Source organism: Phoca vitulina, unplaced genomic scaffold (genome assembly GCF_004348235.1).
Source record: "Phoca vitulina isolate PV1807 unplaced genomic scaffold, GSC_HSeal_1.0 scaffold2, whole genome shotgun sequence".
Taxonomy (NCBI): Eukaryota; Metazoa; Chordata; class Mammalia; order Carnivora; family Phocidae; genus Phoca; species Phoca vitulina.
This window is the reverse complement of record NW_022589705.1, coordinates 81,106,891-81,224,718: the sequence shown is the minus strand read 5'-3', so window position 1 is coordinate 81,224,718 and position 117,828 is coordinate 81,106,891. Positions and strand designations below refer to the sequence as shown.

Here is a 117,828-nt window from a genome sequence, read left to right as displayed (position 1 = left end):
AAGGGTCTTTGCTTTCTGTCCCTTCCAGACAACTTCTGAATTTCTTCCGTGTCCTTTGGCTTTATGCTCCCCATTACAAATCTCCTGGCTGCCTTTGGGTCCCCTCTGGGGTCCCCTCTTATCTCTCTAGCGCAGACCTTTCCCCCTTGCTTTCCCCTCAGTCTTTCTCCCTCTAGGCCCTCAGGCAATCTTCCCAAACAGCTCTGGGCCTCTCAGGCCTCCCTCCTCTCTCCAACACCTTCCTTAGCTTCCCCAGCACTTCCCAGCCTTTCCTCAGACTCCGCCAAGCCCCTGCCCCCCACCTCTGACCTCCTGGTTTTCTTTGCCTTCTCAACATTCTGGAGGATACACCCCCCCCCCCCCCCCCCCCCCCCCCCACGGCAGGAACAGCTGCAGGGCCTTGTTATTTCTCCAGAGTCCAGAGTGCTTTGGTGTGACAGGTCTTATTTGCCCCCTTGGGGGCTTTTGATCCCGAGTGACCCAGGATTGGTCCACACAGTATCTCCATTTTCTGGTTGGAAGAGGGGATGCTTGTCACTTCCCAGGGTCGCATTTTTGTATCGGAAGTTTTCCAGCTTGGAAAACTTGGTCTCTAGCTTGAGCCATCTGCTGTGTGAGTCTTTTGCACACACACTCACACTTCCCCTCCTAGTTCTCTCCATCCTTTGTGGTCTTCCTTAACTGTGCGGTGTGGTGAACAACTCCTCCGGAGCCAACAGACCTGGTTCCAGCCCCAGCCCGCACCACCTGCAGACTGCATGACCTCGGGGCAGTCCCTTCACCTCAGAGCCCCAGTGCCCTCGTCTATAAAATGGGGTTTATAATAGGTCATCATGAGGGTGGCACAAGGTCATGTATGTAAGCTTTTAACCAGGAACGAGCACTTAATGCTGGATGCTGCTGTTAGCTGTCGGCTTCACCATAAAGCACTTCCTAAGGGCCTGTGGCCACGCTAAGACTTGGCCACGCTGAGACTTCTACAAAGACACCACCCCCTTTCCAGCTGCCAGATCATGTATCTGCAACCCTGGGTTTCCCCTTGAAGCAAGGTGAGGACTTCGTACGAATTAGCTTCTCCCTTTACCCCTTCCTTTCTGAGTCAGGGTGGATAAGAAGTTCCAGGATAATATAACAAGCAGAAGCTCTGGGGAGCCCCCAGCCTCCAGCATGTTCCCTGGGCTGAGTTTCAGATCCATCTCACTGGGCTGACCCACATGAGTGTTTTGAAAGTTCCTTTTCCAGTAGCCCCGGGGCTGCAGCCTGAGCAGGAGGAAGTTGACCCCTGTGACCCTGCAGCGTGGGGTTCAGTCAGTTCAGAAGCAGGATCTTCTGGGCTGCGTGGGTATCTTGACTGGTGACAGATTTGTCCCCCAGAGAAGGGAGAAAGGAGGACTTCTGGGTTTGGGAGGGCTTGTGAATCATCTCGCCTTGTCTCTGCTCTTCCTCACTTGGGCTGGTGGAGTTGGCAGGAGGGTTTGGGTTTGGGCTGAGAGCACCCCTGGGTCTGAACTGGGGTGAAACCTCAGTAGGGACCAGCACGTGGGAACACTGGAGAGTGAGCAAGCTCACATTCTCCCGTTGCTCTGGGGAAAGAGAGAGTGGCTCTCTAGGGCTTTTTCTTGCTGAGAAGGGTTTTGCTTCATTGTTTGGTTTGGTGGATTATTGCACAGGGCTGTCAGCAGGGTGCCTGGCTTCTGTCCCACTTCCCATGCCACACAGAGGCCAGAGTGCCCCTTTAATTCTAAGTCAGATCCCAGTGCCCCCCCCCCCCCGAATCCTCCCTGGCTCTCCCGAATGAGAGCCAGCGCCCTGATAATGGGCTTCCTTTCTGTCCCTCTCCTCCCACTCACCCCACCTCCCCATGCATCCTCCTCCAGACACATTGGCCTCCTTGCACATTCCTGCCTCAGGGCCTTCGCACTGATTGGAATACCCTTCCTTTAGATGGTCTCATGGCTCAGTCCCTCACTTTTCTTCCCTCCTTCCCTGACTGTCAACATAACAAACCACTCCCCTCCCTCCTATTCCTCTTCCCTGACTACTTGTTCTCTGGAAGCGCTTGCCACCATCTGAACATACTACGTGTATGCTTTCTGCTAGTTTGTTGCCTGTCTCAGTTCTCCTCACTGTTATGTCTTCAGTGCCTGGAACAGGGCCTGGTGTGTAGTAGGCACTCAGTACAGTAAATATTTGTTGAGTGAATGTAGAGAGTATTTGCTGAGGGCCCGGAGGCCCCAGCCCTGTCATTGGCTGGCTACGTGACCTGGGATGTAGCTGTGGGCCTCAGAGTCCCCCTCTATAAAATCAGGGAGCCAGGGCTTGGTGTTTCTGAGGGTTCTACAAGTCTCAGACTTCAAGTCCCCATCCCGCAAAGAGTCTGGCTATCCACAAACTGGCTGATGGTCATGTGGGTGACACAGAGAGCCCAGCTTTGTTTGAGGCTCGGACCTAGGGGCCACTGAGGTGTTTGGAGCAGAATGTGTGGTCCCGTTGGAGCCCTTGGTCTTGGCAGTCTCTGCTCTTCAAGGGAAGGACCTCCCTGGAGGCCAGAGCCTCTGGCGGTGGAGGCTCTGGAAGGAGCGTGCGGACGTCCACAGGTCTGCTTTTTGCAGCTGTGCCAGCTCCTTGGCTGATTCTGGCCTCCCAGTGGCCTGTCGTTTCCCGAGTAGCAGCTCCTCACCCCATCAGGTGCCGCTCTCATCTGGGAGGGAAGACAGCAGACGACAGCAGCTAATCGTGTGGGCAGCCCTCCGAGCCAGCCCGTGCACAGGCTCTTCTCCGGACCAGCTAGGCGCGGGGACCTGAACGCGCTGACTTGGGATGCCAGCCCTTGGATGACAGTGGCAGTGCTGGACCATGCTCTTCCGCCTAACCCCCTTCACCTGGCTGACGCTTTTCATCCTCAGATTTTAGCGTAGGCATTATCTCCTTCAGCCAGACTTTCCTGACTGTTCGGCTGTCTTCCTCTTGCCCGTGTGAGCACACACAGTCCTATGTGGCTCCCTGTCCACAGGCCTGTTTTCCCCACTAGACCAGAGCCTCATGGCGGCTGGGGAACAGCGCCCTTGTTCACTGCTGTTTGGGGAAGGTGTTGCCTGGCATATGTAAGACCTCGCTAAGTATTTGTGGAGTGAGTGAGTGAGTGAACATTTTCATGGATGGTCAACTCAAGCGAGTTGGTAGTGGCTGCCTGAAGCTTTGTGTTTAGAAGGATTCTGAGGCTGCAGCTAAGTGCAGGGGTTAAGAATGCTGGGATCTAGATTCCTCTCCTTAGCTCATATTAAAAAAAAGTGCTGGGATCTATTGATCATGTCTGCTATTGGCTCAGAGGGAAAGCGCAAGGATCACTTAGTGATGGCTGCCCGAGGCCCTGGCCTAGGAGCTGTCCCTCTTCCTCAGGGAAAGGCTCTCTGCACGGATGGGAATGCGGGGTGTTTCTGGGATGACAACACCTGCCTGGTGCTGCAGCCCTGTGCCGCAGGGAGCCCTCTGGGTATCTGCTCATCTCTCTCTCTCTCTCTCCCCGCCCCCCAGCTGTCCCTTCCTGGCCCGCCAGCTGACGCTCGCCATCCCCATCATCGCTGCCATCCTCTTCTTCTTCGTCATGAGCTGCCTGCTGCGGACCAGTTTCACCGACCCCGGGATCCTGCCCCGGGCCACCGTCTGTGAGGCAGCCGCCCTGGAGAAACAGATCGGTGAGGCTCCTACTCGGGCTGAAGCTGTCTCTCTTAGCTCCGCGCTCCTTGATTTGAGAGGAGGCCTGAGTTTCTCTTCCCACACCTTGCCAGACACTGGGGGCGCAGTAGTAAGTAAGGCCGGCTGGAGCGGACACCAGAGTGGAAACACCTGATAAACCAGTGAGCAACGAAGCAAGCAAGAGATGCTGGCAAATGAAGGCTGTGGTGGCCGCCAGCTTAGTACTGAGCGCTCACGGGGGGCCCGGCGGGCTTTTCACCTCTTTACATGCGTGATCTTATTTCATCCCCCAGTAATCCCATGAGACAAGGACTGTTGTTATTCTCCTTTTACTGGTTACATTGAGTCTCAGAGGAGCAAAGTAAGTGGCCCAAGATCACCCAGGAGGTGGAAGAGCTGGGATGAGATCTCATACAGTCTGACCAGAGTCTCTGCCCTTAAACATTCGTGTACTTACTCATTCTCTCGTCAGACATTGGTTGAACCCCTCTTATGTGCCAGGCACTTTTCTAGATGCTGACGATATAGCAGTGAACAAATAGGACAATAATCCCCTGCCCTCTTGGAGCTGACGTTCCAGCAGGAGGAGAAGGACCGTTGGTAATTAAACATCTGGGATGTCAAAGAGGAAAGCAGGGAGGAAGGATGAGAGCTGGGGGAGGGTATATGGTTTTAAATAGGGTGGTCAGGGAAGGCTTCGTGAAGGAGGTGACTTCTGAGCAAAGAAGCAAAGATGTGAAGAGATGAGGAATTGAGCTGTGTGGGTATCTGGAGGAAGAGCACAGGAGGTGTAGGGAGTGGGCTTGTTTAGAGTAGGTGATCTGGGAAAGCTTCGAGGAGGAGGTGGTCCTTGAGAGGAGCCCTGAATGGTGTGATGGGAGCCAGTAATATGCAATCCAGAAATAGTAAAAGCGAAAGCCTGGAGCGGTGAACGAGCTGGTATGTTTAAGAACAGTAGGAAGGCCAGTGTGGCTAGAAAGAACCTGTGCTCCCAGGCGCCACAGACAGCCCTTGATTCCTCTTAGACCAGTGTGGGTCCCCCTGGGAGGCTGGGTGCTGGGGCCAGGGCCTTAATCTCAGCTTGCTCCACCCCAGCTCCTTCCTGCGGAGAAGTGACGTGGCTGTTTGCACACCTCAGGGGTTTCCGGTCCGTGGTCGGTTCCTTCCCCTAACAGAGTGGCTTTCAGACAGGCTTTTAAACATCTAACTGGCCTTGAAGAGACCCGGTAGCCTGTAAATGTCAGAGCCTGCTGCATCCAGCACTGGAAGTCAGTCCACTGATTCTTTGGAGCAACTCAGGAGGGTGGGCAGGAAGAGGGAGGATATTCTCTTGCTCTTTGTTCTGCGTCTCATTCCTCTGCCTAGGCCTGTCCTCGGCCACGCCCTCGGTTGCTGTCTTCCTCTGCCTGCAGCCAGCTTCCTCCCCCCTTGTAACCCTGGGCCGCTCACTGCTTGGCCTCCTAGACCTGACTCTGCTTCCTCAGAATCCTGCAGTCTGACCTGGGCAGTCCACCTGACAACGGGGGAGGCCTGGTGGCAGCCCGTTTCTCCTCCCTCCAAGTTGGGGCTAATCGTGGGCAGGATTATGATCCAGCTCAGCCTGAGCTTGGAGATCTGGCCGCCTGGAATCCTCTGGCCTCCTGTGAGCAGTGTGGGTAATAATAACAACTGTAATCCCCCATGTTTGGGGAGCGCTTGACTGTGTACTGAGTGTTTCCCATCCATTATCCCCACAAAACCTCCCCACAGCCCTGCTGTGCTCATGCAGAAACTGAGGCAGATGAACACACGGCCAGGGAGTGGAGGCATGGAGACGGACTATGTGCCTTGACTCCCAAACCCCTTGCTTTCTCTTCTGAGATGGCCACAGGGACATGTCTCTGGTCTTCGGTGGCCACACTGTCTTCATTCGTATGTCTCAACCCAGGTACTCTGTACTCTGAGATGCTTTCATGACCCCAGTTGGGCCAGACCTTCCATGACACGTTCCCAGAGCTCCTTGTCCTTCTTTTCTTGGCCCTGTGTTGCATGGTGATTGTTACAAAGTTGTTGGGCAGGCCCAGCAGCCTCTCCTGGACAGTGAGGGTCTTGTTCACCTAGTCTGCTGCTTGAGGGTCCAGGGATGTTGGCTGAATGGATGAGCCTCTGTAGAGGCCCTCCTTGCTGTCCCCAGGTGACCGATGGAGAGATAGTTGGAACTTCTCCCAATTAGGCATTATGGCTTTAATCACTTATGTGTTAATTCTATATGCTGACTCCTGAGTACAGGCGGAGGAGGTGGGAGGCCAAAAACAAATCTGATGTTGACCCTGCCTTCGGGCAGTTTCCAGGCTAGCTCAGTCCAAGGTGGCGTGTGACCACACCTGCAGGGGTGACCAGCTGCCCCAGGGACGAGCAGGCTTTGGAAGAGGATCAGAGAAGCCAGGAGCATCTTCTGCCTGGAGGATGTGGAGAGGCTTCATGGAGAGATGCCTTGAGCCAAAGCTTAAGGTTTGGGTGGAGTTCAGGCATGGGAATATGTGTGAAGGGAGCCCTCCCCGCAGGTGGAACAGAGGAGGAGAGGACGGAGGGAGGAGGAGAGGACGGAGGGGGAAGGAGCGGGGACAGGCAGAGAACCCTGAGCAGGCCATATCAGCTGGAACAGGAGGACTGCTTCAAAGAATTAGAGAAATTCTGGTTGGAGAATGGGGTGGAATTAGTCACTTGGGGCCCTAAATGTCAGGGTTGGAGACTTCCCTTTGAGAACAGCTGCCATGCCTGGAAAGTGACATCATTGAGGCCTTTGAACTCTGAAACTTGAACGGGAGCCAGATTTGAGGGTGGGGTCAGGAGGTGTCTAATCAGGGTGAAATATATTTTCTCGAAAAGGACTAAGGTCACAGCCTTTTTGAGAAGGCTGGGGACCAGCTTCGAGGTGGATGGTGCTGTTCATATAAACACGAACTGATGATTACTGGGGCCCATGCAGACTGTGGCTTCTCACTTCGGCCCCATAGGCCAGCAACTCCAGCCCAACAGGCTCTAGCCCAAGGCTGCCGCCCTACAAGGACCGTCTGAGGTGGGCTGACCAGCTCCTTCCAGTCTCGTGTCCTGGGAAACCCCTCAGTCATAGGCAAACCAAGGCGGTTGGTCACCCTGGTCTGAGATCTTGACTTGTCAGCTGGTGACCCATGCAGCTGGGTCTCCCTACAGGGCCATACAGAGTCCAGACACTCTGGGAAGTTGGAAGAGAGGTAAGGGGTGCCAACACTGCCCCCAAGAGGCTCCCAGTCTGATGGGAGACAATAGAAACATCCAGATCAGAGCGACAGACCCTGACCTAGACACGTTTACAGCTCACAGAACAGACATAAGGCTGCCTCTCCCTCCGCCACCACCCAGCAGGTCACGGACCGCAACTTGTCTGTGCCCAGAGTGTCTCCCCCCAGGCCCTTCTGAAGCCCACTGCCCTAGGGCAGACCTGCCCCATTTGCTACCCGGATTGGCTCTGCCGACCAGGCCCCAGCACCTGGCTTCTCCCTGCAATCACAGTTGTCTCTCCAAGACCCAGATGTGGCCCCAGGCCTCCCTGGCTTAGGATTTGGGTGATTCCCTGGTGGCCTCAGCAGCACTTCCTGAAGTTCGGTTATTTGGGTCCAGCCTTTATGATGTTTACGCTTTCTGCATCTCACCTTGTACCTTCATTTCCTTAGTATTTTCCTTTAAGCATTTCGTTTTGAAATGTATCTTTTTTTTTTTTTTTTTAAAGATTTTATTTATTTATTTGACAGAGAGAGACATAGCGAGAGCAGGAACACAAGCAGGGGGAGTGGGAGAGTGAGAAGCAGGCTTCCTGCTGAGCAGGGAGCCCGATGTGGGACTCGATCCCAGGACCCTGGGATCATGACCTGAGCCGAAGGCAGACGCTTAACAACTGAGCCACCCAGGCGCCCCGTTTTGAAATGTATCTTACAAAGAAAGTTTGTATCACCCTTGTAAGCGGAAAGCCTCTTACTCCTAATAGAAGATAATCATCAAAACAAAACATAACAATGTTACAGATTCTTGGTGGTTACACTTGCCTGCAGAAATAGTCACTTTAAGGCCTGATCACAGCTCTTAGGTATTAGAAGTCAAGCGTTTTCCTCTTGATGGAGTCAAAGGCTTGAAAGAAAATTGAAAAGGGGCTAACTTGGGCGCCTGGGTGGCTCATTCGTTAAGCGTCTGCCTTCGGCTCAGGTCATGATCCCAGGGTCCTGGGATCGAGTCCCACATCCGGCTCCCTGCTCGGCAGGAAGCCTGCTTCTCCCTCTCCCACTCCCCCTGCTTGTGTTCCTGCTCTCGCTATCTCTCGCTCTGTCAAATAAATAAATAAATAAATCTTTAAAAAAAAAAAAAGAAAAGGGGCTAACTTTCTGATCCCATGAATCAATGTTACTTAGTGTTGCGGCCAGGAAACAGATCATCTTCCCCCTTCCTGAAAACTTGCCCGCAGAGGTGCGCTCGCTTGCAGGCTCAAGGCCAAGCCCAGCCTACCTGCCCCCGCCCCTGGAGCCCCCAGCCACGCTGTGCGCGTTCACGCCTCTGTGCCTTTGCTTTGTTCACACAGCCCCCTCTACCGCTGTCCCTCTTTCCCTGGTGAGCCAGACGGCTCATTCCTCCTGATCCAGCTTAATTATGCTTCACCTTTTGTTGCTTCCTTGAATGCCGCCTCCAGCCCCCACCCCACACGTTCCCCCTGGGATCGAGTATAGACGCCAGTCATACCATGAATCCTCGAGCTGTGGGTTCGGCCTTTCTATCTCTCATTCCCGTCACCATCTGACAAGTCTGATATGATTATTACTGAGTGAGGAACTGAGGCTCCGAGAGGTTAGGCGGGCTTCCTCAAAGAAACAAGCCAACAGGTGGCCAGGCCAGGTTCCCAAATGAGATCAGGCTGGCCCCAGAGTCACCAGACTTGACTCACAGTGCCTCTTACACGGACTCGGTGATTATCCACTTCACCTGCTCCCTCTGCCCTCAGGCCAAGCTCTTCCTGTGTCCTCCGGCCTGTCCCTCAGCTGGTAGGTGGTGGGCGCTCCATAAGCCTCTGGCATGAACAGAAATGGTCACGTGGGGATTACGGTGACCCACGGCCTGGGCACTGTGGCTGACCTTGCACTGACCTAGAAGCTGGGGAGACCCCACCCTGCCGCTGTTTCCTCCACAGGGGGGGGCAATGGAAGGCCAACAGTCAGGACCCAGCAAGGCGGGTGGCGATCCCGGCCTTCCCTCACGAAAGCCTGCTCGGTAGCTCATGCCGGCCCCCGGGGCCTTCCCCGCCAGCCACGGGGCTTCAGTCACAGACCCAGCCATCTGGCTCTGACTGCAGAATGCCGGCCTGCTCCCCTCCCTGGGCTGTGGTTGCTGTGGAGAGACCCATAGCATGGCCCTTGTGAGGGAGGAAGTGTGGGGAGATTCATTTGCTTCTCACAGGTGTTCAGGGGGAAGAGCCTTGCCCCTCATTACCACATCCCCAGGGGCTTTAGAGCCCCGGCTACGTGCCTGGGGGCAGCAGGAAGGCCTTGCTAGCAGGAAAGGCCTTTTTACGTCTTGGGGGAAAACCCGAAGCAGAAAGCCGTGGAGTAGATCTTAGATTCCCTTAGGGCAGAAATAGCATCTCTTACCACTCTTCTTTTCTTTTTTTTTTTTTTAAGATTTTATTTATTTATTTGACAGAGAGAGAGAGCACAAGTAGGCAGAGCAGTAGACAGAGGGAGAGGGAGAAGCAGGCTCCCCGACGTGGGACTCGATCCCAGGACTCTGGGATCATGACCTGAGCCTAAGGCAGACGTTCAACCAACTGAGCCACCCAGGCGCCCCTCTTCCTTCTTTTCTTCAACAAATATTATCTAGACTAGGTGAACAAAGCAAATGTGGTTTTTTGTCTTGTTTAAAGGAAGCACTAGGCCCAACATGGGGCTTGAACTCATAACCCCGGGATCAAGAGTCGGGGACACTCTACTGACTGAGCCAGCCAGGCACGCCCCCTACCCCCGTTTTTTCCTAATTTTTATTTTTAACTTTCGTTTAAATTTTATTTTTTTATGTATTTATTTATTTATTTATTTATTTATTTTTTTAAGATTTTATTTATTTATTTGAGAGAGAGAATGAGAGAGAGAGAGCATGAGGGGGGGAGGGTCAGAGGGAGAAGCAGACTCCCTGCCGAGCAGGGAGCCCAATGCGGGACTCGATCCCGGGACTCCAGGATCATGACCTGAGCCGAAGGCAGTCGCTTAACCAACTGAGCCACCCAGGCGCCCTATGTATTTATTTTTAAGGTTTTTGTTGTTGTTTTTTGTTTTGTTTTGTTTTTTAGTAGGCTCCACACCATGGAGCCCAAAGCAGGGCTTGAACTCACAACCTTGAGATCAAGACCTGAGCTGAAATCAAGAGTCAGATGCTGAACTGACTGAGCTACCCAGATGCCCCAAGATTTTATTTTATTTTATTTTATTTTATTTTATTTTATTTTATTTTATTTTATTTTATTTTATTAAGTAATCTCTATACCCAGTGTGGGGCTCAAACTTATAACCCTAAGATCAAGAGTCACATGTTGTACCGACTGAGCCAGCCAGGAGCCTTTAATTTATTTTTTTTAAAGGAACCATATTTGACTTATCTGTATGTACTTGCCTCTTCTCCCCTCACCTGCCACCCCCAGGCCTTGTACAATATCTTGACATAGTAGTTGGTAATGTCTGAGAGAATGTTTGGAAGACAAGGGTTCTAATTTCAGCCCCACCTTATACATACTATTGGAGTGAAGTCCGTGTCCTCATCTGTAAAATGTGGGTACATACCCCCTTGCCCAGCCCAGAGCATCTTTGGTGCATCAAGTGAGACAGGGAATATCAGTGCACTTTGAAAATTGTTTGTCTCTATTGAAACTTAAGAGGCGGAGCCTTGTGGTCAGGAATGGCAGAGGGACTTGTCTGGCACTAATAAGCTGTTGGCAGGAATGCGTGGAGGAGGAGTCCAGCGCCGGGGTTGGTTTGCATGAATAAACAGTGGGACAGGCTGAGGGGCATCCCTGCAAGGCCTCCTTTGACCCAACTTGGTGAGGGCCCTGGTGCATCTGGGGGGCTCCCTTGCTCCAGGGGGACACTTTCTCCCCCGCCCCCGGCTCTTAGCAGCCCAAGGAAGTTGGGTGTGCAGAGCTTTACTTCCTCTTTCTCTGCGTTCTCGAGAGGAGGAAGCCTGGTCCCCGGAGGCCACAACATACTGGTAGGAGTCCCCTCCCTGCCTGGGGGCCTGTGGGAACCCAAGTGAGGATTCCAGGAATTTCCTCCTCCTCTTTCCTCAGGTGGGTCTGTGGCTGCCCTTCACTCACGGATGAGTTGGGTTCTGAAGTTTGGTAAATAAGTTGTTTGGAATATAGTTTTTCTATGGGAAGAACAATAATAATAATGGCTAGTGTTTATTCAGCCCTGGCCCAGTGCTAGATGTTTTGCTAATAAGCCCACTTGCTGAGTTCTCGCTTCATCTTCCTTTACAACACTAGGAGGCAAGTTTGATTATGTCCCATTTTCTTTTTTAGCAGATGAGGGCACAGAGAAGTTAAGCCACTTGACCCATATCACATAACTAGTTGCGGTTGGGCCACATACATATCTGTCTGGCTTCAAAGCTTGTGTCCAAGCCTGGAAGCCAGCAGTGGGCAGGGACGAGAGCTGGACCTGGGGCCCATGGGGTAGGGTTACAGGTTGGGTTTGGAGTAGCACCAAGAGTTTTGGAAAGAGGTGGAGAACGGTGCAAGCTGGAGTGTCCCAGCGTGAACTGTGTGTCAGGACTGAGGCTCCTGTGAATCTCGCCCCGGGCTCAGGGCTGTCCTGCATCGCACTGAGCCCCCGCCACAATCCTGTGAGTCTGAGACTGTCTTCTCTCCACTTGACGGATGAGGAAGCCGAGGCTCCGGGAGGTGAAGGGACTTCCTTCGGTAGCGAGTGGGCAGCAAAATCATGTTTCAAACCTAGTGTTGCAGACTCCGGAGCCCGTGCCAGCACAGCTGTTAGTAAGTACTCACCAAGCGCCAGTTCCTTTCCAGGTACTATTTCTGATCCTTCTATAAGCCTTCCAGCCTGTTGTTATTTGTCTGCTTTTTCACATGCAACCACAGGCTCACAGAGGTTCAGTCCCCTCCCTGACGGCACTAGCTCGGGAATGGAAGGGTCAGGATTTGAACTCTAGGCCTGCCTGAGTCCACAGCGTGTATTCTCTCCTCTTTGCCTGCTCCCCGATGGCTCATAGGCCTGGGACTGCCTGTTTCTCCCACCAGCCCTGCCCTCAGCGGGCATGCGGTCTAGGGGGAGAGCCAGCGTCCCCGTACACAGCAGCCCCATCACAGCCCAGCAGGGAGCAGGCGCTGGGTGTGAGGCACAACAGCCCCCATGGCAGCAGTGCTCGGAGAAGCTTCTGGAAGACTGGACAGGGAGCAGGAGAGTCCTGGTGAGCAAGGAGAAGGCAGGGGCCAGGGCTTGGTCGGAACAGGGGCAGGAAGCTGAAGCTGCAGGGACTCGGGGAGGAGTGGTGGGAGAAAAGCCAGGAGCAGAGGTCGGGCCCAATTGTGGAGGGTCCTAGTATCAGGACAGGAAGTTGTCCTTTATCTGGTTTTTAGGGGAGGCCAGTGAAGGGTTGTAACTCAAAAGGGGTTATTTAGAGAAATGTGGTGGTGTGTGCAAGGGGGGTTGGAAGGCAGAGGGGCTGGGAGCAGGGAGCCTTCTGGGGAAGCTGTTTGGTGATAGGGGCCTGGGTTAGGGCATTGGGAGGAGAGTGAAAGATTATGAAGGAAGATCCTGACGAGGCCTAGCGACTGGCCGTGAAGGGGTAAGGGAGAAGGAAGGGTCTGCAAAGGGTCTCCAAACGGAGTTTCCCTGCCTCTGCAACTCGCTGGCTCTGTGGCTTTGGGTAACTTCCCTAACCTCTCTGGGCCTGTTTTCTCACTTGTAAACTGAAGGGGTTAGAAGAGAAGCAGGCAGTGAAGGGACAATTTTCAAGTGTTCACTCTGTGCTAGGGGCTGTGTTAGATGTTCTTTGAGGTTCTTTCCAGCTCTTGGACTGTGCTGCTGGCAGAAATAAGGAACCAGGCAGGGTTGAATAACACTCATTGTGACACTTTAAAATTTAAAAAAGACCTCAAACCCAAGTTTTTGGAAACTTGGGTTCACATCTGGGTTCTGCCACTTCCTAGCTGGGAGTGGCCTCGAGCACGTCACTTCACCTCACTGAAAAGTCTCCTTAACTGTGACCTAGAGGTGGTAATGATAACCTTACCTCCTGGGATGTTCTCGGGGTTCAAGAAGATAATGTATGCAACGTGCTCAGCATATAGTAGGTGCTCAGTGAAGTGTTTCCTCTTCCTTGCCTCTTCCTTTCTTTCTCTTTATAATTCTGTGCGCTTCTTCAGTGTTTACTTTGTGCCACTTAACGTATATTAACTCATTTAACCCTCACAACAGCCCTATGATGGGGGTACTGTTATTATCCACATTTCAGTGATCAAGGAAACAGAGGCACAGAGAGATTAAATGACTTGCCGGTCGGACATCTAGCATATGCTGTCGTTAGGAGAAACCCAGCTAGTGAGAGGTGGAGCCAGGATTCATGCTCCGTTCTACCCGTTCCTCCCATCTTACAGGTGAGAAAACCGAGGCTCAGAGAAGTTCACTTGACTTCAGCAGGTCTGGCAAAACCAGGGTTCAGAGTGTGTCCACTGACCTCACACCCCCTGCCCTTTACCCTGCTGCCGGTTTTAGAGAAGAAACGTTCGGGTGCTGAGCTCCATTTTAAACACACGGTGGTTGGGGTGATGGTGAACAGCCTAGCAAGAGTCTGTTTGGTAACTGGAATGTGAGACCCAAGTCCGTTTGCTCCACTGATGCATGCCAGGCGCCTAGAATAGTGCCTGGCCCCTGGTAGGCAGTCCGTAAGTTATTGCTGGAGGCACGTGGCCAAACTGGAGATGCTGTCTGGGGAGTGCATTCAGTAGAAGCAACAGCTGGGAACATTGCTAAGGGCTGGGGATCACAAGCAGCCTCATGGGACTGTCAGAATTCTGTCCAGGAAGGAGCCACTGCTTTGGGGACTTTGGTCCTTTGAGGCCTGGGGGACCAAGAGGTTCAGTGGGTAGAATTGTGGGCTTTTGCATGTGGCAGACCCGGGTTCGGATTCCTGTTCACCCGCATCTGAGCTTCATGACCTCGGACAAGTTACTTAAACCTCTTTTTGTTAAGTTTTCACTGAAGAATAATGGGCTTACAAGATGTGTACAAATCATAAGTGTTCTGTTTGTTGAGTGTTCACAAACCGAACACACACATATAATCAGCACCCAGATCAAGAAACACTATATGAGCAGTGTCCCGGGACCCTCCCCCACACCCTTGTACATGTCAGGTCTGTTTCTGGATTCTCTTTTCTGTTCCATTGATCAGCATTTCTACCCTTGCACCCAAACCAGGCCTTCTTAAGTACTAGAGCTTTATCATTAGTCTTGAGATCTAGTCATATAAGTCCTTTAGCTTTTTCCTTCAAGAATGCCTTGGCTATTCATGGCTCTTTGCATTTCTGTATAAATTTTAGATTGAATTTGTCAATTTCATCTCCCCCAAAAAACATACTGGGATTTTTTTTTTTTTTTTTTTAAGATTTTATTTATTTATTTGACACAGAGAGACACAGCGAGAGAGGGAACACAAGCCAGGGCAGAGGGAGAGGGAGAAGCAGGCTTCCCGCGGAGCAGGGAGCCCGATGTGGGGCTCGATCCCAGGACCCTGGGATCATGACCTGAGCCGAAGGCAGATGCTTAACGACTGAGCCACCCAGGCGGCCCATACTGGGATTTTTGACTTGAATTATGTTGATGTACAGATTGATTTAGGGAGAATAAATCCATTTCTAATGCTGAGTCTTTTAATCCATGAGTACAATATATTTCTGCATTTCTTTTCCACTTAAAATTTCTATTATGAAAAATTTCAAATATACAGAAAAGTGGGAAAATACAATGAATTTCTACATGTTCACTATCTAAATAGTTGTTATTAGTGTCTCTTATTTATATCTTATATACTTATAATTTCTTTCTTTTTTCTTTAATTTTTTAAAAGACTTTATTTTTAAGGAATCTCTACACCCAACATGGGGCTAGAACTCACAATCCCAAGATCAAGAGTCACATGCCCTTCTGACTGAGCCAGCCAGACACCCCTATGCTTATAATTTGTAAACCATTTCATAGTAAATTATAGACATTATAGACACTTTATCCATAAATACTTCAACATGTGTCTCCAAAATCTAAAGACAGCCTCCTGCATGACCACAATTCCATTATTACAGCTAGGAAAATTAATAGCTCCCAAATTTCTAACCTATATTCCTTTTTCCCCAGTTCCCCACCAAATGTCTTTCTTGTTGCTGTGTTTTGTTTTGCTTTTCAAAACGGGATCCAATCTAAGATCGTGCATTGCATTTGTTCGTGTCTCTTAATTTAGAGCCATCTCCTTCTCTTTGTAAGTGACATTGATTTTGTTAGAGATCAGGCCAGTGGTCTTGTAGGCATCCCACATTCTGGATCTGATTGCTTTCTCATAGTGTTGTTTACTTTGTCCTTCCATCTCCTGAACCTCCTGGAAACTGGAACTTAGCTCGGGCTTGACTAGATTCAGATAAACCTCCCTAAGTCTTCCCAGGGTCTCCTTCTCAAAGTTGTATACGGCCGGTGGTGCGTGAGCCGGTGTATAAAGCTTTAGCACAGGGCTTGGCACGCAGCAAGTTTCGGTAGGCGGTAGCAGATCTTCACAGTTGTCCCCGCCTTGGGCCTGCATTTTATCCCAGTGGCTTGTTCCCAGGAAGTGGTTTCCTGAAGGCTTCGCTTGTCCCCGCTAGGGAGCAGTGGCTTCTCCCCAGCCGGGGCTCTTGGCTCCGGGCTCGAAGATCCCCCATCTCCCTCTCCTCCCACCCTCAGATAACACAGGCAGTTCCACATACCGGCCACCCCCTCGGACCCGGGAGGTGATGATCAACGGGCAGATGGTCAAGTTGAAGTACTGCTTCACCTGCAAGATGTTTCGGCCACCACGGACGTCACACTGCAGTGTCTGTGACAACTGTGTGGGTAAGTGGGAGGCAGCAGGGAGTGATGCAGGGAGCCCTGGAGACAGGGGAGTCACTCATGGGGGTGAGGCTGTGTCTCAATCAGCCAGAGCTGGGCAGGAAGTCTGCTTCACCCAAATTCGCTCGGACCGAGGAGGGGCTATAGGGAGAGGCGCAGAGTGTGACCAGTGGTATCTTGGCTTCAGCCCAGGATTGGTAGATTCTTTTCCCCCAGCTCTGAAGTATGGGGCAGATACAGAGAGGCCCTGGACCCTTCTTCCAGGCCTCAGCCTGGTTCTCAGTAGGTCCAAGCTTCCAGGAACCAGAGACTGGAGCAATAACATTCTAGATACTTTGGGGCCAGAAAGAGAATGATTTATCATCCAGTGGCCCAGGGCCAGCTATACTGAATGACTTTGGATCTGATTCCCAGGGTTTGGGAGGGACAAGAATCTGGGAACAGAGGAGTTCAAGCTGGTAAGGTGGAGAGGATGTAGCCAGGATTGGAAGCTAAGCTCCTGACCCACAATTGCAGTGGTTGCTGGGGAACCAGAGACTGTTTTGTCTCCTCTTCTTGCTCGCCAGAGGCCAGACAGCCCTGATGGGGACTGGGGGTGTGCCCCTGGGAGGGTGTCATAAGGGAAATGCTATGTAAGAGGACCCAGGCAAGCTGAGCCATGGTGACTGTGTATGGTCTCCAGGCAGTGAGCTCATCACACTAGCTCAGCGCTCCCCGAGTGAGAGAACAGCAGGGAACACCCATGACAGTAGGCAGGGAAGTGGGTGACTCAGTGAGTGTTATTCATCCCTGAGGATCCACCCCCCCACCCCCCCACCCCCCCGTGAAGAGTGCTGGCCATGGTGTGAGGCCTGCAATGGGCTTGTGATCCATATTCTCACAGAGGACTTTCCTTACCAGTCTGGGTGTGATCCGGGCCTTTCATGCCAGCTCTCCGCAAGTGACAGAGCAGCCCAGCCCCTCCCTGGGCCTCTAGTTCTAGAGCAAGGAATGGGGATCCTTGGTGGTTGGCATGTGGCCAGGGTCATAGGCCAGGCAACAAGTACTTTTTTGTGGATCTTTGTACCAGGCACTGCTGGACCCTAGGGTTCAGCTCAGTGTGAGGCCAAAACAGGCCCCCTCATGGAGTTTACAACTGAGCAGGGGTCCTTGGCCAGGCCACTAGTTACCAATAAGTATGTAAACACATGGGCCAAGAGCTGCAGATAAGGAACGGGGCGGATAACAGAGGGCCCTCACCTTGTCTGGGATCAGAGGCTTTCTTAAGGAAGTGGCTTTGCAGCTGAGTCATGAAGGGGGAATTACCCTTAACCAGGTGAAGAGACAGCGAATGTGGGGCAGTAGGAACCTGTGCACAAAGGTCCAGAAGCAGGGAGCGTCCGAGGAATGGTGGGTGGGTGCGTGCAGAGAGCCTGGCGGGGAGGAAAGCCCCAGCCGTGGCGTGAGGCCTCTGAACACCTGTGCTGGTCGCAGGCCAGGGACACTAACCCGTCTCCCCTGGCCCTTTTCCAGAACGGTTTGACCATCACTGTCCTTGGGTGGGCAACTGTGTGGGGAGACGGAACTACCGCTTCTTCTACGCATTTATTCTCTCCCTCTCGTTCCTGACGGCCTTCATCTTCGCCTGTGTGGTCACCCACCTGACGCTGCGTGAGTTGGGGTAGGGGGCAGGGGCAAGCGGGATGGGGCGCCAGCAAGCTCAAGTCAGGGGGCTGTGGTAACTCTCCGAGCTGTGCCCTGTCCTGTTTTTTCTTGCCCAGGCTCTCAGGGAAGCAACTTCCTCTCCACTCTGAAGGAGACACCAGCAAGATATCCTTTGTCATCTGGTGGATGCCCTGGTGGGAGCAAGGCCCCTTCACTGGGGTGGGTTCCCACACCTCCTATAAACAGAGGGGAATGGTGTAGAGCCAGTGTTTGTCCTCAAGAGTAATCCGCTGTACCAGCTGCTTCTGTTCCTGCCCGGGCTAGAACTGATCCTAAGTGGCCTGAGCAGGGGCCTGGGGTGTCCAAGAACTCTGAGGAGTCCCACAGTCCCTGTCTTCCCTTAAGACACCAAGCTTCCTGGACCATGTCCTATATGGGGTTCTGGGTGCCTGGAATCCTCATTTCCCTCTACTGTCCATTACCCATCCTGCTCTTGAAGGGGCTCCCAAGCCCTCCTTAGGGCCCAGGAGGTGATCCTGCTGAGAAATGGTGAGTGGGCCACAGGAAGGTTACAAACTCCCTTCCTTTCTGAGGAAATAGCTCATGGAAGGATAGGTGAGAAAGGCAGAGCGTGGCAAGCTCCCAGGCTCAAGGGAGGCTCCCGGCCCTGTCCCCGTGTGCGTCCTTGACCCCCGTGCTCACTGTGCTGGAGTTGGTGATCTGCTTCTTCTCCATCTGGTCCATCCTGGGCCTCTCAGGGTTTCATACTTACCTCGTCGCCTCCAACCTGACAACTAACGAAGATGTGAGTAAGGCTGGATCCTGGGCAGGGTCCTGGGAAGGAGGCAGGGCTGAGGGAGCCTGGGGCGGCCACCGTGCAGCCTGACTCTCGGCTGCTGGGGTGACATGGGTGGAGACATTGCCTTCCAGCTCTCACAGCTTGGCCCCGGGAGACCCAGTGCAGGCTTCGAAGACCCCGTGTGCCTGGGCCCCCGGCGCGGGCTTTCCCGCTAACCGAGAGGCAGTGCTGCGCCGTAAGCCATTACGTTAGCCCGCGTGTGCCTGTTTCCAGGGTTCTTTTGGGGTCCTTTTGCCAACTCTGAAGCAGAAGGAAAAGGGATGCTTTTCTCCCGTTTGGTGGCTGAGTGAGCCCCAAGGTCACACAGCTGGAAAGGGACAGAGCCAGGGCTGGGGCCGGAAGCCACGGCTCAGCTTCCTGTGCCCCCCACCACACTGCACTCGGAGACTGTCAGGGTGTCCCTGGGCTCCCTTACCGAGGGGGACAGCGAGGACAGGACCGGGAGGCCGTCTTGCAGCCCTCTACCAGCAAGCATTGTTTGAGCACCCCCTGTGTGCCCAGCCCGTGGGCCAGACCTGACCTCCCCTTCCTGTTCTCGCAAACACTAAGGAAGCACATGAGAGCATCTGTGCCTCGGCCGCCGTCACATATGCTCAGAGGCCCGTGACCAACAGAAAACACATTTTTTGACCTCAGCCTCTCATTCCGGGAAACAAAACTGAGCACTCATGTTGGGGTATCATGTGCTGGATGATTGGTACAGAGCAGAAATGACATCAGCCAGCATCTCCCAAGGTGGTTTCGTGGGTGCTAGTTCTTCAGCATGTTACTGGGGGTTAGGTAAAAAGATGTGTGGTGGCCAAGTAAGTTTGGAAAACTCTGGGCTAGAGTCAGGCAGGTATCCTTCCTTGCTAGACTCCCCGGTGCCTTTGATCTGGCTTTGCGGATCTAGAGACGGGCAGGATCTCATCGAATGCCCCACTGATGGTGTCAGAGTTCCCTGTTTTTCAAATGAGGACTGAGATTCAGAGAAGTGGCCTCTCCAGGGTCATCAGTGTGTCGGTGGCAGGGCCAGGGTTCACAGCCAGGTCAGCCTGAGCCCCGTCCCCTTGCACGACCTTCACTCGTAGGTGGCTGGCCAGAGAAGAGGATGCACCCAAAAGGTTGCCTTTGGAGGCTTCTCTGGCTGGGCTCTGTTTTCTGTCCTGATGAGGGCTTCTTCCTCTCTGCCAGGTCCCCCCACATCCAGCAGTCCCCCACACTCACTGAATAGCCCGGGTTAAAGATACATCCCCTCCAATAGTCTATCCAGAATTGGTTTCAGAATTCACCAGTTTTTCCCAGCCTCTAGACCTCCCTCCTAAAAAATGGAAGCAAGGGAGGTACCTGACTCAGACCTCCTTCCTGCTGGCAGATCAAAGGCTCGTGGTCCAGCAAGAGGGGCGGTGAGGCCTCCATCAATCCCTACAGCCATAGAAGTGTTATCACCAACTGCTGTGCTGTGCTCTGCGGCCCCCTACCTCCCAGGTAAGCCAGGGGTAGCGGGGAGAGGTCCCAGGGCCTGGCCTGGCCAGTGCAGGGCAGCCCTGTGAGTCCACACCTCTCAAAGAGGTTCTGGAAGCAGGAGACCTCTCCTCACAGCACGGAAACCCTCTGCCCACCATCCCCTGCAGAGTGTACTCAAGGCATTTGTCACGTAAAAGAATTCTGTGTAATTAATAACCTATGCTCATTGTAGAAAAAAATTAAGTACAAAATATTAAGAAGAGTATTAGATATCACCTGTAATCTTGTTCGCCAGGGATCACCACAGTTAATGTTTGGGCCACGCTTGAGCAACTCTGCCCTTCTGGTGCTGATGGCCTCTTCGGGTGGGGCCTCCATCCTCCCTCCTGACGGGAGAGCCCTGGTGGCTCAGACCTGCTGGGAAGTGCCCCTCTGTCTGCACACCAGGGGGCGCCAGAGCGCCAGAACAGCTGTTAAATTGCAGTGGACGCTGCGGGAACAAGACTTCGCACACTGTCCACCCCCACCCCACCAGCTTCTCCTGCCTGATAGGCCCGTCATGCTTGCCGTGGGGGTGGGGGGGGTGACAGTGGGCATCGCACTATTTCCAAATGCCCTTTCGTCCTGCTCTTCCCCTTCCCCGCAGCCTGGCTCTGTGGCAGCCAGACAGCAAAATGGGCTGCTTTGAATTAACAGGGAATAAATCCGGTGGCCAAAACCAGGTGTCCAGAGTGCAGAGCGGGCCCTTCTGGAAGGGAAGGGTCTTGAGCCCCCAACTGGAGATCAACTCCCCTTTCTCAGGGTTTCCAGGACTGGGTCTTTCCTTGGCTGGGAAATGGCCTGTGCCATTCGGCCCCCCGGCCTGGATCACCGGTGTTGGGCGGGGGCCCTCACATGTCCCCTCTTGTGTTTTGGAAGCCTGATTGACCGAAGGGGATTTGTGCAGTCTGACACCGTGTTGCCCTCGCCCGTCAGAAGCGATGAGCCAGCCTACGGAGCCAAGCCCGACGCCAGCATGGTAGGAGGCCACCCCTGAACTGGGCTCAGTACTTGCCACCTGCTGGCCTGTCCACCCCTCTGCACTCACCTGCCGCCCTCCACACCTGCCGGGACCCTCCCCATTCCACCCACGGGAAGCAGAGCCGCCAAAGACTCTTTCGTATTTATTTCCCACCCTGCGTGGCTTTCCCCACACCTCCATGGCTGTACCCTCTGCTCCCCAAACCCAAGTTCCCACAGCCTTGGGCCCTAGATCCCCCCAGCTGATCAGTGGCAGGAGTGACAGGAGAGAGAGGCCAGGGCCCCCGAGGCCGCGAGGGGACCGTGCCACGTCTCTGCCTGTGCCAGGGCAAGCCCTGTGTGAGTGAGGGTGCTGACTGAGTGCGATGCCTCCCAGGTAGGGGAGCTGCTGGGCTCTGCTCAGCCCGGGTCCTGGCGGTGAAGCAGGACCCACGAGCATTCGGCTCTGGACAGCAGGCTATAGGAGAGGATGCCTCCTCCATGGGCTGCTTTGGTTTGTGGGCTCCTTCATTCTCTTTGTGATGACCATTGTTCTTCCATTTTTGTTCTTGTTTTTTATATGGGGTTGGCCAGTGGGATAGAGCTGGGGTTCCAGATAGAAAGGGCAGAGGTGGGGGCGGGTGGGGGACAGCCTGTGTCAGAGGAAGCTACCCAAGACCTCAGCTCCTGCATGATTCCTGGGCAGCACACTAGGAAGTGGGGGCCTTGCCCCCTCGCTACCCATGGAGGGTTCTCTGAGGGATCCCAGTCTGGCGCCCCACCTCTCTCCCAAGTCCGTTCTTGGGCTGGGCGGGTTACACTCATGCTGGCAATACTTGAAACGGGTTTATTAATGCTGGGTATTTTGCACAATTTTATAGACCTCTTTTCTACGTAGCATTTTTTAAATGGAAGAAGAAAAAAAAAAGCCACATTGCTCTCTGTGTAGTGCCAGGTTAAGGATTATCAGAAGGCAAGTTGGTTTTAATAAATTTATAAGAGAACTTCTGGCTGGGGAGTGTGTGTGAGTGTGTATGTGTGTGTGTGTGTTCGCATGTGCCCTTGTGTGAATGAGGCTGGCTCCCACTTCCCTACACCCCCTGGGCTGCCCCTCTCCCCGCCATCCCCCTCGGGTGTCAGCGAGCAGCAGCAGGAGCAGCCTGAGCTGTGGCCACAGGGAGCCCGTGCCTGGATCACAAGAGACCCCTGGGTTGTCGCTGCAGCTCAGCCCCCGTCCTCCTGCCTTTCCTTCCTCCTTGGACATTAGGAAGCCTGGGACCTGCCCAGACAGGCTGAGGCTGGGCGGGGCGGATGGGGTAATGGCTGGGGGGAGCGGCTGCCATTCTACAAGCCACACTCCCTCCTCTGGGCTCTGAGTATGCGACCTAGTGCCAGTGGCTAGAGGACGGGGAGTCTCTGCCCACTGGAAGACTCCGTCCAGAGAAAAGGGAGGAAAGAGCAGGGTGGTCCAAGAGGCGAGTGAAGGTCGGCCTAAATCTGGGCCAGAAACTCAAAGGATGTCCCTTCTCTGCTGGAAACTATAGCTTCTTGTCAAAATAGGAAATTATTCTGTCCCCCTCCTTGGCCCTTCAGGTGGCCTGAAGCCCTGGGAAAGTGACGAGGAAGTCCTCGCATCTTGCCCTTCCTTGCTGCAGAGGCTAGTGGGTCAGAGGCAGCTGAGAAATGGCAGTCCCAGAGGGTCGCCTCTGGGAGAAGCAGCTCTGCCCTAGTGGCAGGACCCTGGGCCATGCTACAGCGGTGCTGGGAAGTGGGGAGGGAGCTGGCTAGAGGAGGGGACTCCCACCTGCCTTTTATTTAAGCCAGTATTCTTTGTTCCTGCTTGTAATAAAATTTTTGTTTTTAAGAGTTGATTTGCTTGGGTTTGGTTTTTGTTTGCTCTTTCTTTGCTGAGGCTCCAACTGGCAAACTTGGTCTTCCCTGGGGAGGCAGAAGGCAGGAAGCCCAGTGATATGGTTAACGTTCTCCTCTCCTGGCTGAGTCTGTCTGCTGGAGGCCGGGCAAGGGGGCGAGGCCCCCGTGAGCATGTAAGAAGAGGCCATCCTGTCCCCTCTTGGTCCCCTCTACTTTCCCCTGCCTCAGGGACTTAGAGACTCCCAAGTTCTTCCTCGTTGCTGTGTTTCCACTCTGACCCCCCAGGGACTGCCCAGCTAAGAAAAGGTTTCTGAGACAGTAGGTTCCAGTTTGTGAGCCGGAGCCTCCCTGGCCCCCAGCCCCACCTGGGCACAGGGCCCAGCCAGACGACTCCTAACACTGGCCCGCCTCTCTGGTATCTCCCCCAGGAGGACACCTGTCAGGATTTTGCCATCTCCTGCTCAGCCTGAGGGGAGCTACCAGGCCTCTTTGCAGAGGGTTAGCTGGTAAGACCGAACCTCCCCGTCAGCCAGCACTGCCCGCCCCCCTCACACACCGTCTCATCCTCATCGCATGCCTCGCCAACCCCACGGAGCCCATTCATCTGTCTGGTGTGTGGTGTGGTGTGCGTGCTGGCGGTGGTAGGGCCGCCAGGGCTTCCCCCCCAAACAGAAGGATCGGGGCGTGAGGGCAGGGCTAAGAGCCCAGCCCTGCTCTGGACTGAGGAAGTAGCTTCACGCAGAGCAGCTCTCCCACTGGAGCAGGAGGCGAAGGGCGAGGCTGGGGAGAGGGGGGCGTACCCGCTCCGAGCGGCTTGGGCCTGCTCTGCTGGTTCAGTGCTGCTGGCCTGGTGTGCAGGAGCCCTCAGTCACTAACCCTTGGGTCCTGGCTTTCTGTCCCTGCTGAGCTCTCACCCGCCCGTTTTCTCTCCTGCTTCGTTGCCTGCCGCCCAAGCCTCGGCCCTTCTGTGGGGAAGAGGCAGGTGCTGGGGTAGGCCCTGTCCCCGCCAGCGCCCTGCAGGCCTCCTCTCTCCTCCCAATCCCGCTAACCCTGTCTCTTCTCCTTCTCTGCCGTCCTGCTGGGATCTCCAGTGTGTGCGGGGGCTTAAGGACCTCCTGAGGACCGCTGCTCTCTGCCTCTCCAGGAGTGGCCTGAGGGGCGCCAGGCACCCGGCACCTCCGCCTGCCTAACCTGTGGCCCGTCTGCCACCGTCTGTGCCTACAGGGTCTGCCCCCAAGCCTGCCCCCCACGTGTACTCTCCAGAGCCCCCCACAGGGGGCAGGGGCTGGCCTCTTGCCCCCATCCCCACTCCATGCCAGCCAGAGTGTAGAAAGCCATAACGCAGCTGTCAGCACAATGATATAACACTATGCTGAAACTTGCCCCCTTTTCCACTTCCCGTCCCCTTCCCCAGATCCGTAAGGGGTCAAGACTCTGCAGGAATCTGGCCTTACAGCCTGCCCCCTCCCAGCATCGGGCATAGCTGTAGTGGAGCTGAGCAGGTTTCTTCAGGAGCCTCTGGGGTGTTGGGGGTTGATGACGCTGCTGAACAAGTTTGGTGACTGTTCTAAGCACAACCGGTTTGACACTGTTCCCACGGCCCCTCGGTCCCCACTACCCCAAGTAGGTAAGGTGCAAGGAGGATGCTTGAGCCCTTTGCCCCAGGCACTGAGAGACTGAGCTAGCTCTGACAGCCCTTCAGACTAAAGGAAACTGGGCTGGGCCTAGGAAATAGGCTGAGTCCACGGCCGGGGGCTGCTTGTCTGCCGTCCTGTACCTTTTTTAACCGAAATAAAGATTTCCCTCTTCTTGCCATATCCTTGGCTGTCTGGTGCCACCTTTACTTGGGGTCCAGGGGTGAGGCCTGTGATGAGTGTGCAGAACATCCGGCTTACCCTCACCGCCAGCTTTGTTCTAGTTGGTCAGCACCGTTCCGGAGATTTAAAGATTTATTTATTGAGTGAGTGGCGGGGTGGCAGGGGAGGCGGAGGGAGAGGATCTTAAAGCAGACTCCCTGCTGAGCGCAGAGCCCGACGCAGGGCTCTGATCCATGAGATCAGACCTGAGCCGCAACCAAGAGTCCGTCGCTTAACCGACTGAGCCACCCAGGCGCCCCTGTTCTGGAGATTTAAAAGAAGAGGTGCAGTGAAGCCAGAAGTGACACCGGAAATGTAGCCAGTGTCCTCTTCTAGAACTGGTCTTAGTGCTAGAGACCTTCAAGCCTTAGCTGACCTCAACTCTGAAAAGTCCCACCAAGGTGGGACTGTCACCCCTTGAACTGAACGCAGTCCAGGTTAACAATCTCATGGACCCTTCCCTCCCCCCAGCTGCTGCCCCACACCGAGATACACGCACTATATGCTAAGAGCTCACAAATAATTATGGCAGCCATTTAGCAAGCGCTAGCCGAGGGCCAGGCCCACTTTCTCACCTAAACCTATGAGAAAGGTGATGTCAGCTTTTTTACAGATGAGGGAACTGAAGCGCAAGGAAGGCACAGGAGTTGCGCAGGGTCTCCCAACTGATAAAGCAGCAAATCTAGGATTTGAACCCAATCTCTGCCATAACCTCTGACCCTTCTGCACTACCCAAGGAATGAATAGGGCTGCTTCAGGAGGAGGGGACCTCAGAGGGAAAACCCAGCCAGAGGCTGTTATTCACAGCCATCAGAGGGCTTAGAGGTGATCTGTGCTGGCCTCCTTGTACTCATGGGGAAACTGAGGCTCAGAGGCAGGAAGGGACCCTCCCTTTCCCCTGAAAGGCCTTAAAACAGATTTGGGATGCAGTCCCTAGGCTGACATTCCAATCTCTTTCCACTAACTGCACACTGTATCCTAGACTGGACTGGTCTAGGAGACGTGGGATACTCTAAACAACAGTGCCTTGAGGAGAAAAAGACGGGATAGCTGAGTCACTTAAAAGTAATCTAATATTCCCTCCCAAAGGCAACTAGTAGGGTGAGCCCTTGGCTGGATAACTGAACTCTTGGTTACAACTAACCAGGGGGAGAGGTGTCATACCTTCCAACAGTCACCTGTTTAATTTGATCATTCCAAGACTGGAAAAAATTTCATAGGAAGTTCTTCCTGGATTCTAATCACTCCCTCCTGCTATATTCAGGGTCCTGTCTTCTGTTCTCAGTGCAGATAGATAGCAACAACTGGTGGCTGCCTTCTCTGTCACAAGCCTGTGATTACCAGCTAAGGATTGGCTGCCTCTTGAACCTGCTGGCGGGATGGATGCTATATGGAAGACAGCAGGCAGGAGGAGGAAAGCCCCCTTGGCCGCAGTCCCGGCTCCTGTCCTGCTGACTCAGGCGACTGACGGTGGGACTCCGTGCCCTGCCAGGGCCTGCCGCCTCCTGCCTGCCTGGGCTCCTGGACTTGGGAAACGGAGGCCTGGAGGCAAAGGGAGGTGTCTGAGACAGGAACTGAGTCAGGATCGACAGGCTAGAGCAGGCAGGGTAGCCTGGCTCCCACATTCACCCCTAAGCTTCAGCAGGGGAGGGGGAGGAGTGAAGAGGCTTCCTTTCGCTCTTCTCTCTTCTGGCTGTGCTGAGGGCATGGAGCTTGTGGTCTCCATCACCAGGTCTCCTGGCTTAACTGATAGGAAGAGAATGCTGCCTTCCTAGAAACAGAGCACCTCCAAAATTCCTAGGCCTGCCAGGCCCTGCCTTCCAGGTTTCTGGTGCTCTGGGATCTCCAGCTTCCCCCCAGGACTTGGGAAAGCCTGAGCTGGATGGCTAGTATAAAGGAAGGTCCCTGAGGGCCTCGGGCCTGCGTAGGCCAGAGGAATGTCAGCTGGAGAGGGAGGAGCCAGTGCTGAGTGAGCACATCTGACCATTCATCTGTCTTCCCTCTCTTAGGGACACTCAACAGGGCAGGGTCCAGTCCTCGGCTGAGGCTTGGTTTGGGACCCTTTGTCATTTCACAGAACCCAGCCTCATGTTAGTGCTTTGAGTGTATGTGATTATAATAATAAGATTGGTTGGATTGTTTCATGTGATAATAAAAGTCACCATTCACTCTACTAAGGGCTTTTCCAGCAACTCATTTAATCTTCACAAGAAGCCCCATTTTACGCTTAGGAAGACAGAGGCTCACAGAGGTTAAGTCACTTGGCCAAGGCTGTACAGCTTCTAAAAATTAAACCCAGGCAGTCTGATTCCAAAGATTCTAGGCTATTCTATCTCTTACAGAAAAATAATACATATCTACCATTGAACAAAATAAGAAAATCAAAAGGAAAAAAATCACTCGGAATCCCACTACCTAAAGATACACTCTATTAAATTAGTATTTTAATGTATTTCCTTTCCATCATTTTCTGTGTCAGTGATCCCATCTGAGCAAAGCCTTAGAGATGTCAAGCCTAAAATCCCTTCTGCTTCCTTGGAAACCCTGTAGTATCTGCCCAGGCATGCTCCTACATTTCCTTCAAAGAGGCAGATCTCATCTTTGGGCCTCAGCGTTCTGGCCTAAGCCTCCCTCCAGGAGGGGAAGGTGGGTATTCAGGCACCAACCAAGAGGAACCAGGGAGGGACAGCCCTGTGAGATGGCCCTGGCGCAAAGATTAAGCTGGCTGGGGGCGCCTGGGTGGCTCAGTTGGTTGAGCGACTGCCTTCGGCTCAGGTCATGATCCTGGAGTCCCTGGATCGAGTCCCGCATCGGGCTCCCTGCTCAGCGAGGAGCCTGCTTCTCCCTCTGACCCTCCCCCCTCTCATGTACTCTCTCTCATTCTCGCTCTCTCAAATAAATAAATAAATCTTTAAAAAAAAAAAAAAAAAAAGATTAAGCTGGCTGGATCCCAGTGAGGGGAGCCCCACCCCTGAGCCCCATCTGAGCTTTCGCTAGGGGTGGGGCAGATAAGCAGGAACCCACCTTCACGGGCATGGTGCCAACACCTTCAGGTGAAACTCCTGGCTGAATGAGAACAGCATCCCAGCAAACAGGGACAGAAGGCTGGCAAGAGAGAAGTCTCCCATCTCTGAGGCCTCTGCCAGGGGTCAGAGGGAGGGCCATAGTCAAAGGGAAGGGACAGAGAAATTTCTGAGAGGCAGGCTGGGGGAGGCAGCACTCACCTGGGACTGCTACCCCATAAAACAAAATAGTATGTGTCACCACCTTCTTTATCTCGGTCCTGTCTCTTTCCCCAGGTGCTAGCGTCCCCCCTTGGGGAACCAAATTGGGCTGAGCACCCAAGTGGCCTGCTTCCCAGCCTTTGACAGAGGGCAGGCTGAGTCAGGCAGGAAAGCTGGGCCCCCACCCTGTGGGAGCCCCACTGATACATGATGGCAGGCGGCTCGGAGTGGGTAGATGACCTGGCGTGGAGAGCCAGAGGGCAGGTCCTCAAACAAGTGGCAACAGGCCACCAACTTGAAAGGGAAAATTGTGCTGTGATGGGGAAGGTGTCCAACAAACCTACTGGGTGACTAATTACAAAGGCTGGGCTGGAGCGTCAGGGGCCGCTCGTTAAACACCTCATTAAGTGGCACCCTGAGCAATGCCACCTGTGCATTCTGGGAACTCAGAGGGAACCCTGAGGGGGAGCGATGACCAGGGGATAGAACCATTTCAGGTAGATTCCGGAAGAAGGCTGGATCTCACTTCTAAATACAGCCTGGAGCTCACAAGTCAGAGGCCTTGACAAGAGAAGCCAGAGGGAGTAGGATGCAGGGGACTTAGTAGCTGTGTGACCCTGAGCACCTCTCATCCCTTGGCATTCCCATCTCTAAAGTGGGAGTAATAGTCACAGTCTGGCCCATCTCACAGAGACATAGGAGGGATTAAATTCAATCATGGATGTGAAGGTGCTCGGGAAACTACAGTCCTACGTAAACATAATTATCTCACCTGAACCAAGGTGGGAAATGTATGTGGTAGGATTAAGAACCCCAGCCTCCTGGGTGCACCTGTCTTCATGGGCCTCTAGCTAGGCCGAAGCAGCCAGTCGGTTGAAGCCATCCTCGGCCCCTGGAAGAACACCAGGAAGGAGGATGTGATTTGAGAAACTGGGGCAGCTATGTGGGCATTCACGTATTCGAATCCCTGAACAAGAGGGGGCACCCTGGAGCCTGGAAAGGTGTCTGCAGGTGGGGCCAACAGCCGGCCGGATTTCTCCTGCTGACTGCCCTGATGACTCACCCCATATCCCAGCCTTTTACCTTTAAGGAAGGGCCGGAAAGGGTGTGGGGAGACGAGGAGAGGGAGGCAGGTCCTGGGCCCCAGCCCCGCCCTCTGTCCCTCCCCACCCTTCTCTGGGGCCAGGCCATCCAGCCAAAAGGCAGGCCGAGAGCCGGAGAGGCACAGAATCCGGCACTGGTTTCAAGGCAGCCAGCTAGCCCGCCGCCTGTCTGTCTGTCACCAGAGCCATGGAGAGAGCCAGTCTGATCCAGAAGGCCAAGCTGGCAGAGCAGGCTGAGCGCTATGAGGACATGGCAGCCTTCATGAAGAGCGCCGTGGAAAAGGGTGAGGAGCTGTCCTGCGAAGAGCGGAACTTGCTCTCAGTGGCCTACAAGAATGTGGTGGGTGGCCAGAGGGCTGCCTGGAGGGTCCTGTCCAGTATCGAGCAGAAGGGCAATGAAGAGAGCTCGGAAGAGAAGGGCCCCGAGGTGCGAGAGTACCGGGAGAAGGTGGAGACCGAGCTCCGGGGCGTGTGTGACACGGTGCTGGGCCTGCTGGACACCCACCTCATCAAGGAGGCCGGTGATGCCGAAAGTCGGGTCTTCTACCTGAAAATGAAGGGCGACTACTACCGCTACCTGGCCGAGGTGGCCACTGGTGACGACAAGAAGCGCATCATTGACTCAGCCAGGTCGGCCTACCAGGAGGCCATGGACATCAGCAAGAAGGAGATGCCACCCACCAACCCCATCCGCCTGGGCCTGGCCCTGAACTTTTCTGTCTTCCACTACGAGATCGCCAACAGCCCCGAGGAGGCCATCTCACTGGCCAAGACCACCTTCGACGAGGCCATGGCTGACCTGCACACCCTCAGCGAGGACTCCTACAAAGACAGCACCCTCATCATGCAGCTGCTGCGAGACAACCTGACGCTGTGGACCGCCGACAGCGCCGGGGAAGAGGCCGGCGAGGCTCCCGAGGAGCCCCAGAGCTGAGCCGCGGCCGCCCCCCCCCCGCCGCGCCCGGCCCCCTCCAGCACCCCGCCCGTGGCAGAGAGGACTAGTATGGGGTGGGAGCCCCGACCCTTCTCCCCCAACGCTCTGCCCCCCGCTCACAAAAGCTCCGAGGAGAGGGACCAGCAGAGCCAGGGGGGCCGGCTCTTCCTGCAGCTGCCGGTGCTCCTCACCGGCGGTCAGCCCCCCACCCCTGCTCTCTGCACCCCTCCGCCAAACCCCACCGCCTACCGGGCCACCTCCAACCCCTCTTGCCTCCCTCCCGCCCCCGTGTGCCCCTGAATCTTAGGAATTGAGGAGTGTCCCACCCTTGCGGCTGAGAGCGGGGCTGTGTGGCAGAGTCTGGAAACGAGTGTGTGAGAGACTGAGAGCGAGTGAGAGCGAGTGAGAGCGAGCGCGGAGGACCCAGGATGACAGGGAATGCGTGTCTGCTGGCTGTGACCCTGTTTCCTCTCAATAAAGTTCCCCTGTGACACTCCTCCTGTCTCTTCCAGTTATTGGTGGACGGATGGGACAGGGACTGGCTTATGATTTGGAGACCTTGACTTCTGCTTCTGCTTTAGGGCCCTGACCTCTCAAGGGGCTGGCTCAGGGACCCACGGGCAAGACTCTGGAGCCAGTGACTCCAGGTGAGAGGCTGCGGGGTGCGGGCGCAGCTCTCCACCATGTGGCCTCCACCATGTGGCCCCCAACAAACTCGTCTGGGCCCGGGAGCGTCGGGAGGGCGCAAAGGCGGCTCTGAGGCTGCTCGGAAGGGGGGGAGGCTGAAGAACTCAGATCTGAGGGGACAGGAAAGCAGGGAGTCTCGGGTGTGAGGTCCGAGGTCCGTGCTGCAAGGACAGGTTGTAGCGAGCGGCAGGGAGCAGGCCAGTTCTGAAAGCGAGGAAGAGTCCCATCAAGTGCTCAAATCTGAGAGGAGGCGAGCGCAATCTGACAGGGGCACGACGCCGCCATTAAAAGCCCACAGCTGAGGAGAGGGGAACGCCCCCGCCCCCCGCGCTCGGACATGGGGACGAAATGAAATGGGCAGGCGAGGAGGAGCCCCTAGCTGGGTGGGAAGGGCCGCGGGGAGCGGACACACGCCCAGGCCAGCCCAGCTCGCAGCCTCCGCCGCCGGCTCCGACACGCCGGGACCTGCGGCCGCCTCGCTCGCTCCGGCCTTCACAGCCCGCGGCTGGAGGCGGGCCCGAGGCCGACGTCGTCCAATCTCGGGAGAGAGCTGCTCAGGGTACCGCCCCCGGAGCCCGACGGGCCAATAGGGGAGAGCGCGGCGGAACGCGCGCGGGGCGTCTTCCCTCCACCCTCCCGGCCCCGCCGGCGTCGCGACGCGCAGCCCGAGGGAGTGCTTCCCCCGCGCCGCCCGCCGAGCGCCAGGGGCAGCGCTTTCCCGGTTTCACTCAGACGGGTTGCCACTCGCCCAGCCCGAGAGCTCCGCATCCTCGGAGCAGCGGGACGGGGCGGGGCCGCGCGGCCAAAGGAGTCCCCGCCCTTTGAGTCATCTGCTCTGCTGGCGTGGCCCGGCCCGGCCACCAAGGCGTCCCCACTGCCCTCCAGGATCCAGGCAGCCCTGAACCGCTGGGCTTGGATTGTGTCCCCGACTGGCTGTGAGACCTTGGAAAAGCCATTATGCTTCCCTGGGTCTCAGTTTCCCCTTCAGTACCAAAGGGTTTGGACGAAAGTCTGACAAAAACTGTGGTGTCAGAACTGCCTGGGTTTGAACCCCAGCCCTGCGTGGCCAAGGCTCTTAATTTTGCTTTTCGTTTGTGCCCTCGCTTTTCGTTTGTAAAGTGGGGCTTAAAAAACCGTACCTTAAGAGTTGCTATGAAGTTTGAGAAAATAAATGCTCGTAAAGTAGTCCACAGTGCATGTTTAATACATGTTAGCTATTATTAGACCTTCCAGCATCAATAGTCTAGGGTTTATCCGTTTCTGTGACAATTGTCAGGCCCGGTCCCCAGGAGTAGCTTTATTGCCAAAGCTGACCTGCATGCTTACTGGGCCACCTGAGGATACTGTCCTGACATCAAGTGGTCACTCCTCTACCTGGCGAGATGGGGGGAACTCAGTTCAGCCTCATCAGGTTCCCCAGAGTTCAAGTTTGGTCACACCCATGGGCCTGGAAATTGAAGGGCACTTATCAGAGCTACTAATTCTACAGGGGAAGCTGGCAGGACCACTCCGCTGCCTTCTGAGTCCCCGGTTTTCTCCTCTCCTCTCCTGGAAGGGTGTTGGTTTTCAAGGTTCTAAAGCAGGCAGAGACTCTGGGCTAGGGTGAGCGACTCTCCCTCAGCTCTGGAAGTGACCCAGTTTCTCTCACCAGACAGGTCTGGTGACTTTCTCTTAACGGGGTTGGTCCTGGGAAAGGAACTTCTTTCTTTTCTCTCAGTGTCTGACTTTTGTCTACCCTACACCACTCATGGTTGCCCTATATGGGGAAAGGAATGAGTTACCCTCAGGTAATGTGTTGGCGTTGACAGATTTCAAAAGCAGATGCTGTGGATTGGAATATCACCGAATCAGATGGCTAGGTGTGAGCCGGCTTGGGCTCCAGCTTCTGACCATGAAAGTCCCAGACCTTTTTGTTTATGACATAATCTCTAAAACTTTCTTACCAGGGTGGAGTCTCGATGAGCATCTCTTGCCATCTCTTCCTGACCTAAATTAGACATTTAAAATTTTTCAGTCCTACGGTTAATGGGTACGGAATTTCTTTTGGGGTGATGCAATGTTCCAGATTCAAATAGTGTTGATATTGGGGCACTTGGCTGGCTCAGTCCGAAGAGTATGCGACTCTTGATCTCGGAGTTGTGAGTTCGAGCCCCACATGGTATGTAGAGATTACTTAAATAAATAATAAATAAAAACTTAAAAAAAACCCAAAGTGTTGATACTTGCACAACTTTGTGAATATACTAAAACCCACTAAACTACTCTTGAGGAGGATGAATTTTTTTTAATTCAATTTAGTTAACATATACTGTATTATTAGTTTCAGGGGTAGAATTTAGTGATTCATCAGTTGCTTGTAACAGTGCTCATTACATCAAGTGCCCTCCTTCATGCTCATCGCCCAATCACCCCATCCCCTCATCCACCTCCCCCCTCCAGCAACCCTCAGTTGGTTTCCTATAGTTAAGAGTCTTTTATGGTTTGCTTCCCTCTCTGTTTTTATATTATTTTTTTTCTTCCCTTCCCCTATGTTCATCTGTTTCTTAAATTTTACATATGAATGAAATCATATAGTATTTGTCTTTTGAGAATGATGAATTTTATGGCATGTGCATTTTATCTCAGTTTAAGTGTTTTCTCCCCAGTTTTCCAAATTTAAAAGCCCATCTTCAGGTCAGAACATGACTACCTGCCTCCCCTCTCCCTTTAAATGTATACAGAGCTTTGGTATGCTATCCTACCAACTCCTTTCATTTATATAGGGACATTTATTCAGTTATGATTTAAAATCTACTTGACTCTACCTCTGGGTTTGCACCTATGTCCTGGGTCTCTTATCTCTTCAGACAGCTTCCTAAAAATGGTAACTTTATCTCATTATTTTTCCTTTCTTCCTACAGTGACTTCAGCAAGATTTTTGTCCAGGACAGTGCTCAGAACTGTTTTATTTATTTATTAAAAAAATTTTGGGGGGGGCACCTGGGTGGCTCAGTCATTAAGCGTCTGCCTTCAGCTCAGGTCACGATCCCAGGGTCCTGGGATCGAGCCCCGCATCGGGCTCCCTGCTCAGTGGGAAGCCTGCTTCTCCCTCTCCCACTCCCCCTGCTTGTGTTCCCTCTCTCACTGTGTCTCTGTCAAATAAAGAAATAAAATCTTTAAAAAAAATTTTTGTTGTTGTCTTTTAAGTAATCTCTACACCCAACGTGTGTAGAACTTACAACCTTGAAATCAAGAGTCGCATGCTCTACTGACTGAGCCAGCCAGGCGCCCCTCAGAACTCAGTTTTAAACCCATGCTCCCAAATGCCTGGAAACCAAGGTTGGTGCCAGGCCTATTGTAGAAATGGAAATACAGGGCGCCTGGGTGGCTCAGTTGGTTAAGCGACTGCCTTCGGCTCAGGTCATGATCCTGGAGTCCCGGGATCGAGTCCCGCATCGGGCTCCCTGCTCGGCGGGGAGTCTGCTCCTCCCTCTGACCCTCCCCCCTCTCATGCTCTCTCTCTCTATCTCATTCTCTCTCTCAAATAAATAAATAAAATATTAAAAAAAAAAAAAAAAGAAATGGAAATACAGCTGGTTCTGGGATGAAGCAGGGCTGTCTAAACAGAGATCGGGCTCACAAAGATTCAATAACCCCAACCCTATCCTTCCTGTACTGTCAGAGTACACCCCCCCCACCCCAGGAAATAGAGGCTAAGGGCTTGCAAAGATCTTCCTCTCCCAAGAATTTGAGGGGTATGGGAAAAATCTACAACCTAAAATTTTCTCAAGAAGGTAGCTACTTTTCTCACATACGTAGTTACTTCACAGAGCAAAATGTAAATTGGCTGTGTAGATCCGCAGGAGTAGGAGATAAAGGGCAAGGCTTTGAACTAACCAGGCACCCTAGGGAGGCCAAGTCACTGGGGTCAGGCAGGCCAATGTGGCTCCTTCCAGAAAGGCAAGATACTCCTACACACACGTCCAGTGTCCAAATGTCCAGTGCCTTTTTGGATGCTTGCACCAAGATTGCCCATCTGACCAACAGTGCCCCACTTTTTCTTCCTAGAGAACAGAGTACAGTAATAATAGCAGTTGGCATGACTGCCATGTGCCAGCCACTTGCATACCTTGGTCCTCACAGCAATCCATATCATCATCTTTGTTTTGCCTATGAAGAGACTGAGGCTCAGAGCAGCTAAATAACCTAATAATCAAGGTTATACAATTACTTATGTGTCTGGGGAGTGGAAAGGGTCTAACTCCAAGGCCCATGATTTTTAAACTACAACAGCTATTTCCAAATTGTGTTCAGAGGGTTCCCCATAAACTGCCACAGGGCAGGAGCCCAGCAGTCTGGGTTTCCCCTGTTCCCACACACGTCAGCTAAAATAGCCACACATACGTCTGTTTTGTATACTGAAGTTTCATGAGTTAAAAATAAGTTTGAAAAGAACCGCATGATGTTATGCTGCCCTGCTTGTATCTTGGACTTTCTAAGAATCAAGACAGACTTCATCTAATGCCACCCCAGGACCCGGCAGAAAGGAATGGTCTTCAATGAGGAAAGACCATGTAGTGGGCCAATTTCCTAGCATTTTGACCAAGTTAAACTTTCCTCACCCTGGTTACATCCTTTGTTCCTTTTCAATTCTTCACCCTGTTCACAGGGCGTTCCCCCCACCCCCTATCCTTGCTGTGGGGGAGGTGGGGGTAGGGAGGCAGGTTTCTGGAGGGTAGGTGCTGCTCCTCTCAGAAGCCCCCTAGCCCCACCTACCCACTGAGTCAGGAGCCAGGAATGTCTGTGGGGGCAGCAGACAGGTATGTCACCCTGGGGGTGTCAGGCTGATTCATCTCTCATCTCCACCCAATCTTCTTACTGCTCTCTGGGAAATTTAACTCATTATCTGTCTAGAGATAAAAGAGGAAATTCCAGACTCTGAAAAGCATGGAGCCTTCAATCTGTGGCTAGGTATAATATTGAATACATCAGATTATGGCATTCAAGCTGCATTTGTTAAAAGAGAAATACTCCTTTACCCCCATCTTCATCCCCCAAATAAAGAGAATAAGAGAATACCCCCACCAAATAAGAGAATACCCTCACCTTCTGCCCCCAAATAAAGTTAACCTGAAATATCCTAACTGTTTAGCTCAGAATAGGCTATGTGACCACAGGTATGACTGAAGAGTTGGGATAGGGGCGCCTGAGTGGCTCAGTTGGCTAAGCTAAGCATCTGCCTTGGGCTCAGGTCATGATCTCAGGCTCCCTGCTCAGTGGGGAGTCTGCTTCTTCCTCTCCCTCTCCCCCCCAAGTAAATAAATAAAATCTTAAAAAAAAATGTTGGGAGAAATCTTACCCATGTTCCAGTATTCCTTCTCCACTGTTTTGATCATTCCACAAGGACTGTGAAGGCTTCGGGATCAACGTACAGAAAGAGGTGGGAATCCAGTGTGAGGGGGAGCACGAGGGAACATTTCTTTTTTTTTTTTTTAAGATTTATTTATTTGACAGAGAGAGACACAGCGAGAGAGGGAACACAAGCAGGGGGAGTGGGAGAGGGAGAAGCAGGCCTCCTGCTGAGCAGGGAGCCCGACGCAGGGCTCGATCCCAGGACCCTGGGATCACGACCCGAGCTGAAGGCAGACGCTTAACGACTGAGCCACCCAGGCGCCCCACGAGGGAACACTTCTTGAGGCTGTATTTGCACAGCAAGCAGATATTCCCCCCACACATACAAATACACACACACCCTTCCAATATCCAAATGTCCAGTACGTTTTTGGGAAAACCTGGTTTCAGATTCTTGAAGCAAGATAGCTGCAGATTTATTTAAGATGGCTTTAAAGGGGCTATTCATTTCCCTCAACTGCTTCAAGGTTTTGGATGGGGAAAAAAAAATCAAAACTTCGCTATGTATTCTGGTCCGGAGGATTTTACCAATACTCATATTTTCTCACCTCATTTGGGCTCCAAATCCCCAGCCCATCCCCTCATAGCTCCTCAGTCTCAGGCCACCTGGACATCTGGGTCTGCCTGAAGTTGGATCCTTAGCTGGAAATGAAGGACACAATGGGCTGGAAATGAGGCGTATGGCTTTCCCCTACCCTCAGCAGGCCTGATGCCATCGAAGTATGTGCTAATCCAGACTCTTCCTTCTAAGGGCTGAGGGCTCAACAGCCAGGGATGAGAGAGAAGAAAAGTGAAGGGAAAGGAGTAGGGGCTACTCAGCTTGCTAGAGAATTTCCCTCCAGGATTCTGGGGTAGTTGGGCCTCCCTATTGCTTTCAAAAATTTTATTTATTTTTAAAGATTTTATTTATTTGAGAGAGAGAAAGCACAGGGGGAGCGGGAGAAGCAGACTCCCTGCTAAGCAGGGGGCCCAATACGGGACTCAATCCCCGGACTCCAGGATCATGACCTGAGCCGAAGGCAGTCGCTTAACAAACTGAGCCACCCAGGTGCCCACTTTCAAAAATTTTAAAAACAGGGTGGATCGTAGTAGTGCTGGGATGGGTCTGCCATCACTCCCCTCCCCTTCTCAGGAACCCTGGGAAAGGAGAGAGAATCTCTGAGATAGACCTTCCCACAGACTCTAATGGGATCAGGCTTCCTTTCTGGAGGTGGGTGAGCATTTTGCTAATTCAGAAACAGCTGGGAGCAGACTGGCTGTGCTTCAGCTCTGTGGGTTTTAGGGCATCACTCTCACTCCTAAGCCTCTTTGTCTGGGCTGGAAGCCCGTCCAATTAGCTGTGGCCTCTGCTAAGTTCCAAACAGTATCTTCCAATTTTGGGGGAGGTCCCCACTTCAGAGCCAGGAAATGCACATATCCTAATATCAGCGGTTAGCAGAGGTGACCAAGAAGGTCCCGTCTAAGGCACTCAGATGGTTTCCTCCTTCCAGAAGTTGGTCATAAGTGCCAAGTGAGGTCTGGAAGTGAGAAGAGCGCTTTCAGTCCCTGGGAGATGCAAAGTGCTACTTTTCTGGAAGGCATTTTGGCAATATGAATCCAGAACCTGGGAAACATCAGCTGTTTCATTTCTAGGACTTAATCGTAAGTTAAAAATCAGAGACTCAAAGATTTGAGTACAAAGATGTAATCACAGCACTATTAACAAGAGCAAAAATTGGTAATGACTTAGGCTAACCATGGGAGTCTGGACAGGTAACCAATGTCATAGCCTTACCATGGAATATTATCATGTAGACCTTAAAAGGGTCTTTATGCTTTTAATTGCATGAAATAGGGTTAACTAAAAAAAGCAGGTTACCGGGGCACGTGGGTGGCTCAGTCGTTAAGCGTCTGCCTTCGGCTCAGGTCATGATCCCAGGGTCCTGGGATCGAGCCCCGCATGGGGCTCCCTGCTTGGCGGGAAGCCTGCTTCTCCCTCTCCCACTCCCCCTGCTTGTGTTCCCTCTCTGGCTGTCTTTCTCTCTGTCAAATAAATAAAATCTTAAAAAAATAAAAAAAATAAAAAAAAGCAGGTTACAAAGCAAGTAGTACATATTCCACTCTCATACAAATGCTACAGCTATCCCTCTGCATGTACAGAAAAATAAGACTGAAAGAAAAACACAAAATATATTAAACATTTGAATATAAAATTTTATTTTTTTTCATGAAATGTGTCAGTCTTTCCAGATAGCATATTCAGATTTCTTTTTTAAAAAAATATTTATTTGAGATAGAGATAGTGAGAGAGAGCACTAGGGGGAAGAAGGGGGAGAAGCAGATGCCCCACTGAGCAGGGAGCCTGACGTGGGGCTCGATTCCAGGACTCTGGGATCATGACCTGAGCCGAAGGCAGACGCTTAACTGACTGAGCCACCCAGGTGCCCCGAAATAAATTTTTTAAAGATTTGTCAGAGAGAGAGACAGAGAGTAAGCACAAGCAGGGGGAGCAGCAGGGGAGGGAGAAGCAGGCTCCCCACTGAGCAAAGAGCCCGATGCGGGGGCTCTATCCCAGGACCCTGGGATCATGACCTGAGAAAAAGACAAATGCTTAACGGACTGAGCCACCCAGGCGCCCCTACAAATATTTTTGATTATTCATATGTTATGGGATTATGGGCGACTTCTTTTCATTTTCCAAGTTTTTTTTCTATCAGGAAAGAAAAAAAAAAAATCTCAAGAATGGTTGCCCCATGCCAGCCAAATCGGAGGATGGTCTTTCTCATACCCCACATGTTTCATGCTGGACAGACCCAGGTGTCTCTTTTCTGCATTGTGCTGTCCCCACACCATGGCAGGGGAACAGAATCATTTTGCCATCACCAAAGGTGAACAGAACTCCATTTACCGGAAGAGAAAACAGCCTTGCTGTCACATCAAGGCCTGAAAATTAAGTTTTGGATGACTTCCATCTCTCCCCACTCCATGACTACAGAGAATGCATGCCGAGAGAGCTTGGATACGAGGCCATAAAGTTCAAATGACACCTTCCTTCCAGCTGATTTGCTTTGGTGAGAGCCAGGGTGATGGGGTCAGCGTCAGAAACCCTGACCACAGCTATTGGTACTATGTTCAAAAACAGCATCCACCCTCACATCCTACCTGATGAGGGATTTGTCCAGCAACCTGGGCGTCAGGATTCTTGGGCTCCAGGCCCCACCATTGACTCAGCCGTCCCCAGGCTGTTGTCTCCTGGCCTCAGTTTCCCTGGCTTGCTCTGTTGATACTCCCCACCTACTGTAGGGTGTTAATAGGGGTGTGGTGCTTTCAACTTCTCAGATGAAAGCAGCTGGGGAAGCAGCACCCAGTTATTATCCCCGATATGGCAGGCGTGGGAGTGGAGGTCGGCTGCTTTCACACTTACCCAGCTGGAGGAGCCTCCTCATCGCCCCTCACTCTTCTTCCTTCTGCTCTGACTCCCCAAGTTGGGAAGCAAAGCTCAGTCGCCCCCATCTCAATGACACCTCAGAACAGATTTTCCTAAGTTGAATTCTCCGATTGCCCAAACCACCAGTGACCTAGGGTCCCCCTGATTTATGATTCAGTAATATTCTACAGGTGTTTAAATTCTTCCTCCTGATGGGCTACAGATCCTGTGGGAGAAGGGCTGTGACTTTTCACCATCAAGAATTCACAATTAAGGAGTCAGCAAAGTGAACAATGAGACAGCCAGACTGACCAAAGTTCAAACTCCTAATCTGTTGCCTCACTGTAAAATGAGCCTTCATAATATTCTGTCTTGTCTCAATCTCCAGGAGTTGCTGTGAGAGCCACATGAGAAGCATGTGTGTGGAAGTACTTTCTAAAATGCTAAGCCCTTCTCATGTGTTAACAGGACCAACTGTCTGCAAATAAGACTTCTGGCACAACTGCCATCTGTCCCCTGCTGCCTCCAGGCTGTGGCTGCAAAAAAAAAAAAAAAAAAAAAAAGCCTGGGATGCCACCTATTGGTGGAAAATATGAATTGCATCCAACCAGTTGCAAGAAGAGCAAAAAGCAAACACAGCTATTCCAACTTCAAGCCATCTTCATTTTTGCCACACTCCTCATGATGTCATGTTATATACTTAATATTTTTCTTTAAATAACTCACTTTTTATAAACAATTTCAAAGTAAACTTTTAACCACTCATATAAATGGAAAACTAGTTAACACTTGCCAAAAAAGAATACAACTGTAAAATAAATACCATGAAAATAAAACGTTCAGATCTGCTAGGAAGCGTTGCCTGTGAAAGCTCAAGCTTGAGTCTCACTGCTAAAACTGACAATTAACCAAATCGCACAACCAGAGCCTAAGTGTCAGTCCTCTAGCACAATCCCGTGCTTTGGGGGAAACACTGCCCCAGATAAAGAAACCGGACTCTTCTGAGGAAAGGCAACATTCCCTTGTTCTGCCTCAACTCTCTGGGCCTGGATGGTTGCAGAAAGTTTAGAAATCACGAAAAGTAGAAAATAAACTCTTGTATTTGTAGCATATTCCATCACAGCCCAAGTGGGGCCAGGCCCGAATCCCTGGCAACCGCACCAAGAGCTCATGACCACAGAGGGGGTGGCGGGTGCTCTGCTCTGGTTGGGAAGACTGCTCTTGGATCTGCAGTCCACTGCGCTGTCCACTGTCACTGGGAGCCGCCACGTTCTCCAGGGCTGGGTTATGCCTCTTGTTCTCCAGCCTGCTGCTACAGCTGCATGGCTTCTTGCTCCACTGACTGGTCTGAGGGTTCCAGGTACTTCTCCTGGATGCCCAGGGTCCTGAGGGAGGCTGCGTCAAGGTTGGGAGCATAGGCAAGGATGGGCACTGGTCAGGGCAGGATGTGACCCCTACGGATGCTGGCTCTACAACCATGTCTGGCTCCCACCCCTCTCCCTTTCTCACCGTCATAGCTCCAGGCAACAGGAACCAACTGGGTCTGAGAAGCCCCTCCAAACATCCAGACCCAAATGCTCCCGTACTTGCCTCTTCCCACATTGCTGAGGCTCAAAGGACCAGAGAAGCACCGCCCCTCCGGCTGTGCTAGGGCACGTGCTCTCCAGCCAGACCACTGGGGGTTTAAGTCCTGATTTTGCCACTTCCTTTCTTTTCGTCTGTAAAATGGAGTTGTTGTGAGGCTCAAATGAGACAATGAATACAAAATACCTAGTATGGCGCCTGGCACACAGCGTAGTAAGGGTTTCTGAACGCTTCTGCCGTGGGAAGAAGGGAGGGAACTCAGGGAAGCACAAAGATAACAAACTTCCGCTTGGGCTACTGGGTACCTTCTACCTCTCTCTGGAACAGCAGGGAAGTGGAGTGGGAAGGATACAAATCAGATTCACAAAGGAAAACACTGTGATACCGCTGAGGACGCCCTGGGAGTCTGGCTGGCCTGAGAAGGAGAGGACCGCTGACCGTGGTGGGATGGCCACCATGGCTCTTCTACTAGATGACCCCAGTATCAGAAATTGAGGTTCTACAACCAGGGAGACCGAGGTTTGAACTGTTCTTCTAACACATCCAGGGAGAAGGCTTTGCACCTGTCACTCTCAGAGCCCCAACTGCCTCGTCTGCAAGAAGGGACTGAATGAGGTTTAAACGAGATCCTGCAAGCAGGGTACGTAGTCCACCGAATGATGTTCAGGTTACAGACCTTCTTTCCCATCTCTTATGGATCCAGCCACCAAAATCCATCTCACCTCTACTCAAACTGACTTGGAACCTGCGCCGCTTCCACTTCACTTTTCCTCAGGAGGTAATGCCTTGTTCCTGTGGAAGTCCGCCCTGAGGGTCACTCAGGATGAGCGGAATCCATCCTGCTTGACATGCAATAATCTCAAACTTGCCTTGTCTCCAACCTGACATCCACATTCCTGAGCAGGGCACATGAAACCCTGCATCTATCTGCCCATCCGTCTGGCCCTATCCCTGCTCCCAGGCAAAGCCCTGTCCTGCCCACGAGTCACGCTATTCTACTTGCAACCCCCCAGACGTACCTCAGCCTTGAACCACCATGCCTCTGTAAATACTGTTCTCCCTGCCTTGAATTCCCTTTCCCTTTCCATCAGCCTGGCTGACCCTCACTTTAAGATAATGCAACTCAAGTGCCACCACCTCCATGAAGTTTTCTTTATCTACCCACCATTGGCAGAGCTGACTTCCCCCTTCTCTATACCAATCCTTAATCATCTTATACACAGAGTGAAGTTGAACCTTAAGAGGATTAGGAGAGAGGGTGGAATCTAAAATCAGCACAAATGTGTAGGTTAAAAAATATCTGTGAAAATTCCTTAAATCATCTATTAAAGAGTATACACAGTTTGATAAATAGAATCCCGCACGATAACGCGTATGAACGCATAACGTAACGCGCCGCGTGCAAAAACTCACAGCGCTGTTGGAACTGCCCCTTCTCTTTCTTGCTGAGCACATGCAGTTGAACTTGCCGACAGTAACTGCGAGTGTGAGGGAGCACTGAGCACTCTACTGCCGCCATTTATAACGTGTCTGTTTCCCTGGGAGCCTGGGAGCTTGGGTTCCCACCTGTGGAAGGGCCTGACACAGATCCGTTAAGTACTGGCTGGAATTCTCTTCCTCCACGCCAAGGACTCTGGAGCCCCCCTGGTCTCCAGCATGCTGTGTAGATGTCAAGTATCTGGAACTATCCTAATGGGCCTGCATTTCCTTGTCCTGCCTCATAGGTGCCTCTGTGACCTTAGGCACCTACACATGACCTTAGGTCCACCCCAACGGTCACTAATCCAGCTCCAGTTCTGAAGGTCCAGCTGCCTCCCAGACAGCTCTGGCTGTCCCCAGGGTCCCCTCCAACACAGCGCATCTGCCAGGGCCCATCCCTTCCACCCACGTGACAAACCTGCCCTCTCCTCTTCTTTTCTTGCCTCAGTGACCAACACAACCACCCATACCACTGTATTAGCCAGAACTAGGAGTCGAACTTCTGCTCTACCTCCATTTATCCCATAACCATCCGGTCGGTGGTCCATCTCCTTGTATCCAATTCACACTCTTCTTTCCATTCTCGCTACTCATGTTTCATCTCTTCTCATCTACAGACTGTAAACACTCTCCTGCCCCCACCCACATCCCTTAAATGCAATTTCTTCACCCGGAGGGGCTTTTAAAAAATGTATGCCTGCTGGCCCAGCGGACCCACGAACCGACAGATCCACGCACGGACGAATCTGCCCGCTCTTGAGAGCGCCATGTCTGGTTCCTCCAGCGTCGCCGCTATGAAGAAAGTGGTTCAACAGCTCCGGCTGGAAGCCGGGCTCAACCGCGTGAAGGTTTCCCAGGCAGCTGCAGATTTGAAACAATTCTGTCTGCAGAATGCCCAGCACGACCCCCTGCTAACTGGTGTATCTTCAAGTACGAATCCCTTCAGACCCCCAAAAGTCTGTTCCTTTTTGTAGTAAAATGAATCTTTGGATGGTTTTCTAAACCACTTTTCATGAACCAGTGAATATTCAAAGGAGAACTAAATTGGAAGCCTGTACAAAAGCTTATTATCCCTATAACACGTGCCGTACTATATAAACTACTTTTGTCAGTCCTTAACATCTACCTCTCTGAATTTTCATAAATTTCTATCTCACAAGGGTAATTATTTTATATACACTGGCAGCAGCATACAATAAAATACTTAGTGTAAAAAAAAAAAAAAAAAAAAAAATGCATGCCTGATCACGTCACACCCCGCACAACCATACGATGCTGGTTCCCACTGCCCACCCACAAGCTGGGGGCCACACTCCTTAGCAGGGCACCCAAGCCCCCCGCTGCCTGCCTTCTACTGCCCCTGCCCCCCTACATCCCCTTTCCCTTTCCCAGTCAGGACGCCAAGCACACTGAGGCCCTCACATCTCTCCCAAATGACCACTGCCCTTTCAATACTCAGCATCTGTATTTGCTGCTCCTTCTCATCAGTATATCCTCCCTTGTCCTCAGATACAAGCAATATTGAAGGCTTCTAAGGGACCAGCCTTTGCACCTGAGACAGTCACCAGGGAGCCCAATGGAATTAGTCATCTACAAGGGAAGATGTGGCCATTCCTGAGCCCCACGTCTCCCACTTGGCTATGGCCAAGAGACTAGAGAGCAAGGATACGAGGAGAAATGGAAGTCGGCTCCCACAGCAGCAGACATCATGGCCTCCAGGCTTCGCTGTTCTTGGACCCCGAAGCAGTAGCCATTGGCTTTATCCACAGCCTGCAGGACCCGCTGGATACTCTCCTTGTCCTGGCCAGGGAGGACAGACAGCTTTGTGAGTGAAACAGAGGCGTGTGGAACTGAGGCTGTACCAAACTGCAAGCAGTCTCCAAACATCCCCCTCGACCTTGCCTCACGAAGCCTCTGGACGTGCAGCTTCTGCGCCTGGAGTAGCTCTACATGTCCCCAGAGGCATGGCTACATCCTAGCTTTCCTGTCCACCAACCCACCCAGATCGGAGCAGATAAGCTCCTCTGTGCATACCCATGGTCCCCTGGGGCTATCCTATTACAGCTCTGATCCTACCAGCTTACTACTGACAAGTTATTAACTCATCTGCCTCCCCTATTTGACTTCATACCCCGTGAGGTCAGGGACTTATTTGTCGAGGTAATCCTCAGGGCCTGGCACGTCCTTAGCTGAGAGTAGGCACACCCAATAAATATGTATATAATCTATTTCCTCATTCTCAGAATAGTGATAAGAATAGTCTATACGTCACGTGATGGCAAGGAGCGATCAGAATAATGCATGTACAAGTCCTCAGCACAATGCCTAGCACCGGAAGTGCTCAGTAAGTGGTAGCTGTTATGATTAATATTGTAGGGTTCAATTTTCTCATTTTAGAGGAGAAAATTGTGGCATTAAACAGGGAAGAGACAAGTTTGCTCAAGTCCACACAGGGGCTGGGTACTACTTTGTAAAGTCAACAGGCAATTGCCCATCCTGAAGGAGGCTGAGAGACCTGTCTTTGGCCTTGGTCACATCCCTTGCTGACGACTTTCTGAAATCACCCATTTTCACACTGATGAGGGAACACGTGTTGAGACAACCCAGCAATACAGAATAGACAGGGTCAAAGTTTGGCCCACCCTCTTTATTGGAATCCTGCCCATGAGAGCCACTGGTCCTAAAACCAAGGGGACTGAATGATAGTTAGACCCAGGACAAAGATCCCTGTTTGACCCCTCAAAGCCTCTTGTACCCCTGGCTCGGTGAGATCCCAGGCACTGTCAGAGCCTAGGCGAGGGCTAGGCCTCTTAGTGCCCAGTACCTGAATGTTGAGAGGGATGAAGGAGACCAGACTGTAGTCTTCAATGAGCTGCACCAGTTTCTCATTGAGCTGACGGTAGTGGCGGAAGAAAGGGTCAGAAGCCAGGTGGTCGAGCAGGTAGGAGAGGTCCAGGACCTCTGTGTAGTAGTCCAGGTTGAAAGCTAAGGAGAGAAATTGGTGTTTAGGAGCAGCTGATATGAGGCTAAAAGATCCGAGGACAGGGACCGTATATCCTTTCTTTCTTCCTTTTATTTTCATTCACTCACTCATTCATTCATTCATTCAACAAATATTTGTTGAGGCAGTGAAATGAACTTACTCAGAAGAAAACACTTGGTTTTACCCATTGACTCTGCCATTTACTAGCTAGACGGGACTGCTGTGAGGATTAAATGCTCTAAGTCCCAGTGTCTGGTACACACAAGCACTCGCTCCATGGTAAGAAATAATAAGATCGAACGTGTCCCGAGAACAGTGCTGGGTCCCTGCCACATGGAGTTCAGGGTCAGGTAGCTGCACCCCCAGGACCCGGCACGTGCACTGTAAGGACTCTAGCAGGGCACTTCCAGTGTAAATCACTTTCCCTTTCTGGGCCAGCTCCTTCTGAATGTAAAATGAGGACACCAGACTAGATGACTCCAAGTTCTAGGAATGCAAACTTCCTCTAAGACAAGGAAAGTGGGCCTCCCGGCACTGTCCATTTCTGCTGGAAAACTCGAGCACTCGGGTTACTCAACTGGTCCATCCCAGAGCGAGCCAAGGCAATCATCAGGCTGTTGGATTGACTGACTCACTCCCTACACCCAACGTGGGGCTCAAACTCACAACCCCAAAATCAAGAGTCACATGCTCCTCCAACTGAGCCAGCTGGGTGCCCCTCTGTCTCCTGTCTTCTAATCAGAAACTGTCACCCCTCTGCCTGCAAGGAATTATGCCCTGGGCATTCCTACAGACTTCTTGGATTGCCTGACAGGCTATTCATTGGGCTATTCATATAATGTCTCTGGGCCTCAATGGCCCCATCTGGTTGGCACATCAGTCTCTTATAAGGATGACTGGCAAGAGTCAGAGGTAGAAAGGTCAAGGACCATCATGTAGCCACCTGGGCTGGAAGCCACGAAGGTGGGCGGGGAGAGGGGCTTGGGAAGACTATGGGCATAGGTAAGACAGGGCTTCTGGGCTTACCAAGAGATGGACCAGGACTCTGGGCTGAGGCAGCCCCTCCAAGATGTTGACATCCCTCCATGTCCTGACTGACAGCCAGCAGGCCTCCCTGGACAACGCCCTGACACATCGTGATCCTAACATTTCTTCCTGTTCACTGCTGGTCATTTCAGCTTTTCTTCTCCAGGTTCCTTTGTGGCTGGAGATGCTATTTAGGGAACTGATGCCCCCAGCTCAGCGCACTAATTTTGCAGGAAAGAAGTGCGGGCCATGAGGCCCCTAGGCAACTCCCCTGCCTCCTGCTTCTGCCTCAGTCTTTCGCACCCCGACAAAGGAACCTCCATCTGTCCACTAGCTCAGACAGAAACCTGAGAGTCATCCTTAATTCCTTGGTCTCCATGCCCAATCCACTAGCAAACCCTATTTCTTGAGTGAGTTTTGGATCAATCTACTTCTCTCCATTCCCACTACCACTGTTTGGACTGCTGCAAGAACCTCCTCAAGGATCTCTGTTTGCATTCTTACCTGTTTCAATTCATTCTCCACAAAACAGCCACAATGACATTCTTAATTCATGCTATTTCCTTGCTTAATATTCATCAATGGCTTTCCCTGGTGCTTCAACATTATAGGTTCTGGCCCCTGCCCACCTCTCTGACCTCATTTCCAACCACCCTCCCTCTGACTACTATCTCAGCTACCCTAGGCTTCCCCCCGACCCCCACTTTTTCCTTTAACACAAAAAACTCTTTCCCTAAGGGCCTTTCCTCCGACTGGTCCCTCCGCCTAGAACAGTCCTGCCTTGGCTGACTCCTTCTCACCATTCGGGTCTCAGCTCAGGTAGCACTGCTCACTTAGTAGCAGTGCTACTCACTCCCAACCACTCATTTTGTTTTAATCGCTTTGCAGTACATATTACCAACTATATAGCTCTCTTGTCCCCAAAACCCAGAACAGTATCTGGCCCAGAGTGGCACAAAATAAACAGGCAGGAATCAGGACCTGCCTGTGGCTATGATCACCAAGCCATGCATGGTCCCTGGAGGCAGCTCCCTTCAGCTGAGATCTGCTCCCTTCTCCTTGCCTGTCCAGAATAGGAGCTCTCACCCAGCTTCCCATAGTGCTCAATGAGGTCCATCTTGGAGAGGAGGTTGACATGGGGCAGCTCCACATGCAGCATGGTGGCCAGAGAGGTACACAGTACGGAAATGAACTTGGCCGGGTCTGTGCAATAATGAGAATCCACCAGGTGGACAGCAGTCAGCTGGAAAGGGAGGAAGAGACAGGGTGAGTGGCCTGGGGAGGCAGGAAACATCATGGCCTATGTCTTTCCCCAAAGGCTGGGGACCCCTGAGGACAGACTGCAAGCCTTCCCCATTAGTGTCCTCCTGCTTCTGCTTTGTTCTAATAGCGACACTCATTTCCTTCTGCCACGAGATACAGAGCACTTTTCCTTACAAGATGCCTTGCACTGTGCCTCCCAGTGGGCAACTGGCTCAATTCTGATTGCATCTAACTCTATTTCATTTACTTTTGCTCAGCAAGTCACAACAACAATCACCATACCAGGGGCGCCTGGGTGGCTCAGTCGTTAAGCGTCCTGCCTTCGGCTCAGGTTATGATCCCGGGATCCTGGGATCAAGCCCCATATCGGGCTCCCTGCTTGGCGGGAAGCCTGCTTCTCCCTCTCCCACTCCCCCTGCTTGTGTTCCCTCTCTGGCTGTGTCTCTCTCTGTCAAATAAATAAATAAAATCTAAAAAAAAAAAAAAAATCACCATACCACTTTCTACATAACCCCTTCCATACTTCCAATAATACCAAATTGGGTACTAGCACATCCATTCTGCAGATGAGAGAACTGAGGTTCAGAGAGAGAAACTAACTTACCCAGGTCCACACAGCGAGTCAGTGGCAGAGCATGAATTCGAACTCACACCAGTTTTACTCCAAAGCAACTCGGCCCCTACCTCGCTGTGTGACATGGGGGCGTGGCATCTGTCCTCCCTGTCCCAGTTCCTCCATCTGCAAAAGGAGCCTGCTCGAACCAAGACGCACCCTGAGGTCCCACTGCGCCATCTGGGAGAAGATGCTGCGCAGGGCGCCGTGGTGCGTGCAGAGCTCCACCTGGCCCGGGCAGTCGAAGAGGAAGTAGTGGCCGCGGAGGGGCTCTAGCTTGGCCCGCAGCCAGTCCAGGTTGGCCTCCAGGTACTCCATGCAGTAGAGCAGGCCGCCGTTGGGCCCCAGCCGCAGCGCGTCCATCACGTCGCCCAGCCCCACCAGCTCTCCCACGTCCACGGCGCACTCGTACGGCAGCCCCTCGTTGGCCGGGTCCAGGTTCACCACCGTCACACGCCGGCCCAGCGCGCGCAGGAACTCACTCATGCCCAGGCAGTACGTGGTCTTCCCCGAGCCGGGCGGGCCGATCACCGCCTGCCCAAAGGCCGTGGTCGTGGCGGCCCCCGCCATGGGCGGCACGCGGGCCCGTGCGGGGCAGATAAGCTCGGCAGAGACACGAGCCGAGGGCGACGGGATCTCGGGGGCTGGCGGCGATGCCCGGGCGTCCCCGGAGGAAGCGCAGGTACCCGCGCGGTGCAAGGGGACCAAACGGCCCGTTACTAACCGGACCAGCACCCGACTTCCGGACGACGTCGGAAATGGCGGGGGCCCTGGGAGGAAGTCCCGCCCTCCCCACGGAGGCGCAGCTTGGCGTCGGAGGGCGTGGCGAGCGGCGCGTTTCCACCCGAGCAGGGGACTGGAGTCTGCGTGCGGCACTGGGGTCGGGTGGGCGACTCTAACCCAGATTTTCCCGATCTTCCCCCAGCCCAAATTAGAAGATAAAAAGGGAACTCCGGTAGTAAACTTATTTATTCTCCCGTTAGGTCGCAGACTCGGGCCACCTCCCGCGCGGCCTTGCCGCTCCTGGTCCCAGCCAGTCAGGGGAGGAGGCGACGGAGAGCCCGCCCCAAGATCGTCTCCTACTAGCACCACGAGTCCTCCCCTCTTCCAGGTCCATTACCCCCTCTTTCTGCCCTTTTTAGCGCCCCCCCCCCCCCAACGAAGTTTGTGCTGAGAACTCCAGTCAATACAACTGTTCAAGGTACTGGCCGAGGCAGCATGGGCAAGCCCAAACATGGACTGGGGATGGGAAACCAATGAGAGGTCATTAAGCCCTAACAGTAAAAGAGGAGGCTAGGGGGCTTTGGGGAAAATGCCCTTGAGGTAGAGAGCCAGAAGGCAAGTTCAGAATAAAGCACCCTGAACAAGCTGCACAGATTGCCGCTCCCAAAGTTCTTTAGGCTGTGGTGGGAGATAAGGCCAAGGCAGAGGGCTGCCACTGTGCAGTTATGAGTGATACTGAGGAAGGCCCCGAAACTGTCACTCAGGCTCTGAGGGGCTGTCCAAGGCACGGCTGGAACTCCTCACAAAGGACACGTCTGGCCGAAACTTCATGCTGGTGGGTGGCTGGCGTCGGAGCAGCGACTCCCCTTGATCTTGAGGTAGGGGCTCATCATAGATGGTGGAGATGAGCCCCAAGCCAGTTCCACGGAGCCTCTTCAGTTGCCCAAATGGCTGTAGCTTCTCTCCGTGGTACCTGCATTAAAAAGAGCTCACAGTGAGGGGTGCCTGGGTGGCTCAGTCGGTTAAGCATCTGCCTTCAGCTCGGGTCATGATCCTGGGGTCCTGGGATCGAGCCCTGCGTCCGGCTCCCTGCTCAGTGGGGAGCCTGCTTCTCCCTCTCCCTCTGCCTGCCACTCTGCCTACTTGTGCTCTCTATCTCTCTGTCAAATAAATAAATAAAATCTTTAAAAAAAAAAAAAAAAAGAAACTCTTCTCTTTAAAAAAAAGAAAAAAAGAGCTCACAGTGAGAAGACTGCTCTCAATCAAACTCTTAATAGGTTGGGAAAGGACAGAGACGCAGCTCTTACATGTCTGGTTTGTCCCAAAGACAGAGCCTTTAAATCTGGATCTTTGCTTTTCAGCCTCCTTATCTATTCACTGACAGTGCCAGCAACCTGGGGTCTCGCACACTGCTTTCATTTTAAATAGTACACAGAGTTTAGAACAACTGTCAGCAAACTGTGACTTACAAGCACTCCCTAACAGCAATCATCAAGTCCAAACTCCTCAGACCAGGGGGTATGACTCCCTCAAAGACTAGTGATCCTGTTAAGCCTTAGCACTTGGTCCAAAAAAAAAAATAGTGCCAGACCTACCTTTTCCTTCTAATTCTGCTTTGAAGTTCATCCCCTAGGAGTCTCCAGCACCCATCCCAAAATCAGAGGGAAGGGGGAAACCAGGGTACAGATGAAAGGCTAGCTGGGCCCCCCAGGGAAGTCCCTTGGTCATACTCACCCCAATCCACGCTTGCATCTAGGGTGCTGGCCATCACCATCCAGGGCCTCAGGCACCCCTGAACACCGGCTGCCCAGACCCTGGCCCTCAGCCCAGCCCTGCCGCTCCATCACCCTCCGTCCAATGCCCTATGCAGGGAAGAGAGAAGACTCAAGAGTATGGGGTTCCTTGTGTGTGTGTGTGGGGGGGGGAGGAATGGGGCTAGAGAAGAAAAAGAGAGGGGTCAATGGGCTAGGCACAGTGCTTACCTTGGTGTGGCGCTCAAAGGTGCCCACTTGGCATTTGATCACAGAGCTGTCCTCCTGGCCATCACGGAGTCTCCGCTCCAGACGCATTTGGACAGAGTCTCGGGCATCCTTGTCTCCACCATCTGAGGAAGCAGAGCTCAGTTTGGAGAAGGGTCTCTCTCAGCAGAAAGGGGAAAAAATCAGATTTCTAGGACCTCCTCACAAGATTTACATATTCATCTTTAGGGTGTTTTATTACTTTTTATTTTATTTATTTATTTAACAGAGAGAGAGAGCATGAGCAGGGGGGAGGGGTAGAGGGAAAGGGACAAGAAGACTCCTCGCTGAACAGGGAGCCCAACTCCGGGCTTGATCCCAGGACCCCGGGATCATGACCTGAGCTGAAGGCAGACACTCAAATGACTGAGCCACCCAGGCGCCCCTGGTGTTTTAGTACTTTATTATTATTAGAGTAGGGACCCTGGCTTTCCCAGATAAGGAAACTGGTACAGAAAAGTCATAGAGCCAAAAGATGAGAAGTGGAATTAGAACCCAGGTCTTCCCCTCCCACCCTCCCCTCACCCAGGTCATTTTTGACTCCAGAATCTAAACTCTTAACCAGAGCCTGAGCTCCTGGCCCTCCCATTCTACCAGGACCTGCCCACCAGAACCAGAGCCCCCTGAGGGCTGACTCCACGAAAAAAAGGAAAAAGGCTCTGCCCACAACCAGCACTTGATGCACACAAGTGGAGATGTTTGAAGAGAGGAACCCTCTCAGTGGACGACCCCAAGGGAACTGGTCCCATCTCTGCTAAGCAGGCCTGGTAAAATGTCACTGCAAGGCCAGAGGACCAGCTCCCCCTCCCCATACTGCAAACCCTGGCCCAGTACCTGTGTCGTAGTACACACTCATGTCCACGTCCCAGTCATCGGCTGTCTGTTCATCAAAGTCTGCAGATAAGTCAAACAGAGTAAGCAAAGGACTCACAGTTCTGTTGAGAGTTAAATCTAAACTAAGAGCTATGTTCTAGAACTTGGGGCTTTTCATTGTATTTTTAAATCTCTCCTGGGGGGGGGTCATTTTTTCTCCACTCCACTGATCCCCCACCCCTAAAAAGGATGACTGGTCTCTCACACAAGCAAGGTAAGCCTCTTTGCTAGCCCTTTATTTGGCCTCACTGCCAAAGAACCCACCATGTGGAATGGAGAACCCTGACCCAGTGCACCAGGGATCACTCCTGCCCTGGCCTGGGTGCCAGCATTACCTCCTTCTTCCTCCTGCCAGAACTGGGCGTCCGTGTAGAACACCAGGCCGGAGCCGCCCTTCTCCCACTTGAGCTCGATCTCTTCCTCAAAGAGCCGCTCGGTGGTGCGCTCCTGCCTGGTCACATCCTCATGCAGTGCTTCGTGACGCTCCCACTCTTCACCCCGGTCATCATCCTTGGAGACGGTGAGGAGAGGTGACCTGTCTGTCCAGCCTCCTGACCTCATGCCCGCAAGGAGGGCAGCTCAGGGCCCAGCAAGCCCGTGAGCCAGGCCTTCACCTCCATTCTTCCAAATTTCTCTTAGAAGCAGCACATATTTGGCCCTGAGGCCTTGCCCAACACATCTCTCCACCCCTCGTGTCTCAACATACCTGGCGCCTTCCCCGAAGCCTGACTCCCTCTTAACCTCTGTGCTTCTGGCCATGTTGTTCCCCCTGCTGGAAATATCTGCTCTCCTCTCCTACCACCTTCTCTTCTTCACCTGGTAAATCCTCATCCCTCAAGTTCTACAATCCTACATGAAGCCCCCACACGGAGGCCCACAGCGCTCTTGCTGGTCTCCAAACTCCTCACTTTGGAGGTAATCGGTACACACCGTTTAGGCCTCCACACATTATGTCGTAAAGAAAGAGGGAATAACAACTAAGACAACCTATTGTCTACTGTGTGTCAGGCCTTTCTCATAACTTAGCTCCTCTGATCACCCCAACAACACTGTGAGGTGAGTACCATCATTCCCGTTCTACAAACCAGGAGACCTGGGTTCAGAGGAGTAAAGTGATTTGCCCAAAATAATACACCAAGAGAGTGGCTGAGCCAGCGTTCAAACCCAGGTCGCCACACCATACAGCCTTTCCAGACGCTGATTCTCTCTTCAGGGAGATTTAAGGCTCTTTCAAGGCAGGAAATGGATCTTGGAATGTCTCTGGAATCCTGCACTGGCCTGTGTGTACAGCTACCTGTCTAGACTGGCAGAATGACAGGATGGCTCCTGGCTTGAAATCTTGGGGGTCCCTTAGTTAAACTCCCAAGAGGCCTCAGGAGTCCCTGCTGAGCAGGTGCTAGGGCACAGTCCAGACGGTACTATACTAAGGATGTGGTACACATGTTAGCAACTCTGGGCTGGCAGCTTTGAAGACACAGGTGAATTATTTTTTACCCAGAGTATGCACACACAGAAAAGTTTCTCCAAAAATCACACCTTTCCTGATTTTATGGATGAACAACCAAATTTGGAGAAAGAGGAAGAAGAAATGTCTATTTCATTGATAAAATTAGAGTGGGAGCTAGTGTCCAAGCCACAGACTCAAGGTCAGAAAATAGAGGTGACTTCTCAGTCACATAATGAAAGCACACAGAGGTTAGACAAGCAGCAAAGGGGGCCAAGTTCACGTCCCATCTATGAAAAGGACGCTCCTCACATTCCTTCTAAGAGAGTGCAAAGAAGACCCCTTTGAGAATCTTCTGATAAAAACTCTGGCCCCTCTCCTCAAAGAAGTGCATATTTGCACATGCAAATGCAGTTTTATATTCAACGTCAGGGAGTTCTAACTCTCTGGAACCCTCCTGAGAAGCCCGCACGTTTAGAACTATTGTGATACACAACCGAAGAGTGACAGTATTAATGCTTTAGCCTCTCTTAAGCTGCCAGCAAAGACAGGGTAGCTCACTGTACTCACATCATCTGAGTGTGACTCTTCCTCCTCCTTTTCCCCTTCCTCCTCTGGCTCTCCATGGGAGCTGGCTGCTATTTCTGCGAGGCAGGTGCCTTGGGGTATTTCTTCGCCTTCAGCCGTGTACACAAGGTCTTCCTGCTCCACAGTCTCTGAGTCCTCATACTTGAACGGTACATTGCCATAGCGCCGGGAAGAACCTGTCTTGGGGAACTGGAGCTGCAGCTGGGTGATGATCCGAGGCGGTAGGCGGCAGGCCCGGATCAACTCCAAAAAGACCCGCAGAGGAGTCCCCACATTCCCGTTGGGCATCAGCACTGGTGGGTTCAGCTCTGGCAGTTGCCTCAGATCGGCCAGAGTGAAGGCTTCACTCTTAGCTTTCCGACTTTGCAGCTCCTTCCGAGTTTTGAAAGGAAAGGAGCCCAAACCTTGGAAAGCAGAAGAAAGAATGGCTCTTGAAACCTAGAAGCCTCCAGCAACACTTGAGCCAGAAATCGGTTCAACCCTTTTGGCCTAATGCTGTTCCTCCCTTTCAAACTTCTCCATAGTAACTTCCTCCATTCCCTGACCAGAACCACCTAATACTTTCATGCCATTTCTCATCACCTCGGCTGAGCACACGAGTTTCTTTCAGATCTGGTTCCTGTTGACTTTTTGATTCTCAACTGCCACCAACCCCCACTCCCTGCACATCCTCATACCATGTGCTTCATCCACACCAAACAATTTAACATGCCCTGAAAGTTCCATGGGCTTTCACCATCTGTGTCTGCAAATGCCATTTACTTTGAACACCGTTCCTTCCTACAAACTCCTGTGTCTCTTTCAGATCCAGATGAAAAGCCACATTTCCTGATCCCTCTAGGAGATCAGTTTCTCCCTCCCCTGTCATCTCACAGCACCTGGTAATAAAGAGCACAGGCTCTGGGGCAACGTGCCTGGGTTTGTACTGTGACTCTGCCACTTCTTAGCTCTGTAACCTTGAGCAGGTAACATAACTTCTGTATCCCTCAATATCCTCACTTATAAAATGGGTAACAATAGCTCCTACCTTATAGGATTGTTGCAAGGAGTCAACAGGAAAATGAAAGGCTTAGAACAGTGCCTAGTAAGTACACAGGAAGTGCTCAGTAAATGTTAACAATTATAATGGCACCTCTGTGACAATTACCTTTTTACAAATCTGTCTTCCTCTCTGAATCCTGAGCACAGACTGTGTCTAACTGTTCTCTGCACAGCTGCTAGAGTCACACTAAGTGTAGCATATAAGCTTGATTTGTTGAATGAATGAATGAGAGGACTCTGCAGTGTTTCCTGTTCCCCATTCAAAGTGATTTCCCATGAAAATGGGAGCTATCCAGAGAAAAGAGATTGTCTTTTCATTTGCGTCTTGCCAAGACAGGGCTGGATAGGAAGCAAAGAAGAATGCAATAAACACCGACAATAAGGGGCGCCTGGGTGGCTCAGTCATTAAGCGTCTGCCTTTGGCTCAGGTCATGATCCCAGGGTCCTAGGATCAAGCCCCGCGTCGGGCTCCCTGCTCGGCGGGAAGCCTGCTTCTCCCTTTCCCACTCCCCCTGCTTGTGTTCCCTCTCTTGCTATGTCTCTGTCAAATAAATAAATAAAATCTTAAAAAAAAAAAAAAGACAATAAGTGACGCCTGGGTGTCTAAGTCGGTTAAGCGTCTGCCTTCCGCTAGGGTTGTGACCTCCGGGTTCTGGGATCGAGTCCCTCATCAGGCTCCTTGCTCGGCAGGGAGCCTGCTTCTCCCTCTGCTTGCCACTCCCCTTGCTTATGTGCGCGCGCGCTCTCTCTCACAAACAAACAAACAAACAAACAAATAAATAAAATCTTAAAAAAAAAGACAAGAGGATTAGAAACCTCATTTCCTTTTCTTCCTTCCGTGTCAATGGAGTATCAACCCCTCAGATTGAGAAAAGGGTCTCAGAAGGAATCTAATAAATTGGAAAATGAAGGATCATCCCATTAGGCCTCTTCCCGTTATTTCCACTCTAAGTTAGACTAACATGCAGTTGAGCCTGAAACTCTGATCAGAACTGACCTAAACTCTTAAAGAGTCTGATAATCAGAGACCTGACTTATCCCCGTCATCCCTCAGGAAAGGGGTCTCCGTTCCAGGGCCGGTAGGCTCAGTCTATTATCTTTCCCACCCGTACCTGATGCCTCAGTAGGTAGCCGCAGTCTGCGGATGAAACAACGACCGGGCAACCAAGTCCCCTGAGAATCCAGCCACCTGCGGCCCGAGTACATGCGAAGAAGCTGCTGAGCTTGAGCTGCCCCCCGTACCGAAATGACGCAGCAGCAGGTGCGGGTCTGGACGGGAGCAGAGTCCGGAGCGGAGAGAGCGTGGGCATCGGTGGCCGAAGTCTGGGCGAGGTCCTGGCCCACAGGAGTTAGGGCAGAGTCGGGAGCAGCCTGGGAAGGAGCCCGCTCAGGCCGATGCCGGTAGTGGAAACACAGGAAGCCACAGCCGCGCTGTTCTCGGAACTGGCTAAAGTAGCTCCGGAGCTGGGCCGACCGCAAACCCGCAGGGATACCGCTCACTATTAAATAGACTGTCGCCTCCTCCTCCGCCTCGCTGGGCACCGCCATCTTGGACTGTCACGTGATCCGCTGGAACCAACTCTCGCGAGAATATCGCAAGCCGTGCGGAGGCCTCTGCTATGCAATGTAGAGTAATCCGCGATTAGTGCGCCGGCTTGTGGTGCAGGCGCTGGCGAGGTGTGGGGTAAGTCGTTCGGGTCGCTCCCCGGCGGAGAGACGCCGACGATGATGAGAACGCTCACCTGAGAAATGGGTTTACAGATCTCTTTCATAAGGCTTTAGTGAGGATAAAATTAGAAGCCTGCGGGAGGGGCAGTTTTTAAGATTTTTGGTTTTTGGGGATTTCCCACACCTAATCTCAGCTTTCTCCTTCAGAGCCTTTTCAGTTCATCCACTTATGCTTCCAAAGCATATTCGTGCCCTTCCACAAATCTCTAAGGAAAAGATAATCCAATTGAAAAGTGGACTGAAGACACTTCACAGAAAAGAAACATCGAATTAACAATGAAAGAGCCTCAATCTCATTGATAATCAATGAAATGCAGTGAGACCCACTTAACATCCATCAGACTGACAAAAATTTTAAATCCTCAAGTGTCGGTGACAGTGTAAACAACTGGATCTCCCATACACCATTGTGGAGTGTAAACTAGTACAACCACTCTGGAAAATAATTTGACATTACCCAGTAGAAGTGAAGCTACTCCTATCCTTTGACCCAGCAATTCCACTACTATGTATATACTTAAAAGAAATTCTTGTATACGTCTCTGTATTGACAATGTTAAACTTCACCCAGCCCTGTGATCCTGGAAAAGAGCGAAGGTTAGGAAACCCCATTCCCACCCTTTTGTGTTCTGGAACACAGCTTACTGCAAAGAAACACGCTTCCTTTTATGACATAGATAAAACTCCTGGGTGCCCCCTTGTTTACCTATGTCAAGGCTAGCAACAGGCTCCAAATTCCAATTCTTTGCCTTGTAAACGCTTAGATGAACTGCTTGTCCCCACTGATCAATCAGAACAAAATGCTTGTTAACCAAACTTCGGTTAAGCTTCTCTCCTTCCCTCAGGTCCTTGAACTTTGCCTCCCTCTCCCACCCCCCAAGTTTGCGCCAGCCCACAACCCCTCCTGAGAATACGCTGGCTTCAGGGTAAAACATTTTCTGATCTACTGTCCCATCATGCCACTCCTTCCTCAACACTGAGGAAGGTGTGAACCTTCCTCACACCCAGTTCTTTCTAGCCTTGTTTACTTTTCCCTATGAATGATGAACTCCTTTTGCCTAACCCTTGACGGTAGATCTCATGGTCCCATTGCAATAGCTTCTTTCTTCCTTGCAATAGTTCCTTTCCTCTCTTGCAATAATCATTTAAAATGAAGTCCCTCTTTGGGACGCCTGGGTGGCTCAGTCGTTAAGCATCTGCCTTCGGCTCAGGTCATGATCCCAGGGTCCTGGAATCGAGCCCCACATCGGGCTCCCTGCTCAGCGGGGAGTCTGCTTCTCCCTCTCCCACTCCCCCCTTCTCGTGCTCTCTCTCTCTGAAATAAAATAAAATAAAATCTTTAAAAAAAAACATATAAAAAAAATAAAATGAAGTCCCTCTTTACTGAGTCCAGATTTGTTTTTTATTTGACAATATATATGAATATTCATTCATATATATTCATATTCATAGCTGCAGTGTTTGTAAGAGCAAAAAATTGGCATTTAATACTATTAAGCAGGTATATGATGTTGAGGGGATATAAACAAGTCAGAAAACAGAATTATTTATATGAAAAGTTCAAAAATACAAAAATATTTCTTAGGGATACATAAGTAAGTATGCATTAAAATCATAAAGAAAAGTAAGGAAATGATTAACCCCAAATTCAGGGTAATCATTACCTTTGGGGGGAGGTAATAGATTTCGAAAGGGACTTCAAAGTTGATGGGACATGATGAGGGTTCATTGTACTCTTATTCTTTACACTTAATATATTTTATAAATGCTTAGAGCACAGCTCTCGATAAATATTAGCTGGTTATTGTTTAGTAGCCACCCAGAACAACCCACCTGGAATGAGTGATTCCCCTTGTTAACCCTGATTCCCCTGAGACCTTAGCCTTGTTGCCTCTAGCAGTTTCACTGGGATTGCCTTTCTCTGGGGCCTTGTTCTGGGCTCTTGTCCACCTTTCCAGACCCATCTCTTGCTGCCCTGGGCCCAAGTTGCCCCAGACCATTTGCAGTTACCTGAACACTCTGTCACCTTGGTGTTTTTTGCACCTCTCATTCCCTCTATCTGGAATGCCCATCCCTTGGTTGCCTGGCAAACCCCTATTCATTCTCTTTAGCTCAGAGCAGTCACCATGGGGCTGAAGCATTCTTCCCACCTCCAGACAGATTTAATCACTCCCTCTTCAGAGCTCCTGCTGCTGTCTGAACATCCCTCTATCACAGTTCAGATCTCTCTGGGTTGCAATTACTTCTGTGTCTCTGCCATAGACAAGATGTTCAGTGAAGGCAGGAGCTATATCTTATGTATTTTGTGCCCCTTAGCATCTAGCACAGGGTCTGGTACAAGTGGTCATCAAGAGAAATGTTCAATGATGGCATGAATGGAGGCATCGATGGTGGGTGTTGGCCTTTTGTTGGCATCATAGGTTCTAGGATACCCACAGGCAGGGTGTGTCGGCCAAGGCACGGCATCTGACTGCTTATTAAGCAGTCAACGATGAACCTAACGAAGGTAGAGATAATGGTGATAATAAAATGATACCCAAGGCTGAGCCCTCTCCTGACTCCTAGTGAGTTATCCCTGGCTGGGCCTGAGGACAAGGATCATGGCTGCGAGGGTAAATGGTCAGTGAACAGTGGCTGAGCTGGCTCCAGACAGCCTGATCCTGGCCATGACTCATGCCAACCTGTGCTGGTGAGCCTGGCCCCCACCGCCAGACAGGCCTGAGTTCAAATCTCAGCACAGATAGTGATCAGTCGAGACAGTGAGTAAGTTGCATACCCTGTCTGAGCCTGTTTCCTCCTCTGCCCTCTCCGGTTGATGAGGCACAGTTCCCACTTCTAAGCTGCTGGTAATGGAGACACAGTCCCCCACATTTGTCTCACAGAGAAAGCATTAGTTCTCTTATTGTATTATAATTCTCTCTTTAGTTTTGCTAGATTTGTCTTGATCTTCCTTGCAGACGGTTTAGATAGGGCACAGGGAATGACAAGAGATACAGATGAGAAAGCACTGTAGCTCCCCAACCATGTGGAGGGGACAGGGAAGAAATTTGCAAAGGAGCAAGGTAGTGCTGATCAGGGAAGCTATTTGGGTGATGGAAACATTAGATAAGTTGAGGGGAAAGGCTGGGGTGGGTGGTGGAGAGGAGCACTTTCTAGTGGCTGTTCAAGGTTGGAGGAGGGAAGGGGTGAGGGGCAGGAAGATTCAGCCTGCAGGTTCAGAGAGGTGCAACAATAAACTAATGGGGGCAGTTAGTGAAGGAACATAGAAGATAGAATGACCTGAAATCCCTGAATTCTCTGGATTTGGCTCCTCTGGAGAGACAAGGCATCTGCTCTTGAAAGAGTTCCCTCCTGCATCTGCGTGGTGAGATGGATGATGTGTGTCCAAGTGCCAGGAGGGGCAGGCAGAGAGAGGGGCCCCGGGGGCCTGAGCTCTGAGTCTGGGAGTTCTGGTGGAAAGGTAGGGGAGGAGGAATGCAAGGCCTGCTCTAGGCTCTAAAAGATGCTTGTATTTGGGACTTTGATTAGGTCCTGGCTTGGGGGAGCTGTGGAGCAGGGCATGGCCTGTGTGAGAGGAGGGTAGATGTTGGGATCACCATGGGGAAAGGGGATGATTGGTTAGTTGAGGCCCCAAATGCCAAGCAGAGCAGGTTGGCCGGGATTAGCAGGCTCTGGGTAGACCCTGAAGATGTGCAGATGTGTCTGCTTACATTGGGGGCCACTTGTCTTTCTCCTGTGACATACAGAAAACGGAGAACATGCCCCAGTGTGAGGGTGTCTCCGTATTGTGTGCCCCGCCCTTGAGCATAGGGATGGATGTGTGAACATCTGGCTCCAGTGCATGTGTCTATTGTCATGTGTTTGGGTCTGCTGAATGTCACCGAGTGAGTGTATCTTGGCTGTGTATTTCCATGCTGTGTGTGGGTGGATGGTGGGTCTGTTTTGTGGGTCTGCGTAGGTGTATGTCTTAGCACGTGCGTGTGTGTGTGCGTGCATGTGTGTGTGTGTGAGAGAGAGAGAGTTGTAGGTCTGAGTTGTGTGTGTCCTTGTTGTGGGGTGTGAGCTGTGTGTTTCTGCCACTCTGGGTGTCTGAGTGGTGAGTGGGTGATTGGGTGAGGGACGGGGTGTCCTTGCTGCTGGCACTGGGAGCCCATAATGCGTATATGGCTAGTTCAATTGTGGTCCTATCCTGGGGGCCTTCAGGAGAGGTCTGAATGACAACTCTTCGACTGTTGTCCCTGAGTGAATGACCTCTCATTGAGCAATAATTAACTTGGCCCCATGAAGAGAATCCAAACTGGTGGTGAAGAGGGTGGGACTGGTATGGGCAGGGCCTTATTGCTAAAGAAAGGGGGAGGCCTGCAAGGGGGTCCTATAGGCATGTGTGTTACCATTCCCTCCTGCGTGCAGGTCAGTCACCCTAACCTGGGTGATATTCAAAATCTTTACCCAACTGTGAGGCACAGAGATTGACCAATCAGAACAGACCCGATCCCGCACTGAATGGAGGAGTCCTGGAGGCCTTGGTTATGCCAGGCACCGCCTCTCCGGTTGCTGGCCAATGAGAATGGATTCCAGGAGAAGAGCTGGGACAGAGGGGCCATGGAAGGGAACTCAGAGGGGCTCAGGGCTGTAGCTGCAAATTAACTGCTATGGAAGAGTCTCAGACTTCAACAGCTGGGGCGGCAGCTAAACCTCAGCCGGCCTTGGCCTCCACACAGCGGTGCCAGGCCAGCCCTGGGTGCCCTCGCTCCTCCCATTGGGACAGCAGTGGACTATCCTCTTCTGTCACCTGCAGGAATGGGGAAGTGAATGATCCCAAACTGTAGAAATTCCAGTGACCTTGCCTGTTTCGATTTGGGAATGGGCTGCCTCATATTCCTTACTGGCTGTGATCTGACTCTTCGTTGAGGTGAGAGGGAGCCTGTAGGGGTCAGAAGCCAAGGGAGGGGTCAGTGAGGGACTTAGGGATAAGGAAGAGACATCCCCAGCCCCAAAGATAAAAACAAGGAAGTAAGGAGGCCTGAACTGATCCTAACCCCTGGATTCAGTCCTGTGCAAAATAAATCTCATCCCCCAAAATGAAATAATCATCCCACCCTGAAAAACTAATATCCCAGTTCCCTGAGGACTGGCTCCAGCACTCCTTAGGGTTCCTTCCTCTGGAACTCTTTCTGATAGGGGCAGGGTGGGCGCTGGAAGTGAGACATTCCCTCCCACATGTACAAATTACAGGGTCAGGCTCCGAAGGTGTCATGCCTTTTATTACAAAACCCAATAACTTAAATCAGTTCTGTACAAAGTCAGTAGGACTCTTGTCCCAATGAGCAATCTAAGCTTCCATCCCCATCTCAGGAGGGGTTGGAAGTCTTGGCCCAGAGGCTCTGAGGACCACTAAAGAATGGCCAGACAACTGGAGCACCATGTCAAACCAAGAAAGGCCAAGGGGGGGAGGTGTGTGGTGAGTGAGGGGCCCCATAGCTCATCTGGTTGGTTCCAGGGGAGCTGAGGCCTGCCCCTCTGGGAGCCTGTGTCACCCCCGGGGACAGCTGGACCAAGTCAGTGCTGCCAGCTTCTGCCCAGCCTACACTTGCTCTCTGCCTGGGCTGGAACAGGTTGGCTCAGCAAAAGCATGTCCTCAAGGAGGCCAGCGATGTCAAGGTCTCCAATAATAGGGCGGAAGAAGAGGTCCCCAAGCAGACTGGGCGGGATGGACTTGAGGGTGGAGGCTGTGAGAAGGACACGGGCCAAGCGGCCTTGGCCTGTGGGGCACCAGGGCTCCAGGACCTCACACAGTGCATGGTGAGCCTCTTGCTGCAGGTGTCCGATGTGGGAGGAGGTGTGGAGGCCCGGCACGTCTGTGGGCAGAGAGGGTGAAGAGGGCGGGTGAGTACCCCACTCCCAGGCAGCAATACTGACCCAAGACCTGAGGTCACTGGGTTGGTCTTTGAGGCGCCTAAACTACCTCCTCAATTTATTTATCATTTTATTTATTCATCCATTTATGGGGCAGCCCAGAGTAATGGTTAAGAGCCAGACTGCCTGGGTTTGAATCCCACGCTGTCACTTATTAGCTGCATGACCTCAGATAAGTTAATATCCGTGCCTCAGTTTCGTCCTCTGTAAAATGGGGATAATAATACCTATCTCCTAGGCATGTTACGAAGTTTAAAACAGCTAGTATATGAAAAAACCCTTATAACTGGACCTAACATATGGTAAATGTAATACGAATATTCGTTACTATCACTATAATTAATTAATTTATACATTCCATGAGGGCTTTCTGGTGAGGAATTTTCCTCTCACATTTGCATTCTTCTCTATGGGGTCTTTCTGAACCCACAGAGTTTTACCTGTGACTGAGGCACAGCTGTGTCTGCCCACCTTCCCTGAGGGTCAACGGCAAGTTTCTCAGGCAGAGCGGCAAGGACCAGTCTCTGGAGTGAATAAACCTGAATTCCCAACCCTGCTTTGTCCGTACCAGGCTGTGTGACCTCCAGCCAATCACTTAACCTCTCTGAGCCTCTTTTGTGAGGTGACTTTCGGTGATAATGAGGACCCAAAGAGATAACGGAGGTCAAGCCCTGAGAAGGTGCCTTCCCTGGCTGGGCCCCCATCCAGGAGTGTCTGGAAGCTCACCAGGATTGAAGAGGATGGTCTCTTTCAGGTAGGCATATTCCTTGGGGCCCAGCTCCAGGCTCCAGAAGGACTCCAGGCAGCACTGAAGCCACTGTACGGCAGCCAGTGAGGGCTGGGGCCGATCGGGCAGCTGGCTGCCGCGCACCCTGCTACTGGGCTCCTCCAGCAAGATCTTCTTGAGTATGCTGGGGGCCGGTGCCTCGGCCACCTCGAAAGTCACAGTGTCTTGGGCCAACCCGAGCAGGAAGAGGGGGCCCCAGCAGCCCCGCAGCAGCCGCTGCTGGTCCTGAGGGGGCAGCTGACAGAAGGACGGCAGGTTCCTGAGGAAGCCTACTGTCCTGGCCAGAACATCCAAGGCCTCCCGGCAGGTGCGATGCGGGGCACACAGCCGGACAGGCCGGTGCTGTCTGCATAGGCAGCGACTCGGAGCTGGGGGCACAGCGGGCCTGGCCCTGAGGCTGGGGCTCAGAAGTGCATACAGGATGGCTGGGCGGCCTGCAGCACCCTGACACGGGCAGGTCCCTGGCTGGCTGGAGCTCATGGCTGGGGATCTGCTCGTCCTTCCGCCTGGCCCTCCCACCCTCTGCTCTGCCCCCTGGGTGCTATTTATAGCCCCAGTGGGAGGGACGGTGGGGGCGGGGGAATGGCCTGACAACCTTGACTCCAGAAGTCATGTTCATTGAAAAAAAGAAACTCGCACTGCCTGCAGGATTGGTGGGGCAGTGGCGGGGGAGGGGGCTTTGGGAGTTCCACGTGGCCCTGATAATCGCTTCAGTCAATGAAGCAGCCCGTGCAGGGCACAGCCAGCTTGGCTGCCCCTTATCAGATGACTCAAGTGGATAAACAGGGTCATTAACCCAGGCTGTACCAGGGCACCAAGGCCTCAGGTGCACAATCAGCAGGTGGCCATTGCAGGTGTCCCTGTTGGAGCCTGCAGGACTCTCACTAAGCTGGGAAGCCAGCCCTGGGGCTGGACAAGCCTTGAATACAAGGCCCAACCTGGAAGTGCCTTATCACTGACTTGTTTGCCTAACCTTGGGGCTTTGCTCCTGTTGTTGGTAAGGAACAGGCTGCAGGGAAGGGAGCCAGGACCCTGGGGGGCTGGGAGGACTTTGCCCACTGTGCGGGCTAGGAGGCCTCCCTCCCCTGACTCCAGTTCTGGGGGCCCTGCAGAAATAAGGTTCTTAAGACCTCTCTCTCCTCAGCTTGGATTCCTAAAGTTCTGGAAAGACTATCTGCTGAGAAGCACTCGCAGAACGATAATGAAGTATGGCTGCTACTTATTGAGCACCGACTGGGCGCCCAGGTACTTTCCATGCTGATATTCAGAGCTTCCCCATGAGGCAAGATTCTTACTTTTTTGAAACTCGAAGAGGTGAAGTGACTTGCCCAAGGTCAGACCACTAAGAAGAGACAGAGCCCAGATCTGTCTGACTCTAAAGTCCTTGCTTGTTCCCCTGGGCCCACTGGCCCAATGGTGCGGCCCGAGCTGTGTGACCTAAGTTTCCCAGAGCTGGTGGCCACCTGGGTACCCCCCTTGTAGCTACCTGGTCTTACAGACATTGCCTACTTATGATCTGGGCAGACACTTTGCACTGCCGCCAGCCACATGGCAGCTCTGTCCTGGGCATCTGTCTCAGGATGGTGGGGCACAGGGTGTGAGAGAGGGTGGGAAGGTCCTCGGCTGTGTCAGGTCCATGGACCTTGGCAAGCCCAGCTTGGCATGTCTTCTGCTAGCACACTGTTGGGCAGCCATCACCATCCCTGGCACTGGCTCTGGGCTCTATCATTTTCCGGGTGTGTGACCTTGGGCTGATCCCTGTGGGCCTCAGGCACTTCATCTGGGACAATAACAAAGTGAGGTCCTGGATGTGAAATTCCAAGCAGTCTCTGGCATACGGTAGGAGGACTTTGCCCCTCCCCTTCCTCTGCCGAAGGAACTAAGCCCCAGCTGACAGAGTGCCTCTTTCTTTTGATTGTGAATAATCTTAATCCTTCCATTCGTAAAGTTCCTCTCACATCCTTTTATCTCACTGAGTCCTCAGCGTCTCCTCCAAGGAGACTCTGGAGTCAGACTGCCTGGGTTCAAATCCTGCTTCATCACTTAGTGACATTGGGCAAGTCACTTTTTATTTCTGTGCCTCAGTTTCCTCATCTTTGAAAGGTACAAGAAAGGCCAATAGTGGATAGTGGTTTTATGGGGCCTGACACTTATATGGAGGTTCCCTCTTTAGGAATAGAAAATCAGGTATGAAAGTGAATATTTAAAATGAGAAAACAGAGGGCCACCTGGCTGGCTCAGTTGGTAGAGCATGTTGACTCTTGATCTTGGGGTTGTGAGTTCAAGCCCCACATTGGGTGTAGAGATTACTTAAAAAAAAAACAAAACTTTAAAATAAATAAAATGAGAAATCACGACCAATCACAAACTAAAATAAGCTGACTGAAAACCAAAATATTTTGATTAATTACTGACGATATTTGCCCATGTGTTTTAGCTGCACATTCTTTGCTTGCCTCTTCACATGAGATTTATTTTGAAACCATCACAGACACAGAAAGGTTCCAAGTACAGTACAGGGAAATTTTTTTTAACTTGAACCGTTTGAGAGTAAATTGCCGACCTGCTGCCCATAGCTCTCAAATACTTGAGTGTGTAATTCCTGCGTTTAAGAACATTCCTCTACATGGGGCGCCTGGGTGGCTCAGTCGTTAAGCGTCTGCCTTCAGCTCAGGTCATGATCCCAGGGTCCTGGGATCGAGCCCCGCATCGGGCTCCCTGTTCAGCGGGAAGCCTGCTTCTCCCTCTCCCTCTGCCTGCCGCTCTGCCTACTTGTGCTCTCTCTCTGTCAAATAAATAAATAAAATCTTAAAAAAAAAAAAAGAACATTCCTCTACATAATATGCACAACACAACCATCAAAATCAGGAAATTAACATGGAACATTTACCATCTAATCTCAGACTCCATTTAAGTTTCACCAAATGCTCCAGTGAAATCCTTGCAGCGACAGGGCTCACGCCCAAATCTCACACTGCATTTGTTTGTCATGTCCCTTTAGTCTTTGTCAGTCAGGAAAAGTCCCTCAGTCTTTCCTTGCCTTTCACTACCTTGACACTTGTGAAGAGTTGTAGTTATTTTGTAGCAAGGCTCTCAACTTAGGTTTGCCTAAGGATTCTTTGTGATTAGATTCAGATTATGTATCTTTAACAGGAATATCACAGAAGTGATGTGGTTTGGTTTTGTTTTAAAGATTTATTGATTTATGGGCGCCTGGGTGGCTCGGTCGGTTAAGCGTCTGCCTTCGGCTTGGGTCATGATCCCAGGGTCCTGGGATTGAGCCCCGTGTCGGGCTCCTTGCTCTGCAGGGAGCCTGCTTCTCCCTCTTCCTTTGCATGCCGCTCCCCCTGCTTGTGCTCTCATTCTCTTTCTGTCAAATAAATAAATAAAATAAAAAAGATTTATTTATTTTGGGGGAGAGGGGGAGAGAATCTTCAAGCAGACTCCCTGCTGAGCGTGGAGGCTGCCGTGGGGCTTGATCTCATGACCCATGAGATCATGACCTGAGTCGAAACCAAGAGCCAGAGGCTTAACCGACTGAGCCACCCAGGCGCCCCATTCTTTTTTTTTTTTTTTTCTTTTTAAACATTTTATTTATTTGAGAGAGAGAAAGAGAGCAAGTGGGGCGGGGGGAGAGCCGAGGGAGAGGGACAAGCCGACTCTGCCCTGAGTGTGGAGCCCAACATGTGGCTGGATCTCATGACCCTGAGATCATGACCTGAGCTGAAATCAAGAGTCAGACGCTCAGCTGATGAGCCACCCAGGCACTCCACTGTTGTGTTCTTCTTGATACATTTTATTAGGTAGGACACATTTCTATCTGTCCCATGTTTCACTTGATTAAGGTGATGTCTGCCAGGCTTCTCCACTCACTCTTTTCCCCTTGAAAGGAATTGGTAGTTTGTGAGGAGGTATTTTGAAACTATGTAGATATACCTTCTCATTGTTTGAATGAATGTATGTATTTATTATTTATTTATTTATTTATTACTTTTTAAAAAGATTTTATTTATTTGTTTTAGTGAGCGAGCAAGACAGCACAAGCAGGGGGAGCAGCAGAGGGAGAGGGAGAAGCAGGTTCAGCGGGTTGCTCAGGGAGCCCAATGTGGGGCTGGATCCTGGGACCCCAGGATCACGACCTGAGCCAAAGGCAGCTGCTTAACCAACTGAGCCACCCAGGTGCCCCTTTATGTGTGTATTTAGTTATGAACTCATGGTCTCCTATTTTGTTTAGTAGCTTGTAATCTATTATTATCATTATTTTAATGCTCAGATTGTCACAGATTAGCCCAATGGGAGCCTCTTTAAGCTGGAGTCTGTCCTTTTGACATGCCCCATTATTCTTCAAACATCCTTTGTTTTCTGATATAAGAAGATACCTCTTTTCAAGCCCCTGGAATCAACCAGTACCTCAAGAATCTCTGATTCAATCTTTTAATGGAGTGGAGTATTTAAAAAACGTGATCTGGGTGCCAGGATGATAATTAGAAACCAAGACCTACTCACTGTTATGAGGGTGTCCCTGTTCCGAGGCCCTTCCAGAGCTAAGGAGTGCACACACACACACACACACTTACAGTTACATTTATTTCTTTTTAAAAAATATTTTAATTATTTGTCAGGGAGAGAGAGAGAAAGCACAAACAGGCAGAGCAGCAGACAGAGGGAGAAGCAGGCTCCCCATTGAGCAAGGATCCTGATGCGGGGCTCGATCCCAGGACCCTGGATCATGATCTGAGCTGAAGGCAGATGCTTAACTGACTGAGACACCCAGGCATCCCCAGTTACATTTATCTCTATATCTATTTATACATACTAAAAAAAGGGTTCAGACTATCATCTGCAATTCTAATCCACTATAATGGGGTTCATTCTAGTTCCCCCCCCTTTTTTTTTAAAGGATTTTATTTATTTATTTGAGAGCGAGAGAGAGAGAGAGAGAGAGAGTGCACAAGCAGGGGGAGCGGTAGGCAGAGGGAGAAGCAGACTCCTCGCTGAGCAAGGAGCCCGATGCGGGACTCGATCCCAGGACCCTGAGATCATGACCTGAGCCGAAGGCAGACGCTTAACCGACTGAGCCACCCAGGTGCCTTAGTTTCCCCTTTCTATGTTTATACCTCCCTTCCACAACACTGAGAAATCTGGCTTCCATTATTCTGAATTTATTTGCTTATTGGATCAAGCCCCTGTTTCTAACCAATCTCCCATCTTTGCCACCACCCCATCCCCTATGAAATGCCCTCCTCACCCCACTTGAGCTCTGATACCTTGTGTCAAGATGCCTCCTCCCACTCAGGGACACCTTCTTCACCTTGCTGGACCCCATGCCATGTGGACGCCCTCCTCACCCTGCTGGAGCTCTGACTTTTGCTCCGGGCCACTGTGGCTCCCTCCCCCTTGGTCACATGCTTCCCTCCTGTTCTGCTCTACTTAATAGTTTTAGGACTGAAATTTTCAGGAAGAGAAGGAAGGTAAAGAAATAGAACTGTCCATGAATTTTAAAAGTAAATTTCTCCAGTGAAAATGGAGAGATGATTCTGTCTTTCCTCTTACATGGTTGATCAAAAATATGTTTTAGGGGCGCCTTGGTGGCTCAGTCGGTTAAGCGGCTGACTCTTGGTTTTGGCTCAGGTCACGATCTCAGGGTCCTGGGATTGAGCCCCGTGTCAGGCTCCACGCTCAGCGGGGAGTCTGCTTGTGGACTCTCTCTCCCTCTCCCTCTGCCCTTCTCCCGGCTCACACCTGCTCTTTCTCTCTCAAATAAATAAATAAATCTTAAAAAAAACAACAACATGTTTTCTTCTTTTTTTCTTTTTTAGTAATAAAAACATGTTTTTTTCTTGATAGCCGGGATATATAAGCATGCCACTTCACACATAGATGTTTCTGATACTTGTAGTAGTGCTTAGAGATATGTAGTAGGAATTTTGATAAATTCTACTTTGTGTAATTACTATCAAAAAAGAAAGATATGCATGTAGTATTTATAATTGCAAATGCTGCATACTCCTTATAGGAGAGAACTTCCTTTCTGAGTTGGTGTCACTATTAAATGACAGACAACTTAGTGATGAAAGAATTTTGCACACATTTGCTTCTTGCTCTTTACATATCCTTTCTCCTCTACCACCCACGTACTTCCAGGTGTCTTGGGAATCATTCATATTGGGAAGTGGGATAGAGTGGGAAGAAAGAGTGGACTTAGCAATTGTAGTTTTGAAATTTTATTTTTGCAAATTAAAAAGAATATATATACTATATATAACATATAACAGTAAATCTGTATCTATCTATCTATCTATCTATCTAAGAAGACATTGCTGGGCCTCTCCCAAGGCCTTGGAGGTTCCATGTGAAGTTTCACAGAAAATCTGCCCCTAAAAACATCTTTCCTAGGTGTTTGTCAGGACACCAAGAGACAAAGAACCTGGCACCCAGCAAGTGCTCTGTAAAGGAAGGACAGTGCTCATTATTATTGTTGTTGCTCTCACCCTCATTTTCTAGAGGAAGCAGTGGGAGGAGGAGGAGACCCAGAGAAGAGAGGAGATCTCTTGGCTGAGGATGGGGGTGTCATGGTAAAGCTGGAACCCCAGGTTTCATCTTGTGGTTTTTTGGGGTTTTTTTTGCACCGTGGAGAACTGTGTTTCCTGAGCCCTGTGTGTGGCCTGAAGGCCAACGTGTCAGTTGTGGAGTCCTGGAGGGCAAGGAACAGCCCCAGCAAGGATCTCTCAGCCTGGGGCATGACTGAGGCTATTCATTCAGTGAGGTGGGAGGCCTCTGTGGCGGAGATGGCCCATCAGTTGCCCTCCGCCCAGGCCCTGCCTTCAGTCTGAAGGCAGAGACACAGGTCAACCTTCAGGAGTCCCTATTCAAGGGGGAGTCTTCAGTCTGTGGGGGAGACACAGGCCAGCCCTGAGAAGTCCCCATTCTGAGGAGGAAGAGACAGTCCTGCTTTCAGTAGTTCCAACAGAGGATGTCAACAATGCACAGGGATGCTAGAAGGGGGCAGCTGGGCTGAGCAGCTTGAATTTGGAAGGCTTTCTGGAGGGAAAGTTCCTGACAATGCTCTCCCTGTACAGCACTCTGTGGTTTACAAAGTACTTTCACTGCAGTGATCTCAGTTAATCCTCAAGTGATGAGGGGATGACAGTGTTCCTACCCGAGCAGGAACAACAATCATCATCATCCCAAGAATTATAATGACTGAGGCTTATTGAGCACCTACTATGTGTCAGGCACTGGGCTGGGTGTCATCTGTGAAGTTAAAGTGCACCCCGTAAGATAATGTATGTGAAAATGCTTTGCAATCCTGTGGCCGGGGCACACCTGTTTGCTCCTGTTGTGTACAAAGCCCTCAGGCTAATTGAGGGGGCAGCCACCAGATCTTGGGACAGAGAGGGCCTAGGTTAAGGACTAGAACTGGGAATCAGAAGCAGCATTAGGTACCTTTTCATTCCCTGGGCACATCACCTATCTTTGTGCCTGCAAGATTTTGCCCATGCTATTCCCCCTGCCTGGAATGCCTTTCCCTTACCCTGTCTCCCTAGTCAGCTCCCAGTCCCCTTTCATGGTCTTAGAACAAATGTTATTTCTCTAGCACAGGCTTCATGTCTTTCCCTCTCCACCTCTTCAGAAGACTAATTTGCTCCCTTCCTGACTTCCCAGGTCACCAAGCCCACACTCCTAATAGAGTGCTTAACACATGGTGGTGTGATCACCCACCTACCTGCTGTTGATGGTGACTGGTCACCAAGAAGCCTTCCCAGGCAACATTTATTATCTCAATGAATTCACCAGGGTCCAAGATCAGGTCTTGGTTTCCGGGAAGGAGTCATATCAAACAAGCATCTGGGAATGATTTATAAAATCAGAGTGCTAATTCAGGGAGGCAGAACCCTGTGGTGCAGTGGGTAATCTCTGTGGACTCTGGAGTCTGGCTTTGTGGGTTTGAACCCTGGCTCTACTCTTTCACCTTGAGCACATAACTTCACTTCTCTGTCTCTGTTTTCTCATCCCCCAAATGGGGACAATAACATAGGAGCATTATGTTAAGTCAAATAATGTTTATCAAGTGTTCAGTACAGTGCCGGGTACTTAAGTCAATAAATTTTAGCAGTATTTATTGATAAGTTGTATAATGAGATTCAGTGGTACCAGGCAAAGACCACTTATTCATTCCCTAAATATTTACTGAGGCTCTACAATGTTTGAGGTTCTGAGCTGAATGTTCAGATGTATCAAACAGGTGCGATCTTTCATGAAATTTATATTTCAGTGAGAGGAGATGAACCAAAATTTCTTAATTGTATGTTTCAGTGTAGTCAGTAATTACAGAGGATGAGCACAAAGCACTTTGAAAGCAAGAGTCATGGAGGTGGAGACTTAATCTGTATATCAGGTTTCGTACAGTCCTCACAGAGTGGCATTTCGGTTGAGACCTGATGGATAGAAAGGAGTTGACTGGCAAAGGCCTCAGAACTAGGACAGAGCATTTGAGGAAGTGAAAGAAGCCAACGAGGAGGGAGCCTGGTGACTGAAGGGAAGCATGGGACAAAATGTGTCCGGAGAGGCGGGCAGCACCTTGATGGTGTCACTCCTCAGAAGCCACAGTTGGAAGTTTGGAATTTATCCTGAATGCAATGGCAATCCATAAGGGCTAATTTTAAGCAAAAGAGTAACAAGATATGGCTTGTCTTTTAGAAGAATTGCTCTGGCTGCTGGATGGAGGATGGACCAGAAAGAGACAAGAAAGGAGGTAAGGAGAAGCTAGGATTCGAGAGATGATGCTGTTTTGGACTAGGGTAACAACAGCTCCTTGCTTCACACGGCTAGGTGAGAAGGGGATGGACAGAGGATATACTTTGGAAGATGAGCTGACAAGACCACCAATGGATTAGATGAGACTAGATTTTGGCTTGTGCAAATGGGTGGGTGAGTGGAGCTTTGGACTTTGGCAAATTGGTGCTGGAAGGGGCCATTTGACTCAGTGGGGAAGACCTTGGGAGGAATTAATTTGTGTGTGTGTGGGGAAAATATCGATGTTGGCCATGTTAGTTTTTTTAAAACAATAATTCTTCAATATAATCACATATCTAGTCAGAGTTCAAATTTCAAATTGTCTCATAAAGTTATAAATTTTTTTATTGTAGTAAAATATACATGACATTAAATTTACCATTTTAACCATTTTTAAGTATACAGTTCAGTGGCATTAAGTACCTTCACATTGTTGTGCAACCATCACCCCCATCAGTCTCCATAACTTTTTCATCTTCCCAAAGCCATGTGAGTTGTTTTTTTTTAAAGATTTTTTATTTTTATTAAAGAGAGAGAGTACAAGCAGGTGGAGCGGCAGGTAGAGGGAGAGGGAGAAGCAGGCTCCCCACTCAGCAGGGAGCCTGATGTGGGACTCGATCCCAGGACCCTGGAATCACGACCTGGGCCGAAGGCAGCGGCTTAACCGACTGAGCCACCCAAGCGCCCCGCCATGTGAGTTTTGAGATACCTATCAGTCATCAAGCGGAGTTGTCCAGGAGGTAGTGAGATAGAAGAACCAGGAGCTCAAGCGAGGTCTGGGCCCAAGATACCATGAGATCACCTAAGGAGAAAGCGTAGAGAGGGAAGAGGAGAGAGCAAAGGACAGAGCCGCCAGCATTTACTAGTCTAGGTAGAAGAGGACACTGAGAAAGAGTGTTAGCGCAGTGGGAAGAAAAGCAGGTCAGTGTGTGACACAGAAGCTCTATTAGTTTGCTAGGGCTGCCATAACAAAATACGACAGACTGTGTGACTTAAACAACAGAAACATATTTTCTCAGTTCAGGAGGCTGGAAGTCCAAGATCAAGGTGTTTGCTTTCTCCTGCAGCCTCTCTCTTTGGCTTGCAGAAGGCTGCCACCCATGGCCTTTCCTCTGTGTACCCACGATTTCCTGGGGATCTCTTCCTCTTCTTATAAGGACACGCTTTCAGATGGGATTAGGGACCCACCCTTATGAATTCATTCAACCTTAATTTCCTCTTTAAATGGCCCTTACTCCAAAATGTCACATTGGGGGTTTCAACATATGAATTTTGGGGAACACAATTCCGTATCAGAAGCCTAAAGGGAAAAAAAGGTGTTTATTTCTTAAGATTTTTTGGCAGCGAGTGAGAGAGCACAAGCAGGGGGAGCAGCAGGCAGAGGGAGAGGGAGAAGCAGGCTCCCCGCTGAGCAGAGAGCCTGACCCAGGGGCTTCCTCCCAGGACCCTGGGATCATGACCTGGGCTGAAGGCAGACACTTAACCAAGTGAGCCACCCAGGCGCCCCCTAAAAAAGTGTTTCTAAAAGAAGGGGCAAACTGTGTCAAATGCAGTTGAGAAGTTGAGGAAGATAATAGTGGTCCATGGACTTTGGCAATAAAAGGTCATTGTACCCTTGGCTAGAGTCTTTTAAGAAAAAACTAAGTAGAATAAATTGAGGAAAGATGGAAGGTAACAAGGGAAGAGACAAGTATAGCAATCTTTTCAACTTTTGCTGAAAATGAGAACTGAAAATTGGGGTGGTAGAAAGAGAAAAGGGGGTCACACAATAGTAAAAAAATAAGTGACATTAGAGCATGTTTGTAAGTTGAAGGGAATGATCCAGAAAAAAGACATTTTTGATGCAGGAAATTTTAAAAAAAGGAAAATAACAAGGGTAGAATCCCTGAAAAGACTATGATGATGAAATTCACTGCAAAAGTGGAGGGGTTGGTCTTAGATGGCTGGGACATGTCCCCCGCATTAACAGGAGTGAAGGTCGAATACAGCAACCATTACATAATTTGCAGAGCCCAGTGCAAAACGTGTTGTCTCTTGTTCAAAAATTAAGATTTTCAGGACTGCATCAGAAGAACACTAAAACCAAGCACGGAGCACTTCCAAGACCGAGGCCCGCGCGACTGTAGTTTGTAATTCCAAGAAGCTGGTCCTGGCGATTCTGTGATGATGACAGAGGTAGGCTGTCCTCTAGGCAAGCCCCTTCTTTCTGGGCCTCCATTGCCTCATGGACGCATTGGAGGAGATAACTAATGACATTTTCAGTTCCACCGTTCTATAAAATGGTAAGTCACTGTCGAGGCGGAGGCGCCATTTATCCCTTTTTAACTTTCAACCCCACCAGATCGCAGCTCAGGGTTTTCTGGAAGGCTCCAAAGCATCTGGTGACCATAGCAACTCACGCCAAACTCCGGGACCCTCGGCTCCGCCCACCGCCTCCTGGACGCGCTCCTCGATTGGCTCAGCGAGTCGACCAATGGTCGGTGAAGCGGGCTGTTTGCCGCGCGGTCAATGGTCGCGGGCCGGGAGGGAGGCGGGAAGAGAGGGCGAGAAGACGGGCCTGGGCGGTGCAGCGCGTGCGTGTTTCCGGCTCCGCTGCGGTAGGCGGACGACTGGAGCCGTTGGGCCGGACACTACCCGAAGGAGCAGGGAGAGCGCGGGACGCGAGTGAGGAGCCCGGATCTCGGAGCGTGGCTAGGGGCAGGCGTGATGGGCGGAGAGCAGGAGGAGGAGCGGTTCGACGGCATGTTGCTGGCCATGGCGCAGCAGCACGAGGGCGGCGTGCAGGAGGTAACGGCCCGCGCGGCGTCGGCCTGGCCTGGTCCTGCGGCGCTCGCCCACCAGCGCGGCCCTAGCCACGCTCACTCCACTTCCCTGTTTTCGGGGGCCGAGATCCACCCCCGGGCCTCGCGGGTTCTTGGGATTCCCCCTGCATTCTCACCGTGTCCCAGCTTCCGGTCAGGCCTCCCCACCGCACTTCAGGCCCCATTCGTTTCTGTCCCGGGCCCCCGGCGCCGCTCACTAGTTCCTGTCTTAGCAACTCCTGCGTCTCCGAACGCGGCCCTGGAAAACCCGCAGCTCCCGGCGTAGCCGGTCCCCCAGTCTCACACATGCTTCCGGCCTCGTTTGCCCCTCTGATGGCCGCCGGCGAAGAGCAGTTCTTACGATGAACCCTCTCAGACTTTGGGATTTGCATCTACCAAGACCTGGACCGAGCTGACGGATGTGTGTGTGTGTGTGGGGGGGGCGGTGGTGGAGGTTGGGGTGGTGGTGATGTTAGCACGTGGTTCTTTCAGGCCTTGAATGGGGACTAGGAAGCCTGGGTTCACAATTCGTTTCCACCACCTGCCCACAAGGGACCTTTCCACTCTGCAAGCCTCAGTTCCTTTGTCTTTGAGACAGAGTTACGAGTCCCTTATTTTCTGAGCAGTGAGGAGAGTAGTGTCTTGACCTGAAGGACAGTAAGGAATTCTCAATAATCAGGTTTGTTCATTCAACAAATACTTGTTGAGTGATGTGTGCCAGACACTCACCGGACTGGGTCCTGGGTATGTAGATGTGAGCAGAAGTCTGTCCTTACCCTGATGGAGCATAGAAAGAGCTTTTCAAAAGCATAATTCATGCATGCTGACCACGCAATAACACAGACCAACTGGTATAGATTCTGGAGTTGGTTTTTTGGACCCAAAACATGGAAAGTTAGAAGTAGGAAAGCCTATCAAGATCAGTTCCAGAACTCTCATTCTGAAAAGAAACCAAAGGAACTTGCCCCAAATCACCCAACAGGTTCCTGACTTAGGACCAGATTCCTTAGGCCCATCTGCTTTCCACAGTCCATTGCTGATTCCTTGTCTCACTGGGAACAAGTTTTCTTTGAGCTTTCCATTCCCATTTTTTTACCCAGGTACCGGTGGAGGCCAAGGACTCCCAAGCCCTTTGAGGTGGGAAGAGAGTTACTAATTTGCGTGTGTGTAAAGGTTCCCTTCCCCATCCTCCTAAATTGTTGACCCCAAATTGGATTTGGGAGTGCATTTTTGAGTGAATCAAAAAAGTATCTAGTAGAAACTCAAGAAGTAGAAACTCAAACCATGAAGATAAGTTCTAACATCAGCCTTAAAACCACTCATTTGGGCAAATAAAAGGGCTTGTATATGCTAACTCTAGGTCACCAGTAGATCTTTTCATTCAGTAGTTTTACTGAGCATATACACTGAGCCAGATCTGGTGCCAAGCTTTGGGGATGAATAAGCCATAGTTCATGGTACCTACGTGTGAGGAGTTCACTCTGGCAGGAGGTCTCTTGCTCTGGGCCAGACACTGCTAAGGCCCTCAGCTCTGGTATCTCATTTGATCCTCACTAGGTTCCTAGAAATAGGTCTTGCTGCTACTTCTGTTTTAGAGTTAAGAAACTTCTCCAAGATGACAGCTAATATATATCAGTCTGATACTCAAACCCATGTGCTTAACCACTTGGATACTCTGGTATACCTGCCAGTTAGTTGATTTTACCCTTTGAAGTGGCTTCATTTGCTCCCCTCTTTTCGACTCTGCCCTAGTAACTCAGCCAGTGCCAGTCTGGATGGACTTTTTACTATCTGGAAGGAAAGCTGGGCCTAGGTATTTCAAGCCCTGGATGCAGAGGAGTGTTCTATATCCTTAGGCTGTTTTGAGAGCCTCAAGGAATGTGAAATGCATGTACACATCTAGAGGAGAAATGAAAAATCTGCCTCTCAGGCAATCTAAATAAGGTTAGGATAGGCTTCCTAGTGGAAGTGACTGAGGTAGGGCCTGTGGGGGAGGCTGTCTCCTCAGATGCGAGGTTCAGGGTGAAATAGTCCAGTCTCATCCAAATGGCCAACAGACACATGAAAAAGTGTTCAATATCGCTCAGCATCAGGGAAATCCAAATCAAAACCTCAATGAGATACCACCTCACACCAGTCAGAATGGCTAAAATTAACAGGTCAGGAAATGACAGATGTTGGCGGGGATGCGGAGAAAGGGGAACCCTCCTACACTGTTGGTGGGAATGCAAGCTGGTGCAGCCACTCTGGAAAACAGTATGGAGGTTCCTCAAAAAGTTGAAAATAGAGCTACCATATGATCCAGCAATTGCACTCCTGGGTATTTACCCCAAAGATACAAAAGTAGGGACCCGAAAGGGTACGTGCACCCCGATGTTTATAGCAGCAATGTCCACAATAGCCAAACTGTGGAAAAAGCCAAGATGTCCATCAACAGATGAATGGATAAAGAAGATGTGGTATATATATACAATGGAATATTATGCAGCCATCAAAAGGAATGAGATCTTGCCATTTGCAACGACGTGGATGGAACTGGAGGGTATTATGCTGAGCGAAATAAGTCAAACAGAGAAAGAAAGACATGTATCATATGACCTCACTGATATGAGGAATTCTTTTTTTTTTTAAAGATTTTATTTATTTATTTGAGAGAGAGAATGAGACAGAGAGAGAGAGCATGAGATGGGGGAGGATCAGAGGGAGAAGCAGACTCCCCGCCGAGCAGGGAGCCCGATGCGGGACTCGATCCAGGGACTCCAGGATCATGACCTGAGCCGAAGGCAGTCGCTTAACCAACTGAGCCACCCAGGCGCCCAAGATATGAGGAATTCCTAATCTCAGGAAACAAACTGAGGGTTGCTGGAGTGGGGGGTGGGGTGGGAGGGATGGGGTGACTGGGTGATGGACACTGGGGAGGGTATGTGCTCTGGTAAGCGCTGTGAATTGTGCAAGACTGTTGAATCTCAGATCTGTACCTCTGAAACATAATGCAATATATGTTAAAGAAAAAAAGAAGAAGAAGAATGTAGCAGGAGGGGAAGAATGAAGGGGGGGAAATCGGAGGGGGAGAAGAACCATGAGAGATGATGGACTCTGAAAAACAAACTGAGGGTTCTAGAGGGGAGGGGGGTAGGAGGATGGGTTAGCCTGGTGATGGGTATTGAGGAGGGCACGTTCTGCATGGAGCACTGGGTGTTACGCACAAACAATGAATCATGGAACACTATATCTAAAACTAATGATGTAATGTATGGGGATTAACATAACAATAATAAAAAAAAAGAAACAGTTCAGTCTCAAGCTCCCTCCTGGACTAGAATCTGATTTCTGTGCAGTTGAGGGGCTCCCAGTGCGGCATCTCCACAGCTTCAGTCTCCTTCTGTCTTTCAGCTTGTGAACACTTTCTTCAGCTTCCTTCGACGCAAAACAGACTTTTTTGTTGGAGGAGAAGAGGGGATGGCAGAGAAGGTGAGTGTTGGGGACTGCTGTCCCTTTGGAGCCCCTGTTTCTTCAGAAGGAAGGCTCACCTGATCTTCCTTTGGCCTGATAACCTTCAGCAGAAGTAAAATGCCAAGGGCAAAGAGTTGGGGAAGGGAAGCAAACTGTTTCATGTATTGAAGCCCCTCTCCTTGCCAGGTGCTTTATCTACCCGTTTCCCGTGATCCTTCAGCAGCTTGAGAAGGGCAGGTGTTACTATTCCCATTTTGCAAATGAGGAAATTGGCTCAAAGTGTTTGACACTTTGTCCAAAGTGGTGGTGGTGGTGTTTTTTTTTTTTAAGATTTATTTGTTTATTTATTTGAGAGAGAGAGTGGGTGTGCACGCATGCACATGCATGAGCTGGGGAGGAAGGGCAGAGGGAGAGTCTTTTTTTTTTTTTTTAAGATTTTATTTATTTATTCATGAGAGACAGAGAGAGAAGCAGAGGGAGAAGCAGGCTCCCAAGGAGCAGGGAGCCCGATGCGGGACTTGATCCCAGGACTTGATCCCTGGGATCATGACCTGAGCCGAAGGCAGACGCTTAACCATCTGAGCCACCCAGGCGCCCAGAGGGAGAGTCTTAAGCAGACTCCAAGCTGAGCACGGAGCCCGACACTGGGCTCGATCTCACAACCCTGAGATCACAACTTGAGCCGAAACCAAAAGTAGATGCTTAACTGACTGTGCTACCCAGGCAGTGAGACTTTGTCCAAAGTCTTGAGCTAAGTTGTAGAAGAGCCAGGGTGGGAACCAGAGTCTGTTGTAAAACTGCCTTCTGCCCCTGACACCACGCTTCTTGGTTCCTTTTCCATCAAGGAGGTTTTATCTGATTACCTAGCTGGAGATGAGAGTGGGGAAATGTTAGAAATTGAGCTTAGAAAACAAATACAGAAAAACTTAAAGCCAGCCAATCCCAGTATTCCCAGACGCTGTGACCCAAAATTCACGGATTTGGGAATTGTATTTGTGCTACAGGCTCTGAGACCTTGAACTTTCTTTTGATTCCTTAGGTTGTAATTGTATTTTTGAAGATTGGTTAAGTCATGAAAAGGTTACCTCATTGAACAGTGATTTTTAGGACCTTGATACTTGTTTTCACTTGAGACATAGTAACAAGGAGACATTTTGCAAACTGCTTTCTGTGGCTTCAGGGGTCTGCCAAGCTGGAATGCTCTCCCATGCATGCATCCCACCATGATCTGAGGCTGCTCTGTCATAGACACACTAGCCTGGGAGTGGAGGGTCCTGGGATCTTGGACCAGCTGTGTGGCCTGGTTGATTTCCCACTAGTTCTCTGGTTCTTTCAATCTACATGTCTGCAGAATGGAAGAATGTGGACTTACTGACCTTTAGAAACAAAGCTCTTCCCCAGGAGGTTGGTCAGACCTGTGGGCAGGCAGAAACCTGTCCAGCCTTCCCACCTGGTCTCTATTTGTAACACAGTAACTTTTATATTGAGTGCCTACTGTGTGCAGGTCACCAGATACATCATTTTCAAGTGCACTGGTTAGGAGCATGGGCTCTGGAGTCAGGCACATGTGAGCTGGAATCCCATTCCCTGGTCTTTCACCACCCCCCCCACCCCCCAGCGACTGTGTGGCATTGGGTGAATCATTTTTTCTCTGAGCTTCATTTTTTCTTACCTGTAAAGGGGTCTTAATCCTTATCTCATAGGGCTGTTGTGAGGATAAAAAGAGGTCACGTAGATGAAGTGGCTGACGTTTGAGAATACAAATTCATGGTGGAAACAAAAAACATTGGTTTTTTTTTTTTTTAAGATTTATTTATTTGAGAGAGAGAGCTCATGAGGGGAGGGACAGAGGGAGAGGAAGAGGTAGAAAAGCAGACTCCCTGCTGAGTGGGGAACCTGATTTGGGACTTGATCCCATGACCCCAAGATCATGACCTGAGCTGAAATCAAGAGTTGACGCCCAACCAACTGAGCCACCCAGGTGCCCCAAGTTCTTTTTTTTTTTTATTTTTTAAGATTTTATTTATTTGACAGGGGGAGAGAGAGAGAGCACAAGCAGGGGGAGTGGCAGGTAGAGGGAGAGGGAGAAGCAGGCTCAATCCTAGGACCCTGGGATCATGACCTGAGCCAAAGGCAGATGCTTAAGCGACTGAGCCACCCACGTGCCCCTGTGGTCCTTTTTTTGAACCTCTTAGGTGCAGATGTGTTTTGGGATTTTGAATTCTTTGGATTTTAGGAGGTGATACAGTGCATATACTATACATATGGGAATTTGTTACAGCGTAGTAATGTGTGTAACGTATGCTGTGTGAGTTAGGAGCAGCATCCTGTAATGAAGCATTAGTATTTCTGTAGAGAAATATCTATCAATATTCATACCAAGTGGGAGATATGAAGACTATAAATACCTTCATGCCACAAACTTACAAGTTCAAAAACAGTTTTATAATTTTTATAGCTTTTGGGGCTAGGAATTATGGATAAGGGATTGTGGATTTGAGGAAAGCCATAATGATCAAATCAGTGTGTTATTGACATAGGAAGAGACAAATGGAACAGTGAAGCAGAACAGAGAACCCAGAAAAAGTCTAGCACATGAGAATTCAGTACGCGCCTGATGTAGTAATTCAGTTCTGTAGGCAAAGGATGATTGAATAAGTCATTGTTCCTACAACTGGCTATTTATCTGTAAAGAACCACAAGTATACCATCTGTCTTACTCATATGTAAAAATAAATTGAAGACCAAGAAGAGTCTGGTAAGGAAAGCTAGGAAACCATATGATCTTGTGTGGGGGAGGCCTTGCAAGATTAGAAACCTGGAAGCTATAAAAGAAAAGGTAGCTTTTTGCCTCTTCAATCATTGAAAACTGTGTGTCTGGCAAAAGAGACATATAAAGTTAATTGGAAAACAGTAGATTTAGAAAAAGTGTTCAGTGCAGAGGACAGAAAATTTAATGACTAATTTAATATGCAGGAACTTGTAAATTGACAAGAAAATAATAAACAGAAAAATAGGCAATTCCAAGAAGAGCAGATCCAAAGAGCATATGAAAAGATGTCCAACTTCACTAGTTATCTAGGAAAGCTAGGAGAAATAAACAGTGAGATGTCCTTTTTTTCCTGCCAAACTGACGAAAGTGTAAAAAGAAAAGACCCACAAAAACCATTGCTTACAGGGATGTGGCAAAAAGGGTAATCTTCAGGTATTTCTTTTTTTTTTTTTTTCTTCAGGTATTTCTGATAAAAGTGAATTATTGTGGCTCTTTAAAAATTTTTTATTATAAAAGATGCTCAAAATCACTAATCAGAGAAATACAAATCAAACCATGCTGAAATACCACCTCACACCCATTAGGATGGCTTCTATAAAAAACCAGAAAACTCCCAAGTGTTGGCGAGGGTGCGGAGAAATTGGCACATTTGTGCATTGTTGATGGGAATATAAAATGGTGCAGCTGCTGTGGGAAACAGCATGGCACTTCCTCAAAAAATTAAAAATAGAACTACTGTATGGTCCAGCAATCCCGCTTCTAGGTACATACCCAAAAGAATTGAAAACAGGTTCTTGAGAGATTTGTACACCCATGTTCACAGCAGCACTGTGCACAGAGCCAAAAGCTGGAGGTGGTCCAAGCACCCACTGATGGAGGAGTAAAGAGTCTCATATATACTTAAAATGTATCTAATGGAATATTGTTCAGCCTTTTATTTTTCAGTTTTTTTATTTATTTATTAGAGAGAGAGAGAGAGAATGAGAGAGAGAGAGAGCATGAGGGGGGGAGGGTCAGAGGGAGAAGCAGACTCCCCGCTGAGCAGGGAGCCCAATGCGGGACTCAATCCCAGGACTCCAGGATCATGACCTGAGCTGAAGGCAGTCGCTTAACCAACTGAGCCACCCAGGCGCCCTTGTTCAGCCTTTTAAAGGAAGACACACACTTACGAGTACTTACTGAATGATTTCATTTAAATGAAGTTCTAGAACAGGAGCGTGTTTTCTGTCTCAGATGTGTTGGGTTACACACACCCACCCTTCCAAGCACCTGCCATGTTCAGGTTAAATACCTCTCGGTGTCTCTCCTGGCCAGGCTGGTGGGAACCACTCTTTACTCCCCGATCACCCAGCCTAGGTCAGGGAAAGCCTCTGTTCAGGTATGCCCACTTAAGAATCTGGGGCCTGTCTTCTAGAACTAGCGCAACTGTCCTCATCCCTTTCCCACTCTGCTGAGCTGTGGTTCCCGAAGATGTGTCCAGTGACATGCTTGGCTCTGTGACAGCCTGCTGGTTGGCGCCACAGAGTAGGCTACACACCCCCAGGGGTCTCTGCCTGGGACTGGGCCTGGGTGAAGCTGGTAGGAGGAGATTGGGAGGAGGGGTCAGAGGCTGCTGCGATCGGCCTTGACCGTGCCTGTGGGTCAGCTCTGCCCTCACCTAACCTCCAGGAGCTAGGAAGGAACAGGACAAATGGGATGTAACGTGATTCACTGGAGCTGGGAGAGGGGAGGGCCCTGCTCCCGCCTCCCCTTGGCCACTGGTTGGCAAATGGCTTGAGTTCAAGGTCTTCCCGATTAGGGATTTGGGACCAAGGCCCTGTGGTGGAACAGCCTCCGCTGGCGTAATTGTCTCATGACTGATTCTATTGACAGCAGAATGGCCTGCGGATGACTCCCTTCTCTTTCACTGAAACCCCATTTTGTTAACCCATTTGGTTTGGGGGATGCTTTTGGTGCCTTTAGCCTTGTAGAGTCTGGAACTACCGCAGTGTGGCATGAGGTTGGGAGTTCCGAGGTAGCAGGAGGAATTGGCATCAAATGAATGAGAAGCCATGGGACATTTGCCAGAACCTAGTTCCAGGAGCCCATGGGTGACTTTGGTGACCCTGAGCCCCACGTAAGCCTCTCAGCTCTTACAGACCCTTCCCTCCCTCCTGCTCTGGCTCAGAGATGTTTGGAAGATGGTAAATTGACCACTGATCATGTGCTGAGTGCCCTGCAAGGTCTCTTCCAGGTGTGTGGGCTGACACGGTTGGGTTTCCTGAGTTGGATGTGTTCCTGGGCCTACTGAAGGTAAAGAGGTGAAGCTCCAGAGACACTGGAGCTGGTTCTAGAGGATGAGCAGGAGATTGCTGGGTGACCTGGGGGTAGGGACAAGGACATTCTAGGCAAAGAACAGCTTATGCAAGATTGCTTTTGAAAATAATGAAATAGGAGCACAGAGTGATGACCTCAGGGTCACACAGGTAGAAGGAGTAGTCTGGGAACTCCAATCTAGGTGTGACTCTCTGGTCTTCTTGAGAATTGGGCAGGAGGGCTTGTTAAAAATACAGACTGCTGGGGCCCCTTGGTGGCTCAGTCAGTAGGCGGCCTGGCCGACTCTTGATTTCGGCTCAGGTCAGGATCTCAGGGTCCTAGGATGGAGCCCTGCATCGGGTTCCGTGCTCAGCGGGGAGTCTGCTTCAGGATTCCCTCTCTGTCCATCTCTCCCCTCCCGCCGCACTCACATGTGCTCACGTGCGCTCTCTCAAATCTTAAAAAAAAAAAAAAAAACAGGCTGCTGAGCCCCACCCCAGAATGTCTGATTCAGTAGGTCTGGAGTGGGGTCGAAGTTTAGTGTTCCTAGTAAATTCTGGGTGATGCTGGTGCTGTAGGTGTGGGGAACCACATTCGGAGACCTACTGGTATAAACAGGTGAGCCATCTCTCCCATTGTTTTTATAGCGGAGAATGTGCTTGTCCCCACCACTAACCAGCTGACACTGGGTTAGCCTACGTCAGGCAAGGGGTATTGGGAAGCCAACACTTTGTATGTGGCTGTGATTTGTGTAAGTGTCTGTTGTGTTCGATCCTTGTGACAGGTGAGAAAATAGGGCTTACAAGGTGTCAGAGTCGTTCCCTTGTCCAAGGCCACACAGTCAGATAGTGACAGTGGCAGCAGTCTTGTGGTAGCCGCTGGGCAGCAGGGAGGCCAGCCAGCAGGATGTGGGTTGGAAGTGTCCTAGGGAGGCCCAGTGGAAGAGGAGGGACTTGACATTGATAGCTTGCAGGCTGAGGAGCGGAGTCTAGCCTCTTCCCTCAAGAAAGCTCTCTCCGGCTCCCTGCTAATCTGGCAGTTCCGGGCGTGGTGCTGAGGGCGGCACGGCTGGGTCTGCTGTCCTGGAGACGGGTACGCGTGGGGAAGAGATCAGTCAGGAGCTGGGCAGTGCAGGCCTGCGAGCTCAGGGGAGGCCTCTTGGCTGGAGGCTGGCGTTCGGCTTCTAACAGTTCTGCTCTGTAGGGAAGGACTCTGAGCACAACAACCCTGTGAGGTATAGAGATTCATCCTCACAGGTGAGCAATCTGAAGCTCTTACAGGTTAAGTCCTTTGCCAAAAATACAGTAGCTAGTGTGTGATAGCCTGGGTGAGAACTCAGCTTGTCCGGCTTCACTGTCTGTGTTTTTAGTCACTAGACTTTTTTTTTTTCTCTTAAGATTTTATTTATTTATTTGACAGAGCGCGAGAGAAGGAACACAAGCAGGGGGAGTGGGAGAGGGAGAAGCAGGCTTCCTGCCGAGCAGGGAGCCCGATGTGAGGCTCGATCCCAGGACCCTGGGATCACGACCTGAGCCAAAGGCAGACGCTTAACGACTGAGCCACCCAGGCGCCCCCCCCCTTTTTTTTAACAATTTTATTTATTATTTATTAGAGAGAGCACGAGCGAGCGCACAAGCAGGGGGAACAGCAGGCAGAGGGAGAGGGAGAAGCAGGCCTCCTGCCGAGCAGGGAGCCCGATGCGGGGCTCGATCCCAGGACCCCGGGATCATGACCTGAGCCGAAGGCAGATGCTTAACCAACTGAGCCACCCTGGCGCCCCTCGACTGTTGTTTTAAATAGCCACTGTTTATCCCACTAGGTACTTTGCAGGTGTTCTCATTATAGCTCTGCGATTGCTGTGTACAGCGTGATCCCCGTTTTATAGATGAGGACCTGAGGTTCTGAGCACAGTGCCGTGCCCAGGCACCCAGCACATAGAGGTGGACTGGACTCCAAGCCTTGGGACACTGGCCACCGCCCCAGTGCCTTATCGCCTTCTCTCCCTTCCCCAGCTCATCACACAGACCTTCAACCACCATAACCAGCTGGCACAGAAGGCCCGGCGGGAGAAGAGAGCTCGGCAGGAGACTGAGCGGCGGGAGAGGGCAGAGCGGACAGCCAGGCTGGCCGAGGAGGCCAAGTCCGAGACCTCTGGGCCCCAGATCAAGGAGCTGACTGATGAGGAGGCAGAGAGGCTGCAGCTGGAGATTGACCAGGTAAGAGCGGGCTCCCCCACCCCAATCCCCATCCCTGTTGGCACTGGCAGCGAGGATGCTCTTGCCAACTGCTGTGCCCTTTGCCACAGAAAAAAGATGCAGAGAATCATGAGGCCCAGCTCAAGAATGGCAGCCTTGGCTCACCGGGGAAGCAGGTGAGATGGACTGGCGGTGCCTGAGACTAGTCAGGGCTTGAGAACTTCCAGGGACCTTCTGGCCTTTGTCTTTCTCTAGAGTGCCTCCCCCTCTGCCCTCTCCCTCAGCTGTGGGATCCTCCCCAAAGTTCAAGATCCCACTCATAGACATCGGACCAGAGGACCAGGTTTTAAAAAAACAACCCGCTGGCCTTAAAGCCTTGGTAGGAAAGCCCAAGAGCCAGAGAGGGCAGTGCCTGGCCAGGTGTCATTCAGGTGGGCCAGGGTCTATGGGCCCAGCCTGGCCCTGTGTGTTGGGCTACTCTGACACATCTGGGGGATGTGCCCCTCAGGGCTCCTCCCTCTGACTCAAATCCAGCTTCCCAAACAATCCTTGGGACATTCGTTTGGCTTTCCAGAGTTTCTGGTCTGACACTAGGGGTCTCAGCCCTACAGACACAGAAGAAGAAAATTGATCGTTGGGCAGTCTGGTTTTATTTTAGAACAACCATGCGCATGGCTACCTTGTGACCTTCTGTTCTGTGCTGGACTTTCTTTCCAAGTCCCTTGGCTTGGATCCCCAGCTAGGTTCTGTGGGTCCATCTCTAACTGTCACTGTTCCCCAGCTGTGTCCTTTGTCACATGGTATGCTGCTCCTCTCAGGCAGAGATCAGAACCATTTTTTTAACCTGTGGCTCCCAGGGGGCCATGGAGCAGGCAGGGACTGGGTCTGTTTCATCTTGCGGCTGTATGCCCAGTGCCAGCCCTGGGCCCGGCTCAGTGGGGTGCAGTCTGTGCCTGTCAGGTAAGTAGCTGAGCACCCCAACTGTGAGCAGGAGGCTGAGGAGGACGAGGAGGAGGAGGAGGACGAGAAAGACAAAGGGAAACTGAAGCCCAACCTTGGCAACGGGGCCGACTTGCCCAATTACCGCTGGACCCAGACCTTGTCAGAGCTGGACGTAAGTGGCTGGGGCTAGGGTTAGGAGGTTAGGGAGCCAGCCTGGGGCTCCCTCTGACTTCTCCTGCCCCATGCAGCTGGCATTGCCCTTCCATGTGAACTTCCGGCTGAAGGGGAAGGATGTGGTGGTGGACATCCATCGGCGGCACCTCCGGGTGGGGCTCAAGGGGCAACCGGCAGTCATTGACGGGGAGCTCTACAACGAGGTGAAGGTGGAGGAGAGCTCGTGGCTCATCGAGGACGGCAAGGTGGTGACGGTGCATCTGGAGAAGGTGTGAGCACCGCGGCCTTCTGGCCTGCGTCTTGATGGAGAAAGGAGGGAGGTGTCTGCTCATTCACTCGGGGACCATTGCCGGGGGTCTAGCGGACGTGCTTAATCTGCACCAGATTTTTAATGTAGATCTGTCCCATTTTAGAGTCAGGAAAAGGGCAACTTAAGAGATTTGCCAGGCTCCTCCTTCTAGGTAGGGATGGAATTAAGATGGAAGGTCTTTGGTACTGAAGCATCTTCCTGTGGTTTGTACATGCTTTCAGTTCAGCAGATACGGGGATACCTACTACGTGCCAGAGGGTGTTCTAAGTGCTGGTGAGAAGGCAATGGACAAAATGTAGAGAGTTGCCCTCAGAAAGCCTCCGCTCATTCCCTCAGAGAGACAGGGCAATGCATGTAATGTAAAGAAGTGTCTCTCTTAAGTGCCATGGGTCCAAGGAAGGCTTCCCCTGGCACCTAAGGCCTGTCCTAGCCTACCTGCCTCTCCCTCACCTCTGCCCTTGTACTTGCTCCTCCTCCCAGCTGAAATCCCTGTCTTGCTTTTTCATCAGGTGTACTGTGTGTCCCTCAGGCCCAGCCCAGGTGCCACTCTTAACTTCCACCCTGGATGAATAGCTCCCTCTGTGTTTTATTTTGCCCCGATGATGCTGATTTGTAACGGTCTCATCCGTTTTCCCCAGTCACTGGGAGGGCAGAGGCCTTGCCCATCTGCACCCTAGGTCCCCGCACAGGATGTGGATGGGAGTGAGTTGGGTTCTGGAAAGGGTGAGGGGTGGATCCTAGGGCACAGAGGGAGCTACTTCCCAGCCCCCGGTGGTTCCCCTCCTCACAGATCAACAAGATGGAGTGGTGGAGCCGCTTGGTGTCCGGTGACCCTGAAATCAATACCAAGAAGATCAACCCTGAGAACTCCAAGGTGAGCCCTGGTTGGTTGTACGGGGCCTTCAGCTGGGAGATGAGGGCGTAGGTGGCTCCAGAGTTCACCTGTCCTCGTTACCGCCTGCCCTTAGCTGTCAGACCTGGACAGTGAGACCCGCAGCATGGTGGAAAAGATGATGTACGACCAGAGGCAGAAGTCCATGGGGCTGCCCACCTCGGATGAGCAGAAAAAGCAGGAGATTCTGAAGAAGTGAGTAATGCAGAGATTGGGGGGTGGGGGGGGTTGGGGAAGGTGGGTGTTGGGCCTGGACCTGGGTGACAGCAGTGAGTGGGTCACTGAGGACACAGGAGCTGCCTTGCCCCTTCCGGGATGAGCCAGCCAAGTTTATGGATTTATAGCCTCAGCTTGCCTACCTTAATCACTTTCCAAGGTCATCTTGAGGGCAAAGGCACTTCGGGGTAGGAAGGGATAACACAAGCAGTCATTGCCTCCTATAGGAAGACCCTGAGGCCCTACCACTGCCTGGCCTGGCTCCAAGTTGCTCAGGGTTCTAAACAAATTAGACCTGATGTTGGGGGGCTGGGAGAAAGGGGCTAACTTTGCGGAAGGGGACGGCCTGTTTTACCTTCTTCCTACTTTCCCTCCCCAGGTTCATGGATCAGCATCCTGAGATGGATTTTTCCAAGGCCAAATTCAACTAGGCCCTGTGTTTGCCTCCCTGAACTCTTGGGGCTGAGCCCCCAGCCACCCACCTTCTTTTCCTACCCTCCCCTGGGACTTGGGGGCCTCAGGGCTGGGGCAGGCACGGGACTGGCTCAGGCACACTGGTCCCAGGGCATCATGGCAGAAGGGCTGGGGCCTGTGGGGGGTGTCTCATCTTCCCGGTTGGCCTACTGTTACACATTAAAACTATTTACTCCACCTGTGTCTTCTCTTCCTTCTGGCCTTTCCCTGGGGGACAGGCCTCTCTTACTGCTGCTGGAGGCTTGGCTTCTAGCCCAGATTCTGTCATGTGACCCAGAGCGAGTTCTTACACTGTTTTTCAGTGTAAAGCTGTTTTTCATTACTTAAAGGGAGAATTAAAACAAGGTTTTTAGTCTGTGTGTGACTGAGCAAAGGTGAGTTTTTCTGGTTACAGGGACCAGAATATATGTCAGATTCTTAAAGGGGCCCATGACTCAGCAGAATTTAAGACCAGCTGGACTTGATTCCGTTTTCATCTCTAAGACAGTTTCTCACCGTGGACATTCTCAGTCTTGGCGAGGCTTTGATGTGGGTGAGATAGCAGAGCTGAAGGGAAGGGGCCGGTTTTGTCACTGGTACTGGGCCTTGTGGTCACAGCCCCCAAGGGGACCGTACTGTGTGTCCGATAGGGAGATGGATGAGTACAGTTTGTCTGGTTGTCACTTGCCAAAAGGGCCTGTGGGGACAATAAAAAGGTGAGGTGTGGGGGCTTATAGGTGAGGGCGTGGGGATCCTGGACACCTAATTTGTTTAGTCAAGAGTGGGCTGGTGGGCCTGCTCTGTCCTCACTGCTGAGAGAGGACTAATGAGACACTCCTGTGTGTGAGGAGTAGCTAAGTAGGATCTTTCTGAACCCAGTTGGGCTTGTGTCCAAACAAGGGGACCCTGCTTCTGCCCCAAGCAGGTGAGCCTGCCAGCTTTGGGGCAGAACTGCCAAGAGGCCAGCTTCTAGGTCCAGAGCCAGTTACTAGCTGTGTGACAAGCTCCTTGACCCCTCTGAGCCCCCAGCCTCCTAGTCCATGAAAGAATGACCCCACTCCAGGGTTGTTGGGAAGGTCAGGAAGGTCCCATAGACCACAGTGCTCTGTCAGAACCAGGGAGAGGTGGAGGGAGCCTCAAGTCTGAGGCTGGGTGGGGGCTGACCCATGCTTAAGGACTTGGGGAAACTGCAGGGATGGCCAGAAGCAGGCCAGCCTGCAGGCGGTGAACTGGGGCAGCAGGAGGAGTCTGGGTAGGCCTGCCTCGAACCTCTCAGCAATGACAGAAACCACTTGTCAGACCTTTCTCAGGTACAGAAACTACAGAAACTGGCTCTCTGGAACTCAACAGCAAACCTGAGAGGTGGACATTCTTGCTCTCATTTTAGCCTTCTGACTTTGACCCCACAACACTAAGGCAGGCTGGGTGCTCTATCCTGTCTCCTGCTCTGTGTATCGGTCAAGCAGATTGGACAGAAAGGGCAGTATCACAGCCGAGATGACCAGGCAGTCATCTATCTTTGTACTTGCAACTATGGTCATGTTAGGATATAGGACATCAGCCAAGAACCAACAGAACATAAGGTGGAGTGGGCACTGCCCACAGAATTCAAGACAGAGGCCCTGCCTGCCCCCCCAACCCAATCCATTTAAGATAAGCTGCTCTGAGCTGTCACCCTCTGCCCCCACCCTCATCCTGTAGGGAGGAGTTTGCATGACTGGTTATGGGGTGTATTTTATGGGGGTAGAGCCGGGATTCAATCCCAGAAGGTAACTCCTAAGTCTTTGCTTTCCATGATCCAGGCTGCCTGAAGATCGCGGGCGGGAAGGAACAGGCCCAGGCAGGGGTCAGGCCAGCAAGGGATCCAGGGTGACGCGGGCACCATGGCCCAGTGAAATGCACATGGTCCAGGAACCAGTCAGCCGAGGTGGGAGGAGCCAGCGTGGCCCAGCCTCCTCCAAAGGGGGTCCTGCTTCCCCTCTTCAGCTGTGGGCTGTACTGGGCCGGTCGGGGTTAGCAGTACACCTGGAGCAGCGGCGCTCCCGACGAGTCTGTGTCTGTGCCCTGGAAGGATGAATCGTGGCTGGCTGGGTATCCTGAGGGGGAGGGAAGAGGAAACAGGCTCAGAGAGGGGAAGGAGCTCATCCAGGGACCGTGGGCAGGGAGAAGCCTGCTGAGAACGAGCAGAGTGGGGCTCAAGCCTGGGTCAGTCTGATCTCAGTCTGATCCTGGCTGGGTGACCCACTTAGCTTCTTGACCTCTCTGAGCCCCAGGCTTGCTGTCTGTTAAAGGGTAGTGACCCCACTCCTGGGAGCTTAGGAAGACCAAGAAGGCAGCAGAATGCACACGGGGTGCCTTTTCAGCACTAGTGGATGGCCTCCACCCTTCACTGTCCTCCCCAGTGACGCGGGGGGCTTAGATGCAACTTCGGAGCACCTGCCCCCTGCTGGTTCAGGGGCAGCTCCCTGAATGTCTCCTAAGTGAACCCTTTAAGCCAGCTTGCAGGATTAGGATGGGGTCTGTGGCTGCTCAGGCTTCTGGTCCCTTTCTGACCCCAGCCCCACCCACCCCAGAGGAAGCTGGGAGAGGGGCATGGCGTTGGGGGGGGGGGCGCGGCAGGGATGAGGGCGGTCCCCTCTCTCTGTACTCATCAGGTCAGGACCAAACCTGGGGCTCCATAAGGCCTCAGCTTCCTGGCGATGGCATCTGCAGTGGTCTCCTGGGAGATCTGCACTGTGAGTTCTAGGGAGGGAACAGGAGGGGGCAGTGGTCATTATCACATCCTTTTAACCCTACCCCCCCTTCAGCTCCCAGCCTGATGAGGGAGGGGTCACCTACCTGGGCCAGGCTTGAGAAACAATGTTTAAAACAAAGTCACAGACAACTTGCGTGTGCGCATGCGTGTGCGTGCGTGCCTGTGTGCGTTTGTGTGTGTGTGTCTGTGCAGTGGTGGCTGGGTGGAGGATTTGGTTAGGCCAGGGCCGAGGTCCAGATTCATATGGGATTTCGTTATATTAACCAGGCTAGGCCTGCAAGCTCTGGCAGGTGGTAGCGGGGGACAGAGGGTCCTCTTAGCGGACACAGAGGAGTCGAGAACAGGGAGGAAAAGGACAAAGGAGAGCAGGGACTGGCTGAGGGGTGGACCCACAGTGGCCACAGACCCGGTGCAGCCCTCCCTTGGCCAGAGCCTCCTTCACTCTGCCCTTCAGCCATGTGGAACCCCACCTACCATCCTGGCTGAGCCCTGAGCCCACCATGGTCTCGTGGCCACTGTCAGGGGCAGCAGCAGGGGCCGCACCCCGCGTGGAGCGCCCCTCTGCGGTCTGCGGGCGGGCTCGGCTCTTGCGGGTACTGATGCGAATGATGCCGCGAACCAGGCGGCCCTCAGCATCCTGCTCATCCAGGTGGTAGTCCTGGGTGATGCTGCTGATAAGGTCCGAGATCTTACTGGTCTTCTCCAGGAACACAGTGTCTGATGTGCACTTGGCCAGCTCGTCAATCTGGTGTACGCTGAACAGCTCTGTCAGCTTCTTGAAGATGAGCACATCAATCTCTCGGCTGGACATGGAGCCGCTTCCTATCTCGGGCAGGTCCAGGTCCGACTCATGGAAGGAGTAGTATTCTTCGGAGCCACGGGGGCTGCTGGCAAGGGTGCTGGGCAGGCTGTGCCGCATGGGTGGGGGTTCAGCCAGTGGCTCCTTGTAGCAGGAGTCCGCATCAGGGGCTGGGGAGGTGGCGCTGCGGTAGGGATACACAGGGATGCCTTTGAGCTTGACGTCAGGGTAGCTGAAACTGCTACCCATGGTTGACTTGAGCCGTTGGCCATCCCGCCGGCTGGGAGGTGCACGGTCGGGGCTGGGGGGCACTCCGTTGTGTTCTTTGGCCCAGTTGGCTTCAGCAGCCCCCTCAGGGGAGTCCCCAGCAGACAAGCAGGGGCTGCAGCCCCGCATGCAAGCCCCACAACGCTGGAGGCAACTCCGGCAGCGGCGGAAGCAGAAGGCAGCCCGGCACCAGTCCCACACCCAGGGTCGCCAGAGCAGGCAACAGGCTGGGGGCTCGGCAGCAGACTCAGCAGAGCCAGAGATGAAGGTAAGGCTCTCGGGCCCATGGTGGCCAGGGTCCTTGGGGTCTGGCCTGCGGGTGCGGCGGCTTGGTGGGGGTTGGGATGGCTCATCAAAAGTCTCCAGGCATAGTTCTGTTGGCCGCTCCCAGGGTCCCAAGCGTGGGGGCCCAGATGATGGGCGGGGGTGTCCAGGGCGGGGCATGGCTCATTGCATGATTTGTTGCAGCCAGGCACCTATAGAGGAGAGGCCAGGAAGGAGTCAGGTTCAAGGGTGCAGTTATGCCCATGAACCCTCACCTAGTGTCCCTCCCTCCCCAAAGAAGAAATTCTGTCTCTGGTCTAACCTACATGTCAAAACTTCCCGGGACAGGGCGCCTGGGCGGCTCAGTCAGTCAAGTGTCTGACTCTTGATTTCGGCTCAGGTCATGATCTCAGGGTCCTGGGATCAAGCCCCGCGTTGGGCTCCATGCTCAGTGCACAGTCAGCTTGGGATTCTCTCTCTCCCTCTCCCTCTGCCCCTCCCTCTCAAATAAATAAATAAACCTTTTTTTTTTTTTTTTTAAAGATTTTATTTATTTATTTGACAGAGAGAGAGGTAGCGAGAGCAGGAACACAAGCAGGGGGAGTGGGAGAGGGAGAAGCAGGCCTCCCGCCGAGCAGGGAGCCCGATGTGGGACTCGATCCCAGGACCCTGGGATCATGACCTGAGCCGAAGGCAGACGCTTAACGACTGAGCCACCCAGGCGCCCTAATAAATAAACAATAAATAAACCTTTAAAAAAAAAAAAGTCCTGGGTATTATATAAGACTGATGAATCACTCACCTCTACCTCTGAAACTAATAATACATTCTATGTTAATTAATTGAATTTAAATAAAAATTAAAAAAAATTTTTTTAAATGTCCTGGGACTTCACACCCAGGGATGTGGTGGGATGGCTACTATTGAAAAAGCAGAAAATGACAGGCCCTGGAGACGTGGAGACGGAGGAGCCCTTGGAGAACGGTGCAGCCGCTGTGGCAGACAGCACGGCAGCGCCTCCAAAAATTAGACACAGGACGGCCATGTGGCCCCACAATCCCAATTCTGGGTATATACCTCCCAAAAGGCTGGAAAGCAGGGGCTGAAACAGACATTTGTATGCCAATGTCCACACAGCAGCATTATTTGCAACAGGCAAAAGGTGGAAACAACCTAAATGTCCACTGACAGATGAATGAATAAACAAAACATGACGTATACATACAACAGAATATTAGTCAGCCCTAAAAAGGAATAAGATTCTGATATGTGCCACAACATAGATGAGCTTTGAGACATTATACTAAGTGAAATAAACCTGACACAAAGCACACGTATTGTATGGTCCCACTTATATGAAATATCTAGAATAGTCAAATTCTTAGGACAGAAAGTAAAATGGTGGTTGCTAGGGGCTGGAGGCAGGGGGAAATGGGAAGTTCGTGTTTAATGGGTAGAGTTCCACTTTAGGAAGATGAAAAAGTTCTGGAGATGGATGGTAGTGATGATTACACAACACACAACAGTGTGAATGTGTTCGATGCCACAGAACTGTAGAATTAAAATGGTAACAAAAAACTTAAAATGGTAAATTTTATGTAATGTGTATTTTACCACATGGAAAGAAAAATCTCCCGAGATCTCACTTTCTGGGGAATGGTCTCCCCCAGTTTATTCCCTCTGTTGGTAATCCTACCCAACAGAGTCTCTGAGGCTCTCAACACATGCCTTTGCATGTGACTTGCTACAGAACCTGACCATTACTACCTTCCCTTCCCCTCTTCCTTCAAATCAGTCATGGGAATGTGACAGTTCCCCTGTCAGTGTTTCAGACCGGCTCAGATTTGCTCTCCTAGCAATATTTAAAACCAAGCACTCTTTTGCTTCCTTTGATTAGACAAGAAAGCCAAGCCACAAAATGTACCTTCTTTCCCTTCCTGACTTGGTTGCTAGCAGGCTCAGAGTGAAGACTTCCTTTATCCCATAATCACTGAGCCCGGCCCCATGTGAGGCGCTGTAAAACTAAAGATGAATAAACTAGAGACCCTGTTCTTGTGATTCACTCATGGTTTTGTAGGAAAAACAGATGCTTAAAAGCTCCTAAGTTGGAATGTGTAGGATTTAGGAGGCATTATGGGAGTGAATAACTATGCCTGAGGGAGTCAGGGAACATTACATAGTGATATGTGGAAGGTCCTCGATCCCATGCAGGGGTTTGCCACGCAACAACCTGGATTTTCTGCAACACTGATCCCTTATCTTTTTATCCCTGATTTAATGGCATTGGGGGTCCTAGAACTAGTGATGTGTGAGGAGCCTGGGAGTGGGCATCAGAATATCTGTGTTCTAGTCCCAGTTCTGGCTCTAACAGACAATGTGCTTTGAACAAATAAATGCCACCTCTTTAAACAGGGCCACGATTGGGGTGCCTGGGTGGCTCAGTCGTTAAGCGTCTGCCTTCAGCTCAGGTCATGATCCCTGGGTCCTGGGATCGAGCCCCGTATCGGGCTCCCTGCTCAGCGGGAGGCCTGCTTCTCCCTCTCCCACTCCCCCTGCTTGTGTTCCCTCTCTCGCTGTCTCTCTCTCTGTCAAAATAAATAAATAAAATCTTAAAAACAAAAACAAAAAAAACCAGGGCCATGATCATCTCTCACCCAGATACTGTCAAGGCTCCCATTCTGGCCACCTCCATTCCCTTCTACTTGCTGCAGCCAGGGAGAACTTAAAAAATCTGGAGAAACCTGGCAGATTGCACTGTAACCAAACGATCGAAGTTAACATCATCAATAATGGGATGAACTGACATCATGTGCCTCCTGATACTCTGCACTAAGAAGGATACTACATCACTTAAGAAGTATTACTGCCCAAAATGCATAACCTAAACATAATCATGAGGAGACATCAGGGAAGTCCAACTTAAGGGAATGACAACTAAATGCAATGTGTGATCCTTGATTGGATCCTGGATCAAGAGGAAAAATAGGAAACCGGATAATGTGGATAAGTGATGAAATTTTACAGTAGACTGTATATTATTTAATAGGAATATGCCAATGTTAAATTTCCTGAATTTGATTACTACGGTTATATAAGACAATGTTCTGATTCTCAGGAAGTATATACTGGAGCATGATATCAGCAAGCTAATCTCAAGTTTCCCACGAAAATCAGAAGGTGCATGTGTCTCAAGAGAGAAAGGGAGGGAAGGAAGGAATGTTAGCCATGGTGACTGGTAAGAGGATACAGGAATTCTTTATTCCTGCAATTATAGAATTCACTCCCCTGGCCCCATTCAGCACTCCCTCTCCAAGGCCCCTCCAGCTCCCCAAGTCAGACGGGAACCCCTCTCCTCACAGCTTCTTGCTGGGCTCTGTCAGCTGGGTCAGCCTTGAACCCACTGTTTGAAGATAAGCCTATATGACCCCAAGGGGCAGATGTGTGACTCCCTTCTGCCTCAGTGTCAGAACAGGGTTGGGGGACAGTAAGTGCTTGAGGGGACTGACACATTCTGTGTGACCTCAGAGTAGAACCAGGACCATTGGGTAGGAAGAAAAATGACTTGGGCTCTAGGCTTACCAGAGTGGGGGTAGCAGCAGGCTCAGGGAAGGAGGGTGAGACCCCCTCTCCAAAGGTGTGCACACAGAAATTGTAATACCTGGAAGTCCCTCACGATCCAGACAGGCTAGTGGTTAAAAACCTTTGCCTTGGTTTGAGCAATGTGGGGGTGAGTATGGACTCATTCATTCACTCAATTAACAAATATTTAGTGAGGGCCTACTGAATGCCAGAAACTGTTCTAAATTTGGTGGACACAGTGGTAAAACAGACAAAATTCCCTAATCTCAGGAGTCTGCATTCTAGTGAATGAGTTAATTACTGACCGCTTACATTGTTCTATGTGCTGTGAATGTATTAAACCAATTCTCACAACCTTATCTGCAGGTATTATTATTGTTGTTGTTATTTTTATTACTATACATCAAGAGGCCCAGATAGGTTAAGTAAGTTGTTCAAGCCACACATCTATTTGTCCCCAAGCAGCCTGGCCCAGATTCTTACCCACTACCTCATCCCATCTATTACTTGGGAGGAAGGGGGCAAAGTGGCCAGCTGCCAGCTCTGTGGACAAGCCTGTACCCATGGAGGAACCACATAGGAAGCTCTGAGTCTTCCAGGCTTAGGCCTTGGATGAGGAGATTGTGTGACTCTACACTGTTGGAACCACACTGAGCTCTGGGGTACCTGGGGTTTGTAAAAACATCAAGGGGTTACTGATGATGGTCTGGGTCACTCCTTCTCTACCTCCAAGGCTTAAGGATTTGCTACTATTCATTAAATTCACCCACCAAATATTTATTGAGCACTACCATGTGCCCAGCAAAGTGCTAAATGCTGGGGAAACAGCAGTGAATGGGCCAGAAACAGGCTACGGCCCAAGAGGACTTTCACTTTACCTAACAGTCACACCTGCTCTGTAAGTATTACAACTCCACTTTACAGATCAGGAAGCTGAAGCTCAGAAGTGACTTGCCCAGAGACAACCAGCTGGAAAGGGATGGAACAGGATTTGTACTGTGCTCTACCAGACTCTGGAGCCCATGTACTTTGTTTTGTGCCACATACCTGGAATGCGGGTGAGATAGAGAGAAGTGGGGAGCAAGACCTAGGGTAAGGACAATGGCTTGTCTCAGTTTCCCCCACCCCTCTAGGTCCAGAACCCTCATGAACTCAGCCCATTTTTTCCAGGCTCTATCTTCCCCTAGCTGCTGCTGCCCCCACCTCCCAAACCCTAGGAACACTGGTCACTTGGTTGAGTGGTCACTGCTCCTATTGTGTGGCCTGGAGCAAGACTCTGGGCCTCAGTTTTCTCCTCTTTAAAGGGGAGAGAAGAGTGAGAGAGGAGTATCTTCCTGGGCTACCGTGAGGTTTAAATGAGATATTCCGCTCAGGTTGCTTAGTGTGGTGCCTGGCACGTGGGAGGGGCTTGGACGCTGGGCACCCCAAGTCACTGCAGGGATCTTCCTCAGAGTCAGAAGGTCCTAAGCCCGCCCTCACCAAACTTCTCTTGATGCTCTTCCCCTTCCCTAGTCCCTGAGAAGACACACACACACACACATACAGGGGTCTGTCTCTGTACCATCCCCCTCCTCCCAAGGTCCCCAGGACAGGCCCCACCCCCGTACCCAGCCTAGTCTTGCACACCCGGCCGAGAGGGGCACCCCAGCCCTGCTCGGGAAACAGCCTTCTGCTCTCGCACCCGGCATCCCCGCACCCTCTCTCTCCTGCCCCAAAGGCTCAGCCTGCGACTCCGGCATCCGAGGGCACCTACTCCCGAGGCAAGGGAGAGCCAGACCCCGGCCCTGCCCCTCCGATCAGCACAGCCCCTACCCCAGCAGTGCCCTCGGAGCGAGCACCACCCTCTCCAGCTGCAAGGGCCCCCCGCCTGCGGGTAGACGCAGCCCCTCTCCCGCCCTGACACCTTTCCTCTGGGTGTGCATGGCCCCCCCGCCTCCTCCCGACCCTGCCTCCCTCGGCCAGCACGGCTCCCGCCCCCAGCCAGCGCAGCCCCGGGGGCGACCGCGGCCCCCCCACCACATTCTGCCCGCCCAGCCCGGGCGCCCGCTCGGGCCGCTCCCCGGCCCGGCCCGCGCACCCCGGAAGTGGGAGGGTGGCGCCCGAGGAACCGGCCCCGGGACCCTCCCCCGCCCAGGCGTAGCCTCGGGGGTCTCTCCGCACCAGTGCCGCCGTGCTTCGCCCCCCACGGGCCCGCGCGGGACTTACCTGTCCCGCCAGGTGAGCCGCCTCCGGCCCGGCCCCTCCCCCCGCCCCCCTCGCCGCTCACCTGGAGCGCAGGTAAGCGTCTCGCGGGAGCGCTGCACGGGCCGCCGCTGGGGACACACTTCCTGCCTCCGCGAAGCGCCGCCGCCGCCGCGCACCTGGGCCGAGGCCCCGCCCTGGGCGGGGGGGGGGGCGGGGCGGTGTTGGGGGGGCGTGGTTCACCGCGGCCAGGCTGGGGCGCCGGGCCTACCGACAAGAAGCCGTGCTCAGCCTGGTCTGGCTAAGCGAGGCGGGCAGGGTAGACCGACGCTGGTGGTTCAGTCTCCTCTTCTGTTAAATGGGCAGGTAGTCCTAGCAGTCTCTGCGCACCTGGGGAGCGCTTGCCAGTTCTTAAAGGCGCAGCTCCAAGGGCATATAACTCCTGGGACGCCTTCCCTGGCCCCTAGGGCTGTCTGGTTTCCTGTTATATAGAACAGTTCTCTGTACTTCGTTATCATAATACTCAGCATGCAGTTTTCTTGTCTTCGGAATCCTCCTTTTCTGACTCGAGGACAGGGTCTGGTCTTGTTCCCAGTGCTCGTGGTGCCCAGCTCAGGACCGGCACATATTAGGTGCTCAGCAGATATTCTCATTTGAATGAACCACTGGGTTCACCGATTTCTTCCTTTGCCCTGAGATAGAATAGGGGGTGTGCATCCTCTGCTCGCTGGTTAATTCACCTCTGTTTGGGGAAGTCTGCAGGGGAGATCAACTCCTTCTATTCTGGGGCCTAGAAATAGGGTGGAGGAGGGGGCTGGGCTGTGCAGTCCTGAAAGACACATCACGGAGCGGCAGAGGTGATCAAAATGGGCCATGATTACCACTTCCCATGGTGTCTCTGCAAGAGGCAACATCACTGAGTGACTAGAAGTCAGGGCTCAGATTATCTTGGGTTCCTACTCTCCTTAATAACAACTTAATAATAACAATAGCCAATAAATAAGTGACTTTCCTTTTTTTTTTTAAACAAGTGACTTTTTTTTTTTTTAAAGATTTTATTTATTCATTTGAGAGAGAATGAGATAGAGAGAGAGCATGAGAGGGGGGAGGGTCAGAGGGAGAAGCAGACTCCCTGCCGAGCAGGGAGCCCGATGCGGGACTCGATTCCGGGACTCCAGGATCATGACCTGAGCTGAAGGCAGTCGCTTAACCAACTGAGCCACCCAGGCGCCCTAAACAAGTGACTTTTAAGGAGCATCTCCAGGACTCATGCTTGCATAGTATTATTTAATCCTCCCACTAGTCTGTGAGGTGGGTCAGGTGTTATTCCCATTTTATGGATATGGAAACTGAGGATAAGGAAGGGAAAATTATTTGTTCAGGCAATTGGAAAAAACCGTGTGACTTTGGGCAAGGCACTTCCCTTCTCTAAGCCTCATCTGTGAAGATAATAGTACCTCTCTCCAACTGGGAGAATAAAAAAGATAATGGATGCAAAGTGAGATAAAAGATATGCGGAGAGATCTTTGGGGCAAGGATTGGTAGGTGGGAGGAATTCAGCTCTGCCGAGGCCTCTCCCCTTCAGATGTTCCAGATACACAACCTCCCAACCCTTGACGGAGATACTGCTAACTAGAATCATAGAGCCCTTTGTCTGCCTTGTTTGGGTCCCAAGCCCTCCCCCTGTCCAGCCAGGGTGGAACACTCCTTGGAAGATGATGCCCATGGCAACTGGGGGGTTTCCTTCCCTGTCTCATCTCTGAGGGCACCATCATCTCATTCTGTGGGTGCCTTACCATGTGCACACAGTAGAGTTCAATTCCACCAGAAACCCTCCACAACTCCCACCACATCTTGTCCACATTCTCACCTAGAGGCAAGTAGTACGATATATCCTCATTTGGAGCCCAGAAAGTGAGTCACATTGTGTATAGCTGAACGTCTGTGTATCCTAAGACCCAGGAAGTCCATTCCTGGGTACAGCCACAAGAATTGCACACATATAGGGTGCCTGGGTGGCTCAGTTAGATTAAGCATCAGACTCTTGATTTCAGCTCAGGCCATGATCTCAGGGTCCTGGGATGAATCCCCACGTGGGCTCTGTGCTCTCCCCCTGCCCCTCTCCTCACTCATGCATGCTCTCTTTCTAAAATGAATAAATAAGGAGCGCCTGGGTGGCTCAGTCAGTTAAGTGTCTGCCTTTGGCTTGGGTCATGATCCCAGGGTCCTGGAATCGAGTTCCACATCAGACTCCCTGCTCATTGGGAAGCCTGCTTCTCTCTCTGCCCCTCCCCCCTCGTGTTCTCTCTCTCTCTCTCTCTCTTGCAAAAACAAATAAAAATACTTAAAAAAATAAAAAATAAATAAAATAAATAAATCTTAAAAAAAAAAAGGCACACATAAACCAGGAGCCATGTATAAGAATGGTAGTAGAAACATTGTTCATGGTATCCCCAAACAAAAAACACTCAAATGCCATTGACAGGAAATAAAGAAATGTGGAATAATTATACAACAGTAGAAAATGAATGAAGGGCACCTGGGTGGCCCAGTTGGTTAAGCTACTGCCTTCGGCTCAGATCATGATCCCGGAGTCCCAGAATCGAGTCCCGCATCTGGCTCCCTGCTCAGCAGGGAGTCTGCTTCTCCCTCTGACCCTCCACCCTCTTGTGCTCTCTCTCTCTCTCTCTCAAATAAATAAATAAAATCTTCTTTTTTTAAAAGATTTTATTTATTTATTTGACAGAGACACAGCTAGAGAGGGAACACAAGCAGGGGAAGTGGGAGAGGGAGAAGCAGGCTTTCCGCTGAGCAGGGAGCCCGATGCGGGGCTCGATTCCAGGACCCCAGGATCATGAGCTGAGCCGACGGCAGACGCTTAAGGGCTAAGCCACGCAGGCGTCCCTAAATAAAATCTTAAAAAAAAAAAAAAAAAGAAAATGAATGAAAAACAGCAATGCGGCTGAATCGCGGTGAAATAATATTGAGTGGAAAATGTTAAGTCCTGGGGCGCCTGGGTGGCTCAGTCGTTAGCATCTGCCTTGGTTCAGGTTATGATCCCCGGGGTCCTGGAATCGAACCCCGCATCAGGCTCCCTGCTCAGCGGGAAGCCTGCTTCTCCCTCTCCCACTCCCCCGGTTGTGTTCCCTCTCTGGCTATCTCTCTGTCAAATAAATAAATAAAATCTTTAAAAAAAATGTTAAGTCCCTCAGGGCTGACTCAGTTGGAAGAGCATGTGACTCTTGATCTCAGTGTTGAGTTCCAGCCCCATGTTGGGGGTAGAGATTACTAAAAAAAAAAAAAAAAAATTAATTAAGAAAAAAATGCAAGTCCCAGAAGAGTATAGATGGAATGGTATTCGTTCTATAAAATTCAAATAAAACCAGAACTACTATGTTTAGGCATAATATTGGGTTGAACTATATGAAGTTGCTGGGTTGTGACCTGTTTTGACCTATAAAAATGGCAAATTCATAAGGTCCAGCCTAATTTATGTATGCCAAAAAAAAAAAAACCTACTAAAAAAACAAACAAACAAAAGAATGAAGAACACAAAATTCAGAACAGTGATTACTGGGGGTGTGGGGGGAACAGTAAATAGATTTAATTTTTAGTGATGTTGTAGTTCTTGGGTTGGATGATAGGTTCAAGTACCTTCATTTTATCATGAATGAATGAATGAAAAAATAGAAATTTATGCTCTAAATAATGAAGGCTGTTGTCACTTGCAAAGTTCTCAAGGTAGCAAAAATGTGAGAGTCTAGAGTCTTAGTTTTTCCCCCATTCATGTATTCATTCTTTTTTTAAAGGTTAAGGTATATTTTACCTTATAATTCACCTTTTTAGTGTAGTTCTGTGGGTCTTTAATTTTTTTTAAAGGTTTTATTTCTTTATTTGTCAGAGAGAGAGCACAAGCAGGGGGAGCAGCAGAGGGAAAGGGAGAAGCAGACTCCCCACTGACCAGGGAGCCCGAAGCGGGACTCGATCACAGGACCCTGGGATCACAACCTGAGCCAGAGGCAGACGCTTAACCAACTGAGCCACCCAGGCTCACCCCTTGAGTCTTTAAATGTTCATGCAATTGCATGACTACCACCACAAATAAAATCTTAAAAAAAAAAAAGAATGAAATTCTGATACATGCTACAGGATAGATGAATATTTTTTAAGGTTTTATTTTTAAGTCATCTCTATACCCAACATGAGGCTCAATCAAACCTACAACTCCGAGATCAAGAGTTGCATGCTCCACTGACTGAGCCAGCCAGGCGCCCCAGCACAGATGAATCTTGAAGACATTATGCTAAGTGAAATAAGCCAGACACAGAAGGACAAATACTGTGATTCCACTTATATTAAATATTTAGAACAAACTCATTTATAAAGACAGAGATTAGAGGTTACCAGGGGCTGGAGGGAGGGGGTAAATGGGAAGTTATTGCTTAATGGGTACAGAGTTTCTATTTGGGATGATGAAAAATTTTGGAAATAGATCATGGCAATGGTTGCACAACAGTGTGAATGCAACTAATGCCACATTGTACACTTAAAAGTGGTTAAAATGGCAAATTTTATGTTTTTGTATATTTTCTTTCTTTCTTTTTTGTTTAAGATTTTATTTATTCATTTGAGAGAGAGAGAGCACGAGCAGAGGGGAGAAGCAAACTCGCAAACTCCCCACTGAGCAGGAAGCCCGACGTTGGGCTCCATCCCACGACCCTGAGATCATGACCTGAGCCGAAGGCAGATGCTTAACCATCTGAGCCACCCAGGCACCCCTATATATTTTCTTTTACCATAAAAAAAAAAAATTGATGACCCTTTTTTTTTTAAAGATTTATTTATTTATTTGAGAGGGAGAGAGAGAGAGAGAATGCACAAGCAAGTTGGGGAAGGGGCAGAGGGAGAGAGAATCTCAAGTAGACTCCCCGCTGAGCGAGGAGCCCAATGTGGGGCTCTATCCCAGGACCCTGAGATCATGACCTGGGCTGAAGAGTCAGATGCTTAACTGGCTGAGCCACCCAGGCGTCCCAATGACCCTCTTTGAAAACAAAACAACATACTTTATGGGTCCAACATTCAGTATAACAAAGGAAAGAAGTCTACTGGAGTGAATTTTCCAGATAACAACCAACCTCTCCTGTGTACTTTCCTTTACAGTTTACAAAGCAAACACTTAAATTTGATCCTTACAGAGCCCGAGGTAGGCATTGTCATATTCATTTTACAGATGGGGAAACTGAGGCTCATTAAGGTTCCCAAGGCCATACTGTGACAGAGCAGTACCCAGCCCTCTGGTTCCCAGTGTCATGCTCCTCACTATGACCTCCTCCCAGCCCTCAGGGCTGTGTTTGGACTTCTTTCTAAGCAGAAAGGTGTGCCTTTCTTTCTTTCTTTTTTTTTTAAGATTTTATTTATTTATTTGACAGAGAGAGACACAGTGAGAGAGGGAACACAAGTAGGGGGAGTGGGAGAGGGAGAAGCAGGCTTCCCGCTGAGCAGGGAGTCCGATGCAGGGCTCGATCCCAGGACCCTGGGATCATGACCTGAGCTGAAGGCAGACGCTTAACGACTGAGCCACCCAGGCGTCCCAAGGCGTGCCTTTCTAACCAGAGCCCACTGAGCTCAGTTTTCCCTCTTGGCCATGACCAGGGGCCATCATCTGTTGCTTTACTCTGTTTGATGTCTACTTTTCTGATCTCCTTCCTCAGCCACCATTCAGGCTCTTTGGCTGGTAACAGACTGGGGGGGAAGAAGGAGATGTCAAAACAGCTGGGGTCTGGCTTGTGCCACCGGCTGGCTGCCTGGAGAAGACTGAGGAGGGCAAGTCTGGGGTGCAAAAGTATAAACTTGGAGTTAGATTTGTTGAAGATTTGTGAGATAGTCAAAAAATATCACAATTGTATATGTAGATGGCATTCATATTTAGAAACTATAAGATGTGCAGCTTTGGTCATGGGCAGGAGCAGTGGGGTCAGGGGAGTGTGGATCAGGCTGCAGGGGTGTCTGCTGCCAGCCTCTGGTGTGTGTCTCCCATAGGGGGCACTAGGGGGCAGCATGCAACAGTGGAAATTGCCAGAACTTCAGAGCACCGGTTTAGCTGCTCTATGCATTTAAGTTCTTGGAACCTCAGCATGTCTCATCTGAAAATGGGTTTCATGTGAGGCAGGATAGTATGGTGGTTCAGAGCGCGAATTCTGCAGCCAGAGGGCCTGAATTTGTGCCCCTGTTCTGCCACTTACTGGCTGTGTGACTTTGGCCAAGTTACTGAACTTCTATGTGCCTCAGATACCTTATCTATAAAGTGAAAGTAGCAATAGTTTCATGTGGTGATTACAAAAGAGGCTAGCACCTAGTAAGTGCTAAGTAGATGATAGCTATATCATTTTAACCCCTTCTTCCTTCTCTGCCTCCCCAGCCGTGCCGGGGCCAGGACTCTCTGAGGGTTAGGGTTAGAAGGGCCACCGCCTCTGAGAATAAGCAGGAAAACAAATTATTGCTGCTGCCCATGAGCACCTGTTAGGTGTTAGGTGTATTCTGGGCTTTATTCCATATAATTCTCACCATCACTCAGTGAATAGGTCCCAAATCACCACTGTATGGCTAAGAGAACAGAGGCTCAGAGATTTAAAGTCACACAACCAGTAAGTGGTAGAGCCCAGAGTTGATTCTGCACAGAGATCCTGAGCTGTTGCAGAGGCTCCTCTGGGTCCCCCAGAAACTGGGTCCTGGAGGTTGTTCTAGGCCCCAGCAGAGCGGGGGGGGATCTCCCGCAAGAATCCCCTGCTGTAATCAGCTCCAGTTCTGCTCACCAGGTCCCTATTGCTCAGGTAGGATTTCCTGAAATTCCGAGTGGAATAAATGGAATGGAACCAGCGAAAGGGAACCCCTCAGGGTGGAAAGAGACAGAATGGTGGAGGATGAGTAGAATTGGAATATGGCAGTTGAGGCCATCTTGGCTCCTCTGATTAGTCAGATGTGCTATATGGGTCAGACAAGGGGCCAGTGAGTTGCCTCTCCCCTTTCCTTCATTGGCCAAAGGGTGGTGTGTCCTGGAGGCTGAGGAGAACCTGGGAAGTCTGGAAGTTACGCTGGGGAGTGAGGGCCAGCGAGCTGAGGTCTGGGCTGGGAGGATGATGTACATAGAGGTGCACCTGGAGCCCTGGGATTCTAAGGAGCTGGGCTGCGGTGGCTTCTGGAACTCTAGGTTAGACTGTTGGGTGGGAAATCCCGGGTCCGCTTGACACTGGGGATTCTTGGGGCTCCCTGGCTTCTGCTAGCCGAGCAGCCGTTGCTGGGCCCGGAAGGAGCTGCAGGCTGAAGAGCCATCCTGTACCAGGCTGAGGCAAAGGCTGTTTCTTTGGTCCTGAATTTGGTTGCAGTAGAAGTATTTTCTGCAGAGTCCTTGTGTTCAAAGTACCTTCATCCATTTCCCTGGAAATGAGGCCCGTGAAGGGAGTGACCTTAGCTGGGATCGTACAGTGAATAGGCAGCAGGCCCTGGAGGGGGTGGGCCTCTTCTCCCACACTGTGCTCTGTGTGGTGGCAAGAGAGGCCTGGGTTCCAGCCCTGCCTTTATCAGCTAGTGCCTTTGTGAGCTGGGGCAAGCGGCTCAGCCTCTCTGGACTTGAGTTTCCACATCAGTAAAATCCGTTTATTCATTCCACCCTTTTATTGTTTATCCTCCACCTCAGCCCTGGTACTGCTCCCTCACTCTCCTCTCACACACACACACACACACACACACACACACACACGCGCGCGCACGCGCGCGGCGGGGCATGGACACCAGGACCAACGCTGAGGCTTCTGGTCTCTCACAGGGAACACCAGTCAGCTCTGGCCACTGAACACCAGCCCTACTTTCTGGCCCTCCCCCCCAGCCAACCTCACATCCTCTGTTAAGCCTTCCTGGAGAGCTCCCAGCTTGAAGGCTGCCTTCCTGAGCTAACCCCACAGGCTGCCTGAGCCCCTCTGTTGCCCTTGACCTCTTCTACTGTTTTCCCTGTCCCCGATGGGAGCTCCCAGAGGGCAAAGTCTGGTCTGATCCATTTCTGAGTTCCCAGCACCCAGCCCAGGGCAGGGTCCAAAGGCTACAGCCAGAAGTGTTTGTAGAAGGAGTAAGTGAAGGAGGAGGCCCCTCTGACCCCTCTCCTTTCTCAGGCACCCATGACCACCACTGTCATCCTCCCAAACTGCTGATGTGGCAGAAAGAGCCCTACAGTGGGGGGATCCCACAGACCCAGGATGGAATATCAGCCCGGCCTCTTCCTAACTGTGTGAACATGGGCCATGACTTCACTTCTCCAAGCCTCAGTTTCCTCTTCTGTAAGTGGCCTTCCTGAGAGGACATGTAAGTTGAGAACAGAAAGACCTAGACAGAAAAACCTACAGGAAGTCTGCTGGGCAGACTGGTGCAAAGGCCCCAAGGTGGGGATATGCTTGGCATATTCAAAAAACAGAAAGGAAGCCAGAATTGCTGGGGTGCGGTGAGCAAGGAGGAGAGCCACTGGAGATAGGGATGGCCACGTGGTTGGCGTTGGACTACACGGGGCATTGAAGGCCATGGAGGACTCTGTGTTTTAGTCTTAGTGATGGGGAACTGACTGGAGGGTCTTGAGCAGGGGTGTGATGTGATCTGACCAAAACCCCAAAAACTTCACCTTGGTCGCCAGAGGGTGACTGGAGGGGCATAAGACTGGAGGCAGGGAGCCCAGTGAGGAGGTCGTGGCCATGGTCCAGGCGAGAGATGATGGTAGCCTGGACCAGGGGGCGCCTGGAGATGTGGTGAGAAGTGCTCAGATGTATGATGTATTCTGGGAGTGGATTCCATAGGACTGGATGTGGAGGAGGAGGAAAGAGAAGATGCAGGATTGGGCCTTGCTTCAATTATCTATTGCTGGGAAAGAAACCATCCCAAAACGTAGTGGCTTAAAACAACAATGATATATTATTTCTGAAAATTCTGTGCTTTGGCTGGAGCCAGCTGGCCAAATCTGCTGGTTTCGCCTGGGGTTGTTCCTGTGGTTGCATTCAGCTGGGGGCAGCTGGGGCTGGATTGCCAAATCACCCAGGACCTCTCTTCACCTGACCTCTCATCATTCAGTTGTCTAGCTGACCGTCTTACCAGGGGTAGCTGGCTTCTGAGAGGACAGGGCCCAATGTGCAGGTGCCTGTTGAGTCTCTGCTTCATGCTTCTTGATGTCCCATTGGCCAAAGCAAAGCCATAAAGCCAAGCCCAGAGTCAACATGGGAGGGTACACACACAGGGACATCCATACCTGGAGACCTGCTTCATGAAAGCCACCAATGTGACTGTTTAGCACACTCCCCTGGGGTTGTGGCCTGAGGAACTGGGTGAAATTCAAGGGCAGAGGAGAAAAGTCAGGGTTTGCCAGAGGTCCTGGTGCAGTGAAGTGCCCCAAGTGAGACACTGAGGAGGACAGTGGGCCCGGGAGACCAGCGGCAGTGGAGACACAAAGTCCTGGGCAGGTATGGTGAGGCCCGGGTGGGGATAGGAAGGGTGTGGTGATCAAGGGAGAGAACATGAGAAGTCTCCAGGCCATTCTGTCACTCAGCAGGCATCACTGAGCACCTTCTCTGGGCCTTGCCCCAGCCTGAGCACTGTGCACACAGAGAGGGATGAGACTTGGCATGTGACCTTGGGGAATGCACAGTGTGTGGGGGAGACAGACCATTCCCAGAAGTGCCAGCAGTGTGAGAGGTGACAGCTTAGTGCTGCAGGGGAAGCTTGTCCAGGGTCCCAGGGGAGGGATCCCAGAGTGGTTCCCAGTGGAGTAGTACTAGAAGAATACATAGTTGGTCAGACAAGATTTGGGGGCTGGAGCAGGTAGAGTCCAGCCTGGGCCCCAGCCTGGGCCAACTGCCTTCCAGGGCTGGCAGTGAAGGGATGAAAGTGAACCCACCGGTGGTCTCTGGGCAGACCATTTGCTGATACTATTTTTCCCATTTTATGGATGAGCAAACTGAGGTTCGGAGTGAGGAAGTCATTCCATCCAGATCTGGCTCCTCACATCCTGTGCTTTTTTCAACTCTGTTCAATTCTTGCCAAAATCATAGGAAGGTGGGGGAAGGACAGCTTTCTCCTGAGCTTGCAGGAACACCCGTGGAGGCTGGTGTGGGAGCTGAGGCGGGCTGCCCCTCCCCGCTGGGTCCCCAATTTGCGCCACCTCCCCTAAAGCAGGCACAGCCCTGTGAGGAGACATAAAGGGAGGTGGTGACATGGACTGGAGATGGGCAAACCAGACTTGGAGCCCCAGTCTGAGCAGAGAACCCTACTCTTGCCCTCAGGACCCTCCTGTGGAGTCCAGCCCTCAGGGCCCCCCGTCTGTGGAGGTGGGGGAACATAGTCTGAAGGATGAAGGACGGGGCGGGGGACTGTGTGGAAGTTAGGGGTCAGAGGCCAGGGCCAGGGGAGGGCATGGGGTATCTCTGGCTAGCTGGTTCCCTATCAAGTGGGGGAGGGTGGGGGTTGTCAGGTTTAGCCCTGGGGGCTCAGGTGCGGAGATGGAGGGAGGCTGGGAGCTTAGAGGCTGGTCTAGCTCAGCCTCAGCCTGAGTGACCTGGAGTTTGTCCCACTGTTCTAGGCTGGTGCCCAGAGTCCCCAGAGCCCTGCCAAGTGGAGCAGCCAGTACAGGAGCTCAATAACCCAAGAGCTGGCTAGGCCCTAGCAGCCCCACATCGGACGCTAGCTGGAGCCATGTTGCTCCTTCCTCCCAGCTTGTCTGCAGGCAGCAGGGCAGGTGGCTGCTAAGTCCAGGCCTCAGACACCTGAGGGGGGAGGGGTGGAAGAAGATGGAGGGAGGGGGAGGGCGGGTCCTGGCATCTGAGGCACTCACAGCCAAAGCCTCTTTTCCTTGGACCCAAAGTGTTCTGCAGTGGGGCTGGAAGCCAGCCCCAGAGAGAGACTGGGAGCAGAGTGCAGGGGGCAGGTGTGTGTGTGTGTGGGGGGGGCTTGAGGGGCAGAGAGGGAGGCTCGGGGGAGGAGAAGGCAGAATCAGAGAAAGGCCTGGAGAAGGAGGTGGAGATAGAGAGTCTGAAAGAGAGAGAAGGGAGAAAAAAGGCAGAAGCAGGTGTTGTGGGTATGAATATGGGTGCATGCATTCAGGTAGGCAAGAAAATATAAATATTTTATGTTTTAACTTATTTTAGACATATAAAGAGAGTGAGCAGGGGAGGAGCAGAGGGGGAGGAGCGGAGGGGGAGATAGAGGGACAAGCAGACTCCACGCTGAGCCCAGCTCAATCTCACTACCCGAGATCTTGAACTGAACCGAAATCAAGAGTCAGACCCTCAGCCGACTGAGCCACCCATGTGCCCGAAAATAGACAAAAACTTACTCAGAGCACTCATAGTTGGTTGGGTGTCCCACTCGATCTCAACTCAGGTCTTGATCTCAGGGTTGTGTGTACAAGCCCCATGTTGGCCGTGGAGCCTACTTAAAAAACAAAACAAAACAAAACAAAACAAAAGTTACTCAGAGCCCTCATTTCATCTGGCCAGTGGAAAATCCAGTCTCCATTATTGTTGGGCTCCCTCAACCAATGACAGCCCTAGAGTTATGATGTTACAGAACTAGGCATGGACAAGGCCCTTCTGTCTGGTCACCTGGCTGGCATGACCCCATTAGGTCCGGTACTGTGTGCCATTCACGGCCAGCCAGGGGCGTGAAATCTTTGGTGATCTGGGGGCCACTTGGGTGGCTCCAGTCAGTGTGGGATCCAGTCTTCGAATGCCACTGGTCCCCTTGAGCCCAGGGCCTAGATCCATGCGTTCCCAGGGACTGGGGAGCCTGAACTGCCACTTCCAGCCCCATAGAAAATGTTGGGGAGGGCTCTCCCACTCTGGTCCCTAGAAGCCCTAGACGATTGCCTGTCCCTCTGGCCCCTGAGTCTGGGGATCTGTCCCTTAGCTTAGTCCCTGTTCGTCTGCATCCTACAGCTGAGAAGCCAGGGCCAGCCCAGCAAACCCTCCAGGGCCTGGAGGCTTTAGACCCAGCTGAAGCGCCTGGGGGAGGGTCCCCAGAACCTCCACCAGCCACCCCTGTTGTGATGGGGGGTGGCAGATAGCCAGAGCTGGAGCCTTATCCTGAATGAGCAGGAGGGACCTGACCCAGAGCCAGCAGGCTTCACATTATTCAACACACAGTTAGGGGTGCCTGCAGTGGGCCGGGGCCCACCCTGGTCGACAAGGCCCCACACAACCTGGTTCTTACACACTGTATTATAAAAATTTTATTGTGGGGGCACCTGAGTGTCTCAGTCGTTAAGCGTCTGCCTTCGGCTCAGGTCATGATCCCAGGGTCCTGGGATAGAGCCCCGCATCGGGCTCCCTGCTCAGCAGGAAGCCTGCTTCTCCCTCTCCCACTCCCCCTGCTTGTGTTCCCTCTCTCGCTGTGTCTCTCTCTATCAAATAAATAAAATCTTAAAAAAAAAAAGAAGCTTTAAAAAAAATAAAAATTTTATTGTGAATAACATGTAGAAGAATATGTGTGTGTCCATACGTACATACAAAATAATACGGTTGACGTTGAGCATTGCAGGTTTGAACCGTGCAGGTCCCCTTACATGCCGATCTTTTTCCATAAGTACAGCATGGCACTGTAAATGTATTTTCTCTTCCTCATGATTTTCTGAATATTTTCTTTTTTCTAGCTTACTTTATTGTGAGAATATAGTATATGAGACAAATAACACACAAAATATGTGTTAGTTGACTGTTTATGTTATCAGTAAGGCTTCCAGTGAAGAGTAGGCTATTCGTAGTTAAGTTTTTGGAGAGTCAGAAGTTATACGTGGATTTTTGACAGCACCCGACCCCCACACTGTTCAAGGGTCAAGTGTATATATATTTATACATGTCTCTATATAAAAGTATATGTACCGTTTATGAGGCGCCTGGGTGGCTCAGTCGTTAAGCGTCTGCCTTCGGCTCAGGTCATGATCCCAGGGTCCTGGGATCGAGCCCCGCATCAGGCTCCCTGCTCATCGGGAAGCTGCTTCTCCCTCTCCCACTCCCCCTGCTTGTGTTCCCTCTGTCGCTGTGTCTCTCTCTGTCAAATAAATAAATAAAATCTTAAAAAAAAAAAAAGATAACGCTGGTAGAAAACAGTGGAAGATATTAAAAAAAAAAAGTATATGTACCGTTTAAAGAGTAAAGATAAAAGGAACATCCAGGGGACGCCTGGGTGGCTCAGCTGGTTAAGTGTCTGACTTTGGCTCAGATCATGATCCCAGGGTCATGGGATCGAGTCCTGCATTGGGCTCCTGCTCAGCGGGGAGCCTGCTTCTCCCTCTGCCTCTACCCCTCCCCCTGTTTGTGCTCTCTCTGACAAATAAATAAATAAAATCTTAAAAATAAAAAGGAACATCCAGGCACCCACCACTAGTTTAATTGGACATGTCAGTACCTTTGAAGCCCATGTATGGCCCTCTTCTGTTGCTTCTCCTTTTTCATCCTTCCAGAGAAAAATACCATCCTGAAAATGGTGTCCATCATTCCCTTAATGGTGTTAATTGTTTGGGCTGATTTATCCATTGGGCACAGCACCTAAGACCCACAATACTTCTAGAAGCCCATAAAAATGTTCTAATTTCTTTTAAAATCAAAGACGATTGAATGAATGGGTTAACAGTGCTTTATACTTAGGTTTCTAAGAATTTTTAACATAAGTATTATTGAACTATCAAATGCATTTTCTGTATAAATGGAAATGTTTACTTGGTTTTTCTCCACTAGCATGCTAATATGATTAATTCCACTAGTAGATTTTCTAATGTTGAATCAACCTTCCTAGACTAAGCTCAACTTGGTCATGATGTGTGTATTATCTTTTGAACACATTGCTAGATTGAGCTTGCTGATATTTCGTTGAGGGCATTAACATCCATATTCTTTTTTTTTTTTTTTAAGATTTTATTTATTTATTTGACAGAAAGAGAGACACAGCGAGAGAGGGAACACAAACAGGGGGAGTGGGAGAGGGAGAAGCAGGCTTCCCACTGAGCAGGGAACCAGATGCGGGGCTCAATCCCAGGACCCTGGGACCATGACCTGAGCCAAAGGCAGACGCTTAACAACTGAGCCACCCAGGCGCTCCTAACATCCATATTCTTAAGTAACATTGCTCTGTAATTTTTCTTTCTCATACTGTCCTTGACTGTTTTCTTTTGAAAAGATTTGTTTATTTTTAGAGAAAGAGAGAGAGCAAGCCCACACATGAGCTGAGCAGGGAGAGGAGGGTCAGAGGGAGAGGGAGAGAGAGAATCTCAAGCCGACTTCCCACTGAGCGTGGAGCCTGATGTGGGGCTCGATCCCAGGAGCCTGAGATCATGACCTGAGCCAAAATCAAGAGCCGGATGCTCAACTGACTGAGCCTCCCAGGTGCCCCTGTCCTTGACTGTTTTTGATATAAATTTTTATTTTTCCAGTCATTTGCTGATTTTTACCTTTGTTTTAAGTTCGTTGTCATAAAATTGTCTGTAATATTTTCCTGTTATCTTTTAAATTTCGGCTACTGTTAGTTCCCTAGTCTGTTTTTCAAACCCAACACTGTTTAATTGTGCCACCTTCCTTTTCTTTCTTGATCAGTCTTCCCAGGAATGTCCCAGTTTTGTTCCTGTATCAGTTCAGAATTAGTTTCAGCCGGAAGTAACAGACCTCCCCCCAGCCCCCGCAACTGTTCTATTATCCCCAGAGTGAGGCCCTTGTCTTATGGTCCTCGATGACACCCATCACATCCCCGTTTCTGGCAGCAGGCTGGGGAAAAGGAGTAACAGCTGCTTACCAGCTGAGTGCTCAGGCTCAGTCCTTGGGGCTCTCTCCCTCTCTCCCTTCTTCATCCCATGGTCCCACTAAATACTGCCTATGTCCTAAGAATTTGGAATTCACATCTGCAGCTTGCTCCTCTCTCTTGAGCTCCAGACAGGCAAATTCACGGCCCACTCAAAATTTTCACTTGAATATCTGTCTGATAGGCATTTAGAACTCCACAGGGCCAAAATTTAACTCCCTAGAAAAGAAAAATCCAACCAAATGCTGGAGCCTCAAAGGGTCCCTTTCTTCTGAATGCTTCCTGATTGCAGCTTGGAATTTGATTGCAACTTGGCTCCCCTTCCCAGATAGAAGGCTCTGCAGCTCCTGGCATGACATCATTTAATGGAGCTCAACCAGCACTTTTTTTTTTGTTAAGATGTTGTTTTTAAGTCATCTCTACACCCAGTGGGGCTCAAACTTGCACCCCTGAGATCAAGAGTCACATGCTCCCCTGACTGAGCCAGCCAGGCACTCCAACCAGCACTTAAAAAAAAAAAAAAAGAAACAGAATAACACAGATTAGAACAGGAAATAGAAGTGTGTCTCACCTGTAATTAGGGTGAGTACAGCTTATGAATCTCTTGTCTACATACTGAATCCTTTTGTAAAATGCCTTATCATGTGTTGAAGTAAAAAATTTTGACTAGGTCTTGGGGTTCAATGGGTGCCTTTAGGGCAAACACCAGCTATAAGGCTCTTTTATTCCTGAGGAATTGTCCTTTCTTGTCATTTCTGGCCTCTCTTATTTCCCTTACTTTGTGGTGAGCTCATTGATACTTTACAAAAGGCAATTTTAAAAATTTATGCACTGGGGCGCCTGGGTGGCTCAGTCGTTAAGCGTCTGCCTTGGGCTCAGGTCATGATCCCAGGTCCTGGGATGGAACCCCACATCAGACTCCCTGCTCCGCAGGAAGTCTGTTTCTCCCTCTCACACTCCCCCTGCTTGTGTTCCCTCTCTTGCTGTGTCTCTCTCTGTCAAATAAATAAAATCTTTAAAAAAAATTTATGCATTGTTAAAAAAAAAAAAATTTATGCATTGTTTTTTAAAGACTATATATGGGGAAGTGTTTCTCTGCTCCCCTTTCTGCCATTTTGCTAGAAATGGAACTTTCTTCCTGTGGTTCTATCCCATTTCATTCCACACCAAGCTCATTATATGCCAGCTTCACTTGCCTCCTCTGTGTTCCCCAAATGCTCCAAACTCTCTTCTGCAAAGAATCTTACACTTCCTGCTCCTCGAACCTGGATCATTTCTCCCTGGCACTTCTAAACCTGGCTCCTTTGCATCTTTCAGGACTTCTTCATCAACTAGGATTTGTTCAATTATAAGTGACAGAAAACCCAGCTCAAAACAGCTTAAGAAAAAAAAACAACACTTAATTGAAAAGGCCAAGGGGAGTACCACCTTCAGGTACAGCTAGAATCAGGTGCTCATGTGATTTTCCCACTCATGAGGTCTCTCTGTTTCTGGGCTCTCCTCCCAGGCACCAGGCAGGCACTTCCTTTGTGGTGGCAAGATGACCGCCTGCAGCTCCAGGTCCAAATTCTACTTGGTCAACAATTCCTGGGCAAAGAAAGTCTCTCTTCCCCAGGAGTTCTAGCAAACATTCTAGGATTGAGGTTCGTTGGCCAGGCCAGGATTACAAGTCCATTCTGGAGATGGGCTGGGGTCAGTCCCACAAAGAACATGCATTGAGTTTGTCAGAGAGGTGGTGCCCCCTCAAACATAAAGGCGCTGTTGTCAAAAGTAGGATAAATGAATGATGGGAAGGCATGTCCATCATCCTTGACTTCTTGATCTAAAGGACATCCTCTTGGTTACTCCCTGTCACATCACCCTGTTTACTTTCTTCAAAGCATGCAGGTAAGCCAATCTGAAATGATATTTGTATTGATTTCCTGTGGCCTTCTTCTTTCCCTCTGGATCGAGAGTGCTCAGAGAGCAGACACCGCACCCCTCTTCATCACTGCTATATTCTAGCACTTAAAGCACAGAGTAAGTGCTTAATAAAGCCTTTGGGCAGGAATGAGCTTGCCAGAAAGCCGTCTTCTCTTGCTTTCTTAAGCATCACCCATGGGGCGTTCATGCCAGGCAGCCAGATTCCCTTCTCCACGGGATCAATCCTATCAGCCTATCAAGGTGCTCCTGGTAGCTCCCATCTTACAAGAACTCCTGTTCAACTCCAGTTTCTTGCCCGCTACCAGCCCACTTCTCTGTTTCTTTGCAAAACAAAACTTCACAGAAGAATGGTCTGCCTTTGCCATGATGCTTCCTCACTCTCAATTTATTCAGTCACTTTCTTATTTTCCCTTTTTATCACCAACCACTCCTGCTCAGGCCCCTTTGCTGGTTCCTCGCCATCACCCTGACTTCTAAATATGGTACCTCAGGCCTCTGCTTCTCTTCTCTATCAGCACTTTCTCCCAAGGCCATTCATCCTGACCCATGTCTTCAAGTGCCATCTGTATGTTGATGACAAATTTAAGTCTCCAGCCCTGACTCTCCAGTGCTGACTTCCAGATGCATCTATACACCTGCCTACTTACCATGGATATCCAATTTGGGTGTTATGAAATAATAGGAAAAAATATATATATGTAGGCCTCTGCCCCCAGTTCCTGGCACAGGGCTTCTAAAATCCTTGCCATTTCCCAAGTGATAAAAGCATAAGGAGCATCCTCTTGCGCCAATATTCAGTCTTTGACCCCAGTTCCTGACACAGAACTCCTACAGCCCTTGGCGTTTCCTGGGTCACAGGAGCATTTTTTGCTCTAATGAGGTGGCCCTTGGTGGGCTTCTGGATAGCTTCAGAATGGGGGCTGGTTGCCAGAAAGACCAAGCCATGATGAGAAGCTTGAAACTTTCAGCCCCATCCTCTGGGAAGGGGAGAGAAACTGGGGATTGAGTTAATATTTGATTATGCCCGGGGCGCCTGGGTGGCTCAGTTAGTTAAGTCTGACTTTGGCTCAGGTCATGATCTCAGGGCCCTGGAACAGAACCCTGCATCTGGCTCCCTGCTCAGCGGGGAGTCTGCTTCTCCCTCTCCCTCTGCCCCTCCCCCTGCACATGCTCCCCTCCCAAATAAATAAAATCTTAAAAAAATTGATCAGAGGCACCTGCGTGGCTCAGATATTTGAACATCTGCCTTCGGCTCAAGTCATGATCTCCAGATCCTGGGATCAAGCTCCATGTTGGGCTCCCAGCTCAGCCGGGAGTCTGTTTCTCCCTTTGCCTCTCCCCTTGCTTGTGCTCTCTCTCTCAAATAAATAAATAAAATCTTTAAAAAAAAATTATCTGGGGCGCCTGGGTGGCTCAGTCGGTTAAGCGTCTGCCTTGGGCTCAGGTCATGATCTTGGGGTCCTGGGATTGAGCCCTGCATTGGGGGGGTCCCTGCTCAGCGGGGAGTCTGCTTCTCCCTCTCCCTCTGCTGCTCCCCCTGCTTGTGCTCTCTCTCTGTCAAATAAATAAATAAAATCTTAAAAAAAATTAAAAAATTTGATCATGCCTACATGATGAAGGCTCCATAAAGATTCCTAAAGTTTTGGGAAGATTTGGGTTGGGAGACAGAAGGTCCTGTGCTTGGGGCCCTTCTGGACCTCGCCCTACGTATCTCTTCTTCTGACTGTTCATTGGTATCTTTTATCATATCCTTTATTATATAATAAACTGGTAAAGATAAATGTTACCCTCAGTTCTGTGAGTTATTCTAGCAAATGACTGAATCCATGGAGTGGCTGCTGGGAAACTCTGATTTACCAAGTCAGACAGGAGTGGACCTAGTGCTTGTGACTGGGGTCTGAAGTGGAGACCAGTCTTGTGGGAAGGAGCCTTGTCCTGTGCAGTCTACACTAACTCCAACTAGTGCCAGAATTGAACTGAATTGCAGGACACCCAACAAGTGTCGGAGAATTGGTTGGTGTGGGGAAAAAAACACACACACCCATTGGGTGACCAGAAGTGTTAGAAGTGAAGTATTCTGTGAATAGAGTATTGAGAGTAGAGAGAAAAACAGAAAATAGTTTCCAAAATGTGTTCAAACCAAAATTCTTTCCAAAAGTTTATCTATCCCCTATGTGTGTAGACCTTTACTAGAAATATATTTTTCCTCTCTGTATTTTTTTGAGTTTTGCCTTTCCACATTAATGAACATGATTTTATGAATTATATTTCCATTTTCCAGCGCACAGTAACTCAAACCATATTCTCTGAATGCTATGTCAATGCCACTTATTTCAAATAATCTTTCACCTTTGAAACTGAGTGTATACCCCCTGTAAAATGTATTTCTTAGCTGGACTAAAAAATGGGAAGATATAATGGGCTATTACCATAGACCCCTTCTGTTCTTATTTTTGTAATGAAGCAATTAACATTTAAAGAAAAAAAAAAAAAAGAAAAACACCTCTTGACCTTGATTTCTCCATGAAACCTGCCCCTCCCTTGGCCTTTTCCATCTCAGTCGAGGGCACCACAATCCATTCTGCAGCTCTGTCCAGGAACCCAGAGGGCATTCTCTGCCCTCA

At 50.9% G+C, this 117,828-nt stretch overlaps 8 protein-coding genes across 8 annotated transcripts in view; 4 read left to right on the top strand and 4 right to left on the bottom strand.

Annotated features, from left to right (window-relative positions):
• ZDHHC18 (zinc finger DHHC-type palmitoyltransferase 18) overlaps window positions 1–22,651 on the top strand; it is a 41,621-nt gene extending 18,970 nt beyond the window's left edge. The window contains exons 2-8 of the mRNA XM_032390560.1: window positions 3,535–3,695; window positions 15,692–15,841; window positions 17,351–17,488; window positions 17,599–17,647; window positions 18,185–18,287; window positions 19,696–19,808; window positions 20,706–22,651. Of these exons, the coding sequence (XP_032246451.1) occupies window positions 3,605–3,695; window positions 15,692–15,841; window positions 17,351–17,488; window positions 17,599–17,647; window positions 18,185–18,287; window positions 19,696–19,808; window positions 20,706–20,823 (762 nt within the window). The 5' untranslated portion in view covers window positions 3,535–3,604 and the 3' untranslated portion in view covers window positions 20,824–22,651. The remainder of the gene's footprint in view (window positions 1–3,534; window positions 3,696–15,691; window positions 15,842–17,350; window positions 17,489–17,598; window positions 17,648–18,184; window positions 18,288–19,695; window positions 19,809–20,705) is intronic.
• A 6,324-nt stretch (window positions 22,652–28,975) lies between these two features.
• On the top strand, window positions 28,976–29,775 carry SFN (stratifin). The gene has a single exon (XM_032417845.1). The coding sequence runs from the start codon at window positions 29,029–29,031 to the stop codon at window positions 29,773–29,775; it is 747 nt and encodes a 248-aa protein (XP_032273736.1). The 5' UTR covers window positions 28,976–29,028.
• Window positions 29,776–38,434: 8,659 nt separating this feature from the next.
• Window positions 38,435–48,949, bottom strand: GPN2 (GPN-loop GTPase 2). Its single transcript, XM_032390455.1, has 5 exons — window positions 48,367–48,949; window positions 47,418–47,574; window positions 45,147–45,307; window positions 43,992–44,122; window positions 38,435–40,644 (listed from the first exon to the last, which is right to left on the bottom strand). Exons 1-5 carry the CDS (start codon window positions 48,775–48,777, stop codon window positions 40,572–40,574), a joined length of 933 nt encoding a protein of 310 aa, XP_032246346.1. The 5' UTR covers window positions 48,778–48,949; the 3' UTR covers window positions 38,435–40,571.
• On the top strand, window positions 42,997–43,508 carry LOC116623359 (guanine nucleotide-binding protein G(I)/G(S)/G(O) subunit gamma-5-like). Its single transcript, XM_032390469.1, has one exon. It carries the CDS (start codon window positions 43,012–43,014, stop codon window positions 43,294–43,296), a length of 285 nt encoding a protein of 94 aa, XP_032246360.1. The 5' UTR covers window positions 42,997–43,011; the 3' UTR covers window positions 43,297–43,508.
• A 214-nt stretch (window positions 48,950–49,163) lies between the features above and the next one.
• Window positions 49,164–56,452, bottom strand: GPATCH3 (G-patch domain containing 3). Its single transcript, XM_032390442.1, has 7 exons — window positions 56,007–56,452; window positions 53,836–54,257; window positions 52,157–52,331; window positions 51,783–51,842; window positions 50,913–51,034; window positions 50,665–50,792; window positions 49,164–49,903 (listed from the first exon to the last, which is right to left on the bottom strand). Exons 1-7 carry the CDS (start codon window positions 56,440–56,442, stop codon window positions 49,687–49,689), a joined length of 1,560 nt encoding a protein of 519 aa, XP_032246333.1. The 5' UTR covers window positions 56,443–56,452; the 3' UTR covers window positions 49,164–49,686.
• A 5,424-nt stretch (window positions 56,453–61,876) lies between these two features.
• NR0B2 (nuclear receptor subfamily 0 group B member 2) lies at window positions 61,877–63,842 on the bottom strand. The gene is made up of 2 exons (XM_032417834.1): window positions 63,265–63,842; window positions 61,877–62,480 (listed from the first exon to the last, which is right to left on the bottom strand). The coding sequence occupies exons 1-2, from the start codon at window positions 63,803–63,805 to the stop codon at window positions 62,182–62,184; spliced, it is 840 nt and encodes a 279-aa protein (XP_032273725.1). The 5' UTR covers window positions 63,806–63,842; the 3' UTR covers window positions 61,877–62,181.
• A 10,864-nt stretch (window positions 63,843–74,706) lies between these two features.
• NUDC (nuclear distribution C, dynein complex regulator) lies at window positions 74,707–88,975 on the top strand. Its single transcript, XM_032390429.1, has 9 exons — window positions 74,707–74,908; window positions 78,316–78,393; window positions 85,456–85,659; window positions 85,749–85,814; window positions 86,630–86,752; window positions 86,829–87,023; window positions 87,855–87,938; window positions 88,033–88,151; window positions 88,552–88,975. Exons 1-9 carry the CDS (start codon window positions 74,828–74,830, stop codon window positions 88,601–88,603), a joined length of 1,002 nt encoding a protein of 333 aa, XP_032246320.1. The 5' UTR covers window positions 74,707–74,827; the 3' UTR covers window positions 88,604–88,975.
• Window positions 88,976–90,484: 1,509 nt separating this feature from the next.
• KDF1 (keratinocyte differentiation factor 1) lies at window positions 90,485–92,890 on the bottom strand. Its single transcript, XM_032417822.1, has 3 exons — window positions 91,855–92,890; window positions 91,293–91,367; window positions 90,485–90,721 (listed from the first exon to the last, which is right to left on the bottom strand). Exons 1-3 carry the CDS (start codon window positions 92,888–92,890, stop codon window positions 90,639–90,641), a joined length of 1,194 nt encoding a protein of 397 aa, XP_032273713.1. The 3' UTR covers window positions 90,485–90,638.
• Window positions 92,891–117,828: the final 24,938 nt, after the last annotated feature.

Bases quoted from the DNA above. Each gene is read 5' to 3' on its own strand.
- SFN (XM_032417845.1), top strand. From the start codon at position 29,029: ATGGAGAGAGCCAGTCTGATCCAGAAGGCCAAGCTGGCAGAGCAGGCT.
- LOC116623359 (XM_032390469.1), top strand. From the start codon at position 43,012: ATGTATGCCTGCTGGCCCAGCGGACCCACGAACCGACAGATCCACGCA.
- GPN2 (XM_032390455.1), bottom strand. From the start codon at position 48,777: ATGGCGGGGGCCGCCACGACCACGGCCTTTGGGCAGGCGGTGATCGGC. The intron at 44,123-45,146 runs GTACTGGGCACT...CTCCCTGGCCAG, and splicing joins TCATCCCTCTCAACATTCAG to GACAAGGAGAGTATCCAGCG. The intron at 40,645-43,991 runs GTATCCTTGCTC...AGCCTCCCTCAG, and splicing joins GCCGACTTCCATTTCTCCTC to GACCCTGGGCATCCAGGAGA.
- GPATCH3 (XM_032390442.1), bottom strand. From the start codon at position 56,442: ATGGCGGTGCCCAGCGAGGCGGAGGAGGAGGCGACAGTCTATTTAATA. The intron at 51,843-52,156 runs GTAATGCTGGCA...ACTTATCTGCAG, and splicing joins CTGGCAGGAGGAAGAAGGAG to ACTTTGATGAACAGACAGCC. The intron at 50,793-50,912 runs GTAAGCACTGTG...TTCCCTGCATAG, and splicing joins CCTTTGAGCGCCACACCAAG to GGCATTGGACGGAGGGTGAT.
- NR0B2 (XM_032417834.1), bottom strand. From the start codon at position 63,805: ATGAGCTCCAGCCAGCCAGGGACCTGCCCGTGTCAGGGTGCTGCAGGC. The intron at 62,481-63,264 runs GTGAGCTTCCAG...CTCTGCCCACAG, and splicing joins GACCATCCTCTTCAATCCTG to ACGTGCCGGGCCTCCACACC.
- NUDC (XM_032390429.1), top strand. From the start codon at position 74,828: ATGGGCGGAGAGCAGGAGGAGGAGCGGTTCGACGGCATGTTGCTGGCC. The intron at 85,660-85,748 runs GTAAGAGCGGGC...CCTTTGCCACAG, and splicing joins TGCAGCTGGAGATTGACCAG to AAAAAAGATGCAGAGAATCA. The intron at 87,939-88,032 runs GTGAGCCCTGGT...GCCTGCCCTTAG, and splicing joins TCAACCCTGAGAACTCCAAG to CTGTCAGACCTGGACAGTGA.
- KDF1 (XM_032417822.1), bottom strand. From the start codon at position 92,890: ATGCCCCGCCCTGGACACCCCCGCCCATCATCTGGGCCCCCACGCTTG. The intron at 91,368-91,854 runs GTAGGTGGGGTT...TTCCCTCCCTAG, and splicing joins CTCAGGGCTCAGCCAGGATG to AACTCACAGTGCAGATCTCC. The intron at 90,722-91,292 runs GTTTGGTCCTGA...CCTCCCCCTCAG, and splicing joins GAGGCCTTATGGAGCCCCAG to GATACCCAGCCAGCCACGAT.